This window comes from Coregonus lavaretus (genome assembly GCF_964263955.1).
Source record: "Coregonus lavaretus genome assembly, chromosome: 13".
Taxonomy (NCBI): Eukaryota; Metazoa; Chordata; class Actinopteri; order Salmoniformes; family Salmonidae; genus Coregonus; species Coregonus lavaretus.
In genome coordinates, this window is record NC_140000.1 from 45,962,472 (window position 1) to 46,106,650 (window position 144,179).

General features: G+C 43.3%; 3 protein-coding genes and 1 long non-coding RNA gene across 6 annotated transcripts; 1 reads left to right on the forward strand and 3 right to left on the reverse strand.

The window, feature by feature from the left end:
- Positions 1 to 9,937: 9,937 nt before the first annotated feature.
- Positions 9,938 to 59,644, reverse strand: LOC311140052 (uncharacterized protein). Its single transcript, XM_084175019.1, has 26 exons — positions 59,135 to 59,644; positions 58,703 to 58,838; positions 48,840 to 49,143; positions 47,763 to 47,813; positions 47,097 to 47,223; positions 46,575 to 46,740; positions 46,146 to 46,474; positions 37,560 to 37,699; positions 36,819 to 36,869; positions 36,153 to 36,279; positions 35,630 to 35,795; positions 35,204 to 35,529; positions 34,913 to 35,037; positions 34,115 to 34,211; positions 33,756 to 33,843; positions 33,512 to 33,642; positions 32,799 to 32,950; positions 30,793 to 32,688; positions 23,267 to 23,683; positions 21,909 to 22,206; positions 12,775 to 12,910; positions 12,105 to 12,376; positions 11,860 to 11,947; positions 11,597 to 11,727; positions 11,228 to 11,376; positions 9,938 to 11,003 (listed from the first exon to the last, which is right to left on the reverse strand). Exons 1-26 carry the CDS (start codon positions 59,404 to 59,406, stop codon positions 10,261 to 10,263), a joined length of 6,918 nt encoding a protein of 2,305 aa, XP_084031145.1. The 5' UTR covers positions 59,407 to 59,644; the 3' UTR covers positions 9,938 to 10,260.
- An 88-nt stretch (positions 59,645 to 59,732) lies between these two features.
- Positions 59,733 to 76,611, reverse strand: LOC311139887 (protein mono-ADP-ribosyltransferase PARP12-like). Of its 3 annotated transcripts, XM_084174882.1 has the most exons (12): positions 76,292 to 76,611; positions 75,812 to 75,947; positions 66,439 to 66,742; positions 65,352 to 65,402; positions 64,945 to 65,071; positions 64,175 to 64,340; positions 63,954 to 64,074; positions 63,620 to 63,716; positions 63,261 to 63,348; positions 63,017 to 63,147; positions 62,306 to 62,457; positions 59,733 to 62,195 (listed from the first exon to the last, which is right to left on the reverse strand). In XM_084174882.1, the coding sequence occupies exons 1-12, from the start codon at positions 76,561 to 76,563 to the stop codon at positions 60,181 to 60,183; spliced, it is 3,660 nt and encodes a 1,219-aa protein (XP_084031008.1). In that variant the 5' UTR covers positions 76,564 to 76,611; the 3' UTR covers positions 59,733 to 60,180. The 3 variants fall into 3 exon arrangements, with proteins under 3 accessions (XP_084031008.1, XP_084031009.1, XP_084031010.1); XM_084174884.1 differs by lacking the exon at positions 59,733 to 62,195 and having other exon boundaries at positions 62,335 to 62,457; positions 63,017 to 63,121; XM_084174883.1 differs by lacking the exons at positions 63,954 to 64,074; positions 64,175 to 64,340; positions 64,945 to 65,071; ... (2 more) ...; positions 75,812 to 75,947; positions 76,292 to 76,611 and having other exon boundaries at positions 63,017 to 63,121; positions 63,620 to 63,791.
- Positions 76,612 to 77,345: 734 nt separating this feature from the next.
- LOC311139215 (uncharacterized protein) lies at positions 77,346 to 94,338 on the forward strand. The gene is made up of 23 exons (XM_084174120.1): positions 77,346 to 77,693; positions 78,221 to 78,423; positions 78,639 to 78,743; positions 79,014 to 79,109; positions 79,195 to 79,305; positions 79,457 to 79,580; positions 79,742 to 80,135; positions 80,261 to 80,328; positions 80,422 to 80,674; positions 80,813 to 80,973; positions 81,208 to 81,430; positions 81,607 to 81,776; positions 82,024 to 82,273; positions 82,387 to 82,529; positions 82,700 to 82,961; positions 91,131 to 91,252; positions 91,365 to 91,599; positions 91,726 to 91,871; positions 92,059 to 92,305; positions 92,570 to 92,703; positions 92,816 to 93,059; positions 93,250 to 93,398; positions 93,504 to 94,338. The coding sequence occupies exons 1-23, from the start codon at positions 77,663 to 77,665 to the stop codon at positions 93,740 to 93,742; spliced, it is 4,110 nt and encodes a 1,369-aa protein (XP_084030246.1). The 5' UTR covers positions 77,346 to 77,662; the 3' UTR covers positions 93,743 to 94,338.
- Positions 94,339 to 130,760: 36,422 nt separating this feature from the next.
- Positions 130,761 to 132,207, reverse strand: LOC311140768. Its single transcript, XR_014614181.1, has 2 exons — positions 132,045 to 132,207; positions 130,761 to 131,347 (listed from the first exon to the last, which is right to left on the reverse strand). It is a non-coding gene; the product is annotated as an uncharacterized lncRNA (long non-coding RNA).
- Between the last annotated feature and the right edge of the window lie 11,972 nt (positions 132,208 to 144,179).

A 144,179-nucleotide genomic window follows, 5' to 3' on the forward strand; every position in this document is an offset into this window, starting at 1 on the left:
CTGACCTAAAACAGGGAATTTTTACTAGGATTAAATGTCAGGAATTGTGAAAAACTGAGTTTAAATGTATTTGGCTAAGGTGTATGTAAACTTCCGACTGTATGATTCATAAAGTATGGTTACATTTAATTTGCTCTGTTAAATCTTCTTTGTGAAATGACCCATGGGACGGCGCACAATTGGCCCAGCGTCGTCCAGGGTAGGGGAGGGAATGGCCGGCAGGGATGTAGCTCAGTTGGTAGAGCATGGCGTTTGCAACGCCAGGGTTGTGGGTTCGATTCCCACGGGGGGCCAGTATGAAAAATAAAAAAAATAATGTATGCACTCACTAACTGTAAGTTGCTCTGGATAAGAGCATCTGCTAAATGACTAAAATGTAAATGTAATGACTTCGATAGTGAATCTATTTAATTTTTAAGTGTAGTATGCTCAATAATCATTCTCACGATAGCACATTGGTAGTAGTCAGTGTCAAAGATCAAAGCTAAGCAGGGCTGGGCTTGGTTAAAACCCTGGATGAGAAACCAAATAGTAGATATATTAATTCTCTAGTAGGAGGTGCTGCCGAGTCTATTGTTTTTTCTTATAGTGGATAAAACATTGACGATCTAACGTTGTTTCAAAGGTACAAATTGAACATAGTTTATGTTGAACATTGGTTACCATGATGACATAATCCTGTGGTTGAAATTTCACCCTCAAAACAACAGTTTTGATGACTTTTTGGAAATCCAATGTATTTTAAACATAGATTCCATGTCACAATACGTTGACAAATTACATTGAAACAACGTTGATTCAACCAGTTTGTGCCCAGTGGGTGTGCTTTGCTTATTGGTTGTGGTGCATTGGCACGAAAACATGTTGGTGGAATATTTGTTGCATATATAATTACAGTGCTGCTCGAAAGTAAGTGAACCCTACAGGGCTGGTCATTATTTTGCTATAAAATATTAAAATAAACATATAAAATCCTTATCTACATTTACATTTTGTCACGATCGTCGGGAACAGAGGAGGACCAAGGCGCAGCGTTGAAAGCAAACATACTCTTTATTGTGATCTCACGAACAAAAACAACAAACGATAACGTGACGTCTACGGTTTAACACAAACCACACTGGAACAAGATCCCACAATTACTGTGGGAAAACAGCCTGTATAAATATGGTTCCCAATCAGAGACAACCAGCAACAGCTGACACTCGTTGCCTCTGATTGGGAACCACTCTGGCCAACCTAGAAATACAACTAATAGAAACAAATGAAACTCACACCCTGGCTCAACATACAAGTGTCCCCAGAGCCAGGGCGTGACAGTACCCCCCCCTAAAGGCGCGGACTCCGACCGCGCCAACTAAATACCACAGGGGAGGGACCGGGTGGGCACTCCGCCTAGGCGGCGGATCCGGCTCCGGGCCTGATCCCCGCTCCCTCTCCAACCCCCCAAAGTACCCCTGGTCCGGTCTGGCCCCGCTGACCGGAGCTGGACTGCACACTGGTGGAGCGGATTGCTCTAGCTCCGGCGTGAAGCATCTGACCGGGAACAGACACGGGACGTGCCGGACTGACGACGCACACCACTGGCTTGGTGTGGGGAGCAGGAGCGGGCCGGACCGGGCTGGCGACGTGCACCATTGGCTTGGTGCGGAGAGCAGGAACGGGCCGGACCGGGCTGGCGACGCGCACCATTGGCCTGGTGCGGGGAGCAGGAACAGGCCTGGTGCGGGGAGCAGGAACAGGACGGGCCGGCCTGGCGACGCGCACCATTGGCTTGGTGCGGGGTGCTGGAGCAGGCCGGGCCGGGCTGGCGACGCGCACCATAGGCTTGGTGCGGGGAGCAGGAGCGGGCCGGACCGGGCTGGAGACGCGCACCATTGGCCTGGTGCGGGGAGCAGGAACAGGCCGGACCGTACTGGGGACACACACCACTGGCCCTATGCAGGGATCTGGAACGGGCCGGACCGGACTGGTAACACACCCCAGTACCTCTCGCCGTGCCTCTACACCTTCCCTCCCCTCTTCGACCAGTGGCCCCCGTAACCTGGCGGCCTCCTCTGCCAACCCGCTGGGCCGCTCTGTCGCGGTCTCCTGCTGCCCCGTCGTCCACGGCGTTAGCCCCCCCCTAAAAAATGTATGGGCTTCACTCCTACCCGTGGACCAGGTCTCCATGCTTCTCGCCAGCCTTTCGCCCTTCTGCCTCCACATCAAGCCCCTCTCTTCCTCACCCGGCTTGACCCAGTCGAGGAGGCGCTGGATATCCGCTAGGGATTTCCCTGGCGATGGCTCCTCGACCCGCTGCTTGGTCCAGTTCTGGTGGGATCTTCTGTCACGATCGTCGGGAACAGAGGAGGACCAAGGCGCAGCGTTGAAAGCAAACATACTCTTTATTGTGATCTCACGAACAAAAACAACAAACGATAACGTGACGTCTACGGTTTAACACAAACCACACTGGAACAAGATCCCACAACTACTGTGGGAAAACAGCCTGTATAAATATGGTTCCCAATCAGAGACAACCAGCAACAGCTGACACTCGTTGCCTCTGATTGGGAACCACTCTGGCCAACCTAGAAATACAACTAATAGAAACAAATGAAACTCACACCCTGGCTCAACATACAAGTGTCCCCAGAGCCAGGGCGTGACACATTTAAGTAATTTAGCAGACGCTCTTATCCAGAGCGACTTAAAGTTAGTGCATACATTATTTTTTTAAAACCCCAATTCGTAATAAAAGACATTCCAAGTAAATGACAGAAACAAAAGAATATGATATATTTTCATTGTTTATTTAACAAAAACTCAGATTTGATGTGTGCAAAAAAAAGTGACCCCCTTCAGTCAATAGCTTGTGGCACCTCCATTAGCAGCAATAACTTGGACTAAATGTCTCCTATAGCCAGTAATCAGTCTCTGACATCTGTTTTGAGGGATTTTTGCCCACTCCTCCTTATAGAACTCAGCCAATTGAATGAAGTTTGAGGGGTGTCTGGCATGAACTGCCCGCTTCAGGTCCTGCCACAGCATCTCGATTGGATTTGGGTCAGGACTTTGACTTGGCTAATCCAAAACACAAATCTTCTTTCTCCTGAGCCATTCTTTGGCAGATTTGCTTGAATGCTTTGGGTCGTTGTCTTGTTGGAAGACCCATTTTTGGCCCAGCTTTAGCACCTTGACTGATGGCCTGAAGTTCTGTTCAAGAATCTCCTGGTATAGCTCAGAATTCATGGTTCCCTTAATGATGTGGAGTCGTCCAGGTCCAGAGGAGGAAAAGCAGCCCCAGATCTTGACATTCCCACCACCATGCTTGGCTGTTGGGATAAGGTTATTTTGGTGGTAGGCAGTGTTGGGTTTTCACCGAACATAGCGGTGTTGATTGTGACCAAAAAGGTCAATTGTGGACTCATTGGTCCAGAGAATGGACTTCCAGAAACCCTCAGGTTTGTCCAGGTGGTCTCTGGCAAAGTTAAGACGGGCAGTTTGGTTCTTTTTTGACAGCAGAGGCTTCTTCCTAGCAACCCTCCCATGAATGGCATTTCGATTCAGTGTTCTTCTTATTGTTGAAGCATGCAGTTACCTGAGATGCAGCAAGGGAGGTCTGCAAATCTCTAGATGTTATGTTTGGGTTGGCTTTTATCTGATTTATTATTGTTCTTGGGGATATTTTGGAAGGGCGTCCACTTCTAGGCCGAGTTGCTGTCATGTTAAATGCTCTCCATTTGTAAAATATTTGCCTCACAGTGGACTGATGGAGCTCAAATCTTTTTGAGATTATTTTATAGCCTTCCTCAGGCTGATGTCCTCTGAGATATCCTTTCCTCTCTGCATGGTGTGCTTTGCATTCACCTGGATGGGTAACACCAAACTGACTAGGTTTCTTATCTCTATTTATCAGAGTCCCACCCAAACTATTTCCTAACAATCTCTACTTTGATTGGTTCATTTGGTAGCTAATTATTTACCCACCTGTTTCTACTTATCTACTTGATTTAACCAATGCAACTTGGTGTTCACTTATTTTTGCACCTGCACTAATTCCTTTTTAATTTTGTTTTTCTACTACACGCATGATTTCCTCTACACCAACATATGGTATTGGTAAATAAAGACTGGTTCTGATTAAATAAAGATTTCATGGTAAAAACGGAAAAAATCTGTAATTGCACAAGGGGTTCACATACTTTCAAGCAGCACTGTATATCATAAACATTTGGAAAATCAGATTTCCATCTAGCTGATCATTGTCTGCAGCTGGTTCTGATCGTAGTGTAGGTCTAATGAAACAGGCAGGGAGGGTTAGCTCGTCCGTGGTGGTCGGCGAACCCTCAACCTTCTGGCCCGTAGCCATCGACCGTGCCACAGACGCATGCTGAAGTGGCAGAGTTGATATGCATGTTTATAAACACAGGGTCGCTACAGTTATTGTTATTTGTGTTCGTAAACATTATTTTGAGTTAATTCTATAAGAGGAGAGGGTGTTAACTTTTTTTGCAGTTCAAGGGGAGGGTCGTGTGAAAATATAACATTGGGGAGGGGGGTGCATTTTTTAAATGACACCTCAAGTTGTTTGTTTGTTTGTTAACCGTGAGGAATGAGATCTGGCTGTCACGCCCTGGCTCGGGGGACTCTTAAATGTTGAGCCAGGGTGTGGAGTTTCTGTTACATTTTCTATGCTTTTGTTCTAGATCGTTTATATCTATGTTGGCCAGGGTGGTTCCCAATCAGAGACAGCTGTAGCTCGTTGTCTCTGATTGGGGACCATACTTAGGCAGCCTTTTGGCATGTTAGTTTTGTGGGATCTTGTTCCGAAAGGTTTGTGTTGTAACCTAGGACTTCACGTATTGTTTGTTTATTGTTTTGGTTTGTGTTGTGTACACAAATAAAGAATGTATGCTTATCAAGCTGCGCCTTGGTCCGCTTCATCTGTCAACGATCGTGACACTGGCTGTTCTTTGTCAAGGGGCACTGCAAACAAAGAGGTAAAGTTAAAGAGGGAGAGTGTTGCTGGGATGTTTAACTTTCCCACGTTTGCTTTGGCAGAACACCTGAGATCAGGGGTATACACCCCTTTTGCCCTGTTTTTACTCAGACAGAATCCAGGATAGCTGGCTTGATATGAGTTTATCTAGATCTAAAGGTTGTCAGTAGATACACAATACAAGATCCTCCTCATAGGACAACATACAAACATGTACATCCACAATAATGGACTATGTTGTACTTTATTTGATAAACCTTTCAAAGCAACACTAGAAGCCTAGCATCGACTTTGTGAATTGAGGCCATGGCAAGATATGATGTTGTCCTTCTGGCTAACAAGAGTCTCTCATGACAGACTGTTACATTTTTATAACGTCTGTTTTATAAACCTAAAGTCTGTTCAGATTAATGCTGGAGAATCCACTATAAAAGGCCCTACAATTGTGAAGTGAAGAATGGTCAGACTTGGTCGGCCCTGCCAGAAAACGAAGCGATCTAGAGAGACTTATGTGACCCTTCTAAGATACACAGGTACAGTATGTTGTTATGTCATATTTAAAGATAGACTCAGCGATATGACGTAGATGCACAAAGTGAACAGCATAGTGGGTCAATTTCCACAACAACTAAGAGTGTTGAAGTGCAAGACTCAACCTCTCGCTGGTTTGGTCCCGTGGCTACCACGCTGTAACAGAGTGAAGCGAACCCGTGCACATGCGCAGATATAGTGATGTGTGTGACTGTCTTGCATCTCAATTACTGCGGTGCTGCTCGTGGTAACGTCATTTGGCTGAGTCTACCTTTAACTAGAAAAAGTATGTCAAACTGTGAATAAGGCACAATATACATTTTTTTTACCATTAACATTTTGTTATGCCTTCACAGTGAGGGATCTGAGCGTTTGCCTTTCGACTCCATGACCCGCGGATTCAGTGAAGTTCACCGTCTCTCCTCATTTTCCTCTGTGACCCAGCCCACATACAGTGGGGAAAAAAAGTATTTAGTCAGCCACCAATTGTGCAAGTTCTCCCACTTAAAAAGATGAGAGGCCTGTAATTTTCATCATAGGTACAAAAATCCAGAAAATCACATTGTAGGATTTTTAATGAATTTATTTGCAAATTATGGTGGAAAATAAGTATTTGGTCACCTACAAACAAGCAAGATTTCTGGCTCTCACAGACCTGTAACTTCTTCTTTAAGAGGCTCCTCTGTCCTCCACTCATTACCTGTATTAATGGCACCTGTTTGAACTTGTTATCAGTATAAAAGACACCTGTCCACAACCTCAAACAGTCACACTCCAAACTCCACTATGGCCAAGACCAACGAGCTGTCAAAGGACACCAGAAACAAAATTGTAGACATGCACCAGGCTGGGAAGACTCAATCTGCAATAGGTAAGCTTTCAGGGCGGCAGGTAGCTTAGTGGTTAAGAGCGTTGTGCCAGTAACCGAAAGGTCGCTGGTTCTAATCCCCGAGCCGACTAGGTGAAAAATCTGTCGATGTGCCCTTGAGCAAGGCACTTAACCCTAATTGCTCCTGTAAGTCGCTCTGGATAAGAGCGTCTGCTAAATGACAAAAATGTAAATGTATAATGTAAGCAGCTTGGTTTGAAGAAATCAACTGTGGGAGCAATTATTAGGAAACGGAAGACATACAAGACCACTGATAATCTCCCTCGATCTGGGGCTCCACGCAAGATCTCACCCCGGGGGGTCAAAATGATCACAAGAACGGTGAGCAAAAATCCCAGAACCACACGGGGGGACCTAGTGAATGACCTGCAGAGAGCTGGGACCAAAGTAACAAAGCCTACCATCAGTAACACACTACGCCGCCAGGGACTCAAATCCTGCAGTGCCAGACGTGTCCCCCTGCTTAAGCCAGTACATATCCAGGCCCGTCTGAAGTTTGCTAGAGTGCATTTGGATGATCCAGAAGAGGATTGGGAGAATGTCATATGGTCAGATGAAACCAAAATATAACTTTTTGGTAAAAACTCAACTCGTCGTGTTTGGAGGACAAAGAATGCTGAGTTGCATCCAAAGAACACCATACCTACTGTGAAGCATGGGGGTGGAAACATCATGCTTTGGGGCTGTTTTTCTGCAAAGGGACCAGGACGACTGATCCGTGTAAAGGAAAGAATGAATGGGGCCATGTATCGTGAGATTTTGAGTGAAAACCTCCTTCCATCAGCAAGGGCATTGAAGATGAAACGTGGCTGGGTCTTTCAGCATGACAATGATCCCAAACACACCGCCCGGGCAACGAAGGAGTGGCTTCGTAAGAAGCATTTCAAGGTCCTGGAGTGGCCTAGCCAGTCTCCAGATCTCAACCCCATAGAATATCTTTGGAGGGAGTTGAAAGTCCGTGTTGCCCAGCGACAGCCCCAAAACACCACTGCTCTAGAGGAGATCTGCATGGAGGAATGGGCCAAAATACCAGCAACAGTGTGTGAAAACCTTGTGAAGACTTACAGAAAACGTTTGACCTGTGTCATTGCCAACAAAGGGTATATAACAAACTATTGAGAAACTTTTGTTATTGACCAAATACTTATTTTCCACCATCATTTGCAAATAAATTCATAAAAAATCCTACAATGTGATTTTCTGGATTTTTTTTAGTTGATGTGTACCTATGATGAAAATTGCACAATTGGTGGCTGACTAAATACTTTTTCCCCCCACTGTACGTACTCACCACAGAGTGGGCGTGGTTCTGGGAGGACGAGTACGGCCAATGGGTCCAGTACACATCCATCGTAAGTGGTGTGAAACACTCAAACAGGCTGAGTTACAAGGACCAACAAATTTGGTGTTGGAGAGAGTAAACTGTTATTTTTTTTTCTATAAATCACAGAAAGAGATGCACAGATTGTCATCCATCACCAGTGAAGACCTTGAGAAAAGGTACCAGGAGGATCAAAGTGCTGTGGTGAAGTTCACTGCAGGCCAGCAGTCTTATGAGCTGAGTTTCAGAGGTAACACATCTCAAACTGTTGTGAAAAACAGCTCTCATGTGCAACCTACTTACAGTTACAGTTAGGGCCAAAAAGGCTACTCTTATACACCCCTCAAATTCTAGTACTAAAATCAGCGGCAGGTAGCCTAGATATTAGCGATGTGGAACAGAAGCTGTAAGGATGCTTGTTAAAATAGTTATTCTTGTAATTACAGACATGATGCAAAAAAACGAAAGATAAGGCACTATAAGGATGGTCAGACGACGTCCTGTCTTTGTTTCAACTGCAGACACTCAAGCTGCCAGAAGCAGGTAATATATGGATAAGGATGAACTAAGAGGATGGGCACCATGTTCTGTATTTAACCTAATAAACACTCACAATGACATAATCAAGACTGCAGTACCTCTCACCCACTATCCCGTTCTTCCTCATTGAGCACACCTTATCACACACTTTCTCACTCATCATACACCCCCACTTACACATACTCTTCCACACTCTCGGGGTCTCCCCACTCCACATCTAACACTACTTCTGACACATCTTCTACTACTATCACATCATCTAGACTGCAGGAGTTAATTGAACGATTTGGTGGTCAAAGATCAACCTGGTGACAATTTGAAGTGTTTAGAAAGAAAGTGTTCAAATTCTGAATGACTAATATGCATTGTTGGTGTGTAAAATCCTTGCAACTCTTACAGCACACAATAATTATGTTCAACTAGAAAAAAGGAATATGATGAGCATGTTTCCTTTACTCTGGGAGTTAGATTTCCGTGTTTTATGTATTTTCAACTAAATAAACTCAATGACCAATTGAAAGTCATTGACTGGTGATTGTTTGATTACTGGTGAGGAGTAATGTAGCGGACTTGGGGTGCAATTCAGCAACATAACCCCTAGAGGGAAGCAAACCCCTTAAAATAAGTAGCACTAACATTACACATTTATTTTAGGCAGTGGTGCATTCAGAAACTACTATGACTGTTTACACAGGCAGCCCAATTCTGATTATTTTGCCACTTATTGCTCTTTTGACCAATCAGATCAGAATTGGGATGCCTGTGTAAACACTGCCAAAGGGTACAGTAAGCAACCTTGGTCCTGTGGTGCATAAGGTATATATGAAGGTTCGTTTTGTTCAATCACGGCACCACACTCATCACCTGTCACTGAGCTTGGTGTAGAAACTATCAGCCCAATCCACTGATTAGGTGATCCAAGTGGCACCACAGTGGCAGGCTTGATTGAAAGCTGATAAAGAAATGTGTGAGTGAGATATGACTAAAATGTCACACCCTCAGTTAAACTAATAATGTATGGCTAATTATTACACCCTGAGACTGTGTGAAATGTGTTAGAGTGTGTGAGCGTAGGGCAAGTTAAGAGTATGACATTGTGTTACCATTTAGCAATGCGAGTAGGAGTTAGACCAGATAACAAAGGACAAGGAGAAACCAAGATAAAGAGGCCTCCCAATTTAGGGAGGAGCGTTAGGCGTGTGTGTGTGTGTGTGTGTGTGTGTGTGTGTGTGTGTGTGTGTGTGTGTGTGTGAGTGACCTGATGGTCAGGAGAGCAGTTTTCCAGTGGAAAACTACAGACCGCCTAAAGAGGGGTGGGATTTTTCCTCTGACGTGTGCATATACAAATATTGTACGACCATTTAGTTTCAGAACGTTCTCATGAATAAAGCCTGATGATTGTATGCTGGGCTGCTTGGTCTGATTATTAGAGATTTACAACCTCTGGGATACAGACTGAGTAATAAGTTCATTTTTTAAACATTGGGATATAAATTCTCGTAACAAAAGCGTTATCTGGCTCCAGAGGTAGTTATACTCTACGTGTATCTACAATTAGGTTGAGGGATTCTTCCATGTAATGATTTTAATATGTTCCAAATGTGTACATGTCCAGAGTAGACACAAGGTGCCATGCAAAGGCTGTGTTACAATAATATCAAATGCATTTTAAGTATGTAGATGTTAATTTATTTAATCACACTTACGCAGAACAAAACAATCCTTAATGATGCAGTTTTGATTCTTATGTGGTCAAACTATAAAATTAATACAATTAATTGAGCTACAAAGGACATTTCAATTTCAAAATAAAACCATGAATTAGCTTACAAAGGGGAAACGTTCCATTCTCCAATCATTCACAGTAAGGTTATTATATTGTCTCACAATTGTGTGGATATTTAATCTGAAAACCAAAATTATAAATACAATTTATTGATACATATAAAGGTAATTTCACCCTAAATTTCAAAATAAAAAATAGACTACCAATGCTTATAGATTATCTAGTGATGCCATAGATTTACTTTTTGCCTTCATTTTAGACAACTGTGATCTTCTTGTCCTTGACGGAGGTGCGTGTGGTATGGAGGTCATAGAGCCGACCCAGGGTGGTGGGTTAGGGACGTAAGTCAACAGACCTGGCTGAAACGATGGATGTGTCAAGGAGTTCAGGGAATCAAACTGTGCAGAATAATGCGTTAAGGTAGGTCTGGGGGTTCTCTGCCTTGAAGGGTTTGAAACAGAGGGAATGGAGGGGGGCCTGGGTGGGTTTGAGTAGTGAGAAAATAGTGTCTGGGTACTGAGTGTGGGCTGGGCAAAGGCCGGTCCTGTTGGGGAAGGAGATCTGAACCTTGCATTGTTGGGCAGCACAGGGGTGGCTTGTGAGTGTAGCATGACTGGAATAGGTTGCCAGTTTATGTCGTGGTGGCTCTGGTTTTGGACAACATTAGGTGGTGGAACATAGGTCCCAGGCTTGGACCCTTCCCTGTACTGAATAAGGTACTCTGGGTACACCTGGTGCTTCCCGATCACCACAAATACAGAGGGGTTGTAGATATCATCCACACAGCTGTCATAGAAGATTGTGGGACTTCTGTCGTTTGAGGGTGGGCAGAGGTAGCTGGAGTGTCCTTGCATGTAATTTCCCACCAGCACACGACAAACAAACATGGACCTGACTCCTGACTGGCTGGTGTAGCTGTGGGAGAACTTGGCATCCTTGGAGAAGTAGCTTCCTGGAAAGAGATGGGTTAGAATTAGAACAATCACAATGACAGTCACAGTGACTGTGAGACATTACAAAGACATTTGTTTTGTCAACTTTTCCACTGTATTTCCACAATGTAACATGAAAGAGCATAGCAAAAAAGATCTCGTCCAATGCCATTTCCACATAAAATAACAAATTCTAATATAAACTTAAAAATCTATTAGATATCACATGAAATGCAGAATTTACCTTGCCCATACAGCGTTCCTTGTGTTCCACCAATCCTCCAGTCTATGTTCTGCAGGCATATAGCGTCCACGTGTTTAGAGTCTGTTCCATGGAAGAGCTGCTTCTCATTCTCCTTCCCTGTGTTTGTCTTTCTCATTACATCTCCTTGCCTTGGGAAAGGAACAGATTCATTTGTCAGTATCTTCATTGGCATGTCACCTCATAGCGTTTGCAAGTGTCTGCTCTTTTGCTACTAGAATCTAAGGACCAGTTAACATGTTACATCTGTTTGCATATGTTATGTTGTAACTGCTTTGATTAACGCAGACAATATGAACATATTTCTTGATTAGATTACATTTCTTTTGCATGAGGAGTTTGGATTCTTACCACGAAAAGACCTCCCACAGGATCCGATTCTGCACCCTCTCAATACTCTTCACACTGAAGCCAGTCATAGTTTGATGGAAAAGATCCAGAATATTCTTGTACTCAGCTGAGGAACTCTGCAGAGCAACCCTCTAGAGAGAATGCATTTGGACAGAACACCTCATTTTTCCAATGCGAATTAATAGATTTATAATGCACTGTCTTTACATTTCTGACCAGATGGAAGATCTTATGAGTTAAAAACGTAAACAATTATTATGAACCTTGAATCCAGTTTCAGGTACTGAAGATTTATCCCAGTGACTGGGTAAAGCTTTGGAGATCAGCAGGCGGTTACCAGAGTCAATTTTGCTGCGGAGGAGTAGAGAAAGTTAGGCAGCATTATAAGAAAGTAAAATCAGTACAGTATAATCTCATCCACCAGGCAGCTCTCTCTACAAACTTATATCCAATAGCAGTTGATCACGGGGACCGAGGTTAGTGTAGGCTACTCTACAAGGTCTCTTACCAACGTGGGTTGTCACTAGCATAATTTGTATCCCTGATTGCCTGGATGTTGCGGTAGGTGGACAACATGGATGGCACCAGTTCATTAGGTACTCCCCTCTGCTGCAGGGTGTTGAGCGGGTGGGGTTCGTAGAAGTCGTGAGACCTGCCACAGTCCACGTCCGCAGCACAGGTTCCTGTAATGTAGCGCTCACAGACGTGGAGTCTTCTGCAGCTCTCCTTGTCAGGACAGTAGCCGTACTCTCCACTACCTTTGTTGTATGTGAAGCAAACCTGGAGATAAATACAGACCACTCCTGATAAGGGCTTGATAAGGACATTGGATAAGTGCAAACTCTGTTTAAGTGCATCAGTCCCAATTCAAAGACATTTTTTGTAACTTGCTACAGATATCTGCATGCTCAGTTTAGTACACATACATTGTCTCATAGCTACGGGTCGGAATACTTACGTAAATAATGCATTTCTGTTTTATGTTTGTAATAAATTGGCAAACATTAAAAAAAAAAAATAGTTTTTGCTTTGTCATTATGGGGTATTGTGTGTAAATTGATGAGGGGGAAAAAATATATAATCAATTTTAGAATAAGACTGTAACGTAAAATGTGCAAAAAGTAAAGGGGTCTAAATACTTTCCGATTGCACTGTATATAGGCCTATGAGGCACATACTGGGGGTATAAGGGCATTGTCATTCTGCAGCATTAATGTACACAGCTCCTTCCTGTCCAGTTCCTCCAGGTGATGCTCTCTCAGGACTCTGATGTTGTGTTCTGATGTCAGGTCATGGCAGAGACGGCATCCTTGTCTGCAAATCACAAGAAGAGCGAGAGGAGATTTCATATTTAGCTCTTATTGGGGATTTATTATTCTCCTAAATTGATGGGATGACTAACTTAGAAAGAATGCATTCTTGACTGGGCTAATGTAGGTTGTGACACCTGGCAAGGCTGTGATTGATGTGAAGAGCTGTTTTAGGGGGTAAAAATAAGATAAGGATTGTGTCTTCAAATGCTAGACTATAATAGTTATTTGTGATCTATGAGCCTTCCTTGGACATAGGAATGATGTCTAAGGGAGCTGGCTCTTCTCACTATGATAGGTTGTTATGATAAACTTGTGCCTGGCTGAAGTGTGCAACAAATGGCGCCGAGGAGATGAGACCAGCCCCTGAGCTAACGGATTGGCTGGGAGAGTTTGAACCACGCTCAAGTCTTTTACTCTAATTGGCCAGCAGAGAAGTGGGAAACTTTCTGTCAGAGTATTTGGGTATTGTTTCTGAAACAATGTGTCAGTTGTCTGGGGTGTTCTGCGAGACATCTCAGAGAGCCCGTATATACGAAACATCATATTTACCATTGAAGGTTTTTGCATTAATTAAAATAACTAGTATACCTTAGAAGTCGTGTTGACCTCTTTTGTTCCTGATACCAGATTTGAATTAACGCGACTTTGACAATTGGTGACCCCGACGCGGTCTGGTAGAAGGGACTTCGCTGGATACTGTCCGGCCCATTTGGTCAACTCTTTAATCGAACCGTGTGTTTCACAAACTTCCCGGGCTTCTAAAAAGGTAAGCAGATACCTGTTGTTAAATAACCAAAGATCTGCACATTGGCTTTGTCCAAATTAATTTTGTGAAACACCTGTCTGATGTAAGTGAACTAAATTATGAAACTATTATGAGTAGACAAGCACAATATTGTGACATGCAAACCTTTGCTAAATGTGATGTTTAAAAAACCATGGTACCAGAGAGTGTTGATTCTACCGGCAAGGTCCGCTAAGAGACGGCTAGGTTCAGGAGACAATGCTGACATCTACCGGCAAGGTCCGTAATTGCAACATACGGCTAAGGTTCGGAAGATATAGGGAATAATTGGTTTAAGTAATTGCTATCGGCAAGGTTCGTAACTACAACAGTACGACTAGGTTCGAAGAATTACACCGGCAAGGTCCGTAACTACGAGGATACGGCTAAGGTTCGGGAAATTTTAGATATAGGGAATAATTGATTTAAGTAAATGCCATCGGCAAGGTTCATAACTACGACAGTACGACTAAGGTTCGGAGAATTACACCGGCAAGGTCCGTAACTGAGATACGGCTAGGTTCTGACAATTTTAGATAAATACTAGCGACTGGCAAGGTCCATAACTTCGAGGATATGGCTAGGTTCAGCTGATTATTTTTTAAAGATAGTAGAAGAGGCTGTGTGCCCAAATAGATTGTGTGTGGAACATGGGTGTAATTGATGACTGTGTGACATATTTGACTGTATGATAGGATTATGACTGTGTATTGTGAGTGAGGGCGATAACTGTGCACTATTTTTGCTGTGTGATAACTGTATACTACGCTTAACTGTGTACCATTTTTGGCTGTGAATACAAATAATATTTTAAAACAGTAAATAATGAGAATTACAAATAGGAAATAAGGTTTAAATTGCGCAAACGTTAACAAAAGACACCCATAGGAGGTACTATAAAAAGTTAAACAGTGCGAGTGTTGTCGTATGCATGAAAGTGTGAATGATAAACCTGTATACCTTGATAGAAAATAAATTGGGAATCATAAGACGTCTGTGGTTGTCCAAACGGTATAATTTGGGAATAAATGTTGGATTTGTGGTTACTCAAACCATATAACCCGTCAGTAACAATCGAAAACATGAAATGAAAAGTGATGAATGAGTGTGACTGAATTAGAACGTTTGAATTGATATATTTGAAATATAACATTTGGTGTTTGACATAGCATAATACTGCTTTTGAATAGTTGTGTCGAAGCAATTCGGTTTAGTATTTGATTTGACGTTTGATGTTTGACCGTGCAAAATACTGGTTAAACAATTAGACCGAAATAATTCGGTTTATAAACGTGCACCAACTTTAACTAATTAGGTGGGAATTATTTGATTTAAATAAATGGACTGGAGTACTTTGAGTAACGGCGGAATATTGGAGGCGCGCTGGGACGAGAAGCAGCTCCTCACAGCTCCTCAAAAAGGTAGAGTTGCGAGGGGAGGGGCTGGAGAGAGCGAAAGTGTGGCTTTTGGAGCCAGAAAAGACTGGCAGTTGGCTGGGAACGCATGTGGGTATCTGACGAGAGAGTGTTCTAAACTTGCTCACCGAGCGTAGACGTGCGTTGGGTGAGAAAGTAGAGAATATTTACATTTGCGTTTTTGGTAATTTGGCAGACGCTCTTGTCTAGAGCGATTTATGGGAGCAATTGGGGTTGAGTGCCTTGCTCGAGAGCACATCGGCAGATTTTTCGCCTGGTCGGCTCGGGGATTGGAACCGGCGACCTCTCGGTTGTTGGCGCGGCGCTATTGGTCACTAAACTGCCAGCCGCCCCATATGAGTTTAAGATTGTGGCGTTGTTGGATAATATGATGGCGGAATAAACTGACCTTAAGTAATGTTGTTTTAGATGTAATGTATAATATAGTACAAAACAAATAGAGGGTTAAATCGAACTAATTATCATGGTAGAGCTAACATAGTACAGTGAGGGAACTTCATTTTGTGTCAGAGGGTAAGATGAGATCATTAATAGTACTATTGGTGGAAATCTATTTATCATTTCAAGGCATGGAGTAACAATCTGCATTTATGAGTGTAAATTCCACGGCTGATGTGTTGATTGAATGGGTACGATGGAGTATTTGGTTTGGTAATGTTGAATGGACTATTTGTAGCGTGTTTATGGGTTAAATAGAAAAACTAAATCATACAATAGGGAATCAAAAGGATAGAGAGTTTTTTGCTGAGGTGAAAGCTACTGGGATTTTCATTTGGTGACGTCACTTGCTCTATGAGCTGGGAGTAGTTACTTTGAGAGCATCACAGATGGTGTGGAGTGACTGGCGATGTCCCTGGTTCGAACACAGGTAAGGACAGTAGACAAAGCTTTCGCTGTGGGGCTATATACCTAGATTACTATGTGGATTGAGAAATGTGAAAGATTGAATTAGATAGCTTAAATAGAAGTATTCTAGAAAAGTCTATGAAAATATGTTATAAGGTTACCATCCGCTCTCCCCGAAGGAGCAAGGGGAGGATGAGAGACAGTATAGTTCAGATGGTAGGAACATCATTAAATGTATGCTGATAAACGATAGCAAGTATTTGTTTTATTAATTAGGGCCTAATCAGAGAGAACAGTTAAATAAATTGAATAGCGAACTGAAATGGGTTAGCAGGAAAAGTACAGAATAATTGGACGATTTTAAAACGATAATTTATTTTGGTTAGGATGAAAGTATGCATTGGCTGTTGTGCTGGGGAATAGCGCCAGCCTGTGGTGGGTTATGGATTTGTTACATAAACTTATATTTTAAATTAAAGTGATGGAATAGGCTACAATTATAACATTATCAGAGAAAAGACACAATTTAATGTGAAATAGTTATTACAAGTATTATTGATAGTTATTACAGTTATTATCATTGATCCAGTAATGATATAAGGATAGTAGAGGAAGGCAGGGGATTTAATCTCATTTAGGGAAGTTATATTAGGAAGAAAATACCATTAAGTGAGGGAACATTTGATGTAACCGTGATTGTATTGGCTAAAAACTCAAATATGACATTTACAGGGAGGACAGGAACAATAGAAGGGAAGACAGGTTTTCCTAGGGGGTTGAATAAATAATTGATAAATGGATCATTTGAGATGAGATCACATGTAGCAGAGTTAGGGTAATCAATTAAATAATCATTGTATACTCGAGGAATTTTGAGTGGTTTAATGGATTAGTTAGGAGGAATTAGAATGATACAAACAATTATTGATGGGTTAAGACTGGGAATATCTATCATGTTTTGTGTGTACTACCATCTTTAGATTATAACTAGGAGAAAGAGATTAGCTCATCTCAGTTAGGCAGTATTTAGGTCATAAAAGTGAGCTATCAAATTGAGTGAGGCCTGGCTATTTGTGATTGTTGTTTTTTCAAATTGGGTTAAAATGGGTTCACAGAGTCAGAGGCTGTACAGTGAAAGGTGGAGCCCCCATGTTGCCCTAGTGGAAGAACATTCAGAGGAATGGTTATCACTAGGTAAATGGATAAAACAGGGGAAAAACATTACTGACTGGCAGAATACACCAAATGGGGATCAGTATGGCCACTCCACTGGGAGATATAGAATAAAGTTAAATTGGAGAGCAAAAACCCAGCCCAGTGTCCATCTGGAGATACGTTTTAACGGATGACAGGAAGAGATTTTCTTAACTCAGGAACAGGAGGCTGAGTTAGCAGCAATTCCGTTCAAATTATGGTCACAAGGACAGCAGATGTAGGACTAATTAAGGGGGTAGCTCCAGTACAAGTGATTCCTCGATTCGATAATAGACCATACCAAAAGCAATATACTATGAAACCAGAAGCAATAAAAGGGATAACACCTACATTTGAGCATTTACTTAAGGGAGGGGTGATAATTCCTGGAGATGTGGTACAATGCAACTCTCCAGTATTTCCTGTTAGAAAGGAGGCACCTAGCGCCGACTGGAGGATGGTCATGGACTTGCAGGGGGTTAATATAAATATCATTGCTGAAATACATTGCTGAACCAATTGAAACCAGAGAACTCCTATTTTACATTGATAGATTTAGCTAATGCTTTCTTTAGTATCCAAGTTCATCCGGATAGTCAGGGGTGGTTTGGCTTTACTTTTCAGGGAAGGAAATGGACTTAGGCTAGGATGCCTCAAGGCTACTCGGAAAATCTTACAATCTTAGCCCAGGCTATAACTAAGAATTTGGGAAAGTTTGAACCTAGGGAAGAAAGCAAATGTTAGTTTATGTAGATCATGTTCTATTGGCTAATCCCACTCAGGAGGGATGTAAGAGGGATACAATCCAATTGTTAACCTTCCTGGCAGAACAGGGACACAAAGTGAGCAAAAAGAAACTTCAACTTTGGTAGAGCGAGGTCATTTACCTAGGACACACTATAACACAGGAGGGGCGAATGTTAAACTCATCCAGGAAAACTGCTATATTTGGAGCGCCAAAACCGTTAAAACAAAAAACAAATGATGAGCTTATTGGTAATGATAAAGTGCTGTAAAGTTTGCGTACTCCATTATGTACTGCATACGGGTAAATTAAGTGATGTTATCTATGAGAAGGCAATGGTAGCCCATGGTAAAGTAATTTGGAACTCTAAGGAGGCATACATACATCAGGGATGTTATCCAAATGGTAGAGAGTAACGAGGGATGTGACATTGGTAGTGATTTAAAGATGATGAGGTTTTTTGGTGGGCTATTAGATATAACTGGGTTAATCATGAACATAGAGATTTTTATTCTTTGTTGCTAGACAGAAGACTTAGGTGACTTAAAAAATAGACTTGTCATGTCCAACAATTAGTCTTCAGGTCAAGCCCGGGAGAGCCTGGGTAGAACAGAGTTTGAACTAAACATAAGTGTTTTTACAAGATAAGAGATTGATTGATTGGATTACTAATTGATTCTGAACTGGATGAAAGTTGAATTTAGCTGCCATAAAAGACAAAGGAAGTGGGAGGAGCAATAAAGAAGCAAAAGATAATCCCAAAAATGAAAGGCATGGCAATAGGATGATAAATTACATAAGGATGGTTTAGAAAGGTGGTAATATTGACACATGGGCAAATCATGTGTCAAAAAGGGGGAGTGATAGGATTAAATAATATTGATAGGATTAAATAAAAATACTTAAAAAGAAAAAACAACAATAGAAATTGAGAGCTGAACATGTATGTGTGAAGATAGTTTATTAACCACACCCGTATGTCAGAGGTTTTGTGCCCCACAGGTGAACTAAAGGAGAAGGTGACCCTCTCTATCTCACCAGGAGACTGGGTGTGGATCCAGTCCCTAAAAGAAGAAACACTGGAAGCAGGCCTGTTGGGAAGGGCCCTATCAAGTCCTATTAGATCCATCTGGGTGCATGTCACACACTGCAAAAAGGTAAACCCAGTTACACCTGATGAACAAACACAGAGTTAGGAGAAAGATCCGATCACCATTAGGGCTCGGGGGTTGGCTCCTTAACGAAGATTCCCTTACCCTGTCTGATCATCCCTGTGTGAGTTTGGTAGAAGGTGAAGTAATGGGTTGGCGTCTGACATGTTCTCAGGGCAAGGGTGGGGATTCACAGGTTTCCTGACGGTAGGTAGCTGTCTGATTGTGGGGGCCATATTCCTAACACACTCAAACCCTTCTGATCAGCCAAAAGTAGTAGTTAACCTAAAACAAGTTGATAAAATAATACCTGAGCACAGTCTATGAAGGCATAGGACAGCTAGACGTAGGGAAAGGGGAAGATTAGGGACTTTAGGGGAGGACATCATTGTATGTGTGTCGCCGTGTACATCCTGGGACTATGTAGTTGCTCATATTGAGAGCGTGGGGGATATGTAAATCTCCATACACAGTTTAGGGATAGGTGTAGTGTTGTGAGGGTAGGGAATTACCAGAAATGGCAGTGCGACCCATAGAAGGGTAGGTACTGTCTGAAAGTCTGAAGTACGAAAAAACAGGTTTATCCTCCATACAAGCCACCTGGGAATGTGGTGAAAGAGTCTTGTAGTAACTTGAACTATCAGTATCCCCCGATAACAAAGTCATTCCGACCTAGGTTGCCTACGTTTGAAGTCTCAGGGGATTATAATTGTTATTCTAGGACTAGTAAGATAGGATACAGAGTAGGGCATCTTAGCTCTGCTCCTACACAGAGAATGTCACAACTGAAAGAGAACATGACTAATCTCTCCTCTTTGTTGCAGCCAGAGGATTGTAGGAACTAAAACCAGGCCCGTGCTGACATCTGATGGTTGTGTGGTGATAACTGATTGTGAACTCACCTACATACGCAAACAATCAAACGTGTCAGAGACTGGTGAGTTGTCACGTAGAAAGTAGGACCTCCTCCCGAGATCCTTTGATGAAAGGATCCTGTGATGGGATAGGAGTACCTCGAGAGGTTCCAGAACAATTCAAAGCTAGGAATCAGATCGCAGTTGAGTTTGATTCAAGTATTTTTTGGTGGTCAACAATTAATAAAAACGTTGATTGGATAAATTATATTTACTATAACCAGCAAAGATTTATAAACCACACTTGTGATGCAATAAAGGGATTAGATGAGCAGACAGCGGCAACTATCTTAATGACAAGGCAGAATAGAATAGCTTTAGATATGCTTTTGGCTGAGAGGGGCGGAGTTTGTGTTCTGTTTGGATCTATGTGCTGTATTTTCATCCTCAAACAATATAGCACCGGACGGGTCAGTGACAAAAGAGCTTCATGGGAGTAACTACACTGACGAACAAACTGGCTGAGAGATCTGGTATTGATAGCTCCATAAACGGTTGGTTTGATAACATATTTGATAAATGGAAAACTATTGTTGTAACTATTCTGGGTGAAGTTATAGCTTCTATGGGTATACTTGTTCTTTGTGGATGTTGTCTTATTTCCTGTGTCTGAGGTTTGGTGAGAAAGGAGATGGAGAAGGTGATTTCCCAAAAGATGGTGAGATATGGCCCAATCCTGGACTCCGACCTAAGGAATTGAGGATATGACCTACCAGGCTTGGTGGAGTGACACTAGAGGGTGTCTAAAGGGGGCCAAAATATACTTCTCTGTTTGTGTTTTATGTTCTAATAGTCTTATGTTTTGTGTTCTATTAATCCTGTGTTTTATGCTTTATTAATCAAGTTAACCATGTGAATGTTTGTCTTTCCTTATGTGATGGTTTGAAGTTCTTTGATGACTGGTAACAATTTGCAAGTGGGGTGTAGATAGACTGAGGGTTTTAATCTTTTAGTATCATTATGGCCTATTAATAAAAGTGTGATTTTTTGTTTGTATTGTATTATAATGAAGGACAATCTGTGTTTTCTTATTTTTTGAATCACACCTTATTAGGTGTGAAAAGGGGGACTATTGGGGATTTATTATTCTCCTAAATTGATGGGATGACTAACTTAGAAAGAATGCATTCTTGACTGGGCTAATGTAGGTTGTGACACCTGGCAAGGCTGTGATTGATGTGAAGAGCTGTTTTAGGGGGTAAAAATAAGATAAGGATTGTGTCTTCAAATGCTAGACTATAATAGTTATTTGTGATCTATGAGCCTTCCTTGGACATAGGAATGATGTCTAAGGGAGCTGGCTCTTCTCACTATGATAGGTTGTTATGATAAACTTGTGCCTGGCTGAAGTGTGCAAAAAATGGCGCCGAGGAGATGAGACCAGCCCCTGAGCTAACGGATTGGCTGGGAGAGTTTGAACCACGCTCAAGTCTTTACTCTAATTGGCCAGCAGGGAAGTGGGAAACTTTCTGTCAGAGTATTTGGGTATTGTTTCTGAAACAATGTGTCAGTTGTCTGGGGTGTTCTGCGAGACATCTCAGAGAGCCCGTATATACGAAACATCATATTTACCATTGAAGGTTTTTGCATTAATTAAAATAACTAGTATACCTTAGAAGTCGTGTTGACCTCTTTTGTTCCTGATACCAGATTTGAATTAACGTGACTTTGACACTCTTTAAAACGTTTTGTTTTTGTATTTATTAAATGTCATATCTACAAACTGCCACGAACCTGTAGCAATTGACATGTATACTGTAGTGCATTACCTATGTCACATTCTGTAAGACCACATGAATTTAGAAAATTGAAGAAATAAAATAGTAGAATGAATAGAAGTAATATGATGGGTAAATAACTGCACGTTAGAGATTCAGAGACGGTTCATAGGCCAGAGTAAAAACAAACAGTAAAGTAAAAATGTTTTACCTCTCATTGGATGGACATGTTCCATACAGGTAGAACTTGCACAGGTGTAAATTGCTGCAGCCACTACATCCATTAGCTCTGCATAACCTCATCTTTGTCTGGGCAACTATCAGTTTGTTTCCCTTAGAGACAGCACTGGTAAACATCTCCTGATTCCCTAAAACACTTTCCAGGTCATCTTCTATCGTGCTAATGTTGGCACGCAATTCTCCCATCTCAAATGATCCATTATGGGCACAGAGGACCTTGTAGATCAGAGCTGTTGTATCCATGTCAGTCACCGTAGTAGAACACCGGACTGTTGGCCCTCGCAAAAGCACGAACTGTACATATGGTCAAAGCTGAAGTAGACCTTTGCTCTCCATTACCTACAAAACAGGTGACCAGCATGCGACAAAACCATTTCTGACTAAATGAAACTTACAGTATATGTAACCACTCCCCTGTTATGAAGGTAGCCAAGTATAACAAACAGGAAGTAGATCACACTAATGCCAGTAAACACCCTTTTAAATACGTCACATTGAACTCTGCCTGAGTGGCATGTGGAACCTTCATTTCCAGCACAATAGGCCTGTTAGACACACAGGAGCAGCAGTAGTGAGTCATTGATTCAGTTTAATGTCAATAAAGATTATATTTGTCCAAGTAAATAACGTTTCTGACATTAGGGTGTTTGAAAATATTTTAGAAACAAGTAGGCTAGTCCAAAAAACATCCACAATCAATGATTTTATGAGTGTTTTAGTTTAAAACAAAGAAATCAAACTTGTTTCATGTATGGACTGTGTCAGCAGACCTGAATAGGAAACATCATCATCAAATTCATATTTTTGCAATATTACAAACTTCTGGTTCGTTGTGAACAGCTTTACTGTTGTTAAGCCCTTACAGGTAAAGATACACAGCTATACTACATCTTTAATATGCAAATGCACTTATCATTCATCATTTTAATACATTTTCTTTCTTAATATTTATATATATATATTTTAATGAAGTTCGCGATCAAGCTTTCCATTAACTTACTGCTCAATCCTGACAAAGGCAAGTCATTGGAGAAGGCACTTGTTTTTTTATTTGGTGTCCCTCCTTTGAGCTGTTGGAACACTGTACAGTGACTCAGGAGGAGATCTAGTGATGCTTGTTGTGGTAGTTAGTGGACGAGAGAAGGCACCTGTCGAGGGAGAGAACACCCGAGATAGGTTGCTTGCTGAGGGGGAGAGTGTGCTAGAAGAATTGCTTGACGTGGAGGGGGAAGCACGTGACCCAAGAGACAGATTCCAACATCTGTCAAATGTAATACTTCCCCCCAAAAAACAAATCCTCCTCCAAATATGGTATTTTACAGTTAATACCGTCAATGGCACTCACACACACAAAGTCGAGTATGAGGATGTGTGATAAGGTGTGCTCAATGAGGATGAACGAGATAGTGGGTGAGAGGTTCTGCTGGCTGAGGGAGTGGGAGTAGTGGTCGTTGAGAGGGTGTGAGGCCGAGATAGGGTGCCAGTTGGAAGGAAAAGTGTGCGAGAGGGGGTGCTGGCTGAGGGAGTGTATAGGAGAGGGGGTGGGGGGTTGGGGAGCCAGTCTATGAGAGGCGGTGCTGGCTGGGGGAGCGAGTCTACGAGAGACTGTGCTGGCTGGGGTAGTGAATGTATAAGAGGGGGTACTGGCTGGGGTAGTGAATGTATAAGAGGGGGTACTGGCTGGGGTAGTGAGCGTACGAGAGGGGGTACTGGCTGGGGTAGTGAGTGTAGGAGAGGGGGTGCTGGCTGGGGTAGTGAGTGTAGGAGAGGGTGTACTGGCTGGGGTAATGAGTGTATAAGAGGGGGTGCTGGCTCGGCAAGCGAGTCTACAAGAGTCTGTGCTGGCTGTGGGAGCGAGTCTATGAGAGGCTGTGCTGGCTGTGGTAGTGAATGTATAAGAGGGGGTACTGGCTGGGGTAGTGAGTGTAGGAGAGGGGGTACTGGCTAGGGTAGTGAGTTTATAAGAGGGGGTACTGGCTGGGGTAGGAAATGTATAAGAGGGGGTACTGGCTGGGGTAGTGAGCGTAGGAGAGGGTGTAATGGCTGGGGTAGTGAGTGAGGGAGAGGGGGTACAGGCTGGGGTAATGAGTGTATAAGAGGGGGTGCTGGCTCGGGGAGCGAGTCTACGAGAGGCTGTGCTGGCTGGGGTAGGGAGTCTATAAGAGGGTGTACTGGCTGGGGTATTGAGCGTACGAGAGGGGGTACTGGCTGGGGTAGTGAGTGTGTGAGAGAGGTTTGCAAATGAGGGAGTGAAATCTGGGCCTAGGCTGGTATCCACCAATTGAGAACTTGGGTCTGGCATTATGAGGACTGGAGATTGACTGGATATCAATGGGGCCTGGGCAGGTTTTGGGAGAGACTGATGGACTAAACGTAAAGTGGGATGAGAATTGGTTGGATTTGAGGAAGTGGTGGCTGCAGTTTTAGATGGATTCAAAGTGGTTGGAACTCTCTTCGATGGGGTAGCAGCAGCTGTGGCTTGAATCCGGTTGGATGTTGGGGTTAAGGAGTAGCCTACACTAACCTCGGTCCCCGTGCTCAACTGCTATAAATTTGTAGAGAGAGGTTGAGATTATACTGTACTGATTTTACTTTCTTATAATGCTGTCTAACTTTCTCTACTCATTTCTCTACTCATCCGCAGCAAAATTGACTCTGGTAACCGCCTGCTGATCTCCAAAGCTTTACCCAGTCACAGGGATAACTCTTCAGTACCTGAAACTATAATTGTTTACTTTTTAACTCATAAGATCTTCCATCTGGTCAGAAATGTAAAGGCAGTGCATTATAAATCTATAACATTCGCATCGGTAAAATTAGGTGTTCTTTCCAAATGCATTCTCTCTAGAGGGTTGCTCTGCAGAGTTCCTCAGATGAGCACAATAATATTCTGGATCTTTTCCATCAAACTATGACTGGCTTCAGTGTGAAGAGTATTGAGAGGGTGCAGAATCGGATCCTGTGGGAGGTCTTTTCGTGGTAAGAATCCAAACTCCTCATGCCAAAAGAAATGTATTCTACCCAAGAAATATGTTCATATTGTCTGCGTTAATCTGCAAACAGATAACTGGTAAATGGTCCTTAGATTCTAGTAGCAAAAGAGCAGACACTTGCAAACGCTATGAGGTGACATGCCAATGAAGATACTGACAATTGAATCTGTTCCTTTCCCAAGGCAAGGAGATGTAATGAGAAAGACAAACACAGGGAAGGAGAATGAGAAGCAGCTCTTCCATGGAACAGACTCTAAACACGTGGACGCTATATGCCTGCAGAACATAGACTGGAGGATTGGTGGAACACAAGGAACGCTGTATGGGCAAGGTAAATTCTGCATTTCATGTGATATCTAATAATCTATAAGCATTGGTAGTCTATTTTTTGTTTTGAAATTTAGGGTGAAATTACCTTTATATGTATAAATAATTTGTATTTATAATTTTGGTTTTCAGATTAAATATCCACACAATTGTGAGACAATATAATAACCTTACTGTGAATGATTGGAGAATGGAACGTTTCCCCTTTGTAAGGTAATTCATGTTTTTATTTTGAAATGTGTCCTTTGTAGCTCAATTAATTGTATTAATTTTATAGTTTGACCACATAAGAATCAAAACTGCATCATTAAGGATTGTTTTGTTCTGCGTAAGTGTGATTAAATAAATGAACATCTACATACTTAAAATGTATTTGATATTATTGTAACACAGCCTTTGCATGGCACCTTGTGTCTACTCTGGACATGTACACATTTGGAACATATTAAAATCATTACATGGAAGAATCCCTCAACCTAATTGTAGATACACGTAGAGTATACAGTGAGGGAAAAAAGTATTTGATCCCCTGCTGATTTTGTACGTTTGCCCACTGACAAAGACATGATCAGTCTATAATTTTAATGGTAGGTTTATTTGAACAGTGAGAGACAGAATAACAAACAAAAAAATCCAGAAAAACGCATGTCAAAAATGTTATAAATTGATTTGCATTTTAATGAGGGAAATAAGTATTTGACCCCTCTGCAAAACATGATTTAATACTTGGTGGCAAAACCCTTGTTGGCAATCACAGAGGTCAGACGTTTCTTGTAGTTGGCCACCAGGTTTGCACACATCTCAGGAGGGATTTTGTCCCGCTCCTCTTTGCAGATCTTCTCCAAGTCATTAAGGTTTCGAGGCTGACGTTTGGCAACTCGAACATTCAGCTCCCTCCACAGATTTTCTATGGGATTAAGGTCTGGAGACTGGCTAGGCCACTCCAGGACCTTAATGTGCTTCTTCTTGAGCCACTCCTTTGTTGCCTTGGCCGTGTGTTTTGGGTCATTGTCATGCTGGAATACCCATCCACGACCCATTTTCAATGCCCTGGCTGAGGGAAGGAGGTTCTCACCCAAGATTTGACAGTACATGGCCCCCTCCATCGTCCCTTTGATGCGGTGAAGTTGTCCTGACCCTTAGCAGTAAAACACCCACAAAGCATAATGTTTCCACCTCGATGTTTGACGTGGGGATGGTGTTCTTGGGGTCATAGGCAGCATTCCTCCTCCTCCAAACACGGCGAGTTGAGTTGATGCCAAATAGCTCGATTTTGGTCTCATCTGACCACAACACTTTCACCCAGTTCTCCTCTGAATCGTTCAGATCTTCATTGGCAAACTTCAGACGGGCCTGTATATGACTTCAGACGGGCTGTAGACCACACTATTTACCAAGAGAGTTTTCATCTATATTTTTCATAGCTGTCTATTTACCACCACAAACCAATGCTGGCATTAAGATTGCACTGAATGAGTTGTACAAGGCCATTAATCAACAGGAAAACGCTCATCCAGATGCAGCGCTCCTAGTGGCCGGGGACTTTAATGCAGGGAAACTTAAATCCGTTCTACCTAATTTCTACCAGCATGTTAAATGTGCAACCAGAGGGAAAAAAAACTCTAGACCACCTTTACTCCACACACAGAGACGCATACAAAGCTCTCCCTCGCCCTCCATTTGGCAAATCTGACCATAACTCTATCCTCCTGATTCCTGCTTATAAACAAAAACTGAAGCAGGAAGCACCAGTGATTCGGTTAATAAAAAAGTGGTCAGATGACGCAGATGCTAAGCTACAGGACTGTTTTGCTAGCACAGACTGGAACATGTTCCGGGATTCTTCAGACAGCATTGAGGAGTACACCACATCAGTCACTGGCTTCATCAATAAGTGCATTGATGATGTCGTCCCCACAGTGACCGTACGTACATACCCCAACCAGAAGCCATGGATTACAGGAAACATCCGCACTGAGCTAAAGGGTAGAGCTGCCGCTTTCAAGGAACGGGACTCTAACCCGGACGCTTATAAGAAATCCCGCTATGACCTCCGACGAACCATCAAACAGGCAAAGAGTCAATACAGGTCTAAGATTGAATCATACTACACTGGCTCTGACGCTCGTCGGATGTGGCATGGCTTGAAAACTATTACAGACTACAAAGGGAAGCACAGCCGCGAGCTGCCCAGTGACACAAGCCTACCAGACGAGCTAAACCACTTCTATGCTCGCTTTGAGGCAAGCAACACTGAAGCATGCATGAGAGCACCAGCTGTTCCGGATGACTATGTGATCACGCTCTCCGTAGCCGATGTGAGTAAGACTTTTAAGCAGGTCAACATTCACAAGGCCGCAGGGCCAGACGGATTACCAGGACGTGTACTCCGAGCATGTGCTGACCAACTGGCAAGTGTCTTCACTGACATTTTCAACATGTCCCTGACTGAGTCTGTAATACCAACATGTTTCAAGCAGACCACCATAGTCCCCGTGCCCAAGAACTCTAAGATAACCTGCCTAAATGACTACCGACCCGTAGCACTGACGTCTGTAGCCATGAAGTGCTTTGAAAGACTGGTCATGGCTCACATCAACAGCATAATCCCAGAAACCCTAGACCCACTCCAATTTGCATACCGCCCCAACAGATCCACAGATGATGCAATCTCTATCGCACTCCACACTGCCCTTTCCCACCTGGACAAGAGGAACACCTACGTGAGAATGCTATTCATTGACTACAGCTCAGCATTCAACACCATAGTGCCCTCTAAGCTCATCACTAAGCTAAGGATCCTGGGACTAAACACCTCCCTCTGCAACTGGATCCTGGACTTCCTGACGGGCCGCCCCCAGGTGGTAAGGGTAGGTAACAACACATCTGCCACACTGATCCTCAACACGGGGGCCCCTCAGGGGTGCGTGCTCAGTCCCCTCCTGTACTCTCTGTTCACCCATGACTGCATGGCCAGGCACGACTCCAACACCATCATTAAGTTTGCCGACGACACAACAGTGGTAGGCCTGATCACCGACAACGATGAGACAGCCTATAGGGAGGAGGTCAGAGATCTGGCCGTGTGGTGCCAGGACAACAACCTCTCCCTCAACGTGACCAAGACAAAGGAGATGATTGTGGACTACAGGAAAAAAAAGAGGACTGAGCACGCCCCCATTCTCATCGACGGGGCTGTAGTGGAACAGGTTGAGAGCTTCAAGTTCCTTGGTGTCCACATCACCAACGAACTATCATGGTCCAAACACACCAAGACAGTCGTGAAGAGGGCACGACAAAGCCTATTCCCCCTCAGGAGACTAAAAAGATTTGGCATGGGTCCTCAGATCCTCAAAAAATTCTACAGCTGCACCATCGAGAGCATCCTGACTGGTTGCATCACCGCCTGGTATGGCAACTGCTTGGACTCTGACCGCAAGGCACTACAGAGGGTAGTGCGTACGGCCCAGTACATCACTGGGGCAAAGCTCCCTGCCATCCAGGACCTCTATACCAGGCGGTGTCAGAGGAAGGCCCTCAAAATTGTCAAAGACTCCAGCCACCCTAGTCATAGACTGTTCTCTCTGCTACCGCACGGCAAGCGGTACCGGAGTGCCAAGTCTAGGTCCAAAAGACTTCTCAACAGCTTCTACCCCCAAGCCATAAGACTCCTGAACAGCTAATCATGGCTACCCGGACTATTTGCACTGCCCCCCCACCCCATCCTTTTTACGCTGCTGCTACTCTGTTAAGTATTTATGCATAGTCACTTTAACTCTACCCACATGTACATATTACCTCAACTACCTCAACTAGCCGGTGCCCCCGCACATTGACTCTGCAACGGTACCCCCCTGTATATATAGCCTCCCTACTGTCACTTTATTTTACTGTATATATAGCCTCCCTACTGTCACTTTATTTTACTTCTGCTCTTTTTTTCTCAACACTTTTTTTGTTGTTTTATTCTTACTTTTTTTGTTTAAAATAAATGCACTGTTGGTTAAGGGCTGTAAGTAAGCATTTCACTGCAATGTCTGCACCTGTTGTATTCGGCGCATGTGACCAATAAAATTTGATTTGATTTATATGTGCTTTCTTGAGCAGGGGGACCTTGTGGGCACTGCAGGATTTCAGTCCTTCACGGCGTAGTGTGTTACCAATTGTTTCCTTGGAGACTATGGTCCCAGCTGCCTTGAGATCATTGACAAGATCCTCCCGTGTAGTTCTGGGCTGATTCCTCACCGTTCTCATGATCATTGCAACTCCACGAGGTGAGATCTTGCATGGAGCCCCAGGCCGAGGGAGATTGACCGTTCTTTTGTGTTTCTTCCATTTGCGAATAATCGCACCAACTGTTGTCACCTTCTCACCAAGCTGCTTGCCGATGGTCTTGTAGCCCATTCCAGCCGTGTGTAGGTCTACAATCTTCTCCTTGACATCCTTGGAGAGCTCTTTGGTCTTGGCCATGGTAGAGAGTTTGGAATCTGATTGATTGATTGCTTCTGTGGACAGGTGTCTTTTATACAGGTAACAAACTGATATTAGGAGCACTCCCTTTAAGAGTGTGCTCCTAATCTCAGCTCGTTACCTGTATTAAAGAAACCTGGGAGCCAGAAATCTTTCTGATTGAGAGGGGGTCAAATACTTATTTCCCTCATTAAAATGAAATCCATTTATAACATTTTTGACATGCGTTTTTCTTGATTTTTTGTTGTTGTTATTCTGTCTCTCACTGTTCAAATAAACCTACCATTAAAATTATAGACTGATCATTTCTTTTTCAGTGGGATCAAATACTTTTTTCCCTCACTGTAACTACCTCTGGAGCCAGATAACGCTTTCAATCAAGCCAGCCAATGTGGTGCCACTTGGATCACCTAATCAGTGGATTGGGCTGATAGTTTCTACACCAAGCTCAGTGACAGGTGATGAGTGTGGTGCCGTGATTGAACAAAACTATAACCTTCATATATACCTTATGCACCACAGGACCAAGGTTGCTTACTGTACCCTTTGGCAGTGTTTACACAGGCATCCCAATTCTGATCTGATTGGTCAAAAGAGCAATAAGTGGCAAAATAATCAGAATTGGGCTGCCTGTGTAAACATTCATAGTAGTTTCTGAATGCACCACTGCCTAAAATAAAATTGTAAGTTAGTGCTACTTATTTTAAGGGGTTTGCTTCCCTCTAGGGGTTATGTTGCTGAATTGCACCCCAATTCCGCTACATTACTCCTCACCAGCAGTCAAACAAATGTCACCAGTCAATGACTTTCTATTGGTCATTGAGTTTATTTAGTTGAAAACACATAAAACACGGAAATCTACCTCCTTTACAAAAGGTGTCAGCAGACCAGAAGTCCCAGAGTAAAGGAAACATGCTCATCATATTCCTTTTTTCTAGTTGAACATAATTATTGTGTGCTGTAAGAGTTGCAAGGATTTTACACACCAAGAATGCATATTTGTCATTCAGAATTTGAACACTTTCTTTCTAAACACTTCAAATTGTCACCAGGTTGATCTTTAACCACCAAATCGTTCAATTAACTCCTGCAGTCTAGATGATGTGATAGTAGTAGAAGATGTGTCAGAAGTAGTGTTAGATGTGGAGTGGGGAGACCCCGAGAGTGTGGAAGAGTCTGTGTAAGTGGGGGTGTATGATGAGTGAGAAAGTGTGTGATAAGGTGTGCTCAATGAGGAAGAACGGGATAGTGGGTGAGAGGTACTGCTGGCAGAGAGAGTGGTAGTAGCTCTTCCTGAGAGGGCGTGACCCTGAGAGGGTGTGTCAGTTGAACAGGAAAGTGTGCAAGAAGTGGTGCTGGCAGTGGTAGTGAGTGTGAGAAAGGGGTTGCTTGGTAGCCTAGTGAGTGTGCGAGAGGGGATGCTGGGTGGCCTAGTGAGTGTGCGAAAGGGGATGCTGGGTGGCCTAGTGAGTGTGCGAGAGGGGATGCTGGGTGGCCTAGTGAGTGTGCGAGAGGGGATGCTGGGTGGCCTAGTGAGTGTGCGAGAGGGGATGCTGGGTGGCCTAGTGAGTGTGCGAAAGGGGATGCTGGGTGGCCTAGTGGGTGTACGAGAGGCGGTACTGGCTGGGGTAGTGGGTGTAGGAGAGGGGGTACTGGCTGGGGTAGTGGGTGTACGAGAGGGAGTACTGGCTGGGGTAGTGGGTGTACGAGAGAGAGTACTGGCTGGGGTAGTGGGTGTAGGAGAGGGAGTACTGGCTGGGGTAGTGGGTGTACGAGAGGGGGTACTGGCTGGGGTAGTGAATGTACGAGAGGGGGTACTTGCTGGGGTACTGGGTGTATGAGAGGGGGTACTTGCTGGGGTAGAGGGTGTACGAGACAGGGTACTGACTGGGGTAGTGGGTGTACAAGAGGGGGTAGTGGGTGTACGAGAGGGGGTACTGGCTGGGGTAGTGGGTGTACGAAAGAGGGTACTGGCTGGGGTAGTGGGTGGACGAGAGGGGGTACTGGCTGGGGTAGTGATTGTATAAGAGGGGGTGCTGGCTGGGGTAGTGAGTGTATAAGAGGGGGTGCTGGCTGGGGTAGTGGGTGTACGAGAGGGGGTACTGGCTAGGGTAGTGAATGTACGAGAGGGGGTACTTGCTGGGGTACTGGGTGTATGAGAGGGGGTACTTGCTGGGGTAGAGGGTGTACGAGACAGGGTACTGACTGGGGTAGTGGGTGTACGAGAGGGGGTACTGGCTGGGGTAGAGGGTGTACGAGAGGGGGTACTGGCTGCGGTAGAGGGTGTACGAGACGGGGTACTGACTGGGGTAGTGGGTGTACGAGAGGGGGTACTGGCTAGGGTAATGAGTTTATGAGAGAGGTTGCTGAATGAGGGAGTGTAAGACCAATTAGCTTGGCCTAGGGTGGTATCCACCAATTGAGAACTTGGGGCTGGCTTCATGAGGACTGCAGATTGACTCAATCCCAATGGGGTTTTGGCAGGTTTTGGGAGACTTGAACGGGGAAGAGAATCGGTTGGATTAGAGGAAGTGGTGGCAGCTTGAGATGGACTCAAAGTGGAAGTCGATGGAACTCGAGAGTATGACAGCGTAGCAGCAGCTGCTGCTTGAATCCGTTTGGATGTTGGGTATTGGACAATGGAAGAGGATTGGATAGAGACAGTCTTGGGTGGAGCTGGAGCCGAAGAGGACCAGTGCATGACGCCATCATCGTATTTGATTAGGAACTCAGGGTACACCTGGTGCCTTTCAAACACTACATATATGGATGGGTCCAGGACATTGTCCACACAGCTGTCATAGAAAGTCGGGCTTCCCTCGCCTTTTGGAGGGGGACGACGGAGGTCCGAGTTCCCCCGTGTGTAGTCACCAACAAGCACCCGACAAGCAAACATTGACCTCACTCCTGAGTGGCTGGTGAAGCTGTGTGAGTACTCGGCATCCCTGGCAAAGTAACTCCCTAAAACAAACAGAGAAGATCATCAGTAAAACAAAATGACAGACTATAGTGAGATCATGACTGCTTCTAAAATCTGACTACACTTCTGACAGATGGTTAACATGAGGTACCTTCGCCATACACAGTTCCGTTGGTTCCACACAGCCTCCAGTCGAAGTTCTCTCTACAAATGGCTTCTATGTGTTTTGGATCCGTTCCGTGGAAGAGATGTAGCTCCTTGCTGTTTTTACCTCCATTGTTTTTCTTCATTAAATCTCTTTTCCTGAGAAATGACCATTAGCTGCTGTTAAGAATGCTATTTTCGGATGGTTATTCCCTATTGGAATTTGCCTCTAGGTACCATATGTAAGGCCAGAGGTCAACTTAAACAGCTCTCAGTAACTGGTATCTGGGCCCCTGAGCCATAAAATCGGCCATGGGGGTCTTTAAGCGATTAAGACGTTTCAAATGTATAGTCTATTCAACCCCAAGGTCTCCGCATTGATTTAATGCTTTGGCACCTGGCACGGAAGGATGAAACAGCGAACAGATAAAGCAAGAGTAATTAGGTCAGCCCTCCCCTCTGGAGGGGGAGAGATTTGCCTGCGGACCTCTTACAGGAACGTGTCTGTCTTTCCATATGCATGTCTATGTCTCTCTGTCTAATAAATCTTTAAATATAGGAGCTGTTCACCTTATATTTTGTATCTAGCATTTCTACACACCTTGACCAGGTTTTCAATTCCTAACACTGCCTACCTATAATCGCATTCAAGCCAGGGTTTACTAAGCATTTTTGGAAGTAACATGCTAGGATTGTGAGTGAGAGTTGATGTAAACATACCACTGGAAGACTTCCCAGAGGTCCCTGTTTTGGACCCTCTCGATGCTAGTGATTTGGAAGCCCCTCATGGTCTTGTTGAAAAGTTCCTGGACCTTCTGATAGTCCCTGTCAAAACTCAGAAGAGTGACTGTCTGCAGGAGGGGAAAATTAAATGGTTCTCACAGCTGAAACCAAATGAAAGGCAATGTTAAACAGTAGACTTCCCTGCAAGCCAGAGCAGTAGAATCCCATGTAAACATGTCACCTTGTATCCAATGTCAGGTATGGCAGACTTGTCCCAAAATCCAGGAACAGCTCTGAAATTCTGAGAGCGGTTGCGCGGTCCATTTCTCCTGAAATGACATATGAAAAATAAGCTATATACAACACCAAGAAAAAAGCAGCTCAGTTGAAAAGCTCTATTAGTTCTCAACTTAAATATGCAAGTCATACTCAACTAAATAAATCCCTCTATTGTTTGAGATACAAAACCACATTTTATGGTCTATCCTAAATAGTTATGATTATAAGTAATCTATTAGGTAAATATAGAAATGTAATAAAATAAATGGTTCGATACAGAACATAGTACCCATCCTCAGTCCATTCCCTTTCATATATTACCTGCTTCTTGCAGCTTGAGTGTCTGCAGTTGAAACAAAGACAGGACGTCGTCTGACCATCCTTATAGTGCCATATGTTTTGTTTTTTTGAGTCATGTCTGTAATTACAAGAATAACTATTTTAACCAGCATCCTTACAGCTACTGTTCCACATCGCTAATATCTAGGCTACCTGCCGCTGATTTTAGTACTAGAATTTGAGGGGTGTATAAGAGTAGCCTTTTTTACCCTAACTGTAACTTGTGCTGAGCGCTTGTGTTACACCCCTGAAAAAGGGGAGAAATAATCACGAAAGTGACGCAGTTTTGTTTCCTCACTCAAAACCTTTAGTATAATCCTTTTACAAAAATACCACATTTTACAGAACAACAGATCTACAGGAACCAGAGTTTTGTAGGGTACAAAGCTTATTCAAATCACAATAGCATAAACTGTAATTCACTAAAACATATACAAATGTTTCAATATAACTGTCAAACACAAAGTAGCTTTAGCTAAGTAACCCATAACTACATTTATCAACCATGTCAACAAAGTATCCGAAACACATTATACAAATAACCCCAAATATATTATTAACAACGCACATGTTCATTCACAATTAGCATAAAATGGCAACTACTCTCAGTACGAAGCTATATCGCTGCAACCAAGCAGGTTTCACTCACACATGCACCTAATAACTCTCTTCAACTTAACTCTAACTTACTCAAGATGTTACTAACACATACCTTAAACTCTCTTGACATGTTAGCAAGTTATTACATTCAAATTAACTCGTTTTATATCAATAACGTACCTGAAAAAGGGGAGAAATAATCACGAAAGTGACGCAGTTTTGTTTCCTCAATCAAAACCTTTAGTATAATGAGGAAAAAGACCGCGATTTCCCCAGGAAGTTGGATGGAGACCAGAGCAATCGATCTCAGGCTCATAGATTAAGAGCATTTAGTAGATCACAGATTAACACTTTTACCCTTAAATTAGGCACCACAAAGTAAAGTAGTCAATATAACGTTTACACATTCCTCTTACAATATTTACCCTTTGACTCTTGACGGATTTTAAACACATTTATGAATTTTATCAATCTCTATGAACTAGTACTGGATGCATGATCTTTTTAACCTTAGATATTTTAAGATCCTTACATACCATGAACTTACTAATACTTTTTAGTGTATAACAGGCTATGAATATGTCCTTTAACCTGTCACACTTGTAACTAAAATATATTATTATTACCGTAGGTTGCACATGAGAGCTGTTTTTCACAACAGTTTGAGATGTGTTACCTCTGAAACTCAGCTCATAAGACTGCTGGCCTGCAGTGAACTTTACCACAGCACTTTGATCCTCCTGGTACCTTTTCTCAAGGTATTCACTGGTGATGGATGACAATCTGTGCATCTCTTTCTGTGATTTATAGAAAAAAAATAACAGTTTACTCTCTCCAACACCAAATTTGTTGGTCCTTGTAACTCATCAGCCTGTTTGAGTGTTTCACACCACTTACGATGGATGCGTACTGGACCCATTGGCCGTACTCGTCCTCCCAGAACCACGCCCACTCTGTGGTGAGTATGTATGTGGGCTGGGTCACAGAGGAAACTGTGGAGAGACGGTGAACTTCACTGAATCCACGGGTCATGGAGTCGAAATGCACACACTCAGATCCATCACTGTGATGAAATAAGAGAATGTCAATGGTTAAAAAAAATGGGTATATTGTACCTTATTCACAGTTTGACATACTTTGTCTAGTTAAAGGTAGACTCAGCCAAATGACGTTGCCACGAGCAGCACCACAGATATTGAGATGCAAGACAGTCACACACAGCACTATATCTGCGCATGTGCACGGGTTCGCTTCACGCTGTTACAGCGTGGTAGCCACGGGACCAAAACAGCAGGAAGTTGAGTCTTGCGCTTCAATGCTCTTAGTTATTGCGGAAATTGACCCACTATGCTGTTCACTTTGTGCATATACGTCATATCGCTGAGTCTATCTTTAAGTATGACATAACAACATACTGTACCTGTGTATCTTAGAAGGGTCACAGAAGTCTCTCTCGATCGCTTCGTTTTCTGGCAGTGCTGACCAAGTCTGTCCATCCTTCACTTCCCACTTGTAGGGCATGTTAAAGTGGACTCTCCAGCATTTCTCTGAAAGTCATACGTTTGCAGTAAGATGTGATACAGTGGGGAAAAAAAGTATTTAGTCAGCCACCAATTGTGCAAGTTCTCCCACTTAAAAAGATGAGAGAGGCCTGTAATTTTCATCATAGGTACACGTCAACTATGACAGACAAAATGAGCATTTTTTTTCCAGAAAATCACATTGTACAAATCATAGTTGACGTGTACCTATGATGAAAATTACAGGCCTCTCTCATCTTTTTAAGTGGGAGAACTTGCACAATTGGTGGCTGACTAAATACTTTTTTTCCCCACTGTATGTTGTTGAGTATCATTGTTGCACCTGGGTGCCAGCCTGATTTGTCCCTGAATTGTGGTTTCACAAGGTTTGTATTGTGTATCTACTGACAACCTTGAAAGTTATAAACTCATATTCAGCCGGCTGCCATAGCTTCTGCCTGAGTAAAAATTTGTCAAAGCCATTGCAGGTGTTCTGCCAAAGCAAACATGGGAAAGCTATCCTCCAGACCCTCTGCCACACACAATATCTCCCTCGTTAAATGTACCTCCTTGTTTGCAGTCCCCCTTGACAAAGAACAGGCAGATCTCATTCCTCACTGTAAATAAACAAACAAACATTTAGTTACATGAAATCAAAGTTGGCAACAGGGTTGGGGTCAATACCATTTCAATTCCAGTCAATTCATAAAGTAAACCAAATATCAATTCCACATTTTCCTCACTAGCTAGGTTTCCATCTGAACTATATGGACATTTTCCCCACCAGAGATACGTTTCCATCAAATTGACTGGTTGCGGATAAAAGGCTGTGCGTGATGACGTAGTGCATATAAAGATTATGTACCGAATGAAAAATGTTGCGTTATATAGCGAATGTGCCCACTCTGGTATTGGCATGTGCGCTCTAGCCAACAGCTCGCAGATACAGTGTGGGTATAGCCTACATGATGAGATTATTATGGACAAAAGAGCAAGATAATTTTTATTTGTCAAACGGCAGCCAAGCATTGATGATTGTCATGTTGACAGGACAGGAGGAACCTTTACTGTGCAGGAGTTGACTCTGAATTAGATGGTCCTTACTGTCTCTGATGGTCTCTCAACGGCCTCAGGTGACACGTACTTAACCCCCAACTTCCAGCTCCCCTCGAACAGCAACACTTTCCTCACTGCAGCCTGCCTGGGTTGTTATGTAGGGATTTAGCTGGCTCGGAATTCAGCGACCAGGATGTGGAAGCCGGACATCTGAGCAGCAATCTCAGCGGAGCCTCCAAAATGTTACACCCCTGAAAAAGGGGAGAAATAATCACGAAAGTGACGCAGTTTTGTTTCCTCACTCAAAACCTTTAGTATAATCCTTTTACAAAAATACCACATTTTACAGAACAACAGATCTACAGGAACCAGAGTTTTGTAGGGTACAAAGCTTATTCAAATCACAATAGCATAAACTGTAATTCACTAAAACATATACAAATGTTTCAATATAACTGTCAAACACAAAGTAGCTTTAGCTAAGTAACCCATAACTACATTTATCAACCATGTCAACAAAGTATCCGAAACACATTATACAAATAACCCCAAATATATTATTAACAACGCACATGTTCATTCACAATTAGCATAAAATGGCAACTACTCTAAGTACGAAGCTATATCGCTGCAACCAAGCAGGTTTCACTCACACATGCACCTAATAACTCTCTTCAACTTAACTCTAACTTACTCAAGATGTTACTAACACATACCTTAAACTCTCTTGACATGTTAGCAAGTTATTACATTCAAATTAACTCGTTTTATATCAATAACGTACCTGAAAAAGGGGAGAAATAATCACGAAAGTGACGCAGTTTTGTTTCCTCACTCAAAACCTTTAGTATAATGAGGAAAAAGACCGCGATTTCCCCAGGAAGTTGGATGGAGACCAGAGCAATCGATCTCAGGCTCATAGATTAAGAGCATTTAGTAGATCACAGATTAACACTTTTACCCTTAAATTTGGCACCACAAAGTAAAGTAGTCAATATAACGTTTACACATTCCTCTTACAATATTTACCCTTTGACTCTTGACGGATTTTAAACACATTTATGAATTTTATCAATCTCTATGAACTAGTACTGGATGCATGATCTTTTTAACCTTAGATATTATAAGATCCTTACATACCATGAACTTACTAATACGTTTTAGTGTATAACAGGCTATGAATATGTCCTTTAACCTGTCACACTCTCCCCGACAAAATAAATGTTGTCCCAACATTACCAACATTGTCTTCTTAAACAGTCTATAAGCACTGGACGTAGAAAATCCTCTTCTGTAAACTAGTCCTTGAGCAGAGGTCAAAGTTCACAGTTCAAATAGAACCAAGAAGTTATATTCACAGTCCATATCTGTTGACCAGCTGTATAAACAGTCCATAAGCAGTCTTTTCTCATACTATTGTCAACAGTCCATCAGTTTTAATGATCTATATGCATAGTCTGCTAATTGTCTCGTGAAAGTCTGTGAAATCAGTCAGTAGTCCATGGTCAAACATGTCAACTCTGTCTGTGGCCTCAAGTTTGCTGAAGTCCATACATGTAGGGTGGCTGAAGGTAATATCGCTGTAGTGATGGCAGCCATGGAACCAGTCCTGGTGCAGGGTAGACAGGGAACAACTGTGGCTGTGGCTGGATACTGTAGCAGGAAGGGATACCAAGCTGATCATAGGTGATACGTCTTGGAGGGTGTCTCTCTCTTTGTGGCAGCTGGTAAGCTGGTTCCTCCGGTTCAGCAGCAGCAGTTAATGAAGGAAAGGCACTTAGTGGACGATCATCAGGCACATTTTCAGCAGGCAAGTTCATCTCCTCAGCAGGCAGTTCTTTAACTGTTGTTTTCTCCTCCAGCTGATTTTCAACAAGAGGCTGTGCTGGTAGCGTATCAGGAACTGGCACCGCAACTGTCTGTTTCACTGGTGGGGGCCTGTTTTCCGACTCTCTCGCTGGTTCAGCATACCTCTCAGGTACTGTAGGAGATGTGGGGACCTGTAGCGGCTCATGATGAAGGTCATATTCATCCCCGCTGTCTTCATCAGAATCTAGAGGCTGTGATCCAGGCTGATGTCTCTTTTTCTTACTTTTGTCATCTTTAGTCATTTCTGGTTGTCTCTCAAAAGGTAAGTAGTCACAGGACATGAGCAGGTTTCTGTGCAGGACCCGGGAGCGTCCCCTACCCTTTTCTGGTCTCAACTCATAAATCGGCAGGTCTGAACCCATTTGTCTCACTACTGTGTGAATTTGATCTTCCCAATAGTTACGGAGTTTGCCTGGTCCTCCTCTTGGTGTCAGGTTTTTAATCAGAACTCGCTCGCCAGGCTGTAGCACTGAACTCCTAACTTTAGTGTCATAGTACTTCTTACTTCTTTCAGCAGCTTTCTGAGCATTTTCATTTGCAATGGCGTATGCTTCTTCCATTCCTCGTTTCCAGTTCTCCACGTAGTCTCGCTGGTTACTGGAACCTGCCTCTGTGCACAATCCAAAGAACATATCAACTGGAAGCCTGGGTGCTCTCCCAAACAGAAGATAAAATGGTGAATAGCCAGTCACTTCGCAACGGGTGCAGTTATAGGCATAAACCAGTTTGTTTAGAGACTCCTTCCAGTTTGACTTTTGTGTCTCAGTTAGTGTCTTTAGCATTTGCAACAATGTTCTGTTCATTCGTTCCACTTGACCGTTCCCCATCGGGTGGTAGGGTGTTGTTCTGGACCCCGCCATGCCACTGAGTTTCTTTAACTGATGGAACAACTGATTTTCGAATTCTCCCCCTTGGTCATGGTGGATGCGGGAGGGGAACCCAAACTTCAGGGCAAAGTCATTGAAGATGAGATTTGCAGCAGTTTTTCCTGACTTTGATGTGGTGGCGTAGGCTTGAGTGTAACGTGTAAAATGATCAACAATCACGAGGATGTACTCATATCCCCCTTTGCATCTGTCGAGATGGAGGAAATCTATACATACCAGTTCAAATGGCTGTGTTGTCACAATGTTTGTCAGAGGAGCTCTTGTTTCATGGCCTGGCTTTTTCTGCTTGACACAGCTACAAGTTTTAGTCACATAGTGCTCGATGTCAGATTGCATATAAGGCCAGAAGAAGCGGTCACGTACTAGTGATACAGTGCGGTCAGTACCTTGGTGTCCCATGTTATTGTGCAACTCTTCCATCACTTTACCTTTGTACAGCTCTGGTAGAACTAACTGCTTGCGGGCTGTAGTGATTCTGTAAAGAATACCATCACTGTCGATTGTCAATTTGTCCCATTCTCTGAATAGGCATTTTGTCTTTGGACTGAATTCCTTTTGCTCTTTAACTGGCGGTTTGGAACCAGACAGCTTGAAATCGAGCACAGGACGGATGACCGGATCAGACTCTTGTGCCTCTCTTATCCCCTCTTTTGGGATCGAGCTGATTGTTGCTGTAGTTGTCTCACCTTCAGCTGATACTGACATAGATGCAGCTGAAATTGACCAAGGCACAAAAGGCTCTTTCTGTACCTCTACTGCTTGTATCGTGGCGGCAATGGTGTCTGGTGGAAGCTCCTCAGAACATTCTCTCATCAGTGACTCTACATCCAGTGGCATCCTCGACAAAGCATCTGCATCACCGTTCTCTCTGCCTGGCCTGTACTTTATTGTAAAGTGGAAATCAGCCAATTCTGCAACCCACCTGGAAGTGGTTGCGTTCAGTTTTGCAGTAGACAGAATGTAGCTGAGCGGGTTGTTATCGCTGTATACAGTGAAGGTCGGCGCATAGTACAAATAATCATGGAACTTATCAGTGATTGCCCATTTTAGAGCTAGAAATTCTAGCTTGCCAGAGTGGTAGTGATAGTTCTTCTCAGCTGCTGTTAAGGTTCGAGAGCCATAAGCAATGACCCTAAGCTTCCCATCTTGCTCTTGATAAAGAACTGCTCCCAAGCCTTGGTGTGACGCATCAGTGTGTACAACAAATGGCTGAGTGAAGTCAGGGAAACCTAAGACTGGTGGGTGAAGCAGACACTCAATCAGCTGTTCAAGTGCCTGTTGATGCTGGTCAGTCCACAGGATTGGCTTGTTTGAGGGCACCACATGACTTACTTTCTTTGTTTTTGCTTTCCGTGGGTGGTCAGGTATTTTCTCTGAATCTGCTTTCAGGAGGTCATACAGACAGCTGGCCCTCCTAGAAAAGTCTTTGATGTACTGTCTGTAGTAAGTGAGTAAACCAAGCATTTTTCTGAGCTGGCCCACAGTCTGTGGTCTGATCTCTTTCAATGCTCTTACTGCTTCAAAATCGGCTGGGTCAACTTTGCTGCCGTCTGCAGACACTATTCTGCCCAAATAACGGACCTGGGGTTTAAAGAGATCACACTTACTTGGCTTGAGTTTGATGCCATACTCTCTGAGACGCTGCAAAACCTTTTGCACATCATTCACATGGCTGTCGAAAGTTTTACTGAAAACTAGCGTGTCGTCCAGATAAGGAATGCAGATGTTGTCCCGGAGCCCTTCCAAACATTCCTCCATACAACGCTGAAAAGCTGCAGGAGCGTTCATGAGGCCGAATGGCATACGTATCCACTCATAGAGTCCCCATGGGGTCACAAATGCTGTCAGTGATCTGCTTTCTTCAGAGATGAACCCTTGGTGATATGCTTTTCCCTGATCTAAAAGGGAGAACCAGGAATTACCACCTAAACTGTCCATGATGTCCTGGACCCGAGGGATGGGCTGGCGGTCGGGATGTGTCTTTCTGTTCAGGTCTCTGTAATCTATACACAACCGGAGGGTCCCGTCCTTCTTCCTAACGCAAACGACAGGTGAAGAATATGAAGAGTTTGACTTCCTAACCCAACCCTGGGCTATGAGGTCATGAAGGTAACCCTTCATCTCCTGATACAGTGGCCTGGGCACTGACATGTATGTGCGCTTGACTGGTTCAGAGTCCTTTAGAGAAATAGTCATTTTCAATCGTTCAATGCAGCCAATGTCATTGTCTGATCTGGAGAAGGAGTGACACTCTTCTCTAAGCATTTTCCTAACAACCTCTCTCTGTTCTTCGGTTAGGTGACTTAAACCTACTGGTGGATCCCACTGTTCAGTAGCAGTACATGGAGTTTGAACACTAGTGTGATTCACTGTGGCTGGGGTGACAGCTTTTTCAAAGACTTGGGCAGGTAACACAGTCATAATGGTTTGTACTGTACCGATTATGGTGCGTCCTAGCAGGGCAATGTCGTGGTCAGTGGGGTTAGAGACATCAAGCATGACAACTGGAAAAACACCTTTCTTAACTCTGACTAGTGTGTCAAAGAACTCAAGTTCATCTGGCCACTGCGGGTTCAGGTCTGGCTGGAAAAGCATTGTCATGTCATCTTTGAAAGGCTGGGAAGCTACCCGGCACTCAATCTGAATGCTACTGTGTTTTGGTACAGCAACCTTCTCTTTCTTGGTTTTCACTGCGTATTCATCTGTCTGTTCTGCGCTAACAGCCTGTATAAAAGCCCTCACCTTATTTCTTTTGAGGCTTGGGAAAGCTTTTTTCACTGTACTGTACCGTTTAGTCTTTTTGGTCATTGTCAGGATGTGCTCAATAACATTGAAACCTATGATGGGATGAGATAGGTGACAGCCTTTCATTACCAGCACTGGGATGATCAGTTCCTTCGTTTGGTCAGTTTCAGAGGCTAACCGAAAAGTTGTTTCAATCCATCCCAGGTACGGCATTTCAGTCCCATTTGCTGCCGTCAATCTTAGATCATCAGGTGAGTCCAGAATTTCTGAAACATCCCTCAGCCTTGCGTTTGGGAGAGATTCCGCTTTCCATAGTTCATCAATGACCGATACCTGAGAGCCTGTGTCCCATAGAGCTTGGAGGTGGTGGCGATTCAGGTGACACTCAACAAGGCACTGTCTACCGACTAGCGAGGTGACCTTATGGGGGTGGCAACCTTGAGCTAGGGATGGTAAAGAGTGGGCATTTTCTTCTGTACAGGAAAGCTTTTCACAGGTAGAGTCAATTTTCAGGTGAGTGCATTTTTCTTTATGTTTAGTCCAATGTTGGTTTTGACATCCTTTGGAACAGTACAGTGTCTCTTTACATGATGAACATTGTTTCAGGTTCTCAAATGAATCTTCTCTGGCACAATTTGCACATTTCTGGGACTTTTTGGTAGCTACGGTTAACACTTGTCCCTCAGCGGTAACCCTTCCCCGTTTAAAGGGGCCCCTTTGGATGGTCTGACTCCCCGGATTTTACACCCAGCTTGGAAATGTTCTCCACTCCCACATCGGAAGCAGTGTGTGCAGCGTGCATCTGTTCTGGCCTGCTGGCAGACAAAACACCTCCTTGGAGCTTGAGCAGAGCGGTTGGTATACAGGTTAGGTGCATATTGATACTGCGCAGGGTCAGGTGCTTGGGGCTGACTGTAGTTGCTGTAATACTGCTGCTGGGAAACAGGTGGCTGGGGGTCCCTATCTGGCCTCTTAACTGAAAGTGGGGCATGGGCATAAGGCGATGACTGAAACATAGGCTGCTGTAATGTCTCCTTAATCTGAGCAATCTCTGCACTGAGACCTTTTAGGGAAGCTACACCTGTCTTAAGTTCAGCTAACTCTGTTAACAGTTCTGCGGGTATCTTAGCTTTGGCTTCCTTCACAGAACACTTTGCAGATGGCGTATCTTCTAACTGAACTACACTTACAGTTGTAGCAGGCTGTGGGGCATTAAAACGCTTTTTGTTTCGTCTTTCTATCTCATTAGCACAAGCAATGTTAAGCTTCTCTAGCAAAACCTCATCTGATGTTTCGCTATCAAGCAGGAGAGGCTGCATGTCTATCCTGATACTGTCACTCTGGAGACCTGTAAGGACTGTGTGTAAACACATGCGCTGGACTAGGGCAGGGTCATACTTAAGCCCTGATTCTGACTCCTGGGACGCAAATAGTACTTTCTGCCTCAAATCTAAGACGCGCATCAGGAAGCTTTGAGGGGTCTCCTTGCTATGCTGTGCTTCTGAAGCTAGCTGTTTGTAAAGCTCTGTTGCACTCTTCTCTTGGAAGTGGGAACGCAGGATGCATCGAAGTGTGGGAAGAGTTAGCTGGGGTTTACCTTCCAAGTAGCTGCGTAGCTGTGAGCCTGGAGAAATAGCCCTGATTACTGTCTACTATTTCTACCTCAGGATAGCCTCTGTTAAGTCCATTCTCAATCTGATGGGCAAGGCTGGAAAAAGTCAGTTTATCTTTCTGGCCCGGTTCACCTATCTGACCAGAAATTTTTAACTCTTTGCGCCAGTATGAGCCAGACTGTGCACTGGGTGAGAGCTGCATGCTCCTCTGAAGATGGGCAGGGGGTTGGGGCTGGCGCAGAGAATCACTGGCTTGGTCTGCAGTACTCTGCTCAGTTCCCACCCCTTGTTGTGGGATTACAGTTCTCAGTCCCTCTATTATGTGATGTGTTCTGGCTGTTTCAATATCATGGTCAGTTTGCCCTGTCTTGCTATCTATGCCACTGATCATCTCTGTCATTTTGTCTTTAAGTAACAATAATTCCGACATGCCGCCATCTTCTAACTCTGCAACTTCCTCTCTTTCAAGGAACATCATAATGTGAGTCATCAGTGATATGCGGGATTTGTCTTGAACATCTCTTCTCTGTTCGCCTGATATGTCAAGGAAATCACATACGTCTAGTAACTTGTCTTTAGTCAGGGTGTGCAATTCTCCTACTACCTCTTCCTGTAGTTCTTCCAAGGCGGTTGTCATGTTGACAGGACAGGAGGAACCTTTACTGTGCAGGAGTTGACTCTGAATTAGATGGTCCTTACTGTCTCTGATGGTCTCTCAACGGCCTCAGGTGACACGTACTTAACCCCCAACTTCCAGCTCCCCTCGAACAGCAACACTTTCCTCACTGCAGCCTGCCTGGGTTGTTATGTAGGGATTTAGCTGGCTCGGAATTCAGCGACCAGGATGTGGAAGCCGGACATCTGAGCAGCAATCTCAGCGGAGCCTCCAAAATGTTACACCCCTGAAAAAGGGGAGAAATAATCACGAAAGTGACGCAGTTTTGTTTCCTCACTCAAAACCTTTAGTATAATCCTTTTACAAAAATACCACATTTTACAGAACAACAGATCTACAGGAACCAGAGTTTTGTAGGGTACAAAGCTTATTCAAATCACAATAGCATAAACTGTAATTCACTAAAACATATACAAATGTTTCAATATAACTGTCAAACACAAAGTAGCTTTAGCTAAGTAACCCATAACTACATTTATCAACCATGTCAACAAAGTATCCGAAACACATTATACAAATAACCCCAAATATATTATTAACAACGCACATGTTCATTCACAATTAGCATAAAATGGCAACTACTCTCAGTACGAAGCTATATCGCTGCAACCAAGCAGGTTTCACTCACACATGCACCTAATAACTCTCTTCAACTTAACTCTAACTTACTCAAGATGTTACTAACACATACCTTAAACTCTCTTGACATGTTAGCAAGTTATTACATTCAAATTAACTCGTTTTATATCAATAACGTACCTGAAAAAGGGGAGAAATAATCACGAAAGTGATGCAGTTTTGTTTCCTCACTCAAAACCTTTAGTATAATGAGGAAAAAGACCGCGATTTCCCCAGGAAGTTGGATGGAGACCAGAGCAATCGATCTCAGGCTCATAGATTAAGAGCATTTAGTAGATCACAGATTAACACTTTTACCCTTAAATTAGGCACCACAAAGTAAAGTAGTCAATATAACGTTTACACATTCCTCTTACAATATTTACCCTTTGACTCTTGACGGATTTTAAACACATTTATGAATTTTATCAATCTCTATGAACTAGTACTGGATGCATGATCTTTTTAACCTTAGATATTTTAAGATCCTTACATACCATGAACTTACTAATACTTTTTAGTGTATAACAGGCTATGAATATGTCCTTTAACCTGTCACACTTGTAACTAAAATATATTATTATTACCGTAGGTTGCACATGAGAGCTGTTTTTCACAACAGTTTGAGATGTGTTACCTCTGAAACTCAGCTCATAAGACTGCTGGCCTGCAGTGAACTTTACCACAGCACTTTGATCCTCCTGGTACCTTTTCTCAAGGTATTCACTGGTGATGGATGACAATCTGTGCATCTCTTTCTGTGATTTATAGAAAAAAAATAACAGTTTACTCTCTCCAACACCAAATTTGTTGGTCCTTGTAACTCATCAGCCTGTTTGAGTGTTTCACACCACTTACGATGGATGCGTACTGGACCCATTGGCCGTACTCGTCCTCCCAGAACCACGCCCACTCTGTGGTGAGTATGTATGTGGGCTGGGTCACAGAGGAAACTGTGGAGAGACGGTGAACTTCACTGAATCCACGGGTCATGGAGTCGAAATGCACACACTCAGATCCATCACTGTGATGAAATAAGAGAATGTCAATGGTTAAAAAAATGGGTATATTGTACCTTATTCACAGTTTGACATACTTTGTCTAGTTAAAGGTAGACTCAGCCAAATGACGTTGCCACGAGCAGCACCACAGATATTGAGATGCAAGACAGTCACACACAGCACTATATCTGCGCATGTGCACGGGTTCGCTTCACGCTGTTACAGCGTGGTAGCCACGGGACCAAAACAGCAGGAAGTTGAGTCTTGCGCTTCAATGCTCTTAGTTATTGCGGAAATTGACCCACTATGCTGTTCACTTTGTGCATATACGTCATATCGCTGAGTCTATCTTTAAGTATGACATAACAACATACTGTACCTGTGTATCTTAGAAGGGTCACAGAAGTCTCTCTCGATCGCTTCGTTTTCTGGCAGTGCTGACCAAGTCTGTCCATCCTTCACTTCCCACTTGTAGGGCATGTTAAAGTGGACTCTCCAGCATTTCTCTGAAAGTCATACGTTTGCAGTAAGATGTGATACAGTGGGGAAAAAAAGTATTTAGTCAGCCACCAATTGTGCAAGTTCTCCCACTTAAAAAGATGAGAGAGGCCTGTAATTTTCATCATAGGTACACGTCAACTATGACAGACAAAATGAGCATTTTTTTTCCAGAAAATCACATTGTACAAATCATAGTTGACGTGTACCTATGATGAAAATTACAGGCCTCTCTCATCTTTTTAAGTGGGAGAACTTGCACAATTGGTGGCTGACAAAATACTTTTTTTCCCCACTGTATGTTGTTGAGTATCATTGTTGCACCTGGGTGCCAGCCTGATTTGTCCCTGAATTGTGGTTTCACAAGGTTTGTATTGTGTATCTACTGACAACCTTGAAAGTTATAAACTCATATTCAGCCGGCTGCCATAGCTTCTGCCTGAGTAAAAATTTGTCAAAGCCATTGCAGGTGTTCTGCCAAAGCAAACATGGGAAAGCTATCCTCCAGACCCTCTGCCACACACAATATCTCCCTCGTTAAATGTACCTCCTTGTTTGCAGTCCCCCTTGACAAAGAACAGGCAGATCTCATTCCTCACTGTAAATAAACAAACAAACATTTAGTTACATGAAATCAAAGTTGGCAACAGGGTTGGGGTCAATACCATTTCAATTCCAGTCAATTCATAAAGTAAACCAAATATCAATTCCACATTTTCCTCACTAGCTAGGTTTCCATCTGAACTATATGGACATTTTCCCCACCAGAGATACGCTTCCATCAAATTGACTGGTTGCGGATAAAAGGCTGTGCGTGATGACGTAGTGCATATAAAGATTATGTACCGAATGAAAAATGTTGCGTTATATAGCGAATGTGCCCACTCTGGTATTGGCATGTGCGCTCTAGCCAACAGCTCGCAGATACAGTGTGGGTATAGTCTACATGATGAGATTATTATGGACAAAAGAGCAAGATAATTTTTATTTGTCAAACGGCAGCCAAGCATTGATGATTATGTCACCAGAATAAGACCCGATTTTTATTGGAAAGGAGCATCAACCGCATCACCTTGCACTTTCACCACCATGTGAAGTTCATCATAACTTATTTCATCTGTAGCCTAATAAACTGCATGCTTTCTCAGGTTGTAGTAGGAGGACCACAACATGTTATCCTGTGACTCCAAGTTTACTCCATGTTTACTTCAATATTACGGTTATTATATCAATATTTGTTAATAAAAGCGTTTCCACCGCCATTTCTCGCATAATACATTTTACTGACCCCCAAAAATCCCACCTTGTCTAACGTATTTTGTTTCCTCGACATTTGGAAAGTTTACCAATACATTTTCTGTTTCAGGCCTGTAATTACATTTTCTTTCAAACATGTACTTTATTCGCATAAAAAGGTTGGATGGAAACCTGGTTATTGAAAAGTATTGAAGAGAATTGGAATTTCAGTGTACTTCCTGAATTGATTGGTCTGGAATTGAAAAGGTATTGACCCCAAGTCCATAGAGAAATACTTCCAAGTAAGGGTTTGAAGGCAACTATGACTGTTCTGAAACATTATTCCCCACTGAACACAACCCTGTTGTTTACTCCTGCAGCCATCTACCTGTATTTCTCTGAGGACAGCTCTGGGGCCTGTTGATGGAACCAGCACCGCCGGCACCTTCACTTTTCATGGCCTGGATGTTCTGGTAGGTGGACAACATGGACGCCATTAGATCGTTAGGCACTCCCCTTTGCTGCAGGGTCCTCCATGGGTGGGGCTCAAAGAAGTCATGACACCTGTTGCAGTCGGCTCCCGAGGAGCAGGTTCCTCTGATGTACCTGTCGCACACGTGAAGTCTCCTGCACCCCTCCTGATCCGGGCACTTGCCATAAGGCCCGGTGCCTTTGTTATAAGAGTTGCATACCTGAAAGAGTGAGTGACAAGGCTTTTAAAATACTTGTTTACCATACTATTCGGGTCTATATGCAAGAAAGCATGAGATGAACACACAGAGCTTTTGGGTAAATCCATTTGAATTCAATCACTTTTTGACAGAACCCCTATTGATTTCAACGAAACCTTGCCCATTGTAGAAGTGCTACACTTCTTGGACCTAAATGCCAAAACATTCAAGAGATTAAAAACAAAAAACAGTTTTAAGTGAAAATAAAACAGCATAATTCCTACTCTTAGAGGACGTGCTTCCACAATAATGTTATTTGTACCGGATACAAGGTAAAGCATTGGATTCTTCACACACCACAGTAAGACATTATACCATTACGCTACCTTTTCATGCTTTTAAAAAATGTAATTAAAGCAAGCTTTGCTTTTATACTTACAAGACGATCAAGCTTGATTGAGGTGTTTTGTCTTGTAGTAATGTGGTGCATGCCTGTATTTTCTAAAACCTTTATTTTAGCAATACATGTCATTAAAAAAAACAATGTAAAAATAACATATTTTGGGGTCAGTAGGTGCCCAACAGGTGGTGGTGTGTTGGACACAGTATCTCAGATAGATAAATCCTGTCTGCATTCCTAATTTCTGCAACTGTTAGTTTACCTGCATAATATTGACATAAGCTCTTGTGCTTCAAACATGGTCCTGTTTTATCAATTGTTGTGCTGATCAATGTTCATTACCTGTCAAAATAATATGTAGCTTAAAGTTGTTTCTACTTGTATTTCTTTTTGCAATAAAGATGGTGATGCAACAATAAAACACATTTACAACAGGCCTATATCTAAAAACATTTCAAGAACTTGGAAAGTTTCTTCAAGTGCAGTCACAAAAACCATCAAGCGCTATGATGAAACTGGCTCTCATGAGGACCACCACAGGAAAGGAAGACCCAGTTATCTCTGCTGCAGAGGATAAGTTCATTAGAGTTAAGTGCACCTCAGATTGCAGCCCAAATAAATGCTTCACAGAGTTCAAGTAACAGACACATCTCAACATCAACTGTTCAGAGGAGACTCTGTGAATCAGGCATTCATGGTCGAATTGCTACAAAGAAACCACTACTAAAGGACACCAATAATAATAAGAGACTTGTTTGGGCCAAGAAACACGAGAAATGGACATTAGACCAGTGGAAATCTGTCCTTTGGTCTGATGAGTCCAAATTTCAGATGTTTGGTTCCAACCGCTGTGTCTTTGTGAGACGCAGAGTAGGTGAACAGATGATATCCGCATGTGTGGTTCCCACCGTGAAGCATGGAGGAGGAGGTGTGATGGTGCTTTTGCTGGTGACACTGTCGGTTGATTTATTTAGAATTCAAGGCACACTTAACCAGCATGGCTACCACAGCATTCTGCAGCGATACACCATCCCATCTGGTTTGCGCTTATTGGGACTATCATTTGTTTTTCAACAGGACAATGACCCAAAACACATCTCCAGGCTGTGTAAGGGCTATTTGACCAAGAAGGAGAGTGATGGAGTGCTGCATCAGATGACCTTGCCTCCACAATCACTCGACCTCAACCCAATTGAGATGGTTTGGGATGAGTTGGACCACAGAGTGAAGGTAAAGCAGCCAACAAGTGCTCAGCATATGTGGGAACAGATGTGAGCTGATTTGGAGGTAGTCATCCGAATGTTCCCCAGGACAACGGTGGTCTACTCTGACATCACACAGTGGAGGAGTTGGAAGTTCCAGTGGGAGGAGGACATCAACAAGCGCATAGAGATGGCCCGGCGCTCTGTCAACCAGCTGGTGTTTGCATTTCTCTGTGACAGGCGCATGCCCACAATCCGCCACTCTGCCATAAAGCACTGTGTCCATGGCAGTACCTTAGGGATGGCATGCATCTCACTGATGAGGGCAACAATCTCTTCCTTGAGAGTCTGAGTGCTGGGCCCGTATCCACAAAGCATCTCAGAGTAGACAATTGGTCGTGCTGAGAATAGAGACATTTTACTCCTACTCTTATGGGTAAAAATAGAAGCTGTGCAAGAATCCTCTTTAGTCGTAAGAGTCACACCTAGTCAACAGATATTTAGGACACCTCATGAGCTGTCCTAACCAGTTAAGAGTTACCAGCAGGTGTCTTGATTATAGAAAAAGGTAGTGAGTCAGTGGTTCCTGGATCATAGACATGCAATTACTTTGAGTTGAAATAATATTTTGATATTTCTATTTGATCAATCCATAAATATTCTAGACCTACAGGCAACAGTTTTGTTGATAACGAAATCTGAAAATACTCTGGATACATTCAGTAACATTATAAGACTATTCCAGGAAAATGTGGGGTAGGTGAAACATAAGACAAAATAATGACAACGGTTTGAGTGAGGACTAACTGGTGTCTCCAAGTGGCCACACACCTCTACAAAGTGTGCACAGTTACAAAGTGATTTCAATGCTCTTGTATGACTCAAAGATGAGTCTTCAACTATAAGGTAAAACATTTTTGCTCTCCTAGCTGTGCCGTTGAGGAACTAGAGCAAGCACACTGGTAGTTGTTTTGTTTGGAACACAAGCCTGCATCCCTGCCATCACAAAATTACTGTTGTTGTTAACGTAATCCAAAAACGTTATAAATCGCAATCTGGGCCAGGTGGGCATGATTTGAAAGTTTGTTCTATTGCCAACAAGCTAAGTTATAAAATATGATATTACAGTGTCAGACTTTCACAATGCAATTCAGGGAAACAGATCGTAATTTTGGTGCACATAGAAAGGAGTCATAAGTACATTCAGGTGTGTGTGCAGCGGCAAATGTTCTTCACAGTAGACAAACATAGGCTCATTCTGTTCAGGGTATGATGCCATGTCATATCGTAACTGTACATCAAACATAGTGATCATAAACGTTGACACTGTATATGATATGAGTTTTATGATATGGAAATGTGAAGTGCACATTTGGACTCACAGGTGTTTGGCTTACTTGTATGACATCAAAGCAGTATTATTATAATCCTCAACATCTCATATTTCAAAATACTGTACATTTACAGCATTTCCCTCACTCAGTCAACAAAACATTTACAAAAGTTGCCCAATTACCGGCAGCGCGTGGTGCTCAAGTTGAGAACGTCTGTCAGTCAAAATCCCTACAGCGCTGTGAAGCAAAGAGCCTGAGGTCTGACGACATGTATAGCATCTTACTGTCCCACCACTGCGTTCCAATTTAGGCATGCCCAAATCTGCCATTTTCAACCTGTATACGGGTACGAGTGTAAATGGTTAACATTTTAATGACAATTATCTAAAACAACAAACTCAACAAAAAAAAATGATATTCGCATATGTTGTAGCTTAGACCTATTTTACATAATCTAAAGTTATGTTGTGCCCACCATCGGTTGAGACACAACGTGCTCTAGAATACAGGGTGGGTGTCATGTTTTGGCTGATAAATGTACTAAAATGGGAATACAATTGAAATGTATTTCAAAATGGTGCCAGAAAGATTGTTGGAGGTGCACATATTAGAGAACATTAACTTGAATGGGAAAATCTGTTGTTTTAAATTATACTGTCAATCCTCCATTGGAAACCTATTGAATTCATAGAAAAATAGACAATAGAATAGACAACTAGACATTTAAATTGACATTCGATGGTGTGTGGAACTGCGGTCATCTTTGTGGTTGAATAAAGAGACAATACCATAAAAAATCCATAAATGTATAATTATTGTGCAAATTATATTTATAGGCTATATTAAGGTTTTTTTTCTTTCATTATTTTAGGCTATCTGGCATTAGTGCGTAAACCTAACATGCTGACCAGACCACACGCGCTGCGCTGCGTGCATGAGCATTGAAAAATAAATGTACACATACATGTTATTCAATAATTTCATCCAAACTGCTCGTGGGTGTCTGCGTAGCCAGGCGCTAAAATATTACATTTACATAAGTATTCAGACTCTTCACTCAGTACTTTGTTGAAGCACATTTGGCAGCGATTACAGCCTCGAGTCTTCTTGGGTATGACGCTACAAGCTTGGCACACCTGTATTTGGGGAGTTTCTCCCATTCTTCTCTGCAGATCCTCTCAAGCTCTGTCAGATTGGATGGGGAGCACAGCTATTTTCAGGTCTCTCCAGAGATGTTAGATCGGGTTCAAGTCCGGGCTCTGGCTGGGCCACGCAAGGACATTCAGAGACTTGTCCCGAAGCCACTCTTGCGTTGTCTTGGCTGTGTGCTTAGGGTCATTGTCCTATTTGAAGTTAAAACTTCGCCCCAGTCTGAGGTCCTGAGCACTCTTGAGCAGATTTTCATTAAGGATCTCTCTGTACTTTGCTCTGTTCATTTTCCCTCGATCCTGACTAGTCTCCCAGTCAATGCCGCTGAAAAACATCCCCACAGCATGATGCTGCCACCACCATGCTTCACCGTAGGGATGGTGCCAGGTTTCTTCCAGACGCGACGCTTGGCATTCAGGCCAAAGAGTTCAATCTTGTTTCTCATGGTCTGAGTCTTTTAGTTGCCTTTTGGCAAACTCCATGCGAGCTGTCATGTGCCTTTTACTGAGGAGTGGCTTCCGTGTGGCCACTCTACCATAAAAGGCCTGATTGGTGGAGTGCTGCAGATACGGTTGTCCTTTTGGAAGGTTCTCCCATCTCCACAGAGGAACTCTGGAGCTCTGTCAGAGTGACCATCGGGTTCTTGGTCCCCTCCCTGACCAAGGCCCTTCTCCTCCGACTGCTCAGTTTGGCCAGGTGGCCAGCTCTAGGAAGAGTCTTGGTGGTTCCAAACTTCTTCCATTTAAGAATGATGGAGGCCACTGTGTTCTTGGTGACCTTCAATGCTGCAGAAATGTTTTGGTACCCTTTCCCAGATCTGTGCCTCGACACAATCCTGTCTCGGAGCTCTACGGACAATTTCTTGACCTCATGGCTTGGTTTTTGCTCTGACATGCACTGTCAACTGTGGGACCTTATATAGACAGGTGTGTGCCTCTCCAAATCATGTCCAATCAATTGAATTTACCACAGGTGGACTCCAATCAAGTTGTAGAAACATCTCAGGGATGATCCACCTCTGGCCTGCTGGCTCCCCTTCCTCTGCGGAAGCATAGTTCCCGCTCAGCCCAGTCAAAACTGTTCGCTGCTCTGGCACCCCAATGGTGGAACAAGCTCCCTCACGACGCCAGGACAGCGGAGTCACTCACCACCTTCCGGAGACATTTGAAACCCCACCTCTTTAAGGAACACCTGGGATAGGATAAAGTAATCCTTCTACCCCCCCCCCCCCCAAAAAAAAAAAAAAAAAAGTATAATTGTAAAGTGGTTATCCCACTGGCTATAGGGTGAATGCACCAATTTGTAGTCGCTCTGGATAAGAGCGTCTGCTAAATGACTAAAATGTAAATGTAAATGATCAATAGAAACAGGATGCACCTGAGCTCAATTTCGAGTCTCATAGCAAAAGGTCTAAATACTTATGTAAATGTGGTATTTCTGTTTTCACTGTAATTATTTATTTATGTATTTTACCTTTATTTAACTAGGCAAGTCAGTTAAGAACAAATTCTTATTTTCAATGACGGCCTACCCCGGCCAAACCCGGACGACGCTGGGCCAATTATGCGCCGCCCTATGGGACTCCCAATCACGGCCGGATTGTGATACAGCCTAGAATCGAACCAGGGTCTGTAGTGACGCCTCAAGCACTGAGATGCAGTGCCTTAGACCGCTGCGCCACTCTGGAGTATTGTGTTTAGATTATTTAATGCATTTTAGAATAAAAGGCTGTTGAATAACAAAATGTGGAAAAAGCCAAGGGGTCTGAATACTTTCCGAATGCACTGTATGTTACGAATTTGCAATAAATTGCAATTCGTACAATATGTTACGAATTTGCAATAGGTATGATACCTTATGTTACAAATTCCAATTTGTTGTGGCTTGCTGGCTAACATTAGCTAGACTAGGGGTTAAGGTTAGGAGTTAGGTTAAAGGGTTAAGGTTAGGAGAGGAGAGGTTAAAGGGTTAAGGTTAGGATAGGTTAAAGGGTTAAGGTTAGAGGAAGGGTTAGCTAACATGCTAAATAGTTGCAAAGTTGCTAAAAAAGTAGTAAGTAGTTGCAAAGTTGCTAATTAGCTCAAATGCTAAAGTTGTCCCTGATGAGATTCGAACACAACCTTTATATGCCCACTCATCCACCCCGACCAATCACCCTCCTTTTTTGCCTCAAATAACCTTCTCTCTTATGTAACCATACCAAACGTAACATATCATACTATGGTGCGGGTGAACAAACAGCTGACCCTCGCACCACCAGTCTGCAGTGGTGGAAAACGTACCCAATTGTCATACTTGAGTAAAAGTAAAGATACCTTAACAGAAAATGACTCAAGTAAAAGTGAAAGTCACCCAGTAAAATACTACTTGAGTAAAAGTCTAAAAGTATTTGGTTTAAAATATACTTAAGTATCAAAAGTAAATTTAATAGCAAAAATATACTTAAGTATCAAAAGTAAAAGTACAAATATAAATCATTTCAAATTGCTTATATTAAGCAAACCAGACGGCACAATTTTCTTGTTTTTAAATATTTACTGATAGCCAGGGGCACACTACAACACGGAGACATAATTTACAAACAAAGTATTTGTGTTTAGTGAGTCCTCCAGATCAGAGGCAGTAGGGATGACCAGGGATGTTCTCTTGATAAGTGCGTGAGTTGGTCCATTTTCATGTCCTGCTAAGCATTCAAAATGTACAAAGTACATTATTTTCTTTAGGAATGTAGTGAAGTAAAAGTAGTCAAAAATATAAATAGTAAAGTAAAGTACAGATAACCCAAAAAACTACTTAAGTAGTACTTTAAAGTATTTTTACTTAAGTACTTTACACCACTGCTAGTCTGAAGGTATAGGTTCATTCTATGAATTATATTTATATGATTGAAATGACACCCACCCTGTATTCAAGAGAATGTTGTCTCAACCGATGACACAACACAAAAACCTCAGATGATATGAAATAGGATCTAAGCTACAACATATGCTAATATGACAAAAATAAGAGTTTACGCGTTTTTAGACACTTGACGTCAAAAAGGTTTTTTCCAAGAAATAATAAAATAGTTTGACAACACTTTTTGTAAGCTTTTAAATTATATCAAACTCAACCGTTTATCTTTTCCAGTGATGAAGACATGGATGTCTCATAGGTAGGGTGGAGTATGCAAAATGGATCAACTTAGAGCACCTTTATCTCCTGAATGTTTTGGCATTCAGGCAGGGTGAAAATTACAGGGGAGCTCAGCTCCCCTGAATGAGACATTAACTCCCCTAAATGCAACAAAAGACAAACTTTGGGTGGGTGGGGGGGGTCTCTAAATAATGCTAATTTAACCATTATCCTATTTGTATAAAATGCAGTGGTAAATATGTTTTACAGTGGTAAATATGAAAATAAAAGCTTCCAAATGAAATGAACACCCCCACCTCCCTGTCATGGTTTAAACCCTTTATATCTATGTGGAGGTGCTGTCTACTCAGTCATGCTGAATTTCGGCCTCAGCTGAGCTCCTTTACGCATAGATTTTCCTTTGTACTTCCTCATTTTCGCCATTTGTTTGCCATACGTCCTTGATTTAAAATAGCCTTTATTCAAATGCATTGGATTTATCTATTGATTTGTCATTGTTTGCTTTTGTCAGTCAGCTGTTTAGAGCGCTCATTGCTTTGTTTTTCAGGTTCCTGGTGTTCTCTGTGTCATCCGTGGCCAGAAGTAGTAGACCATTTATTTAGCTTTATTATTTTCTATCAATATTTGTTTTCTTTCCTGGATCAGCTGATGATGGTCGACAATATCACTAGACAACTAGCCTACAGCTAGACACCAATGTGCATCCAATCCATCCAACACGTATACTTTAATGACTGTAGGCCTATAGTTGACTCTATTGGTTAGAAGCATTCGATTTTGCAATGGCATAGGCCTACATTATTTTGGATTTGTGTGCCCATGAGATCTGTTTTCACTGCGAAACATAATGAAATGTTATATAGGCATAGTTAAACTTACAGTTCATTTTCCAAGATCTCCAAGATCCATACAGGGTTTGTTCAATGTTGTAATTCAATTGTGAAATAATTAATAATGACAAATAACACTGTCATAAATGTCATTAATGTAAGGAAAGAAAGGTAGTGTTTTATGTCACACGATCTGTGAAGACTCCAAGCATTCAACTCATGAATTATGGTCAACTCATGAACTAGGGTGTAAACATGTTTTGATTAAACTCATAGGCCAATTATATTGAATGTAGGCTACCTGTTCTGCGTGTGTTCATGTGTGTAAAATTGCATCGGCTGACAGGGTAGGCTACCGGCAGTTGTGTAGGCCTAGTGGAGGGTAAACACAAGTAAACGCTGTTTACCCACCTTTTTCAGAAAAATGCATTGAAAGTATAGGGAGTATTACTTTTTTCACCGTGACAGGCAATCAGGAGTTTACCCACCTATTTTTAACCACTACATCACTGGCTACCGGTAGGCCTATTTGAAGTTCATGGTAATACACATTGTAGCCTAGTCTAGTAAAGTTGATGTGTGTGTTAGGGTGACCATCCCGTTTTTCCCGGGACAGTTTCAGCCCCATTTCAGGTGTCCTGACTTTTCAGGCTACAAAAAAAGGTACATTTGTCAGCAAGACACAATTAATGTAGGTCTAATCAATGGCAATCCCTGAATGTCATTAGGCACACTTTTTGGTGTTTTGTAACAGATGTCTATTTCCATTCATGAAATGGCACCAGTATACATGAAGTTTGGATGCCGGAATTATTTTGGAGTGGACAAACATGCACAGGTAGCCTACTTTTCAAGTCCAAAAGATCACTTTCTGACCACTTCTTCCATGGGCAAACATATGGAAAGTTTTATTTACATAAAAAGGATGCTGTCAAAAAGTGCTTGAATTCAAATGGATTTCAAATGTGCAGAGAACACATTTACATTTACATTTAAGTCATTTAGCAGATGCTCTTATCCAGAGCGACTTACAGTTAGTGAGTGCATACATTATTTTTTTATTTTTCATACTGGCCCCCTGTGGGAATCAAACCCACAACCCTGGCGTTGCAAACGCCATGCTCTACCAACTGAGCTACCTGCCGGCCATTCCCTCCCCTACCCTGGACGACGCTGGGCCAATTGTGCGCCACCCCATGGGTCTCCCGGTCGCGGCCGGCTACGACAGAGCCTGGATTCGAACCAGGATCTCTAGTGGCACAGCTAGCACTGCGATGCAGTGCCTTAGACCACTGCGCCACTCTTCATCCGTCACACACACAGGGCAGGCTCTATCCTTTTGGGGGCTCTAAGTGAGATTTGGTTGCCCCCCCCCCCTCGCAGGCAAAACATTTTAGTGGCCCTCCCTCTTGATGGCAGAGAGAAATGTACGTTTTAAAGTGAATTTTCTGCAATTCTACACATTTTGCCATGACTTATGCCATGTTAATGATATCTGAGTGAGAGTGACTAACAACATGAGGCACATACTGGGGGTAAGAGGGTGTTGTCATTCTGCAGCAGTAATGTACACAGCTCCCTCCTGTCCAGTTCCTCCAGGTGATGCTCTCTCAGGACTCTGATGTTGTGCTCTGATGTCAGCTCATGGCAGAGACGGCATCCTTGTCTGCAAATCACAAGAAGAGCGAGAGGAGATTTCATATTTAGCTCTTTAAAACGTTTTGTTTTAGTTTTTCTTAAATGTCATATCTACAAACTGTCACGAACCTGTAGCAATTGACATTTATACTGTAGTGCATTACCTATGTCACATTCTGTAAGACCACATGAATTTAGAAAATTGAAGAAATAAAATAGTAGAATGAATAGAAGTAATATGATGGGTAAATAACTGCACGTTAGAGATTCAGAGACGGTTCATAGGCCAGAGTAAAAACAAACAGTAAAGTAAAAATGTTTTACCTCTCATTGGATGGACATGTTCCATACAGGTAGAACTTGCACAGGTGTAAATTGCTGCAGCCACTACATCCATTAGCTCTGCATAACCGCATCTTTGTCTGGGCAACTATCAGTTTGTTTCCCTTAGAGACAGCACTGGTAAACATCTCCTGATTCCCTAAAACACTTTCCAGGTCATCTTCTATCGTGCTAATGTTGGCACGCAATTCTCCCATCTCAAATGATCCATTATGGGCACAGAGGACCTTGTAGATCAGAGCTGTTGTATCCATGTCAGTCACCGTAGTAGAACACCAGACTGTTGGCCCTCGCAAACGCACAAACTGTACATATGGTCAAAGCTGAAGTAGACCTTTGCTCTCCATTACCTACAAAACAGGTGACCAGCATGCGACAAAACCATTTCTGACTAAATGAAACTTACAGTATATGTAACCACTCCCCTGTTATGAACGTAGCCAAGTATAACAAACAGGCAATAGATCACACTAAGGCCAGTAAACACCCTTTTAAATACGTCACATTGAACTCTGCCCGAGTGGCATGTGGAACCTTCATTTCCAGCACAATAGGCCTGTTAGACACACAGGAGCAGCAGTAGTGAGTCATTGATTCAGTTTAATGTCAATAAAGATTATATTTGTCCAAGTAAATAACGTTTCTGACATTAGGGTGTTTGGAAATCTCTTAGAAACAAGTAGGCTAGTCCAAAAAACATCCACAATCATTGATTTTATGAGTGTTTTAGTTTAAAACAAAGAAATCAAACTTGGTTCATGTATGGACTGTGTCAGCAGACCTGAATAGGAAACATCATCATCAAATTCATATTTTTGCAATATTACAAACTTCTGGTTCGTTGTGAACAGCTTTACTGTTGTTAAGCCCTTACAGGTAAAGATACACAGCTATACTACATCTTTAATATGCAAATGCACTTATCATTCATCATTTTAATACATTTTCTTTCTTAATATATATATATTTTAATGAAGTTCGCGATCAAACTTTCCATTAACTTACTGCTCAATCCTGACAAAGGCAAGTTATTGGAGAAGGCACTTGTTTTTTTCTTTGGTGTCCCTCCTTTGAGCTGTTGGAACACTGTACAGTGACTCAGGAGGAGATCTAGTGATGCTTGTTGTGGTAGATAGTGGACGAGAGAAGGCACCTGTCGAGGGAGGGAACACCCGAGATAGGTTGCTTGCTGAGGGGGAGAGTGTGCTAGAAGAATTGCTTGACGTGGAGGGGGAAGCGCGTGAGGGAGTTTCTGTGTAAGTGGAGGAGTATGAGGAGTCAGAAAGTGTGTGATAAGGTGTGCTCAATGAGGATGAACGGGATAGTGGGTGAGAGGTACTGCTGGCTGAGGGAGTGGGAGTAGTGGTCGTTGAGAGGGTATGAGGCCGAGATAGGGTGCCAGTTGGAAGGAAAAGTGTGCGAGAGGGGGTGCTGGCTGAGGGAGTGAGTATAGGAGTGGGGGTGGGGGGTTGGGGAGCCAGTCTATGAGAGGCGGTGCTGGCTGGGGGAGCGAGTCTACGAGAGACTGTGCTGGCTGGGGTAGTGAATGTATAAGAGGGGGTACTGGCTGGGGTAGTGTGTGTACGAGAGGAGGTACTGGCTGGGGTAGTGAGTGTAGAAGAAGGGGTACTGGCTGGGGTAGTGAGTGAGGGAGAGGGGGTACTGGCTGGGGTAATGAGCGTATAAGAGGGGGTGCTGGCTCGGTAAGCGAGTCTACAAGAGGCTGTGCTGGCTGGGGGAGCGAGTCTATGAGAGGCTGTGCTGGCTGTGGTAGTGAATGTATAAGAGAGGGTACTGGCTGGGGTAGTGAGTGTAGGAGAGGGGATACTGGCTAGGGTAGTGAGTTTATAAGAGGGGGTACTGGCTGGGGTAGGAAATGTATAAGAGGGGGTACTGGCTGGGGTAGTGAGCGTAGGAGAGGGGGTACTGGCTGGGGTAATGAGTGTATAAGAGGGGGTGCTGGCTTGGGGAGCGAGTCTACGAGAGGCTGTGCTGGCTGGGGTAGGGAGTCTATAAGAAGGGGTACTGGCTGGGGTAGTGAGTGTACGAGAGGGGGTGCTGGCTTGGGTAGGGAGCGTACGAGACGGGGTACTTGCTGGGGTAGTGAGCGTACGAGAGGGGGTGCTGGCTTGGGTAGGGAGTGTATAAGAGGGGGTACTGGCTGGGGTATTGAGCGTACGAGAGGGGGTACTGGCTGGGGTAGTGAGTGTACGAGAGGGGGTACTGGCTGGGGTAGTGAGCGTACGAGAGGGGGTACTGGCTGGGGTAGTGAGCGTACGAGAGGGGGTACTGGCTGGGGTAGTGAGCGTACGAGAGGGGGTACTGGCTGGGGTAGTGAGCGTAAGAGAGGGGGTGCTGGCTGGGGTAGTGAGCGTAAGAGAGGGGGTACTGGCTGGGGTAGTGAGCGTACGAGAAGGGGTGTTGGCTGGGGTAGTGAGTGTGTGAGAGAGGTTTGCAAATGAGGGAGTGAAATCTGGGCCTAGGCTGGTATCCACCAATTGAGAACTTGGGTCTGGTATTATGAGGACTGGAGATTGACTGGATATCAATGGGGCTTGGGCAGGTTTTGGGAGAGACTGATGGACTAAACGCAAAGTGGGATGAGAATTGGTTGGATTTGAGGAAGTGGTGGCTGCAGTTTTAGATGGATTCAAAGTGGATGGAACTCTCTTCGATGGGGTAGCAGCAGCTGTGGCTTGAATCCGGTTGGATGTTGGGGTTAAGGAAGTGGATTGGATAGAGACAGTCTTGGGTGGAGCTGGAGCCGAAGAGGACCAGTGCATGACGCCATCATCGTATTTGATTAGGAACTCGGGGTACACCTGGTGCCTTTCAAACACTACATATATGGATGGGTTCAGTACATTGTCCACACAGCTGTCATAGAGAGTCGGGCTTCCCTCGCCTTTTGGAGGGGGACGACGGAGGTCCGAGTTCCCCCGTGTGTAGTCACCAACAAGCACCCGACAAGCAAACATTGACCTCACTCCTGAGTGGCTGGTGTAGCTGTGTGAGTACTTGGCATCCCTGGCAAAGTAACTCCCTAAAACAAACAGAGAAGATCATCAGTAAAACAAAATGACAGACTATAGTGAGATCATGACTGCTTCTAAAATCTGACTACACTTCTGACAGATGGTTAACATGAGGTACCTTCGCCATACACAGTTCCGTTGGTTCCACACAGCCTCCAGTCGAAGTTATCTCTGCAAATGGCTTCTATGTGTTTTGGATCCGTTCCGTGGAAGAGATGTAGCTCCTTGCTGTTTTTACCTCCATTGTTTTTCTTCATTAAATCTCTTTTCCTGAGAAATGACCATTAGCTGCTGTTAAGAATGCTATTTTCGGATGGTTATTCCCTATTGGAATTTGCCTCTAGGTACCATATGTAAGGCCAGAGGTCAACATAAACAGCTCTCAGTAACTGGTATCTGGGCCCCTGAGCCATAAAATCGGCCATGGGGGTCTTTAAGCGATTAAGACGTTTCAAATGTAGTCTATTCAACCCCAAGGTCTCCGCATTGATTTAATGCTTTGGCACCTGGCACGGAAGGGTGAAACAGCGAACAGATAAAGCAAGAGTAATTAGGTCAGCCCTCCCCTCTGGAGGGGGAGAGATTTACTGCGGACCTCTTACAGGAACGTGTCTGTCTTTCCATATGCATGTCTATGTCTCTCTTTGTCTAATAAACCTTTAAATATAGGAGCTGATCACCTTATATTTTGTATCTAGCATTTCTACACACCTTGACCAGGTTTTCAATTCCTAACACTGCTTACCCATAATCACATTCAAGCCAGGGTTTACTTAGTATTTTGGAAGTAACATGCTAGGATTGTGAGTGAGAGTTGATGTAAACATACCACTGGAAGACTTCCCAGAGGTCCCTGTTTTGGACCCTCTCGATGCTGGTGATTTGGAAGCCCCTCATGGTCTTGTTGAAAAGTTCCTGGACCTTCTGATAGTCCCTGTCAGAACTCAGAAGAGTGACTGTCTGCAGGAGGGGAAAACAAAATGGTTCTCACAGCTGAAACCAAATGAAAGGCAATGTTAAACAGTAGACTCCCCTGCAAGCCAGAGCAGTAGAATCCCATGTAAACACGTCACCTTGTATCCAATGTCAGGTATGGCAGACTTGTCCCAAAATCCAGGAACAGCTCTGAAATTCTGAGAGGGGTTGCGTGGTCCATTTCTCCTGAAATGACATGAAAAATAAGCTTCATATACAACACCAAGAAAAAAGCAGCTCAATTGAAAAGCTCTATTAGTTCTCAACTTAAATATGCAAGTCATACTCAACTAAATAAATCCCTCTATTGTTTGAGATACAAAACCACATTTTATGGTCTATCCTAAATAGTTATGATTATAAGTAATCTATTAGGTAAATATAGAAATGTAATAAAATAAATGGTTCGATACAGAACATAGTACCCATCCTCAGTCCATTCCCATTCATATATTACCTGCTTCTTGCAGCTTGAGTGTCTGCAGTTGAAACAAAGACAGGACGTCGTCTGACCATCCTTATAGTGCCATATGTTTCGTTTTTTTGAGTCATGTCTGTAATTACAAGAATAACTATTTTAATCAGCATCCTTACAGCTACTGTTCCACATCGCTAATATCTAGGCTACCTGCCGCTGATTTTAGTACTAGAATTTGAGGGGTGTATAAGAGTAGCCTTTTTGACCCTAACTGTAACTTGTGCTAAGCGCTTATAACTAAAAAGTATTATTATTATTATTACAGTAGGTTGCACATGAGAGCTGTTTTTCACAACAGTTTGAGATGTGTTACCTCTGAAACTCAGCTCATAAGACTGCTGGCCTGCAGTGAACTTCACCACAGCACTTTGATCCTCCTGGTACCTTTTCTCAAGATCTTCACTGGTGATGGATGAAAATCTATGCATCTCTTTCTGTGATTTATAGAAAAAAAATAACAGTTTACTCTCTCCAACACCAAATTTGTTGGTCCTTGTAACTCATCAGCCTGTTTGAGTGTTTCACACCACTTACGATGGATGCGTACTGGACCCATTGGCCGTACTCGTCCTCCCAGAACCACGCCCACTCTGTGGTGAGTATGTATGTGGGCTGGGTCACAGAGGAAACTGTGGAGAGACGGTGAACTTCACTGAATCCACGGGTCATGGAGTCGAAACGCACACGCTCAGATCCCTCACTGTGATGAAATAAGAGAAAGTCAATAGATAATTCAAAATAGGTATTTTTTTTATTTCTTTTTTATTTTACCCTTATTTAACTAGGCAAGTCAGTTAAGAACAAATTCTTATTTTCAATGACGGCGTATCCCGGCCAAACCTGGACGACGTTGGGCCAATTGTGCGCCGCCCTATGGGACTCCCAATTACGGCCGGATTGTGATACAGCCTGGAATCAAACCAGGGTCTGTAGTGACACCTCTAGCACTGAGATGCAGTGCCTTAAGACCACTGCGCCACTTGGGAGCTCATTGTACCTTATTCACAGTTTGACATACTTTTTCTAGTTAAAAGGTAGACTCAGCCAAATGACGTTGCCTTGAGCAGCACCGCAGATATTGAGATGCAAGACAGTCACACACAGCACTATATCTGCGCATGTGCACGGGTTCGCTTCACGCTGTTACAGCGTGGTAGCCACGGGACCAAAACAGCAGGAAGTTGAGTCTTGCGCTTCAATGCTCTTAGTTATTTGCGGAAATTGACCCACTATGCTGTTCACTTTGTGCATCTACGTCATATCGCTGAGTCTATCTTTAAATATGACATAACAACATACTGTACCTGTGTATCTTAGAAGGGTCACAGAAGTCTCTCTCGATCGCTTCGTTTTCTGGCAGAGCTGACCAAGTCTGTCCATCCTTCACTTCCCACTTGTAGGGCATGTTAAAGTGGACTCTCCAGCATTTCTCTGAAAGTCATACGTTTGCAGTAAGATGTGATATGTTTTTGAGTATCATTGTTGCACCTGGGTGCCAGCCTGATTTGTCCCTGAATTGTGGTTTCACAGGGTTTGTATTGTGTATCTACTGACAACCTTGAAAGTTATAAACTCATATTCAGCCGGCTGCCATAGCTTCTGCCTGAGTAAAAATGTGGCAAAGCCATTGCAGGTGTTCTGCCAAAGCAAACATGGGAAAGCTATCCTCCAGACCCTCTGCCACACACAATATCTCCCTCGTTAAATGTACCTCCTTGTTTGCAGTCCCCCTTGACAAAGAACAGGCAGATCTCATTCCTCACTGTAAATAAACAAACAAACATTTAGTTAAATGAAATCAAAGTTGGCAACAGGGTTGGGGTCAATACCATTTCAATTCCAGTCAATTCATAAAGTAAACCAAATATCAATTCCACATTTTCCTCACTAGCTAGGTTTCCATCTGAACTATATGCACATTTTCCCCACCAGAGATGCGTTTCCATCAAATTGACTGGTTGCGGATAAAAGGCTGTGCGTGATGACGTAGTGCATATAAAGATTATGTACCGAATGAAAAATGTTGCGTTATATAGCGAATGTGCCCACTCTGGTATTGGCATGTGCGCTCTAGCCAACAGCTCGCAGATACAGTGTGGGTATAGCCTACATGATGAGATTATTATGGACAAAAGAGCAAGATAATTTTTATTTGTCAAACGGCAGCCAAGCATTGATGATTATGTCACCAGAATAAGACCCGATTTTTATTGGAAAGGAGCATCAACCGCATCACCTTGCACTTTCACCACCATGTGAAGTTCATCATAACTTATTTCATCTGTAGCCTAATAAACGGCATGCTTTCTCGGGTTGTAGTAGGAGGACCACACAACATGTTATCCTGTGACTCCAAGTTTACTTCAATATTACGGTTATTATATCAATATTTGTTAATAAAAGCGTTTCCACTGCCATTTCTCGCATAATAAATTTTACTGACCCCAAAAAAAATCCCACCTTGTCTAACGTATTTTGTTTCGTCGACATTTGGAAAGTTCACCAATACATTTTCTGTTTCAGGCCTGTAATTACATTTTCTATCCAACATGTACTTTATTTGCATAAAAAGGTTGGTTGGAAACCTGGTTATTGAAAAGTATTGAAGAGAATTGGAATTTCAGTGTACTTCCTGAATTGATTGGTCTGGAATTGAAAATATATTGACCCCCACCATGGCTGGCAAGCAAGTCCATATAGAAATACTTCCAAGTAAGGGTTTTAAGGTAACTATGACTGTTCTGAAACATTATTCCCCACTGAACACAACCCTGTTGTTCACTCCTGCAGCCATCTACCTGTATTTCTCGGAGGACAGCTCTGGGGCCTGTTGATGGAACAAGCACCGCCGGCACCTTCACTTTTCATGGCCTGGATGTTCTGGTAGGTGGACAACATGGACGCCATTAGATCGTTAGGCACTCCCCTATGCTGCAGGGTCCTCCGTGGGTGGGGCTCAAAGAAGTCATGACACCTGTTGCAGTCGGCTCCCGAGGAGCAGGTTCCTCTGATGTAACTGTCGCACACGTGAAGTCTCCTGCACCCCTCCTGATCCGGGCACTTGCCATAAGGCCCGGTGCCTTTGTTATAAGAGTTGCATACCTGAAAGAGTGAGTGACAAGGCTTTTAAAATACTTGTTTACCATACTATTCGGGTCTATATGCAAGAAAGCATGAGATGAACACACAGAGCTTTTGGGTAAATCCATTTGAATTCAATCACTTTTTGACAGAACCCCTATTGATTTCAACGAAACCTTGCCCATTGTAGAAGTGCTACACTTCTTGGACCTAAATGCCAAAACATTCAAGAGATTAAAAACAAAAAACAGTTTTAAGTGAAAATAAAACAGCCTAATTCATACTCTTAGAGGAGGTGCTTCCACAATAATGTTATTTGTACCGGTTACAAGGTAAAGCATTGGATTCTTCACACACCACAGTAAGACATTATACCATTACGCTACCTTTTCATGCTTTTTAAAAATGTAATTAAAGCAAGCTTTTCTTTGCATGCCTGTATTTTCTAATGTCATTTAAAAAATACATGTAAAAATAACATTTTTTTGGTCAGTAGGTGCCCAACAGGTGGTGGTGTGTTGGACACAGTATCTCAGATAGATAAATCCTGTCTGCATTCCTAATTTCTGTAACTGTTAGTAACAGACACATCTCAACATCAACTGTTCAGAGGAGACTCTGTGAATCAGGCATTCATGGTCGAATTGCTACAAAGAAACCACTACTAAAGGACATCAATAATAAGAAGAGACTTGCTTGGGCCAAGAAACACGAGCAATGGACATTAGACCAGTGGAAATCTGTCCTTTGGTCTGATTAATCCAAATGTCAGATGTTTGGTTCCAACCGCCGTGTCTTTGTGAGATGCAGAGTAGGTGAACAGATGATATCCGCATGTGTGGTTCCCACCGTGAAGCATGGAGGAGGAGGTGTGATGGTGCTTTTGCTGGTGACACTGTCGGTTGATTTATTTAGAATTCAAGGCACACTTAACCAGCATGGCTACCACAGCATTCTGCAGCGATACACCATCCCATCTGGTTTGCGCTTATTGGGACTATCATTTGTTTTTCAACAGGACAATGACCCAAAACACACCTCCAGGCTGTGTAAGGGCTATTTGACCAAGAAGGAGAGTGATGGAGTGCTGCATCAGATGACCTTGCCTCCACAATCACTCGACCTCAACCCAATTGAGATGGTTTGGGATGAGTTGGACCACAGAGTGAAGGTAAAGCAGCCAACAAGTGCTCAGCATATGTGGGAACAGATGTGAGCTGATTTGGAGGTAGTCATCCAAATGTTCCCCAGGACAACGGTGGTCTACTCTGACATCACACAGTGGAGGAGTTGGAAGTTTCAGTGGGAGGAGGACATCAACAAGCGCATAGAGATGGCCCGGCGCTCTGTCAACCAGCTGGTGTTTGCATTTCTCTGTGACAGGCGCATGCCCACAATCCGCCACTCTGCCATAAAGCACTGTGTCCATGGCAGTACCTTAGGGATGGCATGCATCTCACTGATGAGGGCAACAATCTCTTCCTTGAGAGTCTGAGCGCTGGGCCCGTATCCACAAAGCATCTCAGAGTAGACTATTGGTCATAAGTGCTGACAATAGAGACATTTTACTCCTACTCTTATGGGTAAAAATAGAAGCTGTGCAAGAAGCCTCTTTAGTCGTAAGAGTCACAACTAGTCGACAGATATTTAGGACACCTCATGAGCTGTCCTAACCAGTTAAGAGTTACCAGCAGGTGTCTTGATTATAGAAAAAGGTAGCGAGTCAGTGGTTCCTGGATCATAGACATGCAATTACTTTGGAGTTGAAATAATATTTTGATATTTCTATTTGATCAATCCATAAATATTCTAGACCTACAGGCAACAGTTTTGTTGATAACGAAATCTGAAAATACTCTGGATACATTCAGTAACATAATACTATTCCAGGAAAATGTGGGGTAGGTGCAACATAAGACAAAATAATGACAAAGGTTTGAGTGAGGACTAACTGGTGTCTCCAAGTGGCCACACACCTCTACAAAGTGTGCACAGTTACTAAGCAATTTCAATGCACTTTATGACTCAAAGATGAGTCTTCAACTATAAGGTAGTTTTTTTTAGCTCTCCTAGCTGTGCCGTTGAGGAACTAGAGCAAGCACACTGGTAGTTGTTTTGTTTGGAACACAAGCCTGCATCCCTGCCATCACAAAATTACTGTTGTTGTTAACGTAATCCTAAAACGTTATAAATCGCAATCTGGGCCAGGTGGGCATGATTTGAAAGCTTGTTCTATTGCCAACAAGCTAAGTTATAAAATATGATATTACAGTGTCAGACTTTCACAATGCAATTCAGGGAAACAGATCGTAATTTTGGTGCACATAGAAAGGAGTCATGAGTACATTCAGGTGTGTGTGCAGCGGCAAATGTTCTTCACAGTAGACAAACATAGGCTCATTCTGTTCAGGGTATGATGCCATGTCATATCGTAACTGTACATCAAACATAGTGATCATAAACGTTGACACTGTATATGATATGAGTTTTATGATATGGAAATGTGAAGTGCACATTTGGACTCACAGGTGTTTGGCTTACTTGTATGACATCAAAGCACTATTTATTATAATCCTCAACATCTCATATTTCAAAATACTGTACATTTACAGCATTTCCTTCACTCAGTCAACAAAACATTTACAAAAGTTGCCCAATTACCGGCAGCGCGCGGTGCTCAAGTTGAGAACGTCTGTCAGTCAAAACCCCTACAGCGCTGTGAAGCACAGAGCCTGAGGTCTGACGACATGTATAGCATCTTACTGTCCTGCCACTGCGTTCCAATTTAGGCATGCCCAAATCTGCCATTTTCAACCTGTATACGGGTACGAGTGTAAATGGTCAACATTTTAATGACAATTATCTAAAACAACAAACTCAACAAAAAAATGATATTTGCATATGTTGTAGCTTAGACCTATTTTACATAATCTAAGTTATGTTGTGCCCACCATCGGTTGAGACACAACGTGCTCTAGAATACAGGGTGGGTGTCATGTTTTGGCTGATAAATGTACTAAAATGGGAATACAATTGAAATGTCTTTCAAAATGGTGCCAGAAAGATTGTTGGAGGTGCACATATTAGAGAACGTTGACTTGAATGGGAAAATCAGTTGTTTTAAATTATACTGTCAATCCTCCATTGGAAACCTATTGAATTCATAGAAAAATAGACAATAGAATAGACAACTAGCCATTTAAGTTGACATCCGACGGTGCGTGGACCTGCGGTCATCTTTGTGGTTGAATAAAGAGACAATACCATAAAAAATCCATAAATGTATAATTCTTGTGCAATTTATATCTATAGACTATATTGATGGTTTTTTTCTTTCATTATTTTAGGCTATCTGGCATTAGTGCGTAAACCTAACATGCTGACCAGACCACACGTGCTGCGTGTGCGAGCATTGAAAAATAAATGTCCACATACATGTTATTCAATAATTTCATCCAAACTGCTCGTGGGCGTCTGCGTAGCCAGGCGCTAAAATAGAACTTGGCTCTATTATAGATGCTTGACGCCCTGCAAGTCCCATCTCTCCCATCTACTAATTGTTTTTTATGTGGGCGATTGAAAGATGAACGTGGTCCACACTCCAGTCCAATTGGTGGCGGTAATGCACCTTCAAGTTGGTTGCCAACCACCATATAAAATCCAAAGAAGAAGAACGAACGGGGAGAGATTAATCCAAGAAATCTAAGTTTCCCCTTTTATCTCTGGATTAATTGTCGGAGTAGAGAACACACGATTTTGTGTGACTCAAAATGGATCAAAATTCTACAAAGATCCAGCAAAAAAAAGGACCATATGCATTTCAGGTAAAATAACAACCCATGTTTATCTCCCAGGACAAATTAGCTAGCAACAGCAAGCTAGCTAAATGTCATGAATATTTCATATGTGTTTCAACCTGTCCCCAAATTAATATAGTTGGTTTTGGTATTTTAACCTGCGTGTCATGAACACGACTGGTGGGGATAGACAGAAATCAACATGTGCATGTGCGGAGCCGGTTTGGTCATAATGTAAGCCACCTGGTCTCAGAGCATTTCATATTAAATCTGTACGCAAATCCGAGACACTCCATTTATATAGTATGATATATTACGTTTGTTATGGTATGTAGTAATTTTTGGATGTCCATCATCCATTTCTTATGATATGTTACGAATTGCAATTCGTACATACAGTGCATTCAGATTCCTTGAGTTTTTCCACATTGTTACGTTACAGCCTTATTCTAAAATTGATTAAATCATTTTTTCCCCTCATCAATCTACACACAATACCCCATAATGACAAAGCAAAAACCAGGTTTAGACATTTTAGCAAATGTATAAAAAGAATTAAATTGAAATATCACATTTACATAAGTATTCAGACTCTTCACTCAGTACTTTGTTGAAGCACATTTGGCAGCGATTACAGCCTCAAGTCTTCTTGGGTATGACGCTACAAGCTTGGCACACCTGTATTTGGGGAGTTTCTCCCATTCTTCTCTGCAGATCCTCTCAAGCTCTGTCAGGTTGGATGGGGAGCGTCGCTGCACAGCTATTCTCAGGTCTCTCCAGAGATGTTAGATCGGGTTAAAGTCCGGGCTCTGGCTGGGCCACGCAAGGACATTCAGAGACTTGTCCCGAAGCCACTCCTGCGTTGTCTTGGCTGTGTACTTAGGGTCGTTGTCCTGTTGGAAGTTAAAACTTTGCCCCAGTCTGAGGTCCTGAGCGCTCTTGAGCAGGTTTTCATCAAGGATCTCTCTGTACTTTGCCCTGTTCATCTTTCCCTCGATCCTGACTAGTCTCCCAGTCCCTGCCACTGAAAAACATCCCCACAGCATGATACTGCCACCACCATGCTTCACCGTAGGGATGGTGCCAGGTTTCCTCCAGACGCGACGCTTGGCATTCAGGCCAAAGAGTTCAATCTTGGTTTCATCAGACCAGAGAATCTTGTTTCTCATGGTTTGAGTCTTTTAGTTGCCTTTTGGCAAACTCCATGTGGGCTGTCATGTGCCTTTAACTGAGGAGTGGCTTCCCTCTGGCCACTTTACCATAAAGACCTGATTGGTGGAGTGCTGCAGAGATGGTTGTCCTTCTGGAAGGTTCTCTCATCTCCACAGAGGAACTCTGGAGCTCTGTCAGAGTGACCATTGGGTTCTTGGTCCCCTCCCTGACCAAGGCCCTTCTCCTCCGACTGCTCAGTTTGGCCAGGTGGCCAGCTCTAGGAAGAGTCTTGGTGGTTCCAAACTTCTTCCATTTAAGAATGATGGAGGCCACTGTGTTCTTGGTGACCTTCAATGCTTCAGAAATGTTTTGGTACCCTTTCCCAGATCTGTGCCTCGACACAATCCTGTCTCGGAGCTCTACGGACAATTCCTTCGACCTCATGGCTTGGTTTTTGCTCTGACATGCACTGTCAACTGTTGGACCTTATATAGACAGGTGTGTGCCTTTCCAAATCATGTCCAATCAGTTGAATTTACCACAGGCGGACTCCAATCAAGTTGTAGAAACATCTCAAGGATGATCAATAGAAACAGGATGCACCTGAGCTCATTTTCGAGTCTCATAGCAAAGGGTCTAAATACTTATGTAAATGAGGTATTTTTGTTTTTGCTTTGTCATTATGGGGTATTGTGTTTAGATTATTTAATCCATTTTAGAATAAGGCTGTAACGTAACAAAATGTGGATAAAGCCAATGGGTCTGAATACTTTCGGAATGCACTGTATGTTACGAATTTGCAATAAATTGCAATTCGTACAATATGTTACGAATTTGTAATAGGTATGGTACCTTATGTTACAAATTCCAATTTGTTATGGCTTGCTGGCTAACGTTAGCTAGGCTAGGGATTAAGGTTAGGAGTTAGGTTAAAGGGTTAAGGTTAGAGGAAGGGTTATCTAACATGCTAAATAGTTGCAAAGTTACTAAAAATGTAGTAAGTAGTTGCAAAGTTGCTAATTACCTCAAATGCTTAAGTTTTCCCTGATGAGATTCGAACACTTAACCTTTATATGCCCACTCATCCACCCCGACCAACCACCCTCCTTTTTTGCCTTAAGTAACCTTCTCTCTTATGTAACCATACCAAACGTAACATATCATACCATGGTGCGGGTGAACAAACAGCTGACCCTCGCACCACCAGTCTGCAGTGGTGGAAAAAGTACCCAATTGTCATACTTGAGTAAAAGTAAAGATACCTTAACAGAAAATGACTCAAGTAAAAGTGACCCAGTAAAATACTACTTGAGTCTAAATAATGCTAATTTAACCATTCTCCTATTTGTTTAAAATGCAGTGGTAAATATGTTTTACAGTGGTAAATATGAAAATAAAAGCTTCCAAATGAAATGAACACCCCCACCTCCCTGTCATGGTTTAAACCCTTTATTTCTATGTGGAGGTGCTGTCCACTCAGTTATGCTGAATTTCGGCCTCAGCTGAGCTCTTTTACGCATTGATTTTCCTTTGTACTTCCTCATTTTCCCAATTTGTTTGCCATACGTCCTTGATTTAAAATAGCCTTTATTCAAATGCATTGGATTTATCCATTGATTTGTCATTGTTTGCTTTTGTCAGTCAGCTGTTTAGAGCGCTCATTGCTTTGTTTTTCAGGTTCCTGGTGTTCTCTGTGTCATCCGTGGCCAGAAGTAGTAGACCATTTATTTAGCTTTATTATTTTCTATCAATATTTGTTTTTTCTTTCCTGGATCAGCTGATGATGGTCGACAATATCACTAGACAACTAGCCTACAGCTAGACACCAATGTGTATCCAATCCATCCAACACGTATACTTTAATGACTGTAGGCCTATAGTTGACTCTATTGGTTAGAAGCATTCGATTTTGCAATGGCATAGGCCTACATTATTTTGGATTTGTGTGCCCATGAGATCTGTTTTCACTGCGAAACATAATGAAATGTTATATAGGCATAGTTACACTTACAGTGCATTTTCCAAGATCTCCAAGATCCATGATTCGTACAGGGTTTGTTCAATGTTGTAATTCAATTGTTAAATGCTTAATAATGACAAATAACACTGTCATAAATGTCATTCATGTAAGGAAAGAAAGGTAGTGTTTTAAGTCACACGATCTGTGAAGACTCCAAGCATTCAACTCATGAATTATGGTCAACTCATGAACTAGGGTGTAAACATGTTTTGATTCAACTCATAGGCCTAATATATTGAATGCAGGCTACCTGTTCTGCGTGTGTTCATGTGTTTAAAATTGCCTCGGCTGACAGGGTAGGCTACCGGCAGTTGTGTGGTCCTCTGTAGCTCAATTGGTAGAGCATGGCGCTTGTAATGCCAGGGTAGTGGGTTCGATCCCCGGGTCCACCCATACGTAAAAATGTATGCACACATGACTGTAAATCGCTTTGGATAAAAGCGTCTGCTAAATGGCATATTATTTATTATATTATAGGCCTAGTGGAGGGTAAACGCAAGTAAACACTGTTTACCCACCTTTTTCAGAAAAATGCATTGAAAGTATAGGGAGTATTACTTTTTTCACCGTAACCGGCAATCAGAGTTTACCCACCTATTTTTAACCACTACATCACTGGCTACAGGTAGGCCTATTTGAAGTTCATGGTAATACATATTGTAAGCCTAGTCTAGTAAAGTTGACCGTGTGTGTTAGGGTGACCATCCCGTTTTTCCCGGGACAGTTTCAGCCCCATTTCAGGTGTTCCAACTTTTCAGGCTACAAAAAAGGTACATTTGTCAGCAAGACACAATTAATGTAGGTCTAATCAATGGCAATCCCTGAATGTCATTAGGCACACTTTTTGGTGTTTTGTAACAGATTTCTATTTCCATTCATGAAATGGCACCAGTATACATGAAGTTTGGATGCCGGAATTATTTTGGAGTGGACAAACATGCACAGGTAGCCTACTTTTCAAGTCCAAAAGATCACTTTCTGACCACTTCTTCCATGGGCAAACACATGGAAAGTTTTATTTACCCTATTTTCCGCACTATAAGGCTCACCGGATTATAAGCCGCAGCAGCTAAATTGAATGATGTGTACATATATAAGCCGCATTGGACTATAAGCCGCAGGTGTTTTAATGTTTAATTACCATATGTAAGGGTTCGTGCACAGAGGGGATTGTCGGGAAAGAGATGGCTGCTTGAGGAAGCTCCCATTTATTAACATTTCAACAAACAAGTTGCATATTTGCATAACCTATTCAAGTGTTACCATTTAGTGCAATAGTAGCTACAGAACATATACTGTGCTGTGTAAACTGTACTGTATCACATAGCGTTTCAGACACACAAACTTTTCAACACTGCTCTCGTTCTGTCTCTCGTACCACTCTCGGTTCCACTTTTACTTTTGCGCGCTACCTGTCTCACTCTTTTCCGGCCTCCAGCTTTTCCTGCTGGAGCCCGCCGCTTAAAGGTGGGGGGCGCGGACCGGTCATAGAGCCCATAGAGTTAAAGTTGGTGGACTGTAACCTGTAAAATCCATAGATTTAGGAGGTCTTCTAGTGGCCGTTAGCTGTAAAAATCCATAGATTAGCCGCGCCGTTATATAAGCCGCAGGGTCGAAAAATGGGGGAAAAGGCGCGGCTTATAGTCTGAAAATTACAGTACATAAAAAGGGATGCTGTCAAAAAGTGATTTAATTAAAAATGGATTTCAAATGTGCAGACAACACCTCTTCATCCGTCACACACACAAACACACACACACACACACACACAGGGCAGGCTCTATCCTTTTTGGGTCTCTAAGTGAGATTGGTTGATTACTACAAGTTTAGATAGCTGGATAGACTAATTTACCAATCTAGCTGGATAGACTAATTTACCAATCTAAAAATGGCTAGCTGACATGACTGTCAGTGACTGACCTAATAAGAGAAAAATTGCTGATACACAAACAAATTTCGAACTTGCGTATTACACTATTCTAACGCTCAACAACAAGTTGAGACCCCGATAGATTCTCTCCCCCCCCCCCCTTGCTTATGCCTAGAGCCGGCCCTGCACACACAGACACACACATTCCACTGATCCACATCAGCAGTAAGAGGAAAACGTTTGGCTCTTACCGGTGGAAGGAGGGAGTTGTCATTTTGTAATAATAGCTGCCGGAGTTCCTGTCTACTCAACGTCTCAAGTTGATGCTCTCTCAAAACTATGGAGTTATGTTCGGAGTGCAGGTTATGGCCAAAGCGGCATGTCCGTCTGCAGTCAAAGTAACAATAAACAGGTCAATAAACTTACAAAGCACAATTCAGTTTGCTGAATTAATTCAACATCTAAACCCCATAGAATTTTTCAACACTGACACAGTTTCAAGTTTTGGGCTGAAATACCTCAACTGTAATATTGATAAACAGTTGCAATGATACATTTAATGTGTAGGCACACAGTCTAACATTGGGCGAGTTCGTTTTGCATGGCCTGGTGCCCCGGATGAGCGGAGTTTACAACGGGCCATGCAAAACAAACGTTCCTACTTTAAGACTTCTCTGGTTCTAAACGCAGCCTGTTTAGCCTACATCATATATAACATATTTCATGCTTACCTCCCCCTACTATTCTTGCAGTCCCCAAACAGATAAAATTTACACAGGTGTAAATCATTGCAGCCATCACATTGCTGAGCTTTGCAGCGTCTAACTTTCGTTTTCGCAATAATGCGTTTGTTTCCATTGCACTCCCCTATAGAAAATAAATCGTTTTCAACAAGTTTATCAAGAACGCAGATAATATCTGTCCCACACCCAATATCTGCCAGATCTGCATAGTCCAATGTTCCTTGCTGATTGCAAATTATTTTTAACAATTGCTGAGCCATCTCGCAATGACTTGCGCGACTGTTGTTCCTGGATTACAGCAAAGACAGTATAGTATGAAGATAATCTAAAACTGCTTCTCCAATAGAAATCCCCGATCACACTTGTAGGCGATGTCATGACGACGTTGGCTAGTAAAGCGCATGCGTAGAAATACGTCATCGGGTCTAACTGTCGTCTCGCGCATAACTGCGCATATGCGGCCAATCAAATCAAAGGCATTCCTTCGATATAAAGTTGTTTTTGACGAAAATGAAAACGTGTCAGTTTGTCACTTTCACGAGGTTGGAGTTATAACATGTTCAACTACTTAAGACATTGGCTCGAATCTAGGTTGTGTCTTTAGATTTCGAGAAAATTAACAACTCAGGAATAATTTTTCACTTCTCTTTTTGACTTCTCAAGTCCCAAACCCCAGCGTGGTCTGTTTGGTCAGTTTCGCAAGCGTTCCCGGATATTGCTGTGGCTACACCCTTCCTCCTCAGTTGTGATGAAAGAAAAACGAACATCAGGGAAAAGGACAATGCAAAGACAGTAAGTACAGTATCACAGAGTGTCTAAATGGAGACCCCCGCCCTCGAATGTCATGAGTGTAATTCACACTCACACACAATTTATTGTATAAAAGAGATTAGCCACATATGGATAATTATATGGATAAATATGGATACATGATATATGGATAATAATATGGTTGTTTTGGTCTACATCCAAAATCAACCCGGAAGAGGCGGTGACTCCACCTAGTGGCCTTCATTAGCAAAACTGGGCTATTGTGGTTCTCCACAACCAATGGGGTGGAATCAGGCTTCATGTGATCCGGACTAAAGCGGATTAGACCAGAATCTTTGTTTGCGGTCATACAGGTTAAAACTGAGAGAAGCAGTCTCTTTATATTTTTGAATGATTTATGCGCCCAAAGAGATGTATTTCGTCCTGCAGAATCATGCACGTTTTTTATTAGAAATACATCCACATTTTACCAAGATAGCATCAGAGCATTTTGGTTTGCGTTGACACTACTACCACAAGCAAAATAACCCTGTTATTGAGATATATTTGCGACACTGTCGGATATATATATATTTTTTGAAACAAGCAATGGAAAGAAGCCGTAGAGAAAATTACAAAGGTGCGTGACTTTTTCGAAATACTGATTTTTCTTTCACCACCTGGGCAGTGTTTGGCCTACGTTTCTTATACACATCTGCTTGCGATCATTGCTTTATAAACAACGTGTGTATAGTGGAACTTTCCGAGTTTACTAGTGCCGACCTGAACGCAGCATTATAGAGTTGAGTTTGTTATGCATCTGCATGCTGGTGCCATCCTCGTGAGCATGTATCCTGCTGCTCATATTTAGTTTAGGCTATGTGCAATTGTTTAAAGGCTAAAATTAAGATGACGTGACCCATATGTTCCCCAACACAAAGGCTCACCACTAATTAATATTCTCAAATACAGTATAAGCATGGGGTGGCTAAATAAATAATGTGGCATTGTTTTTGTCTTGAAGGGCCAGTAGAGAGCTCCCTGACACTGTTGCCCTGTCAGTCCTATGATGTAATGTCTTTGGAACAGCGAATACCCAATGTGCTGGTAGATCTTAGTAGTGTTTTAATGTGAGAGTATAATTATTTATTTCTCTCTCTCTCGCAGATCCCCTTCTATCAATTTCTTATTTACGCCTTTTGGCCCCACCCCTGCAACTTCTGTCAGCTGCTATGTGGCAAGTTGTGCAGAAAGGACTTGTCATGCATTACGGGATGCTGGAGGAGTTTGTCACCTCGGTGACAGAGACAGTTCCAGAGCTGCTGAGTTACCGGCAGAGGGCCCAACTCATTCTGGGACTGAGAGCCAGGGTTAGCATCTCTGTTGAGACGTGTGTGCATGTGTGTCTGCACATGGATTTGTTTAGTGACTGAAATGTCGTTTATTTATTTTTGTACATTTAGCTATTGGTAACAACCGTATTAGTTCCCTCCAATCTGTCGAAACAGTGGTTGATAGTTGAACCAGTAAACCAGTAGCGCACAGTGCCAATGATAGTGTTGAAATACATTTTTTGTGACCATAGCTGGTTCTGGAGTTGTGTCGTGGTGATCACCAAGTCGACCCTGAGACCATCCAGCCCCACCTGGACAGAATCAAAGCTTCCATTACTACACCCAGGGACCACTGTGTGAGTGATTTACTATACACATTAACCCACAGGTGGCTGGTAGCACTGTAATTGTGGAGAATGGGTTCATAGTAATGTCTGCAATGGCATAAATTGAATGGTACACATGGTTTCCATGTGTTTGATACCATTCGATTCACTCCATTCCAGCTGTTATTATGAGCCATTCTCCCCTCAGCCTCCTCCTGTGCATAAAATACATTTCATCTATAGGAAGAAATACACAGAGTTTGGGTATTTAATCTCCCGGGGTGTGTGTGCACGTTACAGGGGACAGATGCACAAGTAGAGGATTCCGGGGCCAATTTCTTGGAGCTGGTCCAAACCCTGCTACAAGACCCAGGTGTGAAAGAGCACTTCTTCCTGGTAAGATGATGACACTCCCTCATTCTCTCTCACTCCCTCTCTCTCACTCACGTTTTCATTTTTTCCTATGTCTTCTAACCCCCAGGAGGTGTTCCCAGTACAGTACGGCCAGAAGTATGACACAGCACTGGAGATTCTCCTGTGGGAGTTCCTCTCCAGACTGGAGGAGCTGCTGCCTGTACCAGACTTTGCACAGGTGCTACCATTGAACTGAACATCTTATTCCACAACACATATTCACCTTGACTATTGCCTTCAGTTAGCCTTCAGATTACAGCATGGATTGTATTAAACTTTAACCTACCACTGCTAATGCACACCCGTGATGACTAAGGGCTCTTTCTCAGATGGTGTCATGGCTTGATGGAGCCCCCTCAGTTCTGGATGAGTGTTTGCAGTCAGCGACTCCCCCAGAGGAGATGAAGGCTTTAATTGAACATCACAGAAATCTTGGACACATTGACGTAAAAGGTAAGGTTGGGTCAGTGGATAATAATGACTGATGAGTCATGATCTTTGCTACTGTATCGCTTTGCTTTGATTGTTAGAATTATTAATTCATTATTTGACTGTTTGTGGTAGCTAACCGGGTGAGAAGTTGCAGTTATTTACTGAGCCTCTCTTTCTCTCAGACACTCGCTCTTTACCTATGGACGACTGCATCCTCTCTTCTCTGTCCCTCCCTCCATTCACAAAACCAGTGACTACTGCTGACAAACACACTCAAAAACACTCTGATCACCTGCAAGAGGCCACACCAATCTCAAACCATCCAAATAAGGAAGAGATTATTGAAGTTCCCATTGACCAATCAAATCTGGAGACTGGCAAGAGGAGGATATCTGAGAGAACAAGACAGAAGAGAAATGAACAGAGGGACAGAATCAAAAAGGATGAAATTATGGAGGAGGGAACGCCATTTTCAGCCAATGAGAGTAGGAGAGGGCAGACTCTGCCCTGGAAGAGGAAAATGAGTGACAGTTCGGAGATTCCCGGGAAACGGCAAGCAGATTCACCTCTGTTTCAGTAAGAACTGATATTGAAGTTGCTCATATAGGTGTGTCTCCCAGCATGCCTTTGATGTAATTGCGTTTCTTTTTTGGGGGATTTTAAATCTGCTTTATGTGAATTTCTGTGTTCCTCTTTTACAGGGATTCTCCAGTGAATATCGAATCTTCTAGTGAATCTCCTCTCATCTCGATATGGGGAGAATACACAGGTGTGGAATTTCTGTTCATTCTGAATGAAATGTAAAATACAGTACATGGTAAAAGAAAATACATGACAGTTTTACTTACCCTTTTGTGTCAAGAATCCCAAGGTGCTGCCTATTCCATGACGACTGACACCAAAGTCCCTTGGTCGGATGATGAGACTCTAAACCTGATAGAAATTTGGGGAAAAGACACTGTGCAGCGAGTTCTGAAAGGCTGTGTGAAAAATCGACACGTATTCACTCTCATTTCCAAAAGTATGTCTGAGAGAGGCTACATGAGAACTGTAGAGCAGTGTCAGACCAGGATCAAACGACTGAAGAACAGCTTTCGTCAGTCTCTCCAGCAGAAGTGAGTACATTACATAAGAACATTTGCTTATATATATATATACACTATTTTTTTTGTCTTAGCAAGTTATGGACATGGGGACAATCCCTGGAATGTGCTTGTCTGTATTCTCACACTGAAACCATCCCCTATATACAGAGTGGAATGCAAATTTTATGACCAGCTAGAGCGAATACTTGGGAATGTGTCCCCCTCAATGGTTCCTGAGGTCACCTATGATGTTGAAGAGGTGACAGATGACCAGCTAGAAGACATTGAGGATTGGGAGTTCCCTGGGCACTCTGGTCTAGAAGAGATGGGTATGGTCCTATTTTACCTTTCTTGGTAAATCGCATAATATTGACTCTTGGGAAAGGGACTAATGTGTGTTTGCATGCAGCATGTTGCCCACCATCTTACAAAGAGGTCAAACTGCTTGAATGTTAATACAGCTGATTTTACATTTGGAATGTGCATTGTGATTCAACAAAATCAATCAAATGATTAATAATCAGTGATCACTGCTCTTGTGTTTGTCTCAATTTCCACGGAAGGAACCAGAAGTGTTCCCTGGACAGACTTGGAGACCCTCACCCTAATCAACATATGGGGAGAGGACAAAATGCAGAGGGAATTGAGGGGTATGCATAGAAATGGTCACCTTTTTGCTGTGATATCCCAAAAGATGTCTGCCCAGGGCTTTATCCGGACTGCAGAGCAGTGCCAGACGAGGGTGAAAAGACTGAAACGGAGTTTCCGACAGTGCTACGAGAACAAGTATGTCAATTATAGTTTAACAATCATTTGCTTTGTGCATTGGGAGTCCCACAGGGATCTATGCTCGGGCCTTTACATTCTTGTTTGATATCCTGTCATGGCTTACATTTTGTCTATTTGAGCCAGAAAAATGATTTGCTTTGAAAATGTGCTTTGTTTTCTTTCCCCAAACGCAGCATGAAAGGAAGAGAGCAAGTAGAATGCAAGTTCTATGACCTGCTGGAGAGAATACTGGGGAATGAGCTTCCCTCATACGTGGAGGTGTCAGAAAACTGTCTTGACATGGAGTCTAGAGAAGGATGGTCAGCAGACAACGAGTGCTCTGTTTACTCTTTCCAGGAGAGAGGTATGGTCACATTCTCTCTACTGGTTAACCAGTACCTCTTTCACTAGTAAAATATAATAAGATGAACTTGATTACTCCTGTATGGGTATGGAAGGATGGGGAAGAAACTCGTTCTAGCATATCTGACTCATTCTTTGATATCTGTGAGGAGGAGTCAACAAGGGTTTAGGGATAAGGCTGAGTGGATGGTTTGGGATTGGGTCAATCTTTCTCACACACTCTTTCCCTTTGACTCTGATCCATCCAGAGGCTGCGGTGGGCGTGCCAGAGGACAGGAAGAAGGTCCCCTGGGCAGACGGCGAGACGGTGATCCTCCTGGAGCTCTGGGGAGATGACACTGTGCAGCAGAACCTGAAGCGCTGCCCTCACAACGGTCACATATACTCAGAGATTTCGGAAAAGCTCAACTTCCGTGGTTTTTACAGAACTGCAGAGCAGTGCCACACCAGGATAAAGCGCTTGAAAGCCAGCTATCGGCAGTGTCAGGAAACCATCAGGTAACCATTGCCTTTCAGCTTCTATTATTGATACATTTGTCAATTTGCTAATGTAGATTGGATTACAGATAGATTATAATTTTGCAATCTCTCTCTTCCTGTGTTGTTCCTAGTTCATCTGGGTCTGAGCAGGTTGATTTTAAGTTCTACGATATTTTGGAACTAATACTTGAAAGGCAGCCTCCCTCCACCAGCATAGTGGTGACTGACTTGACCAATGACATATCAGAGGAATCAAACAGTGACTCACTTCAAGGTAAAAGTTCATCTCATTTCAAACTATGCAAACTTTCTAATGACACCCTGCATGGGTATGTTATATCATTTAGCTACTGGTTCTACTGTAGTTGCCGTCCCCTCAACACAAGTACCTTTGCCAAGTCTAAACAGGGAAACTTTTTTGTTATTGGGCTGTTTTGTATTTAGAGTCTACAGAAGCAGACAACAACACCACTTCTGAGAGGACCACACCAGGCTCATGGTCGGATCATGAGACCCTGGCCCTCATTGACATCTGGGGGGAGGACGAGGTTCAGAGGGTGCTGAGAGACTTTGTCCACAACGGCCCCGTCTACATGGACATATCAGAAAAGATGCATGACAAAGGGTACTCCAAGACCCCAGAGCAGTGTCGTTGGAAAGTCAAGTCCATGAGGAACAACTTCCGTCAGTGCTACGACAGGAAAAAGTATGTTTGTAACCAACAGGTTTAAATTTTATATTAATTTACAGAAACATAAGTGTACTCTAATCTAACCCATAGCCAGAATACTGCATCCCAAAACATTTTCGACCCACATTTTTTTCATTTCAAAATGGCTTCTGTTAGAAATTGCGTCAATTCAAATCTGGTATCAGGAACAAAAGAGGTCAACACGACTTCTAAGATATACTAGTTATTTTAATTAATGCAAAAACCTTCAATGGTAAATATGATGTTTCGTATATACGGGCTCTCTGAGATGTCTCGCAGAACACCCCAGACAACTAACACATTGTTCCAGAAACAATACCCAAATACTCTGACAGAGGAAGTTTCCCACTTCTCTGCTGGCCAATTAGAGTAAAGACTTGAGCGTGGTTTAAACTTTCTCAGCCAATCCGTTGATTCAGGGGTTGGTCTCATCTCTTCGGCGCCATTTGTTACACACTTCAGCCAGGCACAAGATTATCATAACAACCTATCATAGTGAGAAGAGCCAGCTCCCTTAGACATCATTCCTAGTCAAAGGAAGGCTCACAGATCACAAATAACTATTATAGTCTAGCATTTGAAGACACAATCCTTATCTTATTTTAACCCCTAAAATAGCTCTTCACATCAATCACAGCCTTGCCAGGTGTCACAACCTACATTAGCCCAGTCAAGAATGCATTCTTTCTAAGTTAGTCATCCCATCAATTTAGGAGAATAATAAATCCCCAATAGTCCCCCTTTTCACACCTAATAAGGTGTGATTCAAAAATAAGAAAACACAGATTGTCATTCATTATAATACAATACAAACAAAAAATCACACTTTTATTAATAGGCCATAATGATACAAAAAAATTAAAACCCTCAGTCCATCTACACCCAACTTGCAAATTGTTACCAGTCACCAAGGAATTTCAAACCATCACATAAGGAAAGACAAACATTCACATGATTAACTTGATTAATAAAGTATAAAACACAGGATTAATAGAACACAAAACATAAGACTATTAAAACACAAACAGAGAAGTATATTTTGGCCCCCTTTAGACACCCTCTAGTGTCACTCCACCAAGCCTGGTAGGTCATATCCTCCATTTCTAGGTTGGAGTCCAGAATTGGGCCTTATCTCACCATCTGTGGGAAATCTCCTTCCCCATCTCCTTTCTCACCAAACCTCAGACACAGGAAATAAGACAACATCCACAAAGAACAAGTATACCCATAGAAGCTATAACTTCACCCAGAATAGCTACAACAATAGTTTTCCATTTATCAAATATGTTATCAAACCAACCTTTTATGGAGCTCTCAATACCAGAGTTCTCAGCCAGTTTGTTCGTCAGTGTAGTTACTCCCCTGAAGCTCTTTTGTCACTGACCCGTCCGGTGCTATATTGTTTGAGGATGAAAATACAGCACATAGATCCAAACAGAACACAAACTCCGCCCCTCTCAGCCAAAAGCATATCTAACGCTATTCTATTCTACCTTGTCATTAAGATAGTTGCCGCTGTCTGCTCATCTAATCCCTTTATTGCATCACAAGTGTGGTTTATAAATCTTTGCTGGTTATAGTAAATATAATTTATCCAATCTACGTTTTTATTAATTGTTGACCACCAAAAAATACTTAATTCAAACTCAACTGCGATCTGATTCCTAGCTTTGAATTGTTCTGAAACCTCTCGAGGTGCTCCTATCCCATCACAGGATCCTTTCATCAAAGGATCCCGGGAGGAGGTCCTACTTTCTACGTGACAACTCACCAGTCTCTGACACGTTTGATTGTTTGCGTATGTAGGTGAGTTCACGATCAGTTATCACCACACAACCATCAGATGTCAGCACGGGCCTGGTTTTAGTTCCTACAATCCTCTGGCTGCAACAAAGAGGAGAGATTAGTCATGTTCTCTTTTAGTTGTGATATTCTCTGTGTAGGAGCAGAGCTAAGATGCCCTACTCTGTATCCTATCTTACTAGTCCTAGAAAAACAATTAGAATCCCCTGAGACTTCAAACTTAGGCAACCTAGGTCGGAATGACTTTGTTATCGGGGGACACAGATAGTTCAAGTTACTACAAGACTCTTTCACCACATTCCCAGGTGGCTTGCAGGGAGGATAAATCTGTTTTTGCGTACTTCAGACATTCAGACAGTACCTACCCTTCTATGGGTCGCACTGCCATTTCTGGTAATTCCCTATTTTCACAATACTTCACCTGTCCCCAAACTGTGTATGGAGATTTACATATCCCCCACGCTCTCGACATGAGCAACTACATAGTCCCAGGATGTACACGGCGACACACATACAGTGATGTCCTCCCCTAAAGTCCCTAATCTTCCCCTTTCTCTACGTCTAGCTGTCTCCTATGCCTTCATATACTGTGTTCAGGTATTATTTTATCAACTTGTTTTAGGTTAACTACTACTTTCGGCTGATCAGAAGGGTTTGAGTGTGTTAGGAATATGGCCCCCACAATCAGACAGCTACCTACCGTCAGGAAACCTGTGAATCCCCACCCTCGCCCTGAGAACATGTCAGACGCCAACCCATTACTTCACCTTCTACCAAACTCACACAGGGATGATCAGACAGGGTAAGGGAATCTTCGTTAAGGAGCCAACCCCCGAGCCCTAATGGTGATCGGATCTTTCTCCTAACTCTGTGTTTGTTCATCAGGTGTAACTGGGTTTACCTTTTTGCAGTGTGTGACATGCACCCAGATGGATCTAATAGGACTTGATAGGGCCCTTCCCAACAGGCCTGCTTCCAGTTTTTCTTCTTTTAGGGACTGGATCCACACCCAGTCTCCTGGTGTGATAGTGGGTCACCTTCTCCTTTAGTTCACCTGTGGGGCACAAAACCTCTGACATACGGGTGTGGTTAATAAACTATCTTCACACATACATGTTGAGCTCTCAATTTCTATTGTTGTTTTTTTATTTTTATTTAATCCTATCATTATTATTTAATCCTATCACTATTATTTAATCCTATCATTATTATTTAATCCTATCACTATTATTTAATCCTATCATTATTATTTAATCCTATCATTCCCCCTTTTTGACACATGATTTGCCCATGTGTCAATATTACCACCTTTCTAAACCATCCTTATGTAATTTATCATCCTATTGCCATGCCTTTCATTTTTGAGATTATCTTTTGCTTCTTTATTGCTCCTCCCACTTCCTTTGTCTTTTATGGCAGCTAAATTCAACTTTCATCCAGTTCAGAATCAATTAGTAATCCAATCAATCAATCTCTTATCTTATAAAAACACTTATGTTTAGTTCATACTCTGTTCTACCCAGGCTCTCCCGGGCTTGACCTGAAGACTAATTGTTGGACATGACAAGTCTATTTCTTAGGTCACCTAAGTCTTCTGTCTAGCAACAAAGAATAAAAATCTCTATGTTCATGATTAACCCAGTTATATCTAATAGCCCACCAAAAAACCTCATCTTTAAATCACTACCAATGTCATATCCCTCGTTACTCTCTACCATTTGGATAACATCCCTGATGTATGTATGCCTCCTTAGAGTTCCAAATGATCTTACCATGGGCTACCATTGCCTTCCCATAGATAAGATCACTTAATTTACCCGTATGCAGTACATAATGGAGTACGCAAACTTTACAGCACTTTATCATTACCAATAAGCTCATCATTTGTTTTTTGTTTTAACGGTTTTGGCGCTTCAAATATAGCAGTTTTCCTGTATGAGTTTAACATTCGCCCCTCCTGTGTTATAGTGTGTCCTAGGTAAATGACCTCGCTCTACCAAAGTTGAAGTTTCTTTTTGCTCACTTTGTGTCCCTGTTCTGCCAGGAAGGTTACCAATTGGATTGTATCCCTCTTACATCCCTCCTGAGTGGGATTAGCCAATAGAATATCATCTATATTAACTAACATTTGCTTCCTTCTCTATGTTCAAACTTTCCCAAATTCTTAGTTATAGCCTGGGCTAAGATTGTAAGACTTTCCGAGTAGCCTTGAGGCATCCTAGCCTAAGTCCATTTCCTTCCCTGAAAAGTAAAGCCAAACCACCCCTAACTATCCGGATGAACTTGGATACTAAAGAAAGCATTAGCTAAATCTATCAATGTAAAATAGGAGTTCTCTGGTTTCAATTGGTTCAGCAATGTATTTCAGCAATGATATTTCTATTAACCCCCTGCAAGTCCATGACCATCCTCCAGTCGGCGCTAGGTGCCTCCTTTCTAACAGGACATATTGGAGAGTTGCATTGTACCACATTTCCAGGAATTATCACCCCTCCCTTAAGTAAATGCTCAAATGTAAGTGTTATCCCTTTTATTGCTTCTGGTTTCATAGTATATTGCTTTTGGTATGGTCTATTATCGAATCGAGGAATCACTTGTACTGGAACTACCCCCTTAATTAGTCCTACATCTGCTGTCCTTGTGACCATAATTTGAACGGAATTGCTTCTAACTCAGCCTCCTGTTCCTGAGTTAAGAAAATCTCTTCCTGTCATCCGTTAAAACTTATCTCCAGATGGACACTGGGCTGGGTTTTTGCTCTCCAAATTAACTTTCTTCTATATCTCCCAGTGGAGTGGCCATACTGATCCCCATTTGGTGTATTCTGCCAGTCAGTAATGTTTTCCCCCTGTTTTATCCATTTACCTAGTGATAACCATTCCTCTGAATGTCCTTTCACTAGGGCAACATGGGGGCTCCACCTTTCTCTGTACAGCCTCTGGCGCTGTGAACCCATTTGAACCCAATTTGAAAAAACAACAATCACAAATAGCCAGGCCTCACTCAATTTGATAGCTCACTTTTATGACCAAAATACTGCATAACTGAGATGAGCTAATCTCTTTCTCCTAGTTATAATCTAAAGATGGTAGTACACACAAAACATGATAGATATTCCCAGTCTTAACCCATCAATAATTGTTTGCATCATTCTAATTCCTCCTAACTAATCCATTAAACCACTCAAAATTCCTTGAGTATACAATGATTATTTAATTGATTACCCTAACTCTGCTACATGTGATCTCATCTCAAATGATCCATTTATCAATTATTTATTCAACCCCCTAGGAAAACCTGTCTTCCCTTCTATTGTTCCTGTCCTCCCTGTAAATGTCATATTTGAGTTTTTAGCCAATACAATCACGGTTACATCAAATGTTCCCTCATTTAATGGTATTTTCTTCCTAATATAACTTCCCTAAATGAGATTAAATCCCCTGCCTTCCTCTACTATCCTTATATCATTACTGGATCAATGATAATAACTGTAATAACTATCAATAATACTTGTAATAACTATTTCACATTAAATTGTGTCTTTTTTCTGATAATGTTATAATTGTAGCCTATTCCATCACCCCAGTCCAAAATATAAGTTTATGTAACAAATCCATAACCCACCACAGGCTGGCGCTATTCCCCAGCACAACAGCCAATGCATACTTGCATCCTAACCAAAATATATTATCGTTCTAAAATCGTCCAATTATTCTGTATTTTTCCGCTAACCCATTTCAGTTCGCTATTCAATTTATTTAACTGTTCTCTTCTGATTAGGCCCTAATTAATAAAACAAATACTTGCTATCGTTGGTCAGCATACGCTTAATGACATTCCTACCATCTGAACTATACTGTCTCTCACCCTCCCCTTGCTCCTTCGGGGAGAGCGCATGGTAACCTTATAACATATTTTCATAGACTTTTCTAGAATACTTCTATTTAAGCTATCTAATTCAATCTTTCACATTTCTCAATCCACATAGTAATTTAGGTATATAGCCCTACTGCGAAAGCTTTGTCTACTGTCCCTACCTGTGTTCGAACCAGGGATATCGCCAGTCACTCCACACCATCTGTGATGCTCTCAAAGTAACTACTCCCAGCTCATAGAGCAAGTGACGTCACCAAATGAAAATCGCAGTAGCTTTCACCTCAGCAAAAAACTCTCTCCTTTTGATTCCCTATTGTATAAGTTAGTTTTTCTATTTAACCCATAAACACGCTACAAATAGTCCATTCAACATTACCAAACCAAATACTCCATCGTACCCATTCAATCAACACATCAGCCGTGGAATTTACACTCATAAATGCAGATTGTTACTCCATGCCTTGAAATGATAAATAGATTTCCACCAATAGTACATTTAATGATCTCATCTTACCCTCTGACACAAAATGAAGTTCCCTCACTGTACTACGTTAGCTCTACCATGATAATTAGTTCAATTTAACCCTCTATTTGTTTTGTACTATATTATACATTACGTCTAAAACAACATTACTTATGGTCAGTTTATTCCGCCATCATATTATCCAACAACGCCACAATCTTAAACTCATATGGGGCGGCTGGCAGTTTAGTGACCAATAGCGCCGCGCCAACAACCGAGAGGTCACCGGTTACAATCCCCGAGCCGACCAGGCGAAAAATCTGCCGATGTGCCCTCGAGCAAGGCACCTAACCCCAATTGTTCCCATAAATCGCTCTAGACAAGAGCGTCTGCCAAATTACAAAAATGCAAATGTAAACATTCTCTACTTTCTCACCCACGACGCTCGGGTGAGCAAGTTTAGAACATTTCTCGTCAGAAACCCACATGCGTTCCCAGCCATCTCCCAGTCTTTTCATGGCTCCAAAAGCCACACTTTCGCTCTCTCCAGCCCCTCCCCTTGCAACTCTACCTTTTTGAGGAGCTGTGAGGATTTGCTTCTCGTTCCAGCGCGCCTCCAATATTCCGCCGTTACTCAAAGTACTCCAGTCCATTTATTTAAATCAAATAATTCCCACCTAATTAGTTAAAGTTGGTGCACGTTTATAAACCGAATTATTTCGGTCTAATTGTTTAACCAGTATTTTGCACGGTCAAACATCAAACGTTAAATCAAATAATAAACCGAATTGCTTCGACACAACTATTCAAAAGCAGTATTATGCTATGTCAAACACCAAATGTTATATTTCAAATATCAAGGTACTTTATCATTCACACCCTCATGCATACAGTAACACTCTAGCTTTAAAGTACCTCCTATGGATCTCTAACCATAGCTCGCACCGTTTTTTAAAGGTACCTCCTATGGATTTTCTATCCATAGCCCGCACCGTCTTTAACACTCTAGCTTTAAAGTACCTCCTATGGATCTCTAACCATAGCTCGCACCGTTTTTTAAAGGTACCTCCTATGGTTGTCTAACCATAGCTCGCACCTCCCATGGGTTTTAACCATCACATTTACCAAAGGTTTGCATGTCACAATATTGTGCTTATCTACTCATAATAGTTTCATAATTTAGTTCACTTACATCAGACAGTTGTTTCACAAAATTAATTTGGATAAAGCCAATGTGCAGATCTTCGGTTATTTAACAACAGGTATCTGCTTACCTTTTTAGATGCCCGGGCAGTTTGTGAAACACACGGTTCGATTAAAGAGTTGACCAAATGGGCCGGACAGTATCCAGCGAAGTCCCTTCTACCAGACCGCGTCGGGTGTCACCAATTGTTAGAAATTGCGTCAATTCAAATATGGTATCAGGAACAAAAGAGGTCAACACGACATCTAAGATATACTAGTTATTTTAATTAATGCAAAAACCTTCAATGGTAAATATGATGTTTCGTATATACGGGCTCTCTGAGATGTCTCGCAGAACACCCCAGACAACTAACACATTGTTCCAGAAACAATACCCAAATACTCTGTCAGAGGAAGTTTCCCACTTCTCTGCTGGCCAATTAGAGTAAAGACTTGAGCGTGGTTTAAACTTTCTCAGCCAATCCGTTGATTCAGGGGTTGGTCTCATCTCTTCGGCGCCATTTGTTACACACTTCAGCCAGGCACAAGATTATCATAACAACCTATCATAGTGAGAAGAGCCAGCTCCCTTAGACATCATTCCTAGTCAAAGGAAGGCTCACAGATCACAAATAACTATTATAGTCTAGCATTTGAAGACACAATCCTTATCTTATTTTAACCCCTAAAATAGCTCTTCACATCAATCACAGCCTTGCCAGGTGTCACAACCTACATTAGCCCAGTCAAGAATGCATTCTTTCTAAGTTAGTCATCCCATCAATTTAGGAGAATAATAAATCCCCAATACTTCATTTTATGTCTGCTATTCTCAGATGTGGAAGAAAGGGAGTGGAATACAAGTTCTACAATCAGTTGGAGCGAATACTTGGGCATGAAGCGGTCTCCATTGATGAGTACGATGAAAGAGACGATCAAACAGTAGACCAGGACACAGGTACAGTGATAGTACAGACGGTTATATGTTTACACTGTAGACTCAGTCAATCCAATCAGCAGGGCGGTACCTACGATCTGGAGGTTTCCAATGTATATGTCTCCCGGAGCAGGTGCTGATGTGATGAGATGCACCCCGTGGTCGGAGCCAGAGACGCTGGCCCTCATTGAGCTGTGGGGGAACGAGGAGGTCCAGACAAGCCTCAGAGGTTGCGTCCGCAACGGGCACATTTTCGCCGACATAGCGGAGAAGCTGGCCACAATGGGGCACTTCAAAACGTCTGAACAGTGCCACTCGAGGGTTAAGCGGCTGAGGAAAACCTACCGACGGTGTCTCCACAGCAGGAAGTAAGTGGAAAGCACAGATAATTTGTGGGTAAGGTGAGTCTTGGTGTCTAAATTGGGACCTGTTACAAATGAACCCTTCACCTCCCACTGTTCTCCACCTCCTTCTACCTCTGGTCGTACCTACAGAGACGGAGGGGAGCCCTTACTCTTCAGATACTTCAGGTTCCTGGAGCCGGTGCTAGGCAACAACACTCTCTCCCCCGATGCAGAGATTGTTGATTTGTGTGATGACTTCAATCCAGATCCCACTGAGGAAGCAGATCAGGAAACATGTATGGTGCCTCCTAATCATCCTTACCCTCTAAGTCTAATGTCATTAGGGCCCTGTGTTTTTCCTGTGTCAGTGCCAACAGTTGTTTGTCCTGGTCAGGTCAAATCAGGACCCTAGTAATAATCAATCTTCTATAAATGTACTTAGTAGCCACCTAAAGCCTCCCAAAAACATCTATATTTTTTAAGGCCAGGGCTCAGCCAGTTACACTGTGACAGAGTCCAGCAGAAAGATGCCCTGGTCCGATCGGGAGACCCAGGCTCTGCTGGGGGTCTGGGGTGAGGACCACGTGCAGCTCTCCCTCCGCGGCTGCTTGAAGAACAGACACGTGTTTGAGTACATCTCACGGAGGATGATGGCCCAGGGGTTCATAAGGACGGCTGAGCAGTGCCACACCCGCATCAAACGACTCAAGGCCAGCTTCCACCATGACAAGTGAGTGCAAAGGATTCATAACTACTATTTTATGTCTAGTAATTCACTTTATAAATTACACTCAACATCGGATATAAATTGAGATGCGATATCTTTACTTCATCAAATCAATGCTTTACTCAACTTCATCTCATTAATAAACAATGTAATTGCGGTCTTGTTTTTATCACTGGTATTGTTACATAGTACATATGGTCAGAGGATATGATGATCCAACTGAAATTCCCTCTGAACCATATGTCTAATCTTTCATTTCCCCACAAGGGAGTGTAAGTTCTATGACCAGATGGAGGAGATTTTATCGAAGGAGCTCAACTTCGACAGTTTGGCCGAAGATTCGTTAGACAATGAGGAAGCTGCTGTCTGCAAGTCTATACTTGAGGTTGACCAAAGGAAAGGTAAAGCAAAGCCATACCATACCTTGAAACGTTTTATGAGTTGTCTTATTTCAACTGACCTAAACCCCTTCCCACTATAAAGAATGTGTTAATTGGGTGTCTTTGTCTTCAGCTAGCCGTCCTCCAACTGACGGCTCCAAGTTCCCCTGGAGCGACAGTGAGACCCAGGTCCTCCTCAGTTTCTGGGGGAGTGATGAGGTCCAGGAGGATCTAAAGGGCTGCACCAAAAACAGACACATTTTCACCGAGATCTCTCAGGCCATGGCCAACCAGGGCTACCTGAGGACAGCTGAACAGTGCCAGTCTAGAGTGAAGCGGCTAAAGGCCAACTTCCGCCAGTTCTGCGAGAGCAAACGGTAAGCCATGGGGGATAAGATGTGGATATGAAATTGATAACCACTATTTATAATTGCAAATTGATTATGAAGATGCCATACTGATGGAACAGTTTTGTATTCATGGTCAGAGGTTTGCCATGCTCATGTTAGTAAAGCAAAGCTCATAAACTAACCAGATATGAGGAATAAGCATGTTCTATTTTCCCAGGAGTGGAGGAGAAAATGTGGAGTGCAAATTCTACGATCAGTTTGTGCAAATATTCGGGAACAAGCATCTATCCTGTGACTCGCTGGCTGAGGAATCGAATGGCGCCACAGACATGGGAGAGGTCCCAGGTGGCCAAGTCCACGGGACAGGTAACTGAAACAATCTCCTAATCTCTGTACAGTAAATGCAGTTTTTACGTTATATTATCAACGTTGGGCCTTTGTTTACGTGTATTTTTTGGGGGGGCTCTCCAGAATCAGGCAGCTGTCCATCACCATGGGAACTAGATCTCCCCTGGAGCATTGAGGAGACTGAAGCCCTCCTCGACATATGGGGCAGTGACAGAATCCAAGAGGACCTGAGGGGAAACACTGAACTGGAACACATGTATACAGAGATCTCCCAAATGATGGCTGACCAGGGCTTCATGAAAACAGCAGAGCAGTGCCAGACAAGGGCGACGCAACTGAACCTGAGTATTATTCCAATCTGACGACGAGGAAGCATTAGAGATCATCTGAAGATAGTTTTGTAGCGCCACAGGAAAGCTACAATGACTCAACAATGAATTCTGGAAAAGAGGTGTATGAACAGTTACAATGACCTGTGTCTCTCCTGTCTCCTGCGTTGTTTTCAGAGAGGTTCTGTATTCTATCAAAGAGGCGCTGTTGCTTTGTTGGATATTGCTGAAGAGACTCAACATCCATCCCACTCTTTCTGTTGGAAATCAGACACATGTATTTAACCTTTATATAGGTACTTAAATCTAAGTGTAATGGACTATCTGAATGTTTTTTTGTCATGTATTTCACTGAAAGTTTATATGTGTTGTGACAAAGGGACCTATTCAGTGAACTTAACGAAACCTTTTAAAGGGATTGGCTTGAGTGAATCCTCTAATAAGAATTGGTAAAAACCACATGACATTCTGAACATCTTGATTTTGCATTATGATTTGCCAAACAAAAGGCTTGCTATTATGTACATATTTTTGTATTTTATGTACATTTGTGTTTTAGCAAACTCACTGTGCGTTTAGGGCTATTCTCAAGTGAATTAATTTAGATAAAATTCCTTTGAGTGGAGTTTGATTGCCTGACTGTTTGGGTACTTAAGTGTCAATACCATATCATCTCTGTTACTGTGGTATATCTTTCTCTCAATGTGTTTGAACCTTTATCTAGGTTCACCGAAACGCTGAGGTTTCTGTTGTTACCATCTCTAACCACTGGGGGGAACATGAGACCAAATCCTATTTTTATCCTCAACAGATTGTCTGGAGCAGAGCCCCACAGTAAGTAGCCACTAGAATTCTGGAAGCACAGGCACCTACTTTTTGTTTACTCATACGTTATTATTAGATAACACGGTGAGATAGCCGTTGCAACAAATCCTTTTCTCAGCATTGATGGTGTTCGTTGTTCCTCGGAAGACTATTTGCATAGAGACGGACACTTTGCATTGGCAGCACATGCTTCAGTGGTCTGGGAGTGTTCATAGCCCTGTGAGTTTAACACTTCATGACTGAGAGCTGTCATTCATGACAACAGAACCCACAACAACCATTGTTTGAATGTTAAATAACGAGGCAGAGGCATTGATGCGAGTAACCAGTCTTGTTCAGTATATTGCAATACATCCGGGTATCTCAAGTACACCGGTAAAACACTGGAGTTGCAGTAATGAACATTTACCAACAGATGGCATCAATGTGCCATCTTCCACCCATAACATCTTCCCTTTTATAAAATAGGACAGGAGCTGTCAATTCACTAACAAAACAAACCTAGTAGTAATTTCCAACATGAACAGTTAAGTATTTTTATTATATATATATATATATATATATATATATTTTTTTTTTTTGATTAACCACTTAACACATCTTGATACTCTCTTCACTTTTATCTCTGTCTGTCAACAATCCCTAATGGGAAACCTACAGATTAAGTCTTTTTGGTGGCTGGGACAGACGCCCGCAGCGTGAAAAGACAGGGGGCTTGTCTGCGTGGACTGCGGGCTCCCGCACAGGCGTGTCACCTGACTGTCTAAGGGGAGTATTGATGGGCGAGGGAGTGGCCGACCTGTGATCCCCTGGCTCTTCGCCCAGTGCCTCAGGCCCCATGTGACTTGCTGGGGTTCCGTCTTTTGTCATGCGACCCCTATGACCATCCGAGTTCTGAGTAGATGCTGGCTCAGCAATCCGAAGGTCAACCCTGTTACGACGGTACAGTGATCCATTCACTTCGACCAAGTAGGAGCGTGGTGCCACTTTCTGTACACAGGATCCGAGTCTCCAGAGGCCCGACCGGTCACCTGGTAGTGGCTTCATTCGCACCGTTTCACCCACCCTGAGCTCAGGTAAGTCTTTTGCTGATTTGTCGTAGATGAACTTGGAGACCTGTCTTCTGTGACGTAGCTTCACCAGCACGTCTGTCACCACACATGGCTCCAGGAGAGTGCTTGCTACTGGCAGAGCTGCTTTTAAACGCCGTGCCATGAGGCGCTGGGCCGGGCTGCTATCCATGCCTTCTGTCGGGGTATTGCGCCATTGCAGGATTGCTTTCCAGGCATCTTGGCCCTCTCGCAGAGCTTTTTTGCAGAGGTTCTTTGCAATTTTGACTGCCGACTCAGCCTTCCCATTAGCTTTTGGGTGTCGTGGTGATGAAGTGACGTGCTCGAATTCCCATTCTGCAGTAAATTTTCGGAACTCACATCCGGAGAATTGGGGTCCATTATCTGAAATTACCCTATCTGGCTGGCCATAGCGGGCAAACTGAGCCTTGCAGCGTTTGATCGTTGTCTCTGCTGAGAGGTCGGGGAGGAGGTCAATCTCCCAGAAGTCTGAGTAATGATCAACTACCAGCAGAAAGTCTTTGCCACTGTGCTGGAAGAGATCTAGACTTACTATCTGCCAGGGGCGCATTGGTAGCTCGTGGGACATCATCGTCTCTCTCTGTTGCTCAATGGCATATTCATTGCAGATTGTGCATTTACTGACATAGTCTTTGATTTCACTCTGCATTCCTGGCCAATACAGTGTGTCACGTGCTTGTCTGTAACAGGCCTCACCTCCTATGTGACTTGAGTGCACGCGCGCCAACATCTCAGGGCGCAGAGACCGGGGAATAACGACTCTCTGACCCTTGAATATTACTCCGTTTTGAACACTGAGCTCTTCTTTGACTGGCCAATATTCTCTGGTGGCTAAAGCAGTTTCTTCCTTGCAGTCGGGCCAGCCCATCAGAATCACAGACCTCAATGCCTGGAGTTGCTCGTCCCTGTCTGTGTGCTGTCTGATTTGTATAAGGCGCTGGTCTGTAACATTGAGGTAGTCAGCCTGGTTGATGTGTTCAACAGCCACTTGCTCTGTTTGTAAGCTGCACACTGCGTGTTGTTCATGCATGGAGCGTGTGTGAGTGCCTGATGCAGTAGCCCTGCTGAGCGTGTCACTCACATACATCTCTGGCCCTGGCTTATACACCACCTTGAGGTTGTAGTTTTGTAGGGCCAGTAGCATGCTCTGCAGTCGTTTCGGGGCATTCAGGAGAGGCTTGCTGAATATAGCAATAAGGGGCTTGTGATCTGTCTCTACGGTAATATTGTCACGCCCGTACAGGTAGTGGTGGAAGCGTTGGCATGCAAATACAATGCTGAGGCACTCCTTCTCTATCTGGGCATAGTTCTGCTCTGTTGGAGTGAGTGCCCTAGAGGCGAATGCCACAGGCTGGCCCTCTTGCATGAGGCAACAGCCCAGTCCATACTGGCTTGAGTCACTCTGAATCGTGACAGGTTTTGACACATCGTAGTATCGCAGTACAGGTGTCTGGGTGACCAGTTGTTTTATTTCCCTCACCGCTGTGTCATGTTTTGGGAGCCAATGCCAGATGGTGTCCGTGTCCATGAGCCTCCTTAGTGGTTCACACACTTCAGAGAGCCGCGGTAGGAACTTGGCCAGGTAGGTGACGAATCCGACGAAGCGCTGCACTGCTGTCACGGTTTCGGCCGAGACTGCTCCTCCTCCTGGTTCGGGCAGGCTTCGGCGAGCGCCGTCCCCGGAGTACTAGCTGCCACCGCTCTATGTTTCTGCAGTCCATTGCTTTTGTCTGTCTGTACCACCTGTGGCCAATTGTGTGTTGATTGCGTGCCCTATAAGTTCCTTGTTTTGTGTTAGTATTATTGTGTGTTGTTTTTCCCTGTCATGTTGTTCGGAGCTACGTGTGTGCACTCTGTTTGTTTTATGTTTAGTGTTTACGCGTGTTTGCGTAATTCTCCCTCGCCTCTTGTTTTTGTCGAGGTCGTGTTTTTGACTTTGGATTATTAAAGTCTGTTGGACTTAACCTCTGTGTCCTGCACCGGACTCCTCCACCACATCCACATCGGTTCCCCTCTGACAACTGCCTTCACGTCAGATGGGTGGGGCATATCCAAGACAGCCTTCACTTTTTCTGGATCCGCCTTCAATCCGGTGGAGGACAAGATGTGCCCATGAAAGCGAACCTCTGGCACTTTAAACTGAAGCTTTTTTATGCTTAGCCTTAGCTTGACCTGTCTGCATCTGACCATCAGGGCCAGCAGCTTGGCGTCATGGTCACATTCTGCCTCCTCATCACTGTCCCCACAGCCCACTACGAGGATGTCATCTGCTATGGGTTCCACGCCGCTGAGTCCCATCAACAGCTCGTGCTGTTTCCGCTGATACACCTCTGGAGCCACGGAGACACCAAACGGGAGCTTCAACCACCTCTTCCTGCCCCAGGGTGTCCAAAAGGTGGTCATGTAGCTGCTGGGCTCGTCAAGCTTGCACTGCAGGAAGGCATCTCTGGCGTCCACGAGCGTGAAGACTCTGGCCTTTGGGAGCTTGTAAAGAACATCCTCCAACGTGGGCATAATGTAATGTGAACGTCTCAGAGCCCGGTTGAGGTGTTTAGGATCTATGCATATCCGTAGCTTGTCTGGTTTCTTGACGATAACCATATTACTTATCCAGTCTGTAGGCTCGGTGACGGATATAATGTGGCCATCTGCTTCGTATTTGTCAAGCTGAGCCTTTGTAGCTGCTTTCATGGCCACTGGTACATTGCGAGGTGCACACTGGACAGGCTGGATTGCTGCATCCAACTCAAAGTGGACTTCGCCGGGAACTGACTCGACCGGTGCGTTGAAGACATCATGGTACTTGCTTAGGAGAGTCTCCTTGCTCAGGGGCCCAGCCTGGACTTTGTCTATAATGTTAAGATCAGCTGGGATGGTGAAGTTAATAAGCCCAAGGCGCTCGCATGTAGAACCTGACAGTAATGGCTGTTGACTAGCCTCAACTATTTCAAACTCAAGAGTGTGTTTCTGGCCACGTAAAACACACCTAAAGAGGTCATGAACTGGCCTGAATACAGTTTCAGCTTGGTGCTACTCTGTGTGAGTTTGTCTCTGGGCGCGAGCCTCCTTTTATCTTTAAGGCTCATAACGTTACATGTGGCCCCTGAATCTAGCTGGCATTGCTGTGGTTTATTATTAAGTAGCAGAGTGACAAACCATTTTTTTTCCTTTTGCCCTTACTGCCCCTATGCACTCGCTAGCATATACATCCTCTGTGCTGTTGTTCCCTTCATCTGTGTTTATTTCAATGGAGTGCACTTTACCCTCCTTTCTCTTGCTTTTCATGCAGGCCCTTGCGAAGTGATTGGCTGTACCACAGGATTTGCATATTTTTCCATAGGCTGGGCAGTGTTCTTTTCCTCGTCCATGAGAAATGCCACAATATCGGCATGCATTGGGGTTGTCTACTGCAGAGTTGGCTGTAGTATTAGCATTAGCTGTGGCAAAAGGGAATTTCTTTATTGGCTGCCTGAATGTAGCATTGACATTGTCCATATGTTGCCTTTCTAGCTCCATGGACCTTATCTGTATATCCGTAAGCTCTGCTGCACGGCATGTCTCCACTGCCAAGACTAGTGTCAGGTCACGTTCTCTCAGCAAACGTCTGCGGGTGCCCTCATCAGTTATGCCAAGCACTATCTTGTCTCTGATCAGTTCATCTCTTAAAGCACCATAGTCACATGTAGCTGCCTTTTCCCTTAGCTTAGTGACAAAGCTGTCAATGGACTCCCCGTCCTCCTGTTTGCAACAACCGAAAACATAACGCTCGTAGATAACGTTCTTTGCTGGCTTAAAGTAAAGTTCGAGAGCATCAAGAATAGCTGTAGCGTTACCTTGCTGAGCTGCTGTTAGGTTCAGGTTGTGTTTGTATACGTGTCGGCATTCTGCTCCCATTATAGTCCTCAAAGTGGCAGCCACTACCTCATCGTCCTTTTCCCGAAGTCCCGTTGCTAGTGCATAGTCCTCCCATTCACCTCTAAACGTATCCCAGTTTGTGCTCCAATCTCCGCTGAGCTTCATAACGGCGGGAGGGGAAATGTTCGCTGCCATGTCTAAACGGTGCTAACAACACTGAAGCTAACTAGCAAACTCAATCTAGCTAAGGACAATTCCGGAGAAGTTTTACTCAACTAAGCTTTTTAAAACCAGAACAGGTGACTCTAATTTGCGGAAAGCATGGTTAGCTATCCGACTCTGACACCATGTTTGAATGTTAAATAAAGAGGCAGAGGCATTGATGCGAGTAACCAGTCTTGTTCAGTATATTGCAATACATCCGGGTGTCTCAAGTACACCGGTAAAACACTGGAGTTGCAGTAATGAACATTTACCAACAGATGGCATCAATGTGCCATCTTCCACCCATAACAACCATGACTTTTATCTTTATCTGGACACTTGCTTTCTGCTTTCAAGGTGAGAATTGTATTTGCTTGGTTTTATGTTAAACTATTTGGTACATTGAAATTATGATAGAATTTACACAAGATGTGTTAAAGGAGGTACTTGCTAATATTTTTTTTCAGAATCCAGAGGGCGCTACACTTTGACTCAGACTCCTGCTGTGAAGGCTGTTCTCCCAGGACAGACAGTCTCTGGGGTATAAAACTAGCAGTGATCCATATGGGAGTTGTGGTGGTTCAGGTAAAGTGTCTAGCTTGGTACCAGCAGAAACCTGGAGGAGCTCCTAAACTCCTCATTTACTATACAAGCACCCTTCAGTCTGGGACTCCATCTAGATTCAGTGGCAGTGGATCTGGGAGGGACTTCACTCTGACCATCAGTGGAGTCAAGACTGAAGATGCAGGAGATTACTACTGTCAGAGTTTACACTACCCCAACAGTGTCTGGGTGTTCACACAGTGATACAGAGCCGTACAAAAACCTCCCTCAGTCAGACTGCACAGTGACTGTACTGCTACAGCTGGGACCTACTGCAGGTGCTGAGGGGGACACAGTGACATGGAACACTAGTCAGTAGAAGACATCAACTCCGGCATGTGACAATATGATTAGAAAGCGATCATTCAGATCACATGTTCTATCATCATCATCAGTATGCTGAGTAAATTATCATGATCACTATTTGTCTTGACACGTAAGTGCACCTATAAAAAGTAACCCCACTGAGTAACAGAAGTCATTTGCAAATTAAAATGAGAAACATTTCAGCCGCCACTTCCCCCCTGTATGAAAAGGAAAAATATGTGGATTTCAGACATTAGACCACATGTCAGTAACTGTCAATGCCTGTCTTTAGTAATACCCATCTTATATGTCATCTATTACATGGTGGTTTATTCATTGTAAGAAAGTCCCCTTCCTTGAATCCACCATAGAGGTTACAGTAAAACTAGTCCACCCACTCACATCTGGCCCAGTCCAGGCAGTGAAACTAGACTGGTATCTGTGGGAGTGAAACTGAGATTTCCATAGACCAGATTTTCACTATGTTCCGAGGGGGATGGAGGTAGAGAAGACCCCCACATTGTAGAAAACCATTGAAGAAACATGTAATTTAATAAAATCATATTAGGAATTAAACATGATAAATATATATGTTATGGAAAGTTACAGTTTAGGAGTGTGAGTTCTGAGAACAGATCTTAGAGGTTTATTATCAAATATCACTAATTATTATCACTGGTATTGATGCTACAGTATAACAGGATCATTCAGTTCTAGAAATGATTGCAGAGTATTTATTGTAGCAGATGCCCTTTTAATTATGTTTGATAACATGAGATTAGGTATATGCTACAATGCTGAAATTATAAAAAGATGCTGATTGATCTAAATTAGTCTGAAATGTTCTGCCTATTCATGCGATAGTGATCACTGGAATGATGATAAAATGAACTCTTGGGGTTGTTTTCTAATCAAAACAAGCTTTCTTTGAACTCAGAGGCAAGAAGACATGCACAACTTAATCTCAAAATAGTTCATTAAGCACAGAGCACTAATGTTATTATTCACTATTATACTGTAACATTCAGCTCTAAAACACTAATGTTTCCAGAACTAACACCACGTGGGGACTCTCTAGAACCCTACAATGGCTTCTCCGGTCTCTAGACACTACAGTGACTTCTCCGGAAGGTGGCTGAATCACTGGTGTCGTCGTGGGTGACCCTGCCTTGCTCAGGGTCAGGGTGCTGTAGTGGCCGACCTTCTCTTCTGTGGTGGTCAGGACCCCTCCTTCACCTCCGCCCTGTCCACCTCCCAGCTCACCATTGTCCCCTGGGGGGAGTAGCTGGAGGAGGGGAGAGAGGACAGGGTCAGCTACTACTACTGTTCTATAACATTAGGAGAGGAGAGAGGAGAGGGTCAGCTACTACTACTGTTCTATAACATTAGGAGAGGAGAGAGGAGAGGGTCAGCTACTACTACTATTCTATAACATTAGGAGAGGAGAGAGGAGAGGGTCAGCTACTACTACTGTTCTATAACATTAGGAGAGGAGAGAGGAGAGGGTCAGCTACTACTACTACTGTTCTATAACATTAGGAGAGGAGAGAGGAGAGGGTCAGCTACTACTACTATTCTATAACATTAGGAGAGGAGAGAGGAGAGGGTCAGCTACTACTACTGTTCTATAACATTAGGAGAGGAGAGAGGAGAGGGTCAGCTACTACTACTGTTCTATAACATTAGGAGAGGAGAGAGGAGAGGGTCAGCTACTACTACTGTTCTATAACATTAGGAGAGGAGAGAAGAGCTGCCCAGAGGAGGGGTGAGAAGAGACACTTATCAGTGAACAAAACCATTTCATATCGACAATAGACACAGGATAAACAACTAGCTACAGAACAGAGAACAATCAAGAACAATGAAACACTTAATCTATAAAGATAAAGGCAAAAATAAACTCTGAATATATTTTTTGACAAAACAATCCATCAGATAAATGTATGTGACAAACATGCTCTACAGTTTAGCCCACCAAGAGCAACAAAACACTAGGAGTGGGTTTCCTGGACACAGATGAAGCCTTGTCCTACACTAAAAAGCACTTTCAATGAAGATGATCCATTGGGCTTGCTTTTTAGTCATGGACTAGCCTTAATGTGTCCAGGAAACCACCCCTGAATCTACAAAGACACGCAGTAAACAGATATTATATATTCAGATGTAATATTCAGTGTAAATCTCCATATCAATTTTGCATATCTACTTTTTTTTTTTTTACTCTGAGACACAAGCTAAAATGAACTCAAAATACTATTCAAAAATATAGATGAGGTTCACCTTTAAACCATGTCAGTGTTAACATCTACTATGAATACAATACAAAGTGTTGCTTTTATTATAGAAATAGTAGTTTCTACATCATGACAGAACAATGAGCTGACATGCAATACTGGATACCAAAATGTGCTCTTTGAAAATCGCATGTTAGAATACTTATGGTTTTATTGCCAAATTAACTTGGTGGTATGTGAACAATTCTCTCACTTCGGTGACTCTGCCCTCTAAAAATGTACAAATGTGTCCACAGAAATCTCTAAAAAGATATAGCCTAAAAGTCTTTCCTCTGGAGAAGATGATAACATCTCATAACGTTGTTCAATAGCATGATTACATTTAGTTTTATGAGAGAATAGAAAAATGGACTTACTTTTCACGACCAGTTTTGTGCCACTTCCAAAAGTCCAACACACTGATTCATTCTGGTGTCTCTGTACAAAAACCTCCTTCACACAAGAGTTAGAACCTTCACAAAGTGACTGAGTACTGAAGTACTAGTTTAATACAATAGGGACTAATAGTAATAGGAGAGACATGGAATATGTTTTGAGTAATTATGGAATGGAGGATCGCACACAACTTTTGGAAGAGCTTGAGGAGGAAATGGAACATGACTAGAGTGAGGATGAATTAAATGAGGTGGCAGGTGCAGTGATGACTGCTGAAAAGAAGTTGAGTGTAGAGGGAAGTAGTGAGGTGAGGAAGGTGGGCGTTAAGTGCAAAAACAGGGATACTCCAGTAGTTCAGAGATGGAAGTTGTTGAGAGTGAGGGTGAAGTACCTGCGGCGAGGATCGCAGAGTTTGGGTCTCATCCCAAGTATTATAAGGATGATTTTGGCCCAGTGGGAGTGAGATTTGTAGAGAGAGTAGATCCTTGCTTTTTGGTTGATCCATATGTGGTGTCAGGTTGGGTGGAGGAGAGGTTGGGGAATGTTGAGTTGGTGAAGGTAACACAGAGTGGACTACTGATGATTTATTGTGTTTCCTCCACCCAGAGGGAGAGGGCGCTCTGGATTTCAAGATTAGGGACAAGAGTTGTGACGTGCTTTGCTCTCCAGAGCAGGGCCTCATTGAAAAGAGTGATAACGTGGGTGGCATTAAGTGTTGAGGAGGAGCAGTTGAAATGGAAGATTCCTGGTGTCTGTGACACCCTCTGTTTGGTGAGACGTAGATCCGGTGGGGAAACGGAGAAGACATTATCTGTCATGCTGAGTTTTGATGCACAGTTGTTACCAGATAAGGTAAAGGTAGGAAGTGTCAGTTATCCCGTGAGAGTTTATGTTCCGAAAATATTACGGTGTTTTAGGTGTCAAGGTTATGGGCATATTGTAGCAGTGTGTAGTAGGGAGATGTGAGAAGTGTGCAGGAGGGCATGAGACAAAGGAATGTGTGTTATTGTTGGAGAGATTTGTGTGTGTTAGTTGTCGGGGTGATCATGGGGCTGGTGAGAGAAAGGCAGATTGAGGTTGCCAGGGTCAGAGTAGTATAGAAAGTGTCGTATGCTTAAGCAGTGAAGAGAGTGGTAGAGGAAGATAGGTACAGGGTGAGGGATCCTGAGAGGATTCCTGTGAGTAGGCAGAGAACAAGAGAGAGTGATGGGAGGAATATGTGCTTAATTATGGTGGGCTTTTCAGCATTTATAGCCATGGTTGTTAATTGTACTTTAGAAATGGATCGAAAGTCACAGAAAATAGAGGTTGTGGTGGCAGCGGCAGAGAAGTACTTGGGAGTGTGAGGATTTACTGCAGAACAGCTGCAGGGGGTGTTGAGTGGTAGTGATATGTCCTCTCAGACCGTTGGTCTGTAGTAGGACTAGGTAGGGTTAAATAGTGGAATGGGTGGTGGGTTTTTAGAGAGGGTCTAGAGTAGGACTAGGTAGGGTTAAATAGTAGAATGGGTGGTGGGTTTTTAGAGAGGGCTAATAGGTGGTAGGGTCATTTTCCTTTTTCCCAATGTTGTATTATTGTATCAAAGAATATAAGATAGGTAGGCTGTGAAGGGCCTCACACACCAGTACAGTAGGTGGCGGTGTATGCCCCTAAAATTTGGATGTGATCCGCCAACCAAATCCCAAAGAAGAAGAAGAACCCTTCAACTACAGTATCCCTTTGGGACCAAAAAAGTATGTTTGCATAGAGAGAACACTTTGCATTGCCAGCGCATGCTTCAGAGGTCTGGGAGTGTTTATATCCCTGTGAGTTTAACACTTCATGACTGAGAGCTGTCCTTCATGACAACAGAACCCACAACAACCATGACTTTTATCACCATCTTCATCTGGATATTTGCCCTCTGTCTCCAAGGTAATATATCTGACAGAAAATGACCCGGATCATATAAATAAATATATAAGCTCATTACAGGTTTGGTGAATATGCTATATGGACAAATGAATGAACAATGTAATGCTAATTCTACATGCCATCTCTGTTTCAGAGTCCAGAGGCCAGTACACTGTGACTCAGACTCCTGCAGTGAAAACTGTTTCAGTGGGTCACTCAGTCAGTCTCAGCTGTAAGACCAGCAGTGCTGTATACAGTGACAGCAATGGACACCATCTAGCCTGGTATCAACAGAAACCTGGAGGAGCTCCTAAACTCCTAATATACTGGGCTAAAACCCTTCAGTCTGGGACTCCATCTAGATTCAGTGGCAGTGGATCTAGGAGTGACTTCACTCTGACCATCAGTGGAGTCCAAGCTGAAGATGCAGGAGATTACTACTGTCAGAGTTTACACTACCCCAACAGTGTCTGGGTGTTCACACAGTGATACAGAGCCGTACAAAAACCTCCCTCAGTCAGACTGCACAGTGACTGTACTGCTACAGCTGGGACCTACTGCAGGTGCTGAGGGGGAAGAGACAGTGACATGGAACACTAGATGAGGTCAACTGTGACATGTGACAATATGGTTAGAAAGCAATCATTCAGTTCACATGACCATCATCATCATCATTAACATCATCATCATGGTTATAACCTGTTATATTTGTCATGGCCTTTAAGCGTGTATAACATTTATTTGAAGTGTTGAAACACATTTTCTGTCAATATGTAAAGCAAGATCTACAGATGTAAAACCAAAGGTGTTCTGACCTCAACATTACTTCAACGTTACAATCACTTCTGCCCCCCAAAACAAGTCCCAAAATGGACCTCAACCAAATGTGTGATATAAATTGTGATCTTCTAGCATTATATTAACTGTTTTCATGAGCAGGTTACTGACTGTTAGATCTGTGAATGAGACATGATGCTGGGTTCAAACATGAGACACATGTACACTACATACACTATCTACGTAAAGTATAATATCCATTTGATCTGTAATTAAATACATTGTGGCATATCTGTTATGTGCTTCCCTGAATCCACCATAGAGGTTAAAACCAGTCCACGCCCTCACATCTGGCCCAGTCCAGGGTATTTCAGTAGTGAAACTGTTCAACTACTAGTCTGGTATCTGTGGGAGTGAAACTGAGGTTTACATAGACAGGGCTGGGTGGTTCTGCTTGTCCCAGAATAGAGCAGCACTGTCACCAGATGTTCACTCTGTCACCAGGGGGTTGGAGGTAGAGAAGACTGTCACTACACTATGTAGCAGCGTTTCCCAAACTCTGTCCTCTGGACCCCAAGGGGTGCACGTTTTGGTTTTTGCCCTAGCTTTACACAGCTGATAAAAAATAATCAACTAATCATCGAGCTTTGATAATTTGAATCAGCTGTGTAGTGTTAGGGCAAAAAACGAAAGGTGCACCCCTTGGGGTCACGAGGACCGAGTTTGGGAAACACTGCTATATCTTGAAATAGTGGCACTTGCAATATTTGTATTTAAAAAATATATATTTAGCTTCAAATCACAGCCTATAACACACGTGAGAGTCCAAGATATCGGTTGACTGTTTGATAGTTCTTATTTTATTACTGTAAAGTCTGTCAAGTCAAACACATATGACCCAGACTCAGTATCCTGATGAATGAAGACAGTCAACTACTACCATGGCAGAACCTCTTTTATTATATGGGTGGTCCTCTGTAGCTCAGCTGGTAGAGCACGGCGCTTGTAACGCCAAGGTAGTGGGTTCGATCCCCGGGACCACCCATACACAAAAAAAATAAATAATGTATGCACGCATGACTGTAAGTCGCTTTGGATAAAAGCGTCTGCTAAATGGCATATTATTATTATTATTATTATTATTATATCATAGTATATTGTGATAGTATTACTTACTGGTCAATTATGATGTTAGAGTGAGTTTTAGACTTGACAGTTTTTAAAGACACCATTAATCAGCCTTACTGAATACATATTTTTCCAGAATATTGCAAATATACACTATCTATGATCCAGTTTATTAATAAAAACAACAGAAATATGCATTCCAAAAAGAAATATTTATTTTAATCCATTATCACACAATCGAAGCATCAAAGCAAACATGATAGTGAATAAAAGCAGATCACATCAAATCTAAAACTAACACAATCTCAATCTACAGAATGGATTGACACATGAACTCAAGCCAAGCCCCCTGTTAGTCTACACCAGAGTGATCACTATATTGAAGAGCGACTGATTTTAGAACAAAGCAAGTCAAAGCAGAGGAACCAGTATCCTCTCTCCACAGGGGTGTGTGACTGAGGGGTCCTACCCAGAACAGTCAGCCCTCCTCAGTGTCTTGGTGACTGGAGTCTGGGATTTCTGCTGTGCTTCACAGGTCACCTCTCCTGCCTTGGTCCACTCCTGGGAAGTGAGAGTCAGTGTGCTGCTCCAGCTGTACAGGCCGTCCTTCTCCTGGACCCCGGGACTGGCCTCCTGCTTCTTGCTGGTCCCGTCCACTTTCCAGCTCATGGTCCAGTCTGAGGGGAAGCCCTTGTTGGCCAGACACGTCAGTGTGGCTGTTGTTGTACTGGACAGCTCCTCACTAGAGGGGGGCAGGACGGTGAGTGTGGGGGAACTGTTACCTGGAACAAACAGAACACATCAACTAAGTAACTACATCAAGTACAGTTACAGTAAGAGCTTATCTTCAGCAAAGGACAAATCAAAATAAAGTGAATTGGAAATGCCCTCTAAATATGAATGTACAAGTTAGATTGGCAAAAGATGTGGATAAATCACAAACTGTAATATGATAAAGCAGATTAATGAACCGAACAAGTTTTAAATAAGTAGAGTAACAAGTCATACAGCATCAGTTATACATGTCATACAGATATTATTTAGGAATGAATCTGATCACAATAGCCTTTTCATATTCATAGTCTTTGCAGAATTTGAGCATAAATTAGTTTGAATCACATATCAACCATGTTAGTTCATGAAGTCGGTTCCAAACATGACTGAGACCGTTTGTCTTAACACTAACAGTGAATGCTACCATGAACTCAATGAAACAATAATGACTACTATATCCAATACTATTAAATAGTCATCATACCAGAATTAAGAGTTATGGTCTCCAATCATACAAATCAGACATAAATAAACCTACAATTTAACATTTTGATAAAAAAAAAAAAGGTTTTTGAAAGAAGGCTCAGTCAAAAGTAATGAAAACATTTTGAAAATCTAAAATCGCAATAGTTTCATAGAGACAGAGTGTAAGAATAACATACTTAATAAATGTAATCAGAAAGAAATATCAAGAGAGCTTGTTACTTACTTCCAACATCTAGTCTGGTGCCGCTACCTAAAGTCAACCACAGTGATACAATCCCTATTACTGATCGTACAAAAACCTCTCTGTGTTGTGATGCTGCAGCTGTTACAGTGAAGATCACTCATACAGAATCATAATCAACACAAATACACGTTAACATCTTCCAGGTAGAACAAACACTTCATATAAGCTGTTTCTAGATAATAAAAATATGAATTGTATCTTAAATCCAGATATGAGTATTTTTTCCTTCTTCTGTGTATCAGGTGTTCTCCTAGTCTGTAGGTACAGTCCAACATTAGATCCAGTGTTGCTAGTATTCCTCCATATTGTCCATATGAAAGACAACAGCAGCAGCAGTACTGATAGTGATCCATGTTGTATAGTCCTTTATTAAAGATGTTGATCTCAGATTTAACAGTGGTTGTAAAGTCACAGAGGACAGACAACACTACCAGAGGAATCCTACCAGCTTTAGTTTAGAGAAGTGTTCACTAACTGATTAGAGGAACTTACATGAGAAACCAAGCATGAGTGAACAAACAGTTGCATAATGCATCTGCCCCACTGCTCTAAGAGTGTTTATATCCCTGTGAGTTTAACACTTCATGACTGAGAGCTGTCCTTCATGACAACAGAACCCACAACAACCATGACTTTTATCACCATCTTCATCTGGACACTTGCTTTCTGCTTTCAAGGTTACACTTTACTACTACTACTACTATTACTACTACTACAACAACAACAACTACTACTACTACTACTACAACTACTACTACTACTACTACTACTACTCCTACTGCTACCACTACTGCTACTACTATTACCACTACAACTACCCCTGACAGAGGGACTAGCTGGAGGAGAGAGGAGCGAGGCGGGTCAGCTACTACAACTCTAAATTAGGAGAGGAGAGGAGAGGCAAGAAGAGGAGAGGAGAGGAGAGGAGAGGTGTCAACTGTCAATGTGCAGCGGTAGGACGGAGTCAGGCGCAGGACACAGAACTGAGTAAACAACGTACTTTACTAGAAAAATAAACAACACTAATTTCCACGCAGGGAAAACACACCAGCTCACATAAGTCTTAGACACAAAACAAAGAACAAACATGCACAAAACCAAGTGGGAACCAGAGGTTTAAATAGGGAAATAATATAATGTAATGGGAACCAGGTGTGTACAATCAAGACAAAACAAATGGAAAAAGAAACGTAGATCGGTGGCAGCTAGAAAGCCTGTGACGACGACCGCCGAACGCCGCCCGAACAAGGAGAGGCACCAACTTCGGCGGAAGTCGTGACAGTACCCCCCCCCCCCTTGACGCGCGGCTCCAGCAGCGGGCCGACACCGGCCTCGGGGACGACCCGGAGGACGAGGCGCAGGACGATCCGGGTGGAGACGGTGAAATTCCTGCAGTAAGGAAGGGTCCAGGATATCTTCCACCGGCACCCAGCATCTCTCCTCCGGACCGTACCCCTCCCACTCCATGAGGTACTGAAGGCCCCTCTCCCGACGCCTTGAGTTCATGACGGCTCGTACAGTATATGCCGGGACCCCCTCGATGTCCAGAGGGGGCGGAGGAACCTCCCGCACCTCAGACTGCTGGAGCGGACATGCCACCACCGGCCTGAGGAGAGACACATGGAACGAGGTGTTAATACGGTAATCAGGGGGGAGCTGCAAGCTATAGCATACCTTGTTCAGTCTCCTCAGGACTTTAAATGGCCCCACAAACCACGGACCCAGTTTCCGGCAGGGCAGGCGAAGGGGAGAGGAGAGGAGAGAAGAGGAGAGGAGAGGAGAGGAGAGGAGAGGAGAGGAGAGGGAGGAGAGGAGAGGAGAGGAGAGGAGAGGAGAGGAGAGGAGAGGAGAGGAGAGGAGAGGAGAGGAGAGGAGAGGAGAGGAGAGGAGAGGAGAGGAGAGGAGAGGAGAGGAGAGGAGAGGATCAGCTACTACTACTACTATTACTACTACTACTACTACTACTACTACTACTACTACTACAACAAAAACAACAACAACAACTACTACTACAACAACAACTACTACTACTACTATTACTACTACTGCTACTAACACAACAACTACTACTACTACTACTAATACTACTACTACAACTACTGAGGAGAGGAGAGGAGAGGAGAGGAGAGGAGAGGAGAGGAGAGGAGAGGAGAGGAGAGGAGAGGAGAGGAGAGGAGAGGAGAGAGGAGAAGAGGAGAAGAGAGGGGAGAAGAGGAGGGGAGGGGAGAGGAGAGAGGAGGGTCAGCCCTAAGGAAAGCAAAGGTAAAAATATGTGTTTTAAGATCTCTATTAAATATTTCCACAGTTTCTGCCCCCCTCAGGTTCTCTGGCAGGCTATTCCAGAGGCTGTGGGCATAATAACTAAAGGCTGCCTCTCCATGCCTCTTGGTCCTAGGCTTTGGGATAGTTAAAAGGCCAGTGCCAGAGGACCTGAGGGACCTACTGGGAACATAACTTAAAAGCAGTCTGACATGTATTGGGGTGCACAATCGTGGATTGATTTAAAAACCAATCTTAAAATTAATTATAAAACTCACAGGCAGCCAGTGCAGAGATCTTTAAAGCGCTGTAATGTGTACTCTACGTCTGGTCTTTGTCAGTACCCGTGCTGCAGCATTCTGTATGTTTTGCAGTTGACCAATGGCTTTCATGGGTAGACCAGACAGGAGAGCATCACAGCAGTCAAGCCTGCTTGTAATGAAAACATTGATGAGTCTCTCTGTATCAGACTGAGAGAGAAACGGCTGCATCTTGGAAATGTTCCTCAGGTTGTAAAAAGCTATTTTGGTCACATTCCTAATGTGTGATTCGAAATTTTGTTCTGAATCTAAAATAACACCTAGGTTTTTTTACCTAGTGTTTTATCTTTATTGCCCGTGAATTAAAATGTTTGGCTAGATTCTCTCTCTGTGCTTTGGGTCCAACAATAAGTACCTCTGTCTTGTCTTGATTTAGCTGGAGGAAGTTATTTTTAAATAAATAAAAATTAACACACATTTTACCTTTATTTAACTAGGCAAGTCAGTTAAGAACAAATTCTTATTTACAATGACAGCCTACACAGGCCAAACCCAGACGACGATGGGCCAATTGTGCACTGCCCTATGGGACTCCCAATCACGGCCGGTTGTGATTCAGCCTGGAATCGAACCAGGGGATCTGTAGTGACGCCTCAAGCACAGAGATGCAGTGCCTTAGACCACTGCACCACTCGGGAGCCCAAGTTGTGAGCCATCCAAGTATTTAAATAACTAATACAGTCTAATAATTTATCCATGAAGTTGAAATCCTCTGGTGACACAGAAATGTAAAGTTGAGTATCGTCTGCGCAGCAGTGAAAATCAATGCTGTGCTTTCTGATAACGGTTCCATATGGTAACATATGTAAACTGAACAGTAACGGACCCAAAATCGAGCCTTGTAGAATGCCAACTGTGATTTGTATTTTCTTTTAACTATGTTCACCAAGGGTGTCAAAAAACTCTCGACCGGTTAATTAGGTCCTAAACCAATTTAGAATTGGACCGGAGAGGCCAACCCACCTCTCCAGTCTGTCCAGAAGGACATCATGGTCAACAGTACAATAGGGACTGATAGTACTGAAGTACTAGTATAATACAATAGGGACTGATGGTAATAAAGTACTAGTATAATACAATAGAGTATAATACTAGTAAACTCCTTATTTACTATGCTAAAACACTTCAGTCTGGGACTCCATCTAGATTCAGTGGTAGTGGATCTGGGAGTGACTTCACTCTGACCATCAGTGGAGTCCAGGCTGAAGATGCAGGAGATTACTACTGTCAGTTTCCACTATCCAAATAGTAAATATGTTTTCACACAGTGATACAGAGCCGTACAAAAATCTCCCTCAGTCAGACTGCACAGTGACTGTACTGCTACAGCTGGGACCTACTGCAGGTGCTGAGGGGAGGATATGATCCAGTACAATGACACATCAACTAATCTGAATATAGATGATGTGCAATGATCAAAACCCCTAAAGATGAACTGTGTTTTGAATAGCTATAATTTAATCAACATGATTCCAACACATACAATATACCACTTAAACATTACCCATACATCCTCCCTCACACCACTGTGGTAGTTCCAGAGAGCAGCAGGTGAAGCAGGATACTGGAGACGTATGATCTGTGGAGATCTCCCCTGTAGAGCACAGCCAATAGGCAGCATCACATATTCAACACATAGACTGCAGTTACTAACGCTGACCACTGGAGGGAGACAGAAAGCAGATACTATCTGCTCTAATAAAACAGTAATAACGTTATGCTCCACTTGTAGATGTCTAAAGTCATTATATCAGTCCCCATTCAGCACTAATATCAGAAACCATTTCAGTGATTACATAGATATCATCTTTCTACATCACATCAGTCTGACTGTCCAGGAAGACTACTTACATGTAGGACACTTTACTGAATAATGGTGGATGGGGAGAAGACCAGAAGATTATTTGCATAGTGATGATGCTCTGCATAGACAGCACATGCTTCAGTGGTCTGAGAGTGTTTATAGCCCTGTGAGTTTAACACTTCATGACTAAGAGCTGTCCTTCATGACAACAGAACCCACAACAACCATGGCTTTTATCACCATCTTCATCTGGATATTTGCCCTCTGTCTCCAAGGTAATATATTTTACAGAAAATTACTTGGACAATTGCAATATTAGGCTATATAACCTCATTACAGTTTAATTTCATATGCTACATGGAAAAATGTATTAACAATTGAATGCTATTTCTACATGACATCTCTGTTTCAGAATCCAGGGGCCAGGTCACTGTAACTCAGACCCCTGCAGTGAAAGCTGTTCTCCCAGGACAGACAGTCTCTCTGAACTGTAAAACCAGCAGTGATGTCTATAACAATAACTATCTAGCCTGGTACCAACAGAAACCTGGAGGAGCTCCTAAAGTCCTTATTTACTATGCTACAACACTTCAGTCTGGGACTCCATCTAGATTCAGTGGCAGTGGAACTCATAGTGACTTCATTCTGACCATCAGTGGAGTCCAAGCTGAAGATGCAGGAGATTACTACTGTCAGAGTTTACACTACCCCAACAGTGTCTGAGTGTTCACACAGTGATACAGAGCCGTACAAAAACCTCCCTCAGTCAGACTGCACAGTGACTGTACTGCTACAGCTGGGACCTACTGCAGGTGCTGAGGGGGAAGAGACAGTGACATGGAACACTAGATGAGGTCAACTGTGACATGTGACAATATGGTTAGAAAGCAATCATTCAGTTCACATGACCATCATCATCATCATTAACATCATCATCATCGTTATAACTTGTTATATTTGTCATGGCCTTTAAGTGTATGTAACATTTATTTGATGTTTTGAAACCCATTTTCTGTCAATATGTAAAGCAAGATCTACAGATGTAAAACAAAAGGTATTCTGACCACAACATTACTTCAACGTTACAATCACTTCAGCCCCCCCAAAACAAGTTCCAAAATGGTCCTTAACCAAACGTGTGATTTAAATTGTGATCTTCTAGCATTATATTAACTGTTTTCATGAGCAGGTTACTGACTGTTATATCTGTGAATTAGACATGATGCTGGGTTCAAACATGAGACACATGTACACTACATACACTATCTACGTAAAGTATAATATCCATTTTATCTGTCATTAATTACATGGTAGCATATCTGTTATGAGTCCCTCCCTGAATCCACCTTAGAGGTTAAAACCAGTCCACTCCCTCACATCTGGCCCAGTCCAGGGTATTTCAGGGAGTGAAACTGTTCAACTACTAGACTGGTATCTGTGGGAGTGAAACTGAGATTTACATAGACAGGGCTGGGTGGTTCTGCTTGTCCCAGAATAGATCAGTACTGTCACCAGATGTTCACTCTGTCCCCAGGGTGTTGGAGGTAGAGAAGACTGTCACTACACTATATAACAGCGTTTTCCTAACTCGGTCCTCGGGACCCCAAGGGGTGCACGTTTTGGTTTTTGCTCTAGCACTACACACCTGATTCAAATAATCAACTAATCATCAAGTTATGATAATTTGAATCAGCTGTGTAGTGTTAGGACAAAAAACTAAATGTGCACCCCTTGAAGACCGAGTATGGGAAACGCTGCTAAATCTTGAAGTAGTGCCACTTGTAATATTTGTATTTTTTTAATATTTTTTTTTAGCTTCAAATCAAAGCCTATAACACACGTGAGAGTCCAAGATATCGGTTGACTGTTTGATAGTTCTTCTTTTATTACTGTAAAGTCTGTCAAGTCAAACAGGTCTGACACAGACTCAGTATCCTGATGAATGAAGACAGTCAACTACTACCATGGCAGAACCTCTTCTATTATATCATAATATATTGTGATAGTATTAAATACTGGTCCATTATGATGTTAGAGTGAGTTTTAGACTTGACAGTTTTTAAAGACACCATTAATCAGCCTTACTGAATACATATTTTTCCAGAATATTACAAATATACAGTTTCTATGATACTGTTTATTAATAGAAACAACAAAAATATGCATTTCAAAAAGAAATCTTTATTTTAATCCATTATCACACAATCGAAGCATCAAAGCAAACATGATAGTGAATAAAAGCAGATCACATCAAATCTAAAACTAACACAATCTCAATCTACAGAATGGATTGACACATGAATTCAAGCCAAGCCCCCTGTTAGTCTACACCAGGGTGATCTCTAAATCAGAGAATTACTGATTTTAGAACAAAGCTAGTCAAAGCAGAGGAACCAGCATTCTCTCTCCACAGGGGTGTGTGACTGAGGGGTCCGACCCAGAACAGTCAGCCCTCCTCAGGGTCTTGGTGACTGGAGTCTGGGATTTCTGCTGGAATTCACAGGTCACCTCTCCTGCCTTGGTCCACTCCTGGGCAGTGAGAGTCAGGGTGCTGCTCCAGCTGTACAGGCCGTCCTTCTCCAGGACCCCGGGACTGGCCTCCTGCTTCTTGCTGGTCCCGTCCACTTTCCAGCTCATGGTCCAGTCTGAGGGGAAGCCCTTGTTGGCCAGACACGTCAGCGTGGCTGTTGACTTACTGGACTATGTCTTCAAGAGAGCGAGAGTTGCACCCCTTCTCAAAAAACCTACACTCGATCCCTCCGATGTCAACAACTACAGACCAGTATCCCTTCTTTATTTTCTCTCCAAAACTGTTGAGCGTGCCGTCTTTAGCCAACTCTCTTACTATCTCTCTCAGAATGACCTTCTTGATCCAAACCAGTCAGGTTTCAAGACTGGTCATTCAACTGAGACTGCTCTTCTCTGTGTCACGGAGGCTCTCCGCACTGCTAAAGCTAACTCTCTCTCCTCTGCTCTTGTCCTTCTAGACCTGTCTGCTGCCTTTGATACTGTTAACCATCAGATCCTCCTCTCCACCCTCTCCGAGTTGGGTATCTCTGGCGATGGCTCACTCTTGGATTGCGTCCTACCTGACAGGTCGCTCCTACCAAGTGGCGTGGCGAGAATCTGTCTCCGCACCACGTGCTCTCACCACTGGTGTCCCCCAGGGCTCAGTTCTAGGCCCTCTCCTATTCTCGCTAATCACCAAGTCACTTGGCTCTGTCATGTCCTCACATGGCCTCTCCTATCATTGCTACGCAGACGACCCACAACTCATCTTCTCCTTTCCCCCTTCTGATAACCAGGTGGCGAATCGCATCTCTGCATGTCTGGCAGACATATCAGTGTGGATGACGGATCACCACCTCAAGCTGAACCTCGGCAAGACTGAGCTGCTCTTCCTCCCGGGGAAGGACTGCCCGTTCCATGATCTCACCATCACGGTTGACAACTCCGTTGTGTCCTCCTCCCAGAGTGCAAAGAGCCTTGGCAACACCCTGTCATTCTCCACTAACATCAAGGCGGTGAGCCGATCCTGTAGGTTCATGCTCTACAACATTCGGAGAGTACGACCCTGCCTTACACAGGAAGCGGCACAGGTCCTAATCCAGGCACTTGTCATCTCCCGTCTGGATTAATGCAACTCGCTGTTGGCTGGGCTCCCTGCCTGTGCCATTAAACCCCTACAACTCATCCAGAATGCCGCAGCCCGTCTGGTGTTCCACCTTCCCAAGTTCTCTCACGTCACCCTGCTCCTCCGCGCACTCCACTGGCTTCCAGTTGAAGCTCGCATCTGTTACAAGACCATGGTGCTTGCCTACGGAGCTGTGAGGGGAACGGCACCTCCGTACCTTCAGGCTCTGATCAGTCCCTACACCCAAACGAGGGCATTGCGTTCATCCACCTCTGGCCTGCTGGCCCCCCTACCTCTGCGGAAGCACAGTTCCCGCTCAGCCCAGTCAAAACTGTTCGCTGCTCTGGCACCCCAATGGTGGAACAAGCTCCCTCACGACGCCAGGACAGCGGAGTCACTCACCACCTTCCGGAGACACTTGAAACCCCACCTCTTTAAGGAATACCTGGGATAGGATAAAGTAATCCTTCTACCCCCCCCTTACCCCACCCCAAAGAAATAAAAAAAAACATATTGTAAAGTGGTTATCCCACTGGCTATAAGGTGAATGCACCAATTTGTAAGTCACTCTAGATAAGAGCGTCTGCTAAATGACGTAAATGTAAATAAAAATGAGTCCAGGCTGAAGATGCAGGAGATTACTACTGTCAGAGTTTACACTACCCCAACAGTGTCTGGGTGTTCACACAGTGATACAGAGTTGTACAAAACCTCCCTCAGTCAGACTGCACAGTGACTGTACTGCTACAGCTGGGACCTACTGCAGGTGCTGAGGGGAGGAGATGATCCAGTACAATGACACAGTGTGAAGTAGAGCTGAACAACAATAGAGTCAAACTAGAGCTATGTCTAGAAGACCTTAGATCATAACTGATCACTAAATGTTTCTCCTGACCATTAACTACATGTTGACTCTGTTGAGTAACTCACAGAAAACCATCAACTAAACTGAATAGAGATGATGTGCAATGATCAAACCCCTAAAGATGACCTGTGTTTTGAATAGCTAGAATTTAATCCACTTGATTCAAACACATACAAGGAAGCCCTTAAACATTACCCATACATCCTCTTTCACACCACTGTGGTAGTTCCAGAGAGCAGCATGTGAAGCAAGAGACTGGAGACGTCAGAGCTCTGGAGATCTCCCCTGTAGAGCACAGTCAATCAGCAGCATCACATATTCAACACATAGACTGCAGTTACTAACCCTGAACACTGGAGGAAGACAGACTCCACTTGTAGATGTCTAAAGTCATTATATCAGTCCCCATTCAGCACTTATATCAGAAACCATTTCAGTGATTACATAGCTATCATGTTTCTACATCAAATCAGTCTGACGGTCCAGGAAGATTACTTAAATGTAGGACACTTTACTGAAGAATGGTGGATGGGGAGAAGACCAGAAGATTATTTGCATAGTGATGATGCTCTGCATAGACAGCACATGCTTCAGTGGTCTGAGAGTGTTTATAGCCCTGTGAGTTTAACACTTCATGACTGAGAGCTGTCCTTCATGACAACAGAACCCACAACAACCATGACTTTTATCACCATCTTCATCTGGATATTTGCCCTCTGTCTCCAAGGTAATATATTTTACAGAAAATTACCCGGACAATTGTAATATTACGCTATATAACCTCATTACAGTTTAATTTCATATGCTACATGGAAAAATGTATTAACAATTGAATGCTACTTCTACATGCCATCTCTGTTTCAGAATCCAGAGGCCAGGTCACTGTAACTCAGACCCCTGCAGTGAAAGCTGTTCTCCCAGGACAGACAGTCTCTCTGAACTGTAAAACCAGCAGTGATGTCTATAACAATAACTTTCTAGCCTGGTATCAACAGAAACCTGGAGGAGCTACTAAACTCCTTATATACTATGCTACAACACTTCAGTCTGGGACTCCATCTAGATTCAGTGGTAGTGGCTATAAGGTGAATGCACCAATTTGTAAGTCACTCTAGATAAGAGCATCTGCTAAATGACGTAAATGTAAATAAAAATGAGTCCAGGCTGAAGATGCAGGAGATTACTACTGTCAGAGTGAACACAACCTCAACAGTGTCTGGGTGTTCACACAGTGATATAGAGCCGTACAAAAACCTCCCTCAGTCAGACTGCACAGTGACTGTACTGCTACAGCTGGGACCTACTGCAGGTGCTGAGGGGGAAGAGACAGTGACATGGAACACTAGATGAGGTCAACTGTGACATGTGACAATATGGTTAGAAAGCAATCGTTCAGTTCACATGACCATCATCATCATCATTAACATCATCATCATGGTTTTAACTTGTTATATTTGTCATGGCCTTTAAGTGTGTATAACATTTATTTGAAGTTTTGAAACACATTACCTGTCAATATGTAAAGCAAGATCTACAGATGTAAAACAAAAGGTGTTCTGACCTCAACATTACTTCAAAGTTACAATCACTTCTGCCCCCCAAAACAAGTCCCAAAATGGACCTCAACGAAATGTCTGATTTAAATTGTGATCTTCTACCGTTATATTAACTGTTTTCATGAGCAGGTTACTGACTGTTAGATCTGTGAATGAGACATGATGCTGGATTCAAACATGAGACACATGTACACTACATACACTATCTATGTAAAGTATAATATCCATTTTATCTGTAATTAATTACATGGTAGCATATCTGTTATGAGTCCCTCCCTGAATCCACCATAGAGGTTAAGACCAGTCCACTCCCTCACATCTGGCCCAGACCAGGGTATTACAGGCAGTGAAACTGTTCAACTACTAGACTGGTATCTGTGGGAGTGAAACTGAGATTTGCATAGACAGGGCTGGGTGGTTCTGCTTGTCCCAGAATAGAGCAGCACTGTCACCAGATGTTCACTCTGTTCCCAGGGGGTTGGAGGTAGAGAAGACTGTCACTACACTATATATCAGCGTTTCCCAAACTCGGTCCTCGGGACCCCAAGGGGTGCACGTTTTGGTTTTTGCCCTAGGTTTACACAGCTGATAAAAAATTATAAGCTAATCATTCGAGCTTTGATAATTTGAATCAGCTGTGTAGTGTTAGGGTAAAAAACTAAATGTGCACCCCTTGGGGTCCCGAGGACCGAGTTTGGGAAACACTGCTACATATTGAAGTAGTACCACTTGTAATATTTGTAATTTAAAAATATATATATTTAGCGTCGAATCACAGCCTATAACACACGTGAGAGTCCAAGATATCGGTTGACTGTTTGATAGTTCTTCTTTTATTACTGTAAAGTCTGTCAAGTCAAACATGTCTGACACAGACTCAGTATCCTTATGAATGAAGACAGTCAACTACTACCATGGCATTAACTCTTCTATTATATCATAGTATATTGTGATAGTATTAAATATTGGTCAATTATGATGTTAGAGTGAGTTTTAGACTTGACAATTTTTAAAGACACCATTAATCAGCCTTACTGAATACATATTTTTCCAGAATATTGCAAATATACAGTATCTATGATCCAGTTTATTAATAAAAACAACAAAAATATGCATTCCAAAAAGAAATCTTTATTTAAATCCATTATCACAAAATCGAAGCATCAAAGCAAACATGATAGTGAATAAAAGCAGATCACATTAAATCTAAAACTAACAAAATCTCAATCTACAGAATGGATTGACACATGATCACTAAATCAGAGAACGACTGATTTTAGAAAAAAGCAAGTCAAAGCAGAGGAACCAGCATCTTCTCTCCACAGAGGTGTGACTGAGGGGTCCTACGCAGAACAGTCAGCCCTCCTCAGGGTCTTTGTGACTGGAGTCTGGGATTTCTGCTGGGCTTCACAGAATTGGATCTTAGGAGCGCATATAACTTGGTGCGCATTAGAGAGGGCGATGAATGGAAGACAGCATTTAGCACGTCCTCCGGTCATTACGAGTACCTCGTCATGCCATATGGGTTAATGAATGCTCCCTCAGTCTTCCAATCCTTTGTAGATGAGATTTTCCGGGACATGCAGGGGCAGGGAGTAGTCGTGTACATAGACGATATTCTGGTGTACAGTTCTACCCGAGCTGAGCATGTAGCCCTGGTGCGCCGAGTGTTGAGGAGGCTGTTGGAGCATGACCTATATGTCAAGGCAGAGAAATGTCTGTTCTTTCAGAAGTCGGTCTCCTTTTTGGGTTATCAATTGTCTGCGTCAGGGGTGAAGATGGAGGTTGACCGGGTGTCAGCTGTGCGTAATTGGCAAACCCCAACCACTGTGAAAGAGGTGCAACAGTTCTTGGGTTTTGCGAATTATTACCGGAGGTTTATCCGGGGTTTTGGACAGGTGGCAGCTCCCATTACGTCTCTGTTGAAGGGGGGTCCGGTGCGCTTGCAGTGGTCAGCTGAGGCGGACAGGGCTTTTGGGAGACTGAAGGACCTGTTTACCTCAGCGCCGGTGTTGGCGCATCCGGATCCAGCTTTGCCTTTCCAGGTAGAGGTAGACGCGTCCGAGGCTGGTATTGGGGCCGTTCTCTCCCAACGGTCTGGCACACCCCCTAAACTCCGCCCCTGTGCTTTTTATTCTAAGAAGCTCAGTCCGGCGGAGCGGAATTATGACGTAGGGGACAGGGAGCTGTTAGCCGTGGTACAGGCCCTAAAGGTGTGGAGGCATTGGCTTGAGGGGGCTCAACACCCTTTCCTCATTCTAACTGACCACCGTAACCTGGAATACATCCGGGCAGCTAGGAGACTGAATCCTCGCCAGGCCCGCTGGACTATGTTTCTAGCCCGGTTTGTGTTTAAAATCACTTACATCCCTGGGTCCCAGAACGGGAAGGCAGATGCCCTGTCTCGGCGATATGACACGGAGGAGAGGTCCGTTGAGCCCACTCCCATAATACCGAAGTCGTGTCTGGTTGCACCGGTGGTATGGGAGGTTGATGCCGAGATCGAGCGGGCGTTACGCACCGACCCAAGTCCTCCCCAGTGTCCTGTGGGTCGGACGTACGTTCCGCTCGAGGTACGCGATCGCCTCATTTATTGGGCTCATACGTCCCCCTCCTCTGGACATCCAGGTATCGGCCGGACAGTTCACTGCCTTAGCACTAAGTACTGGTGGCCAACGTTAGCCAGGGATGTGAGGATTTATGTCTCCTCCTGTTCGGTGTGTGCCCAGTGTAAGGCGCCCAGACATTTGCCCAGGGGTAAGCTACAACCCCTGCCCGTTCCACAACGACCCTGGTCCCACCTCTCGGTGGATTTTGTTACAGACCTTCCCCTCTCACAGGGGAATACTACCATCCTGGTCGTTGTGGATCGGTTCTCGAAGGCCTGTCGTCTCCTACCCATGCCGGGTCTACCTACTGCCCTACAGACCGCTGAGGCTCTGTTTACCCATGTCTTCCGGCATTACGGGGTACCCGAGGATATAGTGTCTGATCGAGGCCCCCAGTTCACCTCCAGAGTGTGGAGAGCGTTTATGGAACGGTTGGGGGTTTCGGTGAGCCTTACCTCAGGTTACCACCCGGAGAGTAATGGGCAGGTTGAACGTGTCAACCAGGATGTGGGGAGGTTTCTGAGGTCTTATTGCCAGGGCCGGCCAGAGGAGTGGGCGAGATACGTTCCGTGGGCCGAGATGGCGCAGAACTCTCTCCGCCACTCCTCCACCCAACTAACCCCTTTCCAGTGTGTGTTAGGGTACCAGCCGGTTCTGGCACCTTGGCACGAGAGCCAGATCGAGGCCCCTGCGGTGGATGAGTGGGTGCGGCGCTCGGAGGAGACGTGGAACGCTGCCCACGTTCATCTGCAGCGGGCCATCCGTCGGCATAAGACGAGCGCCGATCTCCACCGCAGTGAGGGGCCTGTGTACGCACCTGGAGATCGAGTCTGGCTCTCGACCAGAAACCTGCCCCTCCGCCTGCCCTGCCGGAAGCTGGGTCGGCGGTTTGTGGGGCCATTTAAAGTCCTGAGGAGGTTGAACGAGGTGTGTTACAGGTTAGAACTGCCTATTGATTACAGGAATATTAACCCCTCGTTTCATGTGTCTCTCCTCAGGCCGGTGGTAGCTGGTCCACTCCAGGATTATGAGATAGAGGAGATTCCTCCGCCCCCGTTGGACATCGAGGGGGCTCCGGCGTACACTGTGAGGTCCATCCTTGATTCGAGATGCCGGATGGGGGGTCTCCAATATCTCGTGGAGTGGGAGGGGTACGGCCCGGAGGAGCGGTGCTGGGTGCCGAGGAGGGACATATTAGACCTGTCACTGCTGACCGAGTTCCATCGGGGTCATCCTACGCGCCCTGCTCCGCGTCGTCCTGGTCGTCCCTGAGGCCGGGATCGGCGCACGGCTGGAGCCGCGCGTCAAGGGGGGGGTACTGTCACGGTTTCGGCCGAGGCTGCTCCTTCTCCTTGTTCGGGCAGGCTTCGGCGGTCGTCGTCCCCAGAGTACTAGCTACCACCGTTCGATGTTTCATGTTTGTTTGGTTTTGTCTAGTTGTACACCTGTCCCTTGTTAGTGTTTGATTTTGTTTCCTATTTAGTTATCGTGTGTTGGGTCAGGTGTTATGTGTGATTATTTTTGTCAGCTGTTGCTTTCGAGGAGTTTCCTCTCTCGTTAGTTTGTATTTTCGAGAGTTCGCACTGTGTGCGCTTTTTCTTGTTTTTGCGCACTGTGTGTTGTGCGTAATTGTTCGTGCCGCCCGGTTGGGTTGGCGACTCATTCCTGTTTTGGAGTAAACAAAGTCTGTTGAAGAACACCCTTGTTCCTGCACTTGATTCACTGCACCACATCCACACGCAGCACTCTGACAACAGCAATAATGACTACTATATCCAATGCTATTAAATAGTGATCCTACCAAAATTAAGAGTTATATTCTGCAATCATACAAATCAGACAAAAATAAACCTACAATTTAACATTTTGATTCAATAACATTTTATTAGAACGAAGGGTCAGTCAAAAGCAATTAAAACATTTTGAAAATCTAAAATCGCAATATTTTCATAGACAGAGTGTAAGAATAACATACTTAATAAGTGTAATCAGAAAGAAATATCAAGTGAGCTTGTTACTTACTTCCAACATCTAGTCTGGTGCCGCTACCAAAAGTGTCCCACAGTGATACAATCCCTATTACTGCTCGTACAAAAACCTCTCTGTGTTGTGATGCTGCAGCTGTTACAGTGAAGATCACTCATACAGAATCATAATCAACACAAATACACTTTAACATCTTCCAGGTAGAACAAACACTTTATATAAGCTGTTTCTAGATAATACAAATATGATTTGTATCTTAAAACCAGATATTAGTATTTTTTCCTTCCTCTGTGTATCAGATGTTCTCCTAGTCTGTAGGTACAGTCCAGCATTAGATCCAGTGTTGCTAGTATTCCTCCATATTGTCCATATGAAAGACAACAGCAGCAGCTGTACTGATAGTGATCCATGTTGTATATTCCTTTATTAAAGATGTTGATCTCAGATTTAACAGTTGTGGTGAAGTCACAGACAGACAACACTACCAGAGGAATCCTACCAGCTTTAGTTTAGAGAAGTGTTCACTAACTGATTAGAGGAACTTACATAAGAGACCAAGCATGAGTGAACAGACAGTTAATTATGTCTGATCATCATCAGAATAAAAATAAATGGTGGTGTGACATAAAAGTTGCCATACATAAGTTATTTGAGTAAAAGTTGCTGTTTGATGTCAGAGCGTTGGCCTAGTTACCAAAAGGCTGCTAGTTCAAATCCCCAGGACGACACGGCGAAACATCTGTCGATGTGCCCTTTAGCAAGGCACTTAACCCTAATTGCTCCAGGGTCGCCGTTTATAATGGCAGATGCTGGCCGTGACCCCACTCTCTGAGGATGTCTCAGTGGGAGTTGGGATATCCCCCCCAAAAAACATATCCAATCCCCATATAATACACATGTGTGAAATAGGACAAATATAAGCACCCACCTAATTACTATTATTAGAAAAGCAAACGTATGCAAGATAATTATATTCTTATGATGGGAGCCTACTTGGAAACTGAAATAGATTTGAAACACTCATTTGCATAATGCATCTGCTCTAAGAGTGTTTATAGCGCTGTGAGTTTAACACTTGATGACTGAGAGCTGTCCTTCATGACAACAGAACCCACAACAACCATGACTTTTATCACCATCTGGACACTTGCTTTCAAGGTGGTACTACTCCTCCTCCTCCTCCTCCTCCTCCTCCTCCTGACAGGGAGACTAGCTGGAGGAGAGAGGCGGGTTAGCTACCACAACTCTATAGTAGGAGAGGAGAGGGGAGAAGAGGAGTGGAGAGGGTCATCAACTACTACTATTACTACTACTACTACTACAACAACAAAAACAACAACAACTACTACTACTACTACTACTACTACTACTACTACTACTACTACTACTACTACTACTACTACTACTACTACAACAACTACTACAACTACTACTACTATTACTACTATTACTACTACAACTACTACAACTACTGAGGAGAGGAGGAGAGGAGAAGAGAGGGGAGAAGAAGAGAGGAGAGGGTCAGCTACTACTATTACTACTACTACTACTACTACAAAAACAACAACAACTACTACTACTACTACTACTACAACAACAACAACTACTACTAGATATGTTTTAAGATCTCTTTTAAATATTTCCACATTTTCGGCCCCCTCGGGTTCTCTGGCAGGCTATACCTGAGGCTGGGGGCATAATAACTAAAGGCTGCCTCTCAATGTCTCTTCGTCCTAGGCTTTGGGATAGTTAAAAGGCAACTGCCAGAGGACCTGAGGGACCTACTGGGAACATAACTTAAAAGCATGTCTGACATGTATTGGGGTGCACAATCGTGGATTGATTTAAAAAACAATCTTAAAATTAAATCTAAAACTCACAGGCAGCCAGTGCAGAGATCTTTAAAGCGCTGTAATGTGTACTCTACGTCTGGTCTTGATCAGTACCCGTGCTGCAGCATTCTGTATGTTTTGCAGTTGACCAATGGCTTTCATGGGTAGACCAGACAGGAGAGCATCACAGCAGTCAAGCCTGCTTGTATTGAAAGCATTGATGAGTCTCTCTGTATCAGTCTGAGAGCGAAACGGCCGCATCTTGGCAATGTTCCTCAGGTGGTAAAAAGCTATTTTGGTCACATTCCTAATGTGTGATACGAAATTTTATTCAGAATCTAAAATAACACCTAGGTTTTTTTACCTGGTGTTTTATCTTTATTGCCCTTTAATTAAAATGTGTGACTAGATTCTCTCTCTGTTATTTGGCTCCAACAATAAGTCCCTCCGTGTCACGCCCTGACATAGAGTTTGTTAGTTGGTTTGGTCAGGGTGTGAGTATCTATGTAATGTGTAATTCTATGTGGAGATCTAGTATGTTTAGATCTATATTGGCCGGGTGTGGTTCCCAATCAGAGGCAGCTGTCGATCATTGTCTCTGATTGGGGATCATACTTAGGTAGCCTGGTTGCCTACCTTAGTTGTGGGATCTTGACTCGTGTTTGGCTTGTTGTGTGTAGCCACTGTTGAGCTTCGCGTTACGTTGCTTTGTTGTTTTGTCTAGTGTTTATTCGTTCTAATAAACATGTACGCATACCACGCTGCACCTTGGTCTGACCCATCTCTCAATGAACGTAACAGAAGATCCCACCAAACAAGGACCAAGCAGCGTGCCCAGGAGAAGCAGAAATCATGGACTTGGGAGGAGATATTAAATGGTAAGGTTTCATGGACATGGGAAGAGATCCATGCTGGGATGGATCGCCTTCCTTGGGAGCAGACAGAGGCAGCAAGGGAGGAGAAACGGCAACTTAAAAAGACTTGTTCACGAAGAAAGCCTGAGAAGCAGCCCCAATAAATGTTTGGGGGGGCACACGGGGTGGACGACGAGGTAGCAGGAGGCCGTGAAAGTGCTGACTGTAGAGGAGGAGGCCGCTATTTTAGAGGTCCTCCAAGACCTGCGGATCTGCAGTTTAAGAGAGGAGGCCACCACATTACGGGCGCTGATAGTGAGAATAGAGCAGGAGAGCTCCCTTCAAGAGGAGGCGCTGCAGGAGGCCCGTAGGGAGAAGGAAGTAGTGGATGCACGGAGAGAGGAGCTGGTCAGGCAAAAAAAGGAGTGTGTGTTCATTGAGGAACCAAGGTATGCGGAGATACACACTGTGTCACCAGTGTGCATTCACAGCCCAATGCGTCCTGTGCCAGTGCCCCGCACGTGTCGTGCGAATGTGGGCATCCAGCCAGGACGGGTTGTGCCAGCTGTACACTCCAGACCTCCAGTACGCCTCCACGGTCCAGTATATCCTGCTCCGTTCTAAGCACTGTGTCACCAGTGCGCCTCCCCAGCCTGGTACGCCCCGTACCTGCTCCCCGCACCAAACCAGTGGTGCGCGTATCCAGTCCAGTACGACCCGTACCTGCTCCCTGCACCAAACCAGTGGTGCGTGTATCCAGTCCGGCACGGCCCGTGCCTGCTCCTTGCACCAGACCAGTGGTGCGTGTTCCCAGTCCGGCACAGCCCGTACCTGCTCCCTGCACCAAACCAGTGGTGCGTGTATCCAGTCCGGCACAGCCCGTGCCTGCTCCTCGCACCAAACCAGTGGTGCGTGTCGCAAGCCCGGTACGCCCCATGCCTGCTCCTCGCACCAGACCAGTGGTGCGTGTTCCCAGTCCGGCACAGCCTGTGCCTGCTCCTCGCACCAAACCAGTGGTGCGCGTCTCCAGTCCAGCACGGCCCGTGCCTGCTCCTCGCACCAGACCAGTGGTGCGTGTTCCCAGCCCGGTGCGGCCCATGCCTGTTCCTCGCACCAGACCAGTGGTGCGTGTCCGCAGCCCGGTAAGCTTCTCCACTCCAGTGCCAGAGCAGTCCGCTCCACCGGGGCCCAGTCCAGCTCTGATCAGCTGCTCCAGTCCAGTGCCAGAGCAGTCCGCTCCACCGGGGTACAGTTCAGCTCCGGTCAGCGGATCCACTCCGGAGCCAGAGCAGTCCGCTCCACCGGTGCCTAGTCCAGCTCCGGTCAGCGGCTCCACTCCGGAGCCAGAGCAGTCCGCTCCACCGGGGTCCAGTTCAGCTCCGGTCAGCGGCTCCACTCCAGGCCCAGACGTCAGCCCCTCTCCAGGTTCGGGGCCTCCCACACCAGGGTCCAGACAGGGCTTGGTGCATCGTGGGAGGAAGGAGAGGGGAAGGATCGCGCCGAGGTCCAGACCAGACCAGACCAGGGGTGCAACGGGGAGGCAAAGAGGGAGAGGTCATCACGCCCGGAGCCGGAGCCGCCTCCGAGGCTGAATGCCCACCCGGACCCTCCCCTAATGAGTCAGGTTGGTGCAGCCGGAGTATGCACCTTTGGGGGGGGAGGTACTGTCAAGCCCTGACATAGAGTTCGCTAGTTGGTTTGGTCAGGGTGTGAGTATCTATGTAATGTGTCATTCTATGTGGAGATCTAGTATGTTTAGATCTATATTGGCCGGGTGTGGTTCCCAATCAGAGGCAGCTGTCGATTGTTGTCTCTGATTGGGGATCATACTTAGGTAGCCTGGTTGCCTACCTTAGTTGTGGGATCTTGACTCGTGTTTGGCTTGTCGTGTGTAGCCACTGTTCAGCTTCACGTTACGTTGCTTTTGTTGTTTTGTCTAGTGTTTATTCGTTCTAATAAACATGTACGCATACCACGCTGCACCTTGGTCTGACCCGTCTCTCAACGAACGTGACACTCCGTCTTGTCTTGATTTAGCTGGAGGAAGTTGTGAGCCATCCAAGTATTTAAATAACTAATACAGTCTAATACATTATCCATGGAGTTGAAATCCTCTGGTGCCACAGAAATGTAAAGTTGTGCATCGCTGCGCAGCAGTGAAAATCAATGTGGTGCTTCCTGATAACGGTTCCATATGGTAACATATGTAAACTGAACAGTACTGAAACCAAAATCGAACCTTGTAGAATGCCACCTGTGATTTGTATTTTCTCTTAATTATGGTCACCAAGGGTGTCTAAAAACTCTCGACAGGTTAAATAGGTCCTCAACCAATTCAGAACTGGACCGGAGAGGCCAACCCACCTCTCCAGTCTGTCCAGAAGGACATCATGGTCAACAGTACAATAGGGACTGATAGTACTGAAGTACTAGTGTAATACAATAGGGACTGATAGTACTGAAGTACTAGTATAATACAATAGGGACTGATAGTATTGAAGTACTAGTCAAATACAATAGGGACTGATGGTAATAAAGCACTAGTATTATACAATAGAGTATAATACTAGTAAACACCATATTTACTATGCTAAAACACTTCAGTCTGGGACAATTGCAATATTAGGCTATATAACCTCATTACAGCTTAATTTCATATGCTACATGGAAAAATGTATTAACAATTGAATGCTATTTCTACATGACATCTCTTTTTCAGAATTGAGAGGCCAGGTCACTGTAACTCAGACCCCTGCAGTGAAAGCTGTTCTCCCAGGACAGACAGTATCTCTGAACTGTAAAACCAGCAGTGATGTCTATAGCAAAAACTATCTAGCCTGGTATCAACAGAAACCTGGAGGAGCTCCTAAACTCCTTATTTACTATGCTACAACACTTCAGTCTGGGATTCCATCTAGATTCAGTGGTAGTGGATATCATAGTGACTTCACTCTGACCATCAGTGGAGTCCAGGCTGAAGATGCAGGAGATTACTACTGTCAGAGTTTACACATTCCCAACAGTGTCTGGGTGTTCACACAGTGATATAGAGCCGTACAAAAACCTCCCTCAGTCAGACTCCACAGTGACTGTACTGCTACAGCTGGGACCTACTGCAGGTGCTGAGGGGGAAGAGACAGTGACATGGAACACTAGATGAGGTCAACTGTGACATGTGACAATATGGTTAGAAAGCAATCGTTCAGTTCACATGACCATCATCATCATCATTAACATCATCATCATGGTTTTAACTTGTTATATTTGTCATGGCCTTTAAGTGTGTATAACATTTATTTGAAGTTTTGAAATACATTACCTGTCAATATGTAAAGCAAGATCTACAGATGTAAAACAAAAGGTGTTCTGACCTCAACATTACTTCAAAGTTACAATCACTTCTGCCCCCCAAAACAAGTCCCAAAATGGACCTCAACCAAATGTCTGATTTAAATTGTGATCTTCTACCGTTATATTAACTGTTTTCATGAGCAGGTTACTGACTGTTAGATCTGTGAATGAGACATGATGCTGGATTCAAACATGAGACACATGTACACTACATACACTATCTATGTAAAGTATAATATCCATTTTATCTGTAATTAATTACATGGTAGCATATCTGTTATGAGTCCCTCCCTGAATCCACCATAGAGGTTAAGACCAGTCCACTCCCTCACATCTGGCCCAGTCCAGGGTATTACAGGCAGTGAAACTGTTCAACTACTAGACTGGTATCTGTGGGAGTGAAACTGAGATTTACATAGACAGGGCTGGGTGGTTCTGCTTGTCCCAGAATAGAGCAGCACTGTCACCAGATGTTCACTCTGTTCCCAGGGGGTTGGAGGTAGAGAAGACTGTCACTACACTATATAGCAGCGTTTCCCAAACTCGGTCCTCTGGACCCCAAGGGGTGCACGTTTTGGTTTTTGCCCTAGGTTTACACAGCTGATAAAAAATTATAAGCTAATCATTCGAGCTTTGATAATTTGAATCAGCTGTGTAGTGTTAGGGTAAAAAACTACATGTGCACCCCTTGGGGTCCCGAGGACCGAGTTTGGGAAACACTGCTACATCTTGAAGTAGTACCACTTGTAATATTTGTAATTTTAAAAAATATATATTTAGCGTCGAATCACAGCCTATAACACACGTGAGAGTCCAAGATATCGGTTGACTGTTTGATAGTTCTTCTTTTATTACTGTAAAGTCTGTCAAGTCAAACATGTCTGACACAGACTCAGTATCCTTATGAATGAAGACAGTCAACTACTACCATGGCAGAAACTCTTCTATTATATCATAGTATATTGTGATAGTATTAAATATTGGTCAATTATGATGTTAGAGTGAGTTTTAGACTTGACAGTTTTTAAAGACACCATTAATCAGCCTTACTGAATACATATTTTTCCAGAATATTGCAAATATACAGTATCTATGATCCAGTTTATTAATAAAAACAACAAAAATATGCATTCCAAAAAAAAATCTTTATTTAAATCCATTATCACAAAATTGAAGCATCAAAGCAAACATGATAGTGAATAAAAGCAGATCACATTAAATCTAAAACTAACAAAATCTCAATCTACCGAATGGATTGACACATGAACTCAAGCCTAGCCCCCTGTTAGTCCACACCAGAGTGATCACTAAATCAGAGAACGACTGATTTTAGAAAAAAGCAAGTCAAAGCAGAGGAACCAGCATCCTCTCTCCACAGAGGTGTGACTGAGGGGTCCTACCCAGAACAGTCAGCCCTCCTCAGGGTCTTGATGACTGAAGTCTGGGATTTCTGCTGGGCTTCACAGGTCACCTCTCCTGCCTTGGTCCACTCCTGGGCAGTGAGAGTCAGGGTGCTGCTCCAGCTGTACAGGCCGTCCTTCTCATGGACCCCGGGACTGGCCTCCTGCTTCTTGCTGGTCCCATCCACTTTCCAGCTCATGGTCCAGTCTGAGGGGAAGCCCTTGTTGGCCAGACACGTCAGTGTGGCAGTTGTTGTACTGGACAGCTCCTCACTAGAGGGGGGCAGGACGGTGAGGGTGGGGGAACTGTTACCTGGAACAAACAGAACACATCAACTAAGTAACTACATCAAGTACAGTTACAGTAAGAGCTTATCTTCAGCAAAGGACAAATCAAAATAAAGTGATTTGGAAATGCCTTCTAAATATTAATGTAAAAGTTAGATTGGTAAAAGATGTGGATAAAACACAAACTGTAATATGATAAAGCAGAATAATGAACCGAACAAGTATTAAGTAAGTAGAGTTTCAAGTCATACAGCGTCAGTTATACATGTCATACATATATTATTTAGGAATTGATCTGATCAGAATAGCCTTCTCATATTCATAGTATTTGCAAAATCTGAGCATAAATTAGTTTTAATCACATATCAACCATGTTAGTTCATGAAGTTGGTTACAAACATAACTGAGACCTTTTGTCTTCACACTAACAGTGAAGGCTACCATGAACTCAATACAACAATAATGACTACTATATCCAATGCTATTAAATAGTGATCCTACCAAAATTAAGAGTTATAGTCTGCAATCATACAAATCAGACAAAAATAAACCTACAATTTCACATTTCGATTCAATAAAAATGTATTAGAACGAAGGGTCAGTCAAAAGCAATTAAAACATTTTGAAAATCTAAAATCGCAATATTTTCATAGACAGAGTGTAAGAATAACATACTTAATAAGTGTAATCAGAAAGAAATATCAAGTGAGCTTGTTACTTACTTCCAACATCTAGTCTGGTGCCGCTACCAAAAGTGTACCACAGTGATACAATCCCTATTACTGATCGTACAAAAACCTCTCTGTGTTGTGATGCTGCAGCTGTTACAGTGAAGATCACTCATACAGAATCATAATCAACACAAATACACTTTAACATCTTCCAGGTAGAACAAACACTTGATATAAGCTGTTTCTAGATAATACAAATATGATTTGTATCTTAAAACCAGATATTAGTATTTTTTCCTTCCTCTGTGTATCAGATGTTCTCCTAGTCTGTAAGTACTGTCCAGCATTAGCTCCAGTGTTGCTAGTATTCCTCCATATTGTTCAAATGAAAGACAACAGCAGCAGCTGTACTGATAGTGATCCATGTTTTATATTCCTTTATTAAAGATGTTGATCTCAGATTTAACAGTTGTGGTAAAGTCACAGACAGACAACACTACCAGAGGAATCCTACCAGCTTTAGTTTAGAGAAGTGTTCACTAACTGATTAGAGGAACTTACATAAGAGACCAAGCATGAGTGAACAGACAGTTAATTATGTCTGATCATCATCAGAATAAAAATAAATGGTGGTGTGACATAAAAGTTGCCATACATAAGTTATTTGAGTAAAAGTTGCTGTTTGATGTTAGAGCGTTGGCCTAGTTACCAAAAGGCTGCTAGTTCAAATCCCCAGGACGACATGGCGAAACATCTGTCGATGTGCCCTTTAGCAAGGCACTTAACCCTAATTGCTCCAGGGTCGCCGTTTATAATGGCAGATGCTGGCCGTGACCCCACTCTCTGAGGATGTCTCAGGGGGAGTTGGGATATCCCCCCCAAAAAACATATCCAATCCCCGTATAATACACATGTGTGAAATAGGACAAATATAAGCACCCACCTAATTACTATTATTAGAAAAGCAAACGTATGCAAGATAATTATATTCTTATGATGGGAGCCTACTTGGAAACTGAAATAGATTTGAAACACTCATTTGCATAATGCATCTGCTCTAAGAGTGTTTATAGCGCTGTGAGTTTAACACTTGATGACTGAGAGCTGTCCTTCATGACAACAGAACCCACAACAACCATGACTTTTATCACCATCTGGACACTTGCTTTCAAGGTGGTACTACTACTCCTCCTCCTCCTCCTCCTCCTCCTCCTCCTGACAGGGAGACTAGCTGGAGGAGAGAGGCGGGTCAGCTACCACAACTCTATAGTAGGAGAGGAGAGGGGAGAAGAGGAGTGGAGAGGGTCATCAACTACTACTATTACTACTACTACTACTACAACAACAAAAACAACAACAACTACTACTACTACTACTACTACTACTACTACTACTACTACTACTACTACTACTACTACTACTACTACTACTACAACAACAACAACAACTACTACTACTACTACTACTACTACTACTACAACAACAAAAACAACAACAACAACTACTACTACTACTACTACTACAACAACAAAAACAACAACAACAACTACTACTACTACTACTACTACTACTACTACTACTACTACTACTACTACTACTACTACTACTACTACTACTACTACAACAACAACAACAACTACTACTACTACTACAACAACTACTACAACTACTACTACTATTACTACTATTACTACTACAACTACTACAACTACTGAGGAGAGGAGGAGAGGAGAAGAGAGGGGAGAAGAAGAGAGGAGAGGGTCGGCTACTACTATTACTACTACTACTACTACAACAAAAACAACAACAACAACTACTACTACTACTACTACAACAACAACTACTACTAGATATGTTTTAAGATCTCTTTTAAATATTTCCACATTTTCGGCCCCCTCGGGTTCTCTGGCAGGCTATACCTGAGGCTGGGGGCATAATAACTAAAGGCTGCCTCTCAATGTCTCTTGGTCCTAGGCTTTGGGATAGTTAAAAGGCCACTGCCAGAGGACCTGAGGGACCTACTGGGAACATAACTTAAAAGCATGTCTGACATGTATTGGGGTTTACAATCGTGGATTGATTTAAAAAACAATCTTAAAATTAATTCTAAAACTCACAGGCAGCCAGTGCAGAGATCTTTAAAGCGCTGTAATGTGTACTCTACGTCTGGTCTTGATCAGTACCCGTGCTGCAGCATTCTGTATGTTTTGCAGTTGACCAATGGCTTTCATGGGTAGACCAGACAGGAGAGCATCACAGCAGTCAAGCCTGCTTGTATTGAAAGCATTGATGAGTCTCTCTGTATCAGTCTGAGAGCGAAACGGCCGCATCTTGGCAATGTTCCTCAGGTGGTAAAAACTATTTTGGTCACATTCCTAATGTGTGAATCGAAATTTTATTCAGAATCTAAAATAACACCTAGGTTTTTTTACCTGGTGTTTTATCTTTATTGCCCGTTAATTAAAATGTGTGACTAGATTCTCTCTCTGTTATTTGGCTCCAACAATAAGTACCTCCGTGTCACGCCCTGACATAGAGTTCGCTAGTTGGTTTGGTCAGGGTGTGAGTATCTATGTAATGTGTAATTCTATGTGGAGATCTAGTATGTTTAGATCTATATTGGCCGGGTGTGGTTCCCAATCAGAGGCAGCTGTCGATCATTGTCTCTGATTGGGGATCATACTTAGGTAGCCTGGTTGCCTACCTTAGTTGTGCGATCTTGACTCGTGTTTGGCTTGTTGTGTGTAGCCACTGTTGAGCTTCGCGTTACGTTGCTTTTGTTGTTTTGTCTAGTGTTTATTCGTTCTAATGAACATGTACGCATACCACGCTGCACCTTGGTCTGACCCGTCTCTCAATGAACGTAACAGAAGATCCCACCAAACAAGGACCAAGCAGCGTGCCCAGGAGAAGCATAAATCATGGACTTGGGAGGAGATATTAAATGGTAAGGTTTCATGGACATGGGAAGAGATCCATGCTGGGATGGATCGCCTTCCTTGGGAGCAGACAGAGGCAGCAAGGGAGGAGAAACGGCAACTTAAAAAGACTTGGTCACGAAGAAAGCCTGAGAAGCAGCCCCAATACATTTTTTGGGGGGGGCACACGGGGTGGACGACGAGGTAGCAGGAGGCCGTGAAAGTGCTGACTGTAGAGGAGGAGGCCGCTCTTTTAGAGGTCCTCCAAGACCTGCGGATCTGCAGTTTAAGAGAGGAGGCCACCACATTACGGGGGCTGATAGTGAGAATTGAGCAGGAGAGCTCCCTTCAAGAGGAGGCGCTGCAGGAGGCCCGTAGGGAGAAGGAAGTAGTGGATGCACGGAGAGAGGAGCTGGTCAGGCAAAAAAAGGAGTGTGTGTTCATTGAGGAACCAAGGTATGCGGAGATACGCACTGTGTCACCAGTGTGCATTCACAGCCCAATGCGTCCTGTGCCAGTGCCCCGCACGTGGCGTGCGAATGTGGGCATCCAGCCAGGACGGGTTGTGCCAGCTGTACACTCCAGACCTCCAGTACGCCTCCACGGTCCAGTATATCCTGCTCCGGTTCTTCGCACTGTGTCACCAGTGCGCCTCCCCAGCCTGGTACGCCCCGTACCTGCTCCCCGCACCAAACCAGTGGTGCGCGTATCCAGTCCAGTACGACCCGTACCTGCTCCCTGCACCAAACCAGTGGTGCGTGTATCCAGTCCGGCACGGCCCGTGCCTGCTCCTCCCACCAGACCAGTGGTGCGTGTTCCCAGTCCGGCACAGCCCGTACCTGCTCCCTGCACCAAACCAGTGGTGCATGTATCCAGTCCGGCACAGCCCGTGCCTGCTCCTCGCACCAAACCAGTGGTGCGTGTCGCCAGCCCGGTACGCCCCGTGCCTGCTCCTCGCACCAGACCAGTGGTGCGTGTTCCCAGTCCGGCACAGCCTGTGCCTGCTCCTCGCACCAAACCAGTGGTGCGCGTCTCCAGTCCGGCACGGCCCGTGCCTGCTCCTCGCACCAGACCAGTGGTGCGTGTTCCCAGCCCGGTGCGGCCCATGCCTGTTCTTCGCACCAGACAAGTGGTGCGTGTCCGCAGCCCGGTAAGCTTCTCCACTCCAGTGCCAGAGCAGTCCGCTCCACCGGGGCCCAGTCCAGCTCTGATCAGCTGCTCCAGTCCAGTGCCAGAGCAGTCCGCTCCACCGGGGCCCAGTCCAGCTCTGATCAGCTGCTCCAGTCCAGTGCCAGAGCAGTCCGCTCCACCGGGGTACAGTTCAGCTCCGGTCAGCGGCTCCACTCCGGAGCCAGAGCAGTCCGCTCCACCGGGGTCCAGTTCAGCTCCGGTCAGCGGCTCCACTCCAGGCCCAGACGTCAGCCCCTCTCCAGGTTCGGGGCCTCCCACACCAGGGTCCAGACAGGGCTTGGTGCATCGTGGGAGGAAGGAGAGGGGAAGGATCGCGCCGAGGTCCAGACCAGACCAGACCAGGGGTGCAACGGGGAGGCAAAGAGGGAGAGGTCATCACGCCCGGAGCCGGAGCCGCCTCCGAGGCTGAATGCCCACCCGGACCCTCCCCTAATGAGTCAGGTTGGTGCGGCCGGAGTATGCACCTTTGGGGGGGAGGTACTGTCAAGCCCTGACATAGAGTTCGCTAGTTGGTTTGGTCAGGGTGTGAGTATCTATGTAACGTGTCATTCTATGTGGAGATCTAGTATGTTTAGATCTATATTGGCCGGGTGTGGTTCCCAATCAGAGGCAGCTGTCGATTGTTGTCTCTGATTGGGGATCATACTTAGGTAGCCTGGTTGCCTACCTTAGTTGTGGGATCTTGACTCGTTTTTGGCTTGTCGTGTGTAGCCACTGTTGAGCTTCAAGTTACGTTGCTTTTGTTGTTTTGTCTAGTGTTTATTCATTCTAATAAACATGTACGCATACCACGCTGCACCTTGGTCTGACCCGTCTCTCAACGAACGTGACACTCCATCTTGTCTTGATTTAGCTGGAGGAAGTTGTGAGCCATCCAAGTATTTAAATTACTAATACAGTCTAATAATTTATCCATGGAGTTGAAATCCTCTGGTGCCACAGAAATGTAAAGTTGTGCATCGCTGTGCAGCAGTGAAAATCAATGTGGTGCTTCCTGATAACGGTTCCATATGGTAACATATGTAAACTGAACAGTACTGAAACCAAAATCGAACCTTGTAGAATGCCACCTGTGATTTGTATTTTCTCTTAATTATGGTAACCAAGGGTGTCTAAAAACTCTCGACAGGTTAAATAGGTCCTCAACCAATTCAGAACTGGACCGGAGAGGCCAACCCACCTCTCCAGTCTGTCCAGAAGGACATCATGGTCAACAGTACAATAGGGACTGATAGTACTGAAGTACTAGTGTAATACAATAGGGACTGATAGTACTGAAGTACTAGTATAATACAATAGGGACTGATAGTATTGAAGTACTAGTCAAATACAATAGGGACTGATGGTAATAAAGCACTAGTATTATACAATAGAGTACAATAGTAGTAAACACCTTATTTACTATGCTAAAACACTTCAGTCTGGGACAATTGCAATATTAGGCTATATAACCTCATTACAGCTTAATTTCATATGCTACATGGAAAAATGTATTAACAATTGAATGCTATTTCTACATGACATCTCTTTTTCAGAATTGAGAGGCCAGGTCACTGTAACTCAGACCCCTGCAGTGAAAGCTGTTCTCCCAGGACAGACAGTATCTCTGAACTGTAAAACCAGCAGTGATGTCTATAGCAAAAACTATCTAGCCTGGTATCAACAGAAACCTGGAGGAGCTCCTAAACTCCTTATTTACTATGCTACAACACTTCAGTCTGGGACTCCATCTAGATTCAGTGGTAGTGGATCTCATAGTGACTTCACTCTGACCATCAGTGGAGTCCAGGCTGAAGATGCAGGAGATTACTACTGTCAGAGTTTACACTATCCAAATAGTACATTTGTGTTCACACAGTGATACAGAGCTGTACAAAAACCTCCCTCAGTCAGACTGCACAGTGACTGTACTGCTACAGAAAGCAGATACTATCTGGTCTAAAAGCAGTAATAACGTTATGCTCCACTTGTAGATGTCTATAGTCATTATATCAGTCCCCATTCAGCACTTATATCAGAAACCATTTCAGTGATTACATAGATATCATGTTTCTACATCACATCAGTCTCTGTCCAGGAAGACTACTTACATGTAGGACACTTTACTGAAACATGTTGGATGGGGAGAAGACCAGAAGATTATTTGCATAGTGATGATGCTCTGCATAGACAGCACATGCTTCAGTGGTCTGAGAGTGTTTATAGCCCTGTGAGTTTAACACTTCATGACTGAGAGCTGTCCTTCATGACAACAGAACCCACAACAACCATGACTTTTATCACCATCTTCATCTGGATATTTGCCCTCTGTCTCCAAGGTAATATATTTTACAGAAAACTACCCGGACAATTGCAATATCAGGCTATATAACCTCATTACAGTTTAATTTCATATGCTATATGGAAAAACTTATTAACAATTGAATGCTATTTCTACATGCCATCTCTGTTTCAGAATCCAGAGGCCAGGTCACTGTAACTCAGACCCCTGCAGTGAAAGCTGTTCTCCCAGGACAGACAGTCTCTCTGAACTGTAAAACCAGCAGTGATGTGGCTAACAATAACTATCTAGCCTGGTATCAACAGAAACCTGGAGGAGCTCCTAAACTCCTTATTTACTATGCTACAACACTTCAGTCTGGGACTCCATCTAGATTCAGTGGTAGTGGATCTCATAGTGACTTCACTCTGACCATCAGTGGAGTCCAGGCTGAAGATGCAGGAGATTACTACTGTCAGAGTTTACACACTCCCAATAGTAAATATGTGTTCACACAGTGATACAGAGTCGTACAAAAACCTCCCTCAGTCAGACTGCACAGTGACTGTACTGCTACAGCTGGGACCTACTGCAGGTGCTGAGGGGAGGAGATGATCCAGTACAATGACACAGTGTGTAGTAGAGCTGAACAACAATAGAGTCAAACTAGAGCTATGTCTAGAAGACCTTAGATCATAACTGATCACTAAATGTTTCTCCTGACCATTAACTACATGTTGACTCTGTTGAGTAACTCACGGAAAACCATCAACCAATCTGAAAAGAGATGATGTGCAATCATTAAACCCCTAAAGATGACCTGTGTTTTGAATAGCTAGAATTTAATTAACATGATTCAAACACACAATATAGACCACAAACATTACCCATACATCCTCCTTTACACCACTGCTGTGGTAGATCCAGAGAGCAGCAGGTGAAGCAGGAGACTGGAGACGTCAGAGCTCTGGAGATCTCCACTTTAGAGCTGTCATTCGGTGGCATCACAAGGTCCACACACAGACTGCAGTTACTGACCCTGACCACTCGAGGGAGACAGAAAACATAGACTGCCTGGTCTAATAACACATTAATAACAATATGCTCCATTTGTAGATGCCTATAATCATTATATCAGTCCCCATTCAGCACTTATATCAGAAATGATATCAGTGATTACATAGGTATCATGTTTCTACATCACATCACACAACATTTACTAATAAAGTCTGACTGTCCTAGAATAATATTTACATATAATACACTTTGTATTGGCTGCACATGCTTCAGTGGTCTGGGAGTGTTTATATCCCTGTGAGTTTAACACTTCATATCTGAGAGCTGTCCTTCATGACAACAGAACCCACAACAACCATTACTTTTATCACCATCTTCATCTGGACACTTGCTTTCTGCTTTCAAGGTTACTTTGGTGTCTAAGACAACGATGCTGATCTATGCTGTGATGATAAGAAGTCCGCTTACACTGTACTTTGATTACAAAAGTTTATTTGTATCAAAGTTCACAGTATCAATTTACAGACATCTGCAAAATATCTGGAGAGAAACGGCCAATCTGTTGATCTAATATGTTGTCTCTCCCCATCCCTTTGTTCAGAACATGGTATTTATATCCTATGTAACATAATATGGCGTGATTTTAATAAACCAATTCCCTGCCTCTACATAGCAGACTTTCCTCTATTCCAAGAAAGCTATGTAGTAATGCTTTCCAGATGTTTCCGCAAGCCGAGCCAAGTTTCCTCTAACACACCATTTGCAAACGTCAGCAAAATTAAAAACTGTTTAGGATACTACATATTTCCCCCCTTCGAGACTAATTAAGTCTCGAAAACAAAAATAATAGGATTATGACAAATAACAATTTTTGTTCTTGAGTAACTTCAGCAATAAACCAAAATGTATGGAGAGTAAACACATGGTTATATAGACACATTTTTGTATGGAGTGTAAATAAATTGTTATGGAATGTAAATAAATTGTTATGGAGTGTAAGAGCGAAAAACCTGTATGGCAGCTTTCATTCCAAATATCCATGTATTAATCAAGACAGGAAAATTCTCTCACGGTCCCTCTGCCCCAGGCGACCACCTAAGTACTCCAGATCAATTTATACATCTTTATCAATGCATTTTAAGCTATGATGCAATTGAATACACATGAAAACCTCAGCAAACAAAATACAATAAAAAATGTCCACATTCAGGCTGGTCGACCCATCGGACCCTTCTGTGGATTCTCTCTGTCCCTGCCTAGACCCAATATCCTTAAGCTTCAACAAAATAAACAAAAACATCTGAGGTCCCCACATGTACCCAACAACAGAAAACATAATTCTTCAAAACATTAATACAGAAAGAATATAACACAAATTATGTATTACACATGCAAATATGTCTATATATCATTGCAGACACTGGAATGTAGTCCACTATACTTCATCTCCTCAGCAGTGTCGACTTCCAATGAAACATTGATGATGGAATCTGAACATCTCCACACCTTCCTTGTTCCACTTCCTCCAGTCCATTCATATTGTCCATGTTTGAGTATTTGAATCCCCTCTACACATTCCCCCATATGCTTCTGGAAGAAAAGAAAAGACCAACCAGTATCTTTTGCAAAACAACACATGCAAATTAAAACATCAATGTCAGCAATAATATAAGAATGATATATAAGATTATATATAAAATGAATGACATCACATTTCCCCCTTTTGAATCATCAGAAAATACTAAATATCACAAGAATATGTAAAGACGTAAACAATTATCGGATATTCAAAATGGATATCTATCCATCAATACTCCATCCAGTCTACTGTAATATACTGCTCCTGAACTCCTTTGGTGACTGTGGAAACTTCAACAGACTTTAAATCTTCCATCATAAGCGTCACCTTACGGGTTACATAGCCTTCTAACCAGTAATTCTTAGCCGTAACAAATTTGAACGCTGGCTCTAAATAAGTACAAGTATATTCTCCCTGATCTTCCCATGTAATATTACTCAAAATAAGTGAGCGATCACTCATAACCCTCTTCCACTTCATATCGTTGTACAAAATATACTTCCTTTGACTAGGTGGCACAGCTTCTACTTCTGGTCCTGATAACAACACTTCTTCGCCATAATTATCTCTCCACGTGGGAGGAATGTCACCACCCCCACTCCGTCTCTCACATCTACAAGGAAGATGAGCTGTACAACCCATCCTAACCCTAATGACAGTCTTTTCTTCTAAAATTGGTGTTGGAGCGAGTTTCTGAGGCGCCATTGTAATGAAATGTGATACATTTATAGCTTTAATAGCTGTCAATGTTGAAAGAGTTGAATTGCTTCTTACTGTTGTTGTATTAGGCTGAAGTGTTGATGTAATTGTTGTGGATTCATCTATTTTCCCTACAGCTTGGAGCTCTTTACTTGTATTTCCATCTATCACCACTAGCGTCACTACATTAACTCTCAGTCCCGACTCTAATCCCTCACTTTCAAACTGTGGATTATAAAAAATACATTTATAATCACCTTGATCCTCCTGCTGGGAATTGTACACATAGAGAGTACAATCACCCTAAATCTTCATTCTTCTCTTATCATTCAGCAACGCATACTTTCTCAATGCAACTGCTCCTAACAGATCTAAACTCCTGCCATAGCTCTCTTCCCACTGAACTCTAAATTTCCCTTCACCACTGTTCTCTCTCGTGCACTGGCATGGAAGCTGAGCTGACTTCCCTAGGGTTACTTCATCCTGCTCTCTTGAGCCTTCAACATCCTGTTTCTCTGTGCGTGGCACTTCTTCTCCAGGCGCTTTAACACAATGTGACAAATGATACCACGTTGGAGACCCTTTAACCTGGACAGCTGTTCCAGTACTACGAACAACTTCAAATGGTCCTTCACGACGTTCGTTATACCACTTCCTTCTAAATACCTTCCCGAACACCTTGTCCCCAGGTTGCACTGTACTCCGTTTTTTCTCATCAAGCTTCTCCTGCACCTCTTCTTTTCTTTGCCTGTCAGAAACATATGTGGACAGCTTTTTATGAAAATTGGCCGTATATGTAACGTACGCTCTCATTTCATCTTCCAAGAGAGCCAAGCTTGGACCCTTTCCGCTTGTTCGCAAACAAGGCGTAGGCATCCTTCTTCCTGTGACCAGTTCATGGGGTGTCATACGTAGATCACGCAACTCACTTGAGCGACACACCATTAATGCTAAAGGAAGCGCTGCTATCCAGTTTAGACCCGTATGCTGGCAAATTTTGACAATGCGATTTTTCAAGACACCGTTCATTTTTTCACAAATCCCTTGACTTTGTGGGTGATAAACTGCTCCAAGACGTTACTTAATTCCCAATTTTTGCAACATCAATTTCACTGATTTATCCACAAATTCTTTCCCATTGTCTGAGGATATTCGATCGGGAAGTCCCCACCTGCTTATGACTTCTTTACACAAGAACTTAGCAACCGACTGAGCATCTTTTCGCTTGGTTGGACAGGCCTCCGGCCATCGTGAAAATCTATCTACAACCACCAACATGTATCTTTTCCCATCAACTGGTTTTATCATATCAACAAAGTTGATAACCAACTCACGCATAGGACCTCTCGGTGTAGGAATGTGACCAGGAAGAACAGTCACACCCCTGCGAACATTATTTTTCAGACAAATTGTGCACCTGCCTATGACATAGTCAACCTGTTCAAGCAAATATGGTGCCCAAAAACCATACTCCTTTGTGATCTTTCTCCTAACCTCCCCCCTTGCAACATGAGCTAACCCATGTGCTTCCTGAATCATCAGACCTAATAGGTCTAGAGGCGCTACTATCAACCCCTCATGGTTTCTCCAAAGACCAGTAGTATCTTTGACGGCACCTCTGTCTAGCCATAATTGTTTGTCGATCGTAGAAGCAGCTTCCTGCATCAAAATCACATCCTTAAGCGTAATTTTGTCTTCCAAGTCCACTGCATGAGTGACCAGAAAAACTTTGCCCAATTTGTCCGCTCCTGTGACGGCTTTTGCAGCTTCATCAGCAGCTTTGTTCCCTTGTGTGACTTTTGACACATCTGTCTTATGAGCTGCACACTTAGCTATCGCTATCTCTTTAGGCTTCATCATAGCATGCAACAGTTTCATTATTTGCGGATGATGTTGTATCGGAGAACCATCCGTTTTCTTAAACCCTCAACCTTTCCACACTGCTCCAAACAGATGACATACACTACGTGCATATGCTGAATCAGTGTATATCGTCACTCGCTTTCCTTCTGCTAACAAACATGCTTCTGTTAGCCCCACAAGTTCAGCAAGTTGTGCAGACACAGGCTGTGGTATTACTTCAGCCTTTTCAACGACAAATCCAGTTCCTTGGGCTTTAACTACTGCATAGCCAGCACACAATTTATCTCCCACACGATAACAAGACCCATCAGTCCAATACTCCAGGTCTGCCTCACGTAATGGAAAGGCTTGCAAATCTGATCTAAGCCTTTAGTATTTCTCTGCTTCTTGGACACAATCATGTGGCTCACCATCCTCTGAAGTTGGCAAATTCTCGGCTGGATTCACCGTATCACACCTCACTAGGGTGACATCTTCCTGCTCTAAGAGCCTATGATAGTCTCTGAGCCTAGGCATAGTCAATGTATATTTTCCAAAGTTCAGAAGATTTCTGAGACTATGATGGGTAAGAATTGTTACTGGGTAACCCATTGTAACAGATGATGCTTTGTTATACATTGAATATACTCCCACCATTGCTCTGTAGCACAGTGGTAGCC

What these genes read in the sequence shown, in the direction of transcription:
- LOC311140052 (XM_084175019.1), bottom strand. Translation starts at nt 59,406, where the DNA reads ATGGATACAACAGCTCTGATCTACAAGGTCCTCTGTGCCCATAATGGA. An exon ending in GGGGGACTGCAAACAAGGAG is followed by an intron (nt 47,224 to 47,762) that starts GTACATTTAACG and finishes TATGACTTTCAG; the next exon opens with AGAAATGCTGGAGAGTCCAC. An exon ending in GCTAGTGACAACCCACGTTG is followed by an intron (nt 11,948 to 12,104) that starts GTAAGAGACCTT and finishes ACTCCTCCGCAG; the next exon opens with CAAAATTGACTCTGGTAACC.
- LOC311139887 (XM_084174882.1), bottom strand. Translation starts at nt 76,563, where the DNA reads ATGGCTCAGCAATTGTTAAAAATAATTTGCAATCAGCAAGGAACATTG. An exon ending in TGCAAGAATAGTAGGGGGAG is followed by an intron (nt 75,948 to 76,291) that starts GTAAGCATGAAA and finishes CTTTGACTGCAG; the next exon opens with ACGGACATGCCGCTTTGGCC. An exon ending in CTGTCCTCCGAGAAATACAG is followed by an intron (nt 65,403 to 66,438) that starts GTAGATGGCTGC and finishes GTTTATTTACAG; the next exon opens with TGAGGAATGAGATCTGCCTG.
- LOC311139215 (XM_084174120.1), top strand. Translation starts at nt 77,663, where the DNA reads ATGGAAAGAAGCCGTAGAGAAAATTACAAAG. An exon ending in CTACACCCAGGGACCACTGT is followed by an intron (nt 78,744 to 79,013) that starts GTGAGTGATTTA and finishes TGCACGTTACAG; the next exon opens with GGGACAGATGCACAAGTAGA. An exon ending in CGTCAGTCTCTCCAGCAGAA is followed by an intron (nt 80,675 to 80,812) that starts GTGAGTACATTA and finishes CCCTATATACAG; the next exon opens with AGTGGAATGCAAATTTTATG.